The 144179-nt window shown below is 32.6% G+C and overlaps 2 protein-coding genes across 2 annotated transcripts; one reads left to right on the forward strand and one right to left on the reverse strand.

Annotated features, from left to right (window-relative positions):
* Window positions 1–38684: 38684 nt before the first annotated feature.
* LOC129227601 (mevalonate kinase-like) lies at window positions 38685–74974 on the reverse strand. The gene is made up of 9 exons (XM_054862185.1): window positions 74828–74974; window positions 67390–67537; window positions 59290–59443; window positions 54774–55006; window positions 52231–52276; window positions 51781–51871; window positions 49801–49908; window positions 43196–43355; window positions 38685–41476 (listed from the first exon to the last, which is right to left on the reverse strand). The coding sequence occupies exons 1-9, from the start codon at window positions 74894–74896 to the stop codon at window positions 41376–41378; spliced, it is 1110 nt and encodes a 369-aa protein (XP_054718160.1). The 5' UTR covers window positions 74897–74974; the 3' UTR covers window positions 38685–41375.
* A 259-nt stretch (window positions 74975–75233) lies between these two features.
* Window positions 75234–95534, forward strand: LOC129227356 (myosin regulatory light chain sqh-like). Its single transcript, XM_054861903.1, has 4 exons — window positions 75234–75470; window positions 75813–76011; window positions 86857–87086; window positions 95219–95534. The coding sequence occupies exons 2-4, from the start codon at window positions 75825–75827 to the stop codon at window positions 95324–95326; spliced, it is 525 nt and encodes a 174-aa protein (XP_054717878.1). The 5' UTR covers window positions 75234–75470; window positions 75813–75824; the 3' UTR covers window positions 95327–95534.
* The last annotated feature ends 48645 nt before the right edge of the window (window positions 95535–144179 follow it).

Raw genomic sequence — 144179 nt, forward strand, 5'->3', positions numbered from 1 at the left:
GCTGCTGCATAGCTTGACTTAGGAAAAAAAAATCCAATCAAAGCCTACCTAGGACCTTATTTTGAAACGTGTTTTACTCAAAACCTGAAAATGGCCACTTACATCCCTTTGCTTCTCATAAAGGGCAACAGAATTCCCTTTTTATCTTCAAAATGTGCAAAAGTTTGTCATTTTTAGAAGTAAAGCATTATTAAATTCAGATGAACATGAAACACCATCTGACCTCGTGGTGGCTGTTCATAACCACTGCCTTCTAAATACCAGCTGGCTCATAAAGTTCACTCTGATAACATTAGATGGCTGCACCGTTTTCATGGGCCACAGCAACATCAGTTTTACCTGCCTAAAAGGCTCATTATTCAAATATAAATTATGGTAGTCCTATGGTATTACTGGACACTTGTCTGTTACTGGTGACCTTACCCTATGTCAATGTTCAAAAAATGTTGTCAAAGTGGTTAAAGATTGTGCTAATTAAAATAAATGTACTGAAAAGTGTTTTTAGATATGTTTAGAAAGCTGTTTCAGGAAGTGTGCTTCTAACCAGGGAACCGCACGAATAGTTTAATAATAAAAAAAAATATAATTTGAATTCTGAAACTTTGAATTCAAATTATGTTTTTCGCAATCACGAGTTGCGACAAGACCCTACTCATTAGAGTTATTGCTTCTAGAAATGGCTCCCCCCCCCAAGCATGTCCCTCCTCCTGGGTGGTTATGTGTGTATAGTTATGTGTGTGCAGGCTTAAGTGTGTGCACGTAGGCCTGTGTATGTGTGTAAAGGCGCTCACGCGTTGGCGAGTGTGTATGAGCATGCGTGTGAAGGACATGGACGCCACCACCCAGCAGAAGTGGATTCCGGGGGACAGTGCTCAGGAACAGAGCAGCCGTGCCGCCGGTGGGCGGTGGTGCTGCTGGTCCAAGCTGAAAAATAATCCCAACGTCAAGGACTGTCAAATGAGAACAATAAGCAATCGCGATTGCTCAAAAATTTGAAATAGGTAGCGATCGAAAGAGTACATTAAGACTTTTTTGTCCACGTGCTCCCCGTTATCGAGATAAAAGATCTTAAAGCCTGCCAAATATTTTTTAAAAGACGCCAAATTTAAGGACTTGGCGACAATTTAAAGACGCCAATTTCACGCTGAAGATCAGCCACTTGGAAAGCGTGCAAAAGATGTCTCCCATTGCACACTAAAACTTAAAAATTTTCTTAAAACTCGGCAGACTTTATGATCATATATTTGGATAACGGGGACACGAGGAAAGATAATTTATGCATACAGAAACATTTTCTACACTGCTATATCAAATACTACTAAATTTTTAAAAAATTTCATTATTAATTTATCGTATGGGTGGTTTCCTGATAAGTGTTCTAAAAAAAGGGACGATTCTCCGTGTTTAAAATGTGTTCAACACTTATTCAAAAAGGATCTGAAATTTTGTAATGTTAGAACCCTTCGTAAACAAAATAATGTCATTTTAAAGCGCGAAAGATTACTCCGGGGTGAATTTTTTTTAAAGATAAAAGTAGGATAGTAAAAAGAAAAGTAAACAAAAAATGCTAGTAATTGTTCTTAGAGGTAAGAGTTTTAATGTTGAACACTTATCAAAAGCTTCCTACCAACTTCAAAACACATACTATTAATATTTTTCTTTGAAGTAACAGCGCTATAGGGAACATTATGTATTACCTACTCTACCATACGAGCTTTGGAGGCGTAATAACATATGCATGTGACAATATATATTGTTTGAATGCACCAATGGTTGTCACGCTAATCTAATTACGTTAGAACCAGATGCTTCTGGATTTGGCGAATTCATCAGAAGGTATAATGAATAGCGGAATGCTAACATAACTAGAAAGCTTGTCACAAAGTTATGGTTTCTTTCTTTCTTTTGCATTATTCACAATCTTAATAGGCTAACTGAAACAATAACTGTCTGACCATACTTTTTTATGCAACGGTAGCTTTTGGAATGTAACTTTTTATGCAAGAGCTTTGAAATTTTATTCTGCAACTTTTTAGTGTGACGAAAGTGACGTAGTTTTTTTTTCTTTCAATTGTTGTCAAAATAAATTAAAATAATAGTCATTATAAAACTAGTTTTTTTTTTTTTTTACTTAACAAATTAATTTCAAGGCTGAAGATACATTTGGATTTTGGGTACTTTGAACTTTTCAAATAATGTAGGTTTTTGAAGATTTTCATGATTAAAGTTAAGTCATTAGTCCAAAAGTGTGCTTCACACTGCTTAAGTTCAGCCTTGAAATTAGTTTGTTAAATTTTATTACCAAAATTAACTTTATAATTGCTATTATTTTTCATTGTTTTTTGGCAAGAGTTAAAAAGCGGATTTCAAGTAATGTTTAGTTTTTATTGTTGTTTATAATCTATTTCTTAGTATACAAGTGACTTAGTTACAAGTATACAAGTTTACTGTGAATATGGCTAAGTCAGGCGCAGAAAGAACAAGAGCGTGGCGTGAGAGAAAACGTGCGGGTGAAGTGACAGTTCAAAGTGCAAAAAAAAGGGGAAAATATAAACGTTTCTCTCCTGTCGTGTGCCTTTACGACACACTTTTTTTTTTAACTGGGTTCTATATTTCTATTTTATGACAGACTTTTGAACAGCAAAAAACATTTCATGCACTTGGTTGAGCAACTGTTTACTTTCTACCTTAGCAACAATATAAAAATTGCCTAAAGCGGTTGGTTATATATATATATATATACCAAGTGAAGTACATTTGACGCAAAAGTACCCTTTTCTCATGATAATAGCTTAATTCAAGTGGTCATAATACATTAACGACTATTTCTATCATAATTTTGCAAGTGGTAGAAAAATTACGAGCATTATACCGGAAAATATTCATTTAAACTTACTCAATGTTAAGATTTTTAATTATGTATGTATGTATGTATATGGCAGACCTCGAATTTAAAAATTCAAGTTGTTGAATTTCGACAACTATAAAATTTTTAGAGTGCAAGAGCGATAAATAATTTTTTTTTAAATAAAAATTGTGCCAAGTGAAGTACATTAGACGCAAAAGTACCCTTTCCTCACGATAATAGCTTAATTCAAGTGGTCATAATAGATTAACGACTATTTCTATCATAATTTTGCAACTGGTAGAAAAATTAGGAGCATTATACCGGGAAATATTCATTTAAACTTACTCAATGTTAAGATTTTGAATTAACTGCTATAAATTAATTTCGGATTAAAAGCTGTCAAACAGTTTAATGCCAGAAGGCTTAGAAACATTCTTACTCTTCCAGATAAATGATTTATGTTCCATTTTCGACGAAAAAAAGTGAAATACAAAAACTTCCAGACATTTTGCTTTTTACTCCTAGGCGTTTTTTCTTTCAAACACACAAACCAGATTTTCAAAGACCATTCATAGTGATCTATCACAGAATTTTATGGAATCAGTGTAAATGGTTTAACTTAAGTCAAATAAAGATTTCCTCCTATCTTTCAATAAGGCTGCAATAAAAGTCTTGCTAGACCTGAAACCAAATATTTTTCTTGATAGATGAATTATTATATTACTTCGAATACTTTTAGCGAACTTTGGTAAATCTTTGTTGAGCTTGTTAAATAGAAGTACGTCTAAAAGTTTTATTTTTTGGGATTGTTATTAACTTATAACGTGATACATTTTGTTATAGATACATCAGGATTTAGTAGCAAACGTTTTATCACTCTCAAAAACTGGTTTTCAAAAAGTGTTATTATTCTTTAAATTAGATACACCTCCATACGATGTTTTTCATAATTCATTTTTCATTTGTGTCCGCAATAGAGAGGTGTCCGCAGGACAGGGGTTTAATAATGTTATTTGCATTGGAACTGGGGAATTAAAAATTGTCCGCATAAGAGGGTTGTCCGCCTTTGAGGGGTGTCCGTTAGGAGGGGTTTTACTGTAATAAAGTGTAAATGTGACGTTAAATAAAAAGTCATGAAAAATGTTGTAATTATTATTTTTTATTTTATCGTCCGCACAGTTCTTTCTGTTAAAACATAATGGACTTCGAATTAACTTTTATTTCCCTCTGACAGAAATAGATTTAAAAAATTAAAACCGTAGGATGAAAGTAAAAAACAAATCATTATTTCACGGTGAAAACCAGGGTTTCGGTGTCGGAATTGAAGTCGCGGATTTTAGGATAAAAGAATTGATGAATCCTTGTTGTGCTTGTTAAATGAAAATACGTAGAAAAGTTTTATTTTTTAGGAATGCTATTAACTTACAACGAGGTACATTTTGATATACAGTGGCTCCCAAAAGTGTTCGTACACCTTAAAATTTTGTAGTAAAACCAAAATAACGCAAAACTGAATTCGAATATAAAGTCCAATTTTTTTTCACACCATACCTATGCCATTATGAATAAAACCAAGTAGTTTTTTTCAAAATATTACCAGATTTTATTTTTGAAATTTGTCAAAAAATGAAGAGAAAGAGAAAAAATACGCCACAAAAGTCATCGTACACTGAAATATTTTCGAATAAATTCATGATTAAAATTATCATATGTTGTTTTTCTATTATTCTTGCATTGTGTTGACCCTTAAAAGTCATTTGCCTTTAATTTTTTGTTTATTTATTCCTTAATATTGGGCTTCTTACTTTAAAATGGCTGGTATTCGTAAAAAACCACAATAACCATTCGAAATTTGAATTTTTTCCTCACAGTAGAGGTAAATTGGTTTGAAATGTCTCTAAATTGGGTAATTTATACCATTCTATAGTGAAGTGTTTGATAAAATGCTTTAAAGACAAGAACTGGAACGAAAACATGGTAAGAAAAGGTCAACTAGCAAAGTTAACAATGCGTGATCGGAGGTTTACAGTTAAAAAAATTATGAAAAATGCACATTTGAGTGCTGAAAAAATTTTTGCAGAATTGAATGAAACATTTTACGCTTAGTTTTCAACTAAAACTGTTCGCCAAATTCTCTGATTAGCTGGAATATGTGGGACCTCTTCCCGCAGAAATTTTCTTGTTCGTGCAAAAAACAGTAAGCTTACGCTTTCCGTCGTAATATCAGTAATAAATAAGCTCAAAACGTTTTGGAACAACGTCTTAATTATAGATGAAAATAATTTATAACATTTCATGTTAAATTGTTGTATAATTGTAAATAGAAGAACAAATGTGGAATTTAATCTTAAGAACTTAGTTGGATCAGTTAATCAGGACGGTGAAGGTGTTCTAGTGTGACGGCGCATTACAGCATCGGGACTTGGAAACTTGGAATTTTTTGATGAAATAATGAATCATGCTGATCATTTAAATATTTTTAAAAACAATTTTAAACTATTAGCCCAAAATTTGGTAATCGGAAACAACTTTGTTTTTTATAAAGAAAACGATAAGAAGCACACGTTTGCGTTTGGGACTCAAAAATTGTCCTTAAGCTTAGAAATTTCTCCTCAATCGCTAGATTTAAACTTAATGGAACATATTTGGGGATATATGGTAGCTAGGTTATGAAAATACACCATTAAAACAAAAATCGAACTAGAAACAGTAAGACTCGAAGTGCGGCTGAACACTTACTCAGAAATTGCACAAAAAAAGAAAGAAAAAACAATGAAATCTATTCCAAGACGTTTAAAAGCTGTTGTTGATACTGCATGATATTCTACTAAATAATAACTTTGTAAAAAGTTAGATTATTTACTAATTTTTTGACATTTTTCAAAGTGTACAAAGACTTTTGTGAAATAAAATTTCCGGCAATTTTTGGTTTTTGATTTTTTAAAAATTATGTTTTAATGTTTTATTAAAAATCTGCATGTAGATTTGTTAAAAATAGATCATAGATCTTATAATAAAATATCTGTTCCAAAATATTAATTATAACCAATGGATAATGGCCTATTTCACTGAAAGTCGCAGGTGTACGAACACTTTTGGGAGCCACTGTAGATGGATTGAGATTTACTGTTAAACATTTTAGCACTATCAAAAACTGGATTTCGAAACGTTTTATTATTTTTACACAGTAAAAAAATTCCGAAACGTTACTTGTTATTTCCGTGGAACGTCTAGGGATTTCACACGTTTTCACCTATTTCCCCGTAAAAACAAGTATCATCACAAAAACGTTTCCTGAATCGCTACAAGTTGCACGCGTGCAGACTTTTCACTGTTGTGGAAAATATTTTTAGCAACCAGTTTAAAGTTTGAATGAGCGTGTTTATTAAGTGTAACCGCCTAAGGTTGCTTACGGCCTGTCCAGGTTGACTAAGCTCCCACTGAGAGCGAAAATTTCAATTCATAGCTACAGCTTTGCAAGACAGGAAAGGGATATGCTTGGTTCCTTCTTGTGTAGCTTTGGTCGTGGTTGCTCTGATTTGTATGGAACCTTATTGATAAATTGGGGAAGGTCCTAATCAATTACACTAAACCTAATTAATGTTTCTAGAGACATGATTGGCTTTAACAGGGGAGATTTCATACGTCTTCATAAAGTTTCAAGGTTAGTTTCAGAAAGGTTACTGACTTTTAGCAGAAAGCGTTCCTGGTTTTTCCAAGATATGTTACTGGAAGAAATTGGGCACATCAGCTGCCCATTATTTTCCAGGAACGTTTCTGAATCGTTTTTACAGTGCAGATACAGCTTTATATGAGGGGTTTTTTTTTTTTTTTTTTTCATAATTTATTATGCATTTATAGTATTTCGTAATTAAAGTATAAATGCATTGTTAAGTAAAAAGTCATATCTAGTCTCTTAAGTATATTTGGCATACCTGTTTCACCCATGTCAATGCTTCGGATTTCGGAATTTTAAAGTAATTTCCGGTTCCGACAAAAGCGGTCATATTAGACAGGTGATTAATTTACAAGGGGTATCAACTCTACAGGTCTTACTGTGCACTTGTACAACTCAAAAGTGATCATCAGATTCATCAACAAGCTCATTTTCCGTTATGTTTAAAGTAAATCTCATGTAACCCCAAAAGTCTTCAATTTTTCGGAAATTTTGTGCTTTTTTATGTTGTTGCTCTATTTTTACTTTTGTGTGTAAAGTATTTATTTATTCAAGTAAAATTATACTCATTACTTCAACTTATCAATAGCACACTTCGTGCTAAAACGTAGACGAACGCAACAAAAACATCCAAACATTAAATTCAAACATATAATCTATTATTATTGCGATAAAAAAAAGTAGTCAACGCTTCTAAAAGGAAGAAATTATCGAAAAATAAATTGTTGAATTAGCGTTCAGCGAAATAGCTAGTGAAACTAAAAATCTTAACACTGTATGAAAGCTATTGTATTTTAACTTTCTTCAATTGCCGGAATAATAATCTTTTTTTTTTTCTCGTACTTAATCCTCACGCAATGTTCTTGTTTTTTATTTGTGTTCCCGATTGTGTTGGTTTGTTAAATCTACCAGCAATAACTTGAAGCGGAAGAAAATAATTTTTATTTTAGAATGAGATACGATTTTTTAAATTCAAAAAAAACTATCTTAGTCACATATCTAGCTATAGCTAAAAGTCTAATGAAATTAAAATATTCTCAAAAGTACTGTTAAAATTTTTTCTCATTTAAAAAACTTATTAAATGAATATTAAACTGATTCCCATACAATGTAGGATATTTAAGATTTACGTGTTGCAAATTACTATATGTAGTTGTTTAATTAAGAAAAAGATTTAACTAGCGGTTATCTTGTGAATTGTTCTTTCTTCTTCTGAGAAGATTTCATTCAAAATTATCATTATGATTACAATAATATTATCGTTTTATGGCAACCATCCATGTTTTATTTTTCAATGGGTTTTATATACAAGGCAGAACGTAGTGGGGAAGAGTGGGGTTACACTGAAAAACACATATTTTCTCTTTATTTATTAAAATATTTAGTTAATTCTTTTTGGAGACATATATTGAGACTATACCAAGTACTTTTGCCTTAGTTGTAAAACCTGGCGACAAGCGAAGCAATAGAAAAATATTTGTTTATATTCGTTACATGTGGAACGTAATTTTATGCTGCTGATAAACTTTTTACTAAAGTAATTATCAATAATTGCAAGCGCTAATTTTTAATACAAACTGAAAGTGGATTATTTAGAGAATAGATCTCTATAGAAATGTAAGAATTAACTTTATGATTTTATTTATTATGAGGGGTTTTCTGGGGTGGGGTAAATTAGATCTACGATTATACTTATCCAACTGTTGCATTACACGTTTTTTTTTTTTTTTTCTACGTTAACGTTTGTCAAAAAATTAATGTTTTTTATGCAATTTCACTCTAAATGTAGTTTAGAATAATTTTTTGGGGGGGAGGGGGGGCCAAAAAAATGAAGAAGAAATTAAAAAAAAAATATCACCGATCCGCAAATTATTTTCAAAAGCTGTTGTTGATCCGCAAGTCAATAGAGGTTGAGAAACGCTGCTCTAATATATATTTAGAAAACCTCGCAATAATACTAAAATGTTTTAAATGTGATTACTTACTTAAAAAAAGAAATGTTATATTTGGAGAAATTCAAATGGAATTAGTTTTAGATTGACAGATTGTGTATCTTCTGACTTTGAGCTGATATAAAGATTCATCACAAAGAGCAGGGGGTGAAAATAGCATTATTCATCTTAAGTAGCTAAAATGGCGGACTTAAACAAGGCATTATAAACAAAGATTTTTTACTCTTTTAAACGGACCTTTTCAGCTTGTTTCTTTAAAATTGAAGTAAAGATAAATGGTAAATAATTATATTTTCTCAATTTTTGCATCAAAATTTTCAATAATTTGCCTTATAATTGGAGTTTAAATAATTTTCTAAAAAAATATTTCTAACTTCGTTGTTGTTATTCCTAGAATTGAAAAAAAAAAGCTCTTTTTATCATCAATAATAATTTGGAAAATAAATTTTAATGTAACCACTTTTTTCTGAGACATTTATCAGCTTAAAGAACCGAAAGAATAACTAAAAATTAATTTATTTTTCTGAATAGATTATAAAAAAATTGATGCGATTTTTCTAATCACCTTCAAATAGCGAATTTCTAATTACCATTCGAAGAACCGAAATTTCCTTTTGAATTCTTTTTTGAAATGAATTTCATCTTTCGTGAAGTTTGAAATTGAAAACTATTACTACTAACGAAATTTGATGGCATCAATATTTCGACACTCCTATTGTGTTTCGGAATATTTTCGTAATAATTACCCTCATTGGAATAACAACAAAAGATTCTTTAAAATAAAAGGTATTTATAACTAACAGTCTTGCATTATAATTACAATTTAGAGTATTATGAAGTTTCTGCAATCAAACTATTGCACTGGTAAAATATATTTTAACTATTACTTACTTAAATTATTTTAATAAGAGATTAAACCAATGCACTATAAATTATAACACTTTACATTAATTTGCGAAATGTATTAAAATAAAAAAGTTTTTGATTGAAATATTAGTATTAATTTTTAAATATTATTATTAGAATCTATTCAGGCATTTAAATACTAATGGAAAACGTACAAGCAAGCCATGTCTAAAATGTTCCGAATTCGCTAAGAAATATTAATATTTGTTTAGAAAGGCTAATGTTAGTTTACAAATACTGCATTTCAATCTTGAAATTGAAATTAAGCAATGTTGACTACGATTAATATTTACTTAGTTAGAAACATTAATAGATTATTTGTTTATTAAAACTATATATTTACTAGAGTAGACCAACTGAGAATAAACACTTAAGCACAATTTCATTCACAAAAAATTATAACTTCGCTAAAAGCTAACATTTGTTCATGAGAGTTAAAATATTTTGAAGTATACATGTAATATTGGGAGAAATTCTGCGGTTGTGCTTCAGGTTTTTTTTTGGGGGGGGGGGGGGGGATGGGAATATAAGGAAGTACACTAACCCAATAAATGAACACTCCCAATCAGTGGGCAAACATAGCGTTTTCTTATCTTTTTCTATTTTGAAAGGTAGAGAAAAAAATTATATTGCAAGCTCAGATAATAAAACGAGCTGATGCTGAAACGAGCATCACATGACTTCTTTTCCTCCAATTTAATGTCATTTCCCCATTACTGGCAATTTTAATGTGATTCAATAGTTTACTCTCTGAATATCACCAACAGTGGCCAAATTGAAACAAATTTTTTTTAAAAAATCGCCCAATTTGTCGCCAAGTGTCCGCCAAATTATAACACCACTTGAGTTTACACCAAATTAACAATGATTTAAACCCAAAAAGGGGCAAAAGACCCCTTTAGAAACACCCGAATGCAACCAAAAGGGAAGGTGCACAACTAGACCGCACTAGGAGTCTACGTACTTCTAGGACTTACCGTTCTTGAGTTATGCGACATACATGCGCACATACATACATACATACATACGTACATACAGACATCACGAAAAACTTCCTTGTAATTAACTCGGGAATCGTCATTGTGGATATTTCGCGTGTCTATATGTTTTCAGGCACTTATCCACGTGTGGTCGAGTCGAAAAAAAAACTCAATATTCATTCGGGGGTGAGTAAAATGGAAACTAAGGTCGATTTTTGAGTGAAAATGGAAGTAAAAAATCTTATGACTATTTCTTTAATTACTAGTTATTTAATCACAGGAAGTTCATTCAATGGTCGATCTACTTTCAGTGGCAAATTTACCAAGTTACAAATTTCGCAATAGTGAGGGCCATTTCGCATGGCCATAAAGGTCCCGAAGTGGTTTCAAAAATCACAAGATTTATATCTCATATGGTTCTATGATTAGCAAAGCATAACTCATAATGTTTTGAGACGTACCTTCAAGCCAGTAAATCCGCCACTGTCTATATTGTATGTTTTATTGTTGTTGCAGTGTAAGATGTACTGATTGGATGCCTCCCTTGCCAAATCGATTAACTCCATAAAACAAAAAGTCGAGAAAAGTTATGAAGAGGCTAGTGTTAGCCATAGGAGTGAATAGGCCCTCGTGTTACATTTGCTGCCATCACAGGGTCAGAAATGTACTGAACCAAAACTTAAATATTAATTCACATGCTAAGCATTCATAAAGCACTATTTAAGTAGAAATGAGGATTTTTTTAAGTGGAGTTAATCGATTTGGCAATTGAGGCATCCAATTAATACTTGATGTCATTTTATATACTATTAGCTGACCCGCGTGAGGCATTCGCGCTCGACATAAGGAATTCAAAAATCCCGATTTTTAAGTGTAATATTTTGAATAACAGCCAAATTTTACTTCTTTGTTTATTTATGCTGATAGAGGTAAAAACATATTTTAAATGATGTCCTAATTGTGAAGTTTGGCGAAATACTATGAAAGTTGTGGTGTGTGCACAAAAAACACATTTGAGGAATAATATATATGATACTGCAATTTACCATGCTAAAATAAACGTCTTCTTTTCTGATTTTGAGGCAACAACACAACTGTGGTTCAGAATTTTGCTCCCAATGAGTTAAGAATATTTATACCTATTGTATTCTCCTGACCAATTGAAAGTCCGCTTATTGGTAATTACTGAGGAACTAAAAGTTCACTTATAGTGAACCCCGAAGAACAGAAACTGCTCATAGTAAACTGCTGCGAAAGTGAAAGTCCGTCAATAAAGAAATGAAATCTCTTCTTCAAACATTCGTTATTATATTCTTTAAACTAGTGTTACATACATTCAGAAAAGTATTTCCAAACACCTGCCTCAAATCTCATTCTTTTACTTTCTCCGTATGTTTTAAGAACCTACTCCACTAACACAAACTTCATTCTTCTAATTATTTCTTGAAAAAACAGAACATTATTGGAAAGAATCGTCTTGCAACAAAAACATTTGAGAGAAGAGTCATGGATTCTTTGATTGTTGTTGACAATAACGTAAAAGAACTCTACAGGTAAAATCAATAAGTAAGGGGAAAATAATATCTTAATTATGAAAAACTATAAGCTTAAATGAATAATTTTTCATAATTATATGTGTCTTAATTATAGATTCTAAAATAGATTTAAGTCTTAAATCAATAAACCATTGCACAATTTTTTAAAATACCTTTATAAGTGCTAGTTCATTCCACGGAAAACGGTCACTTTGTCCCGCATGTGAAGTTTCATGTACGTCATAAAAAATACTTTAAAATATTAATGAACAATTTTTTTCTGCTTAACAAATTGCAAGCTTATGTGGGATATCTTAAGCAAAAGGTTTCGTGGTTGCAATTTAAAAAACTATTACCTTTAAATGATATAGCTGAACCGTCACGTGCGGGACACTCGGTTGACATCTTCGTGGAATGGCCCACAATTGCAATTATCTTATTTTCGCTCGTTTTTTTTTTTTTTGGATAAGTTGAATATAGTGAACACCCGGACATAGTGAAATCTTCGATCGGTCCCTTGGAGCTCATTAGAACGGGGTCTGACTATTTTTCTTACAGATCTTCTAAAGTATTTCGAATAAATAGCGTGCAATATGCCTGGGCTGAGTTTCTTCCTATTGAGTTCCGAACTTCGTTTCACATAAAAATGGAAAATGGTTTAACGATGTTTTTCAAACTGTCCTCAACTATAAATGATGGGGAAAGTCTTTCAATATAGGACGATAGAAGAAGTTTCCATTTATCACTTTAATGCGATAATCTCAGGTAATGTCAACAGCAGCCTTAATCGTTTTGAAAAATGATGAAAATATTCAAGACGTTAAGGAAGTATTTTGCCAAATTTTGGAAAATTGTACATGATTATAAAAGCATTCACTTTTGTTTTCCAGCTACAGAGGGAATTATAAATTTTTTGTGCAAAAAATAAAAATAAAGAAGTCGTTAAAAATACAAATAACTTCATAATTGATACAAGTCATCCAATATAAGAGGTAAATAAATAGTGTACTAAAAACGATTATAGATTGTTGCATTTAGTAGTTCAAGAGTGGCAAACAGAACTCTATCATAACTCCAAACCTTTAGTGTTTTGAAATACGTGTTTTTTCTCTTTCGAATCTTGAAACTACCATAACCAATGCTGTACACTTTAAAAAAGAATTCTAAACGTTCCTGTAGAATAATGGGCAGTTGATGTGCCTAATTTCTGTTAATAACATTTTTAATTTTCTGCATAAGATGAAGTTTGTTCGAAGTTTATACGAGCATTAAAAGAGCTGTAGGAATCGTTTAAAGAAAACCAAAATCCAAGGTTTACCTTAAGCAAGTCAAACGATTCCAAAGGATTAAGCTCGCGAATCAAATCAAAAATTAAAGATAAATGAAATTTATTTTCAAAACGGAAATTAACTTTTGTATGTTACCATTAATACGTCTTTTACTCCCTTTGATTGATTCATTACTTTTTTGAAATCATGAAAGTTTCCCGCTAAAAGTTAGTAACCTTCCTGGAGTTAACCTGGAATCTTTCTGAAGTATTCAGAAACCTTCCCAGTCAAAGCCAGTCATGTTTCTGGAATAACTCAAGCACTTTTAATGAAAACTTATGTATAATTGTAGCAATAGCTTGGCAGTTTCACTGTAAAAACGATTCAGAAACGTTCCTGGAAAATAATAGGCAGCTGATATGCCCAATTTCAACCAGCAACATATCTTACAAAAACCAGGAACGTTTTCCGATAAAAGTCAATAACCTTTCTGAAATATTGGAAATTTCCGCTGTTAAAGCCAGTCGTGAACATTTTAGGAAAAATAAATTGGTTTAATGTATTTGATTAGAACCTCCCTGATTTACCAAGGAAGCTCCAGAAGCATTAGAGCAACCATGGCCAAAGCTACGCGAAAATAACAAGCAATTCCCGCCTCGCAAAGCTGCAGTTATCCGATGACTTATTTGCTCCCATTGGGAGCTTAGTCAATCCGGACAGGCGGTACTCAAACTAAAACCGGTACACTAAATAAACACGCTCAGTCTATCTTTAAACTGGTAGCAAAAAATATTTTTCGCACCAGTGCAAAGTCTGCTTTTATGCATCTTTTAGCAATTCAGGAAACTTTTTTTGTGAAGATACTTTATTTTGCGGGGAAATAGGTGAAAACCTCTGAAATCCCGAAACGTTCCACGGAAATAACCAGTAACGTTTCGGAATTTTTTTACATTGTTCCTGATTTCCCGCGAAAGCTCCTATAGCATTGTATCTCTTTTACACCTAAGAAAAACAAGTCAGTTCTTAGTTCAATGTAATTTCGTACCCTAGCATTTCCAAATTTTTATCATCCAACCCACACGCCGTTTTTGGAGAGTTATAAAGCTCATTTTTCATTTTTTCTAAAGTTTTTTTTTTTTTTCCCCCGTTTCTAGTATGCAAAACTATCTATAACAAGAAAAAAATTATACACCAACAGCAAGTCCCTCATCGACTTTTTGAGGCTCGAAATGACAAAATCAGTACTTTTAGAACTATGATTGTACCACTGAAAAATTCGAATAAGACTAAACTTAAATCGTTTATTTTTTTCAGAAATAAAAGTTCATCCTTTCAGCTTTCCCATATGCCATGTGGGATATCTTTCAATTATTTTTAATAAATTTATTACAGCTTTCAGCAAAAGGATCAAAAATACCAAATTTTACTCATCCGAAGCAAAAAAAATAGATATATCTCAAGAATAAAAAAAATTTCCAAGAAAAAAATATAATCGTTTGAGAGTACAGAATATTGATACATATCGTCGCCTCAAAGCAACAGTATTAAGATATCTTAGTGTTATTCCAGGGATTAGATGTTTTAGTGATGCTCTGAGGTGGCGTATTACCAACCAGATTTCATCAAATTAAAAAATCGTACCGTACGAAAATGTCTGAAAATTTGTTAATTTGACATGGAATGACCCTTCTATGTTTATTTTCACCAAATTAAAGAGAAATATTTTGAATGAATGAATTTTTACTTCCTTTTACAAAATCAGGGAGTATTGTATTCGCAAAAAAAATGTCACTCAAAAATCAGCCTTAAATTCCATTTTTCTCGGCCCCAAATGAATATTGAGCTGTTTTTTCGACCCGAGCACTATTGAATATATGCTTAGGAACGTACAGACACCCGAAATATCCATTTTGAGGACCCCCGAGTTAATTACAACAAATTTTCTCGTGACGTACGTATGTATGTGCGTATGTATCTCGCATAACTCAAAAACGGCATGTCCTAGAAAGTTAAAATTTGGTACGTAGACTCCTAATGGGGTCTAGTTGCGCGCCTTCCCTTTTGGTTGCATTCGGATGTTCCTAAGGGGGTATTTTGCCCCTTTTGGGGGGGGAATCATTGTTAATTTCGATGTAAACTCAAGTTGTGTTATAATTTGTCGGACATTTGGCAATATATCGCAGTTTTTTGGTCGCCAAGTTGGTGACAAATTTGGCGATTTTTTTTTTAATTTGGTTTTATTTTGTCCACTGTTGATAATATTTAAAAAGTAAACAATTGAATCACATTAAAATTGCCAATAATGGGGAAATGACATTAAATTGGAGTAAAAGGAAGTCATGTGCTGCACACATTAGCCCGTTTTTTTTTAGAATCTAAAAAGCTTAACCATTTCATAAATACTATTTATTTCTGCCCCGACTTTCCTTTTGACTATTAGGAAACTCAGATATAACTAAATACACATTTCTACTTTCAACATTAGTGAAAGAAGTACTTTAGCTCCTTCATTGAATTTCAGAGCTTTTGTAAATCAAGACTTTGAGATGCTTTTCAACTATCATTTTTCATTTGGAAAAAGAGAAAAGTTCTTATTTATTTTCCTTCAGTTTTTCGTCCCTTTACTTCAGAAACGTCATGCATAATAATTTGCATTGAAGAGAGTTATGTACTGGTTTTGAAGCTAGATTTCGTCATTTTGAAGATAATCAAAATCAATAATTATTTAATTCACTGTATATAAAAATAAATAAGAAAAATGAAAAAAAAAAGTTACTTACGTATATTAAAATGTTTTACTAACCATACAAAAAATACTTTTAAACATAGTATAGATGATAAAAATTTTAAAAGAACAAGATACGAAATGCTGTCATTATTTCATTTAATACATATTTGTTTCCCTTTAGCAGCTATTTATTACTTCTTTGCACTCACATATGAGACAGGAATGCGAAAATACGAGGGTTGTAAATTAAGTAATGCAACAAAGGTATAAATCAATTTCTAATGAATTTACAAGTATAATTGCATTACATTCCTTCTATGTAATAACCAGCGGAACTTATAACCTTTTACCAAATGCCGAGAAGCCGTTGTAGTCCAGTAGCAATGATGTGAGCGACCGAGCGCGCTACTGCTTGGAGTACAGATGAAACGTCATGAAGTCGTGACCTAGAAGGGGTTCCTTCAACTTCGGAAACGGATTGAAGTCACCAGGACGCACATCAGGTGATCATGGAAGGTGTTCCAAGATTTCCCACTCACACCGTCGCAATAGGAGAGTGAGTTTGTTTGCGACTTGGCAACGAGCGCGCAATGCGATAGGGAGATTGCTGTGCAATAAACATGGACGTTTGCGCCGCATAGCCGGACGCAGATGATGCTGTAGAAATTGGCAATAGTAATCTGCGTTGTCAGTTTGTCCTTCAGGTACATCATGTGTAAGAGTCACACCGTCCCTGTCGTATGACACAAGCAGCATAACCTTCACCCAACTGGGTTCCTGTCGAAATTTCTGTAGACGTGGCGATCCTTGGTGACGCCAGTCATTTGATTTACCCTTTAATTCAGGCTCATAGGCATTGAAAATAGGCTTTAGAGCGATGGAAAAAAACTCCTCAATTTATCGCCACACAATAACTAGCTTTCTAAGCAGATGAACTGTTTTTTGCACTCTATACATCGACGACAGCGCTACCTCACCGCTCCCATATTCTATTTGCGCATGCTCGCCCTTCTGCGAGTTTCTAAGTTAAGTTGCCACTATTGAATTTACAACCCTCGTAGAAAAGTATTACATACACTTATACTTATTCTATACTTTACTACATTATTTGTAAGGGAATAAAATCAAAAATTTTCAATTAAAAAGTCAAATTTTTTTTTTATTTTCAGCACGAAGGTATTTATTTATTTATTACATCAAAAAGTTTTTAAAATATTTTTGAAACAGTTAAATAATTTCTAAAATTAATATTTAAACTATATTGAATTCAAAACGTATTCATCGTGCGAAACCGAAAAGATTAGACTCTCCGACAGAAGTGTTTGGAGTTCGCAATTTTCTAACTTTTAAATTCAATATCAGCATTAATCCGTCGCGTAGGCTATTTTTGTTCAAGAAAAACAGATTTGTTTATCATATTTGTACGATAGCTTAGGTGTGTAGCACTTTTCGGGTTATTTATACTTATTATTAAGACTTAGATCTTTAATCTCGAAAAATAAAGTTTTGAGTTTTAAACTTCAATGCACTGTTTTTACTTTAAATACTCATCTGGGTATTTTGCTATAATAAGAAAAAGTTAGCGTTTATAAGGATTAACTGTATTTGCTGAATTAATCCTCCATCCAAGATTTACTATGATTTTATTTTTGCTTACTGAAAAAAAATAGTTCAATAAAGTATTCGTAAGTGAAGTAAAGAGAAGAAGAAAGGAAAAGGCTTCGGAGTCATTTCACAAAAATAAACCAAATATCCTCTGGTGTAAGAATGCTTTTATAAGCTATCCACTTCGGAGAAAGCTGTATACTGTTTTGTGAGTAAATCCTTAAAATTCAAAAGTTTTATCCGTTAAACAAACTGTTTGCCTCAAGTTTGTATAAGGCATTTTGGACTTTGGGATTGAAAAGTTTGCCAGAACTAAAGAGATTTGACGGGCGTTGAAAAATGAGATTGCTAAAATAACGCACCAACTGAGTAAAAATAAAGTATTACAGAATTATAGTTTTAATTTCGAAAAATATAACATGCATAAGAGAATGTTTTAAATAGCATTCCAAAATGTACAATAATCATGCAAATTGAATATTGAAATCTAAAACAGTCTGATACCAATGGATAAAAAGTTTAATATAAAATTTCTTGCTCATCTCTCTTTTGATTAAGCGATGAATATCTCTGCAGGGTGTTCTGAAAATAATCATCCCTTCTCTTCAAAAAACTAATATATTTCTTTTTTCTCCACAAGTTTTTAAAGAATTACATTTTTTAGAAGAAATATTAGCCATCATTTCCTGGAAACTATGTGGGAAAATTTATGAAGAGGTGCGTCAGCTGTACCTGTGAGAGTATTTAAAACAGTTACCAATCGAATTCACCTGATCTAACACCCTTTGACTTCTTCACTTAGGTTTCTGTCTCACCTGCGTTCAAGGACCAAGGAAACAGTCGGCAGTGTCACAGCTGATCAACTAAAGAATGTGTTCCGTTTCGTGGCGGAACGTTCATTGGTCTTAGTGAGTTAACATGTAGGGTGAGCACTTTGAACTTCATTAAACTCCTATGTAGTCCTTGTTCTAAGTATGTACTCGTTTCTTTTCTTATGCACGTAGATCATGAAAATGGATCGTTGTGTTTTGAACACCCTGTATGTGAGATTCAATCAGCTGAGGGAAGGCTTGACTTATTGCATAATTTCAAAATTTTGGTCACAGTTACCCTCAGGCTTGTCGCTTCAAATTTTTTCAGGCGAGGTCGTAAGACTGAACTTTTTTTTTAAATATATGAAGAGATTATAGCCTGTATCAAAAATAGGTACGTATTGTTACGTAACAAACCAATCGAAATTCTACTCTCATTTAAGTTACATTCTCAAATAATTTTACGAATGATGACTCGTCAGCTAGAATATTCCTCTTCGACGTTAATGTTTATATTAGCCAAGAATACCAACTTTTTACGCATGGAGAAGTTCTAAAATAATGGTTTTCTAAAATCAGTTTTTTTTTTTTTGTTTTTTTTTTTTTGTTTTTTTTTCTCCAAAGGTGTTACAGAGAAATCTGGCCATTAAATGGAATGCTAGTACTCATAGTTGTGAGCCTTGTTAGTTCTTCCAAAAGCATTGAATAAATTTGAAATCGAAAACGCAATATTAAATTAGATATACGATGACACATATTTATGACGTATAATGCTGAAGTAGAGTAAAACGTAAATGAAAATAAACGGTACTGTGCCTGATGCCGAAAGTAGTTGTGAATTATGCACAATTAATAATAATAATAATAATAATGATAGTAATAATAATAATAATAATAATAATAATAATAATAATAATAATAATAATAATAATAATAATAATAATAATAATAATAATAATAATAATAATAATAATAATAATTTTACATTTTGCGAAATATTAAATTTCGCTCTTATTTAAATTACAGGATGTGTTATTCCTGTGTATTTCTTGGAATAAATTTGCTGGCGAATATTTGATTAAAAGGTAGAACTTTAATGTTTTAATTTTAATTTAAATCTTACTATATTTTCTTTCTCCACCTTTCTAGTTATTCAAGATCTAAACCTCTCTATTTAAGCAATTTAGTTGAAAATGTATATTTTTTCTCATTTTGAAATTATCATCTCAAATCATTTCCAGTTTAATTTAGTTTTAAACTCATGTTATGAGAACAAATTGATTCCCAAGTTTGAACTTACCAAACGAAACTTTAATAAATATTTTTCTTCTGAAAAAACTTTTCCGTGGAGTACTGACGGAGATTGTTTGATAGCTTTCCATTAGACTTAAGTGTGCTGAGCTGTGGATAGATTTAAAACAGTTTTCCCATTTGCATGCAAATTATTTTTCTGGAAAGTAATTTCCGGAAAAAGAATAATTAACTATGCTCGTAGACAATGGAATATCGTTCGATGCTAGTTTTGTAGTAATTTTTGGGCGAATTAAAAATAACCTTTTCGGTTGGTAACTGGAAATGAAAAGAAATATATATATATATACTGTATTTGAATAGATATTGACAGTAAGCTCCCGAATATCGGCGGTCGGATTAACAATCCTACCGCCGATAACCGCGGGTCTTTTAACAATTTTTTTCCTTCAACGTTGGTGACTTATGATTGTTTTTTTTTTTTTTTTTTTTTTTTTTTAAGCTTTTTCATATATTTTTCAGAATCAATGTTATTGTTTTTGGTATAACTTTTCAGTATGTATGAGTTTTTTTCCTATTTTTTAGCTATTGTATACACTAGTGTCGTTTTTTACCTATAATTTGGATTATCCGCGGTTTCGCTTATCCGCGATTACCGTGCCACCCTGATACGCAGATAACCGGGAGTTTACTGTATATACTTAAAGTAACGAGCTGATGTGTGCATCACATGACTTCCTTTTACTCCAATTTAATGTAATTTCCCCATTATTGGCAATTTTAATGTGATTCAATTGTTTACTCTCTAAATATCACCGACAGTGGCCAAATTGAAACTAAATTTAAAATTAAAAAAATTTGCCAAATTTGTCGCCAAGTTGGCGACCAAAAAACTGGCGATATATCGCCAAGTGTCCGGCAAATTATAACACTACTTGAGTTTAAATCGAAATTAACAATGATTTCCCCCCCAAAAAGGGGCAAAAAACCCCCTTAGAAACATACGAATGCAACTAAAAGGGAAGGTGCACAACTAGGCCCCACTAGGAGTCTTCGTACCAAATTTCAACTTTCTAGGACAAACCGTTTTTGAGTTATGCGAGATACATACACACATACGCACTTACGCACAGACATACGTACATACAGACGTCACGAGAAAATTCGTTGTAATTAACTCGAGGGGCGTCAAAATGGATGTTTCGGGTGTCTGTAGGTTCCTAGGCATATATCCACGTGTGGTCGGGTCGAAAAAAAACTCAACATTCATTCGGGAGTGAGAAAAATGGAAATTAAGGTAGATTTTTGAGTGAAAATTTTTTCGCGAATACAATACTTCCTTTTTTGTAAAAGGAAGTAAAAACTAATAGAAAACTGAATTTAAATCCTAGTAAGTTAGGAAAACAACTAGCTCAGTTCATCAGACACCAAAGGCAGCTCATTGAGACTGGTAGTTGATACAGAAGAAAGTTAATACAACACAAGCAATAAAAAATTGATATTCAACACTTGAAAAGCAATTAACAAATTGGAAAAAAACAAGAAGTTCTGTCTAGAACTAGACGAGCCTACTTTCCCGTATACCCATACTACTTTCTAGTACCTGATCAATATTCTCAAAAATAGGTAAAATCGCAAATTTTTTCAAACATATTTTTAAAATACTTTAAGCTGATTTCTAGGAATAAAATATTTTTCACTCATCTAAAAAAAATAGATGCGTAAAAAAAAAAGCAGCAACTTTTAAACAAAGCAGCTAATACAATTTTTCCATTAAAAAAATCTTTAACAGCTTTCAAAACGAAAAAATAATAATTAAAATTAATAAGCTCATTAAAATAAATACATCATATCAAAAAAAAAAAAGTTTCTTTTTTCCCCAGTTGCCAAAAACAATTTTTTAAATGAATTAATGCACTTACCAAAATAAATAAAAACAATAAAATGTCAACTTAAAGAAATAATTTTCATTGTCAAAAAAAAAAAAAAAAAAATCGTCTGCGCATATCTTTATGTAGAAACATAAATGACTTCGAGTTTATTCGCCGAAATCTGAATTCCTAAATTAAAACTTTAGCGTAAGAATAAAAACAAGTCAGATCAACAATAATTATTTCACAGTCAAAACCATAGCTGCGGAGTCAATCTCATTTTAGGGTAAAGGAATCGGAGTCGAATATCTAAAAATCGGAGTCAGTCATTTGTCCTCCGTGTATAAATTTTTACCAAAGCTACGAAGTCAGAGTCGAAGTCGAGGAATCGGAGTCCGATTAATTATCGGGCTCATGAGTCGGAGTCGGGGTCAAGTGCCCCGAAATTCTCGGAGTCGAAGTCTGGAGTTCGTCGTCCAGAGCTATTTCCAACAAAATTTGTTTGAAGTAAATCTTCCTTCAAGTACGGAATCTACATTGACTTTCAGTTTCCCCGTAGGCGCTAATGTTAAGGAATTTGAACTGTTCAAAATTGAACGGAAAATTGTTCAAATCAAAAAGATATTTTATATACAACTTTTTCATCAAAAGTTTTTTCTACAAAATTTGTTTGAAGCAAATTCGCCTCACAGTTCGGAATTGCCTTGAATTTCCCCGTAGGCGCTAATGTTAAGTTTTTTTGAACTGTTCAAAATTGAACAAAAAATAGTTCAAATCAAAAAGTGAAATATGGGAATGAGGTGTTCTCGCCGAGATCTTTCGAACAAAAAAAAGGTTTGTTCGAATCGGACTATTCATTCAAAAGTTATTAGGGGGGGACAGACAGACAGACCGACAGACAGACCGACAGACCGACAGACATTTTTCCCCATCTCAATACCCTACTTTCCAATTTTTAATTTTTCAATATTTATTTAATTATTTTATTTATTTTTGACTTTTTTTTGTTTTTTGCGATATTTTTAAGATGCATTAAGCCTTTTTTCATGCTTTTTTCTTCTTTTTCTGACTTTTACTGGGAAAGTAGGCTAAAAAGAAACGAGCTGATGTGTGCATCACATGACTTCCTTTTACTTCAATTTAATGTCATTTCCCCATTATTGGCAAATTCAATGTGATTCAATTGTTTACTCTCTAAATATCACCAACATTAGCCAAATTGAGACCAAATTTAAAATTTAAAAAAATTGCCAAATTTGTCGCCAAGTTGGTGATAAAATTTGGCGATCAAAAGACTGGTGATATATCGCCAAGTGTGCGACAAATTATAACACTACTTGAGTTTACATCGAAATTAACAATGATTTCCCCCAAAAAAGGGGCAAAACACCCCCTTAGGAACATCCGAATGCAACCAAAAGGGAAGGTGCACAACTACACCCCACTAGGAGTCTACGTATTAAATTTCAATTTTCTAGGAGGTACCGTTTTTGAGTTATGCGAGATGCATACACACACACACACACACACGCACGTACGCACATGCATACGTACATACGGACGTCACGAGAAAATTCGTTGTAATTAACTCGGGGGTCGTCAAAATGGATATTTTGGGTGTCTGTACGTTCCTTGGCATATATCCACGTGTGATCGGATCGAAAAAAAAACTCAACATTAATTCGGGGGTGAGAAAAATGGAAATTAAGGCCGATTTTTGAGTGAAAAATTTTTCGCAAATACAATACTTCCTTTTTTGTAAAAGGAAGTAAAAATCGTTTTGACTATCCGTTTGATTTAAGTAATTTTGTTTTCTTAAAAAATGAATAGGATTATCTTTCTTCGAAGGGACACTGCTGGTTTTACTTATAGCATAAATTTGCTTATTTTTTGAAAAATTATTCTAGGTACTCTTTACTCAATTTCATTTTTATAAATATATTTATCTATTGCACATAAAATACTTGTAAAAACAAAACAAAAAAAATAATAATAAACTACTTAATTTCAAGAAATTATTTTACAACAATTCAAAGTGACAATATATTTTAAAACTATCATTTAAAGTCATTATCAAATATTTAATTTACATGCATCACAAAAAATTCCAATAATATCTTAGAATATTATAACAAAAAAAATCGTCGCCAAGTTGGCGAAAAAACTTGGCGACCAAAAGCTTGGCGATACGTCACCAAGTGTTTACCAAATTATAACACCACTTAAGTTTGCATTGATATTAACAATGATTTCCCCCCAAAAAGGTGCAAAAGACCCCTTAGGAACATCCGAAAGCAACCAAAAGGGGAGGTGCGCAACTAGACCCCACTACGAGTCTATGTACCAAATTTCAACTTTCTAGGACATACCATTTTTGAGTTATGCGAGATACATACGCACATACGCACATACGCACATACACACATACGCACATACATACAGACGTCACGAGAAAAGTCGTTGTAATTACCTCGGTGATGGTCAAAATGGATATTTCGCGTGTCTATACATTCTTAGGCACTTTTCCGCATGTGGTCGAATCGAAAAAAAAACTCAACATTCATTTGGGGGTGAGCAAAATGGAAATTAAGGGCGATTTTTGAGTGAAAATTTTTTCGCGAATACAATACTTCCTTTTTTGTAAAAGGAAGTAAAAATAAATAAATAAATAAATAAAATAATAATAATAATAATAAAATGGAACTCAAATAAAAAAAATAAAAAACGAACAAGATTTGAAAAATCTCATGAAACCCTGAGGCCTCATCAGGTGATATGCGAATATGCGACAGCAGGGGATTCCATCCCTCCCTCCCACCCGTCAAAGAGCAATAATGTCTCCCTTCTCAAATATGACAAAGATCACGCACGAGCGAAAGCCCCCTCCCCCCCCCCCTCCTCCACACACAAAAAAAGCTAAAAATACCCTCCTGAAAATTTCAATGGCGCAGTCTGCACCATGTCGCCCTTTAGTTGGTCAACCCTGTATTTAGTATGGATGCTTATGAAGGTTTATGTGTCTAAGAAGCACTACTTTTTTCACTATTCTAAAAGCTAAAACACTTTTCTCAAACCTTAATTTGCATCTTTCTCAGCGAATATTTTAATCCCGATCGAATGATGAATGAAAAATACAAAAACTTCTATTAAATCTATTTAATGCACTGTTAATATATCGATCATTTGTACATCGATATACATCTCTCCGTAAAATGCATTTTTAAGACTCCAAAAGTGAAAGTTTTCTGGGGGGAAACGCCACAGACCCCCATTTTTATTTGTTTTTTGTACATTAGCCCACTTAAAATTTCGTTCCAACACAAATGTAGGTGTTTCCTGAAAATTGCACAAATTTCATTTTTTCAAATAAAAATTTAATTTATTTTCCTTTTGCGTTTGTAGGGGGGAGGGTGACACCAAAAAATACCGCCCGGGCGTCACCTTTGTTAGGTGCGCCACTTTCTATATGCATCTATATTCGTGTACATATCTATATGTATACAGGTGCTATTAACATTGTCTGGTTTACGCCATTCTAAAAATTCATCCTTTTAATATTTATGCATCAATGCATACTTCAATAAATTTTGATACTTTTGCTTAAGTATCAAACCATCTATTCGAGAAAAATTCGGTTCGAACAATACAGTAAACGTATCAATTTATCGTGCTAAGTACCTTGCAGTACTTGCTATAGTCTGAAAATTTCAACGACGGCAATTAAGAAATATTCCGACGGATTTTTTGATATTTAATGTCTCATAATAATATGATAAAGTCTCATATTTAAGTGTTTTCGTAATAGAAAACATGGGGAAAAAATTGTTTCAGTATGAAAAATTTTAAAAATCTTTACGACCAAGACTGGAAGAAAAAAAAAAGAAACAAATATGTTCCTATTCGAGATATTAGGTCGAGAAAAACTCCTGAGACATAATCCACTTAAGGGAAGAATTACTTACGAATTTATGTAAGCTTCTTATCTCGAGATTATTCTCCAACTTCGATTAATTTGTCTTCTAGATTTTCATATATGATGTTTACAATTATTATACGGATCCCTTATGTATACCTTACAGTGAATGTTCATTTATTTATTTACTAGCAGTACCTGCACGGAGATACCCGTACTAAGAAGGTAAAAGATATCCGTTAAACAAAGAAAATCAACGCCCCCCCCCCGCTCCCCTTCTGATGAAGAACAATCAGAATTGAATATTACAAAAAATCAAATTATTTACTAAGATAAGTAACTATCTCCACCTATAAGAGCAAAACCAAATGTTGAAGAAATAAGGGTGGAAAAATCTAATAGAAAAACCTACAAAATCTAATTATGTACGGAACATCGAAAAAAAAAAAACGCATTCAAAAACCTGCTCGTTGAACACAGCAGCGTAGCATGGGCATTGGGCATGGTTCGTCGCAGCTATCGACACTGTCGCCAACGCCCTCTTAAAGAGTTAACTTACCCCGCCATCTATTAGGAAGTCATAGAACTAAACTTACCCCGCCATCTACTGGAATTCATAGAACTAAACAATTAATTAAACATTTAATTTGTAATTACAAATATTTCGGTCAATCTGATTTTAAAAAATAGCCTATAGCCTTCCTCAATAAATGGACTATTCAACAAAAAGAATTTTTCAATTTCAGCCAGTAGTTTCTGAGATTAGCGCGTTCAAACAAGCAAACTCTTCAGCTTTATAATATTAGTATTGATATAAATTTTCCCTTTTTCACAACATTTTTTATTGCTGCTGCACTCCTATTAGTCATAGCGTGATGTTATATAGCCGATAGCCTTCCTCAATGAATGGACTATTCAACACAAAAATATTTTTTTTTAATTCGAACCAGTAGTTCCTGATATGAGTGCGTTCAAACAAACAAACTCTACAGCTTTATATTATTAGTATAGATTTATTTAACCAGTACAAATGGTAGGTGAATCTCTCCTCTGTTTGGTGATAAAATATAGTACTAGTAGCCCTGGTAGGTGCTGCTGTACAGCACAATTTAGAAAAACTTTTCAATGAAAGTATACCTAGGACCCTATTTTTTAATGCATTTCACTCAAAACATGAAAATGTCCACGTGCATCCTTTTGCTTCTCACTGCCCTTTGCTGTACATCCGTTGCTTTGCTATTTTATTTTTTAAACAATGAGTGGAGATTGAAGAAAAACAACACTCGAACTTTATTACAGTGGGCGCCGGGTAATTGAATCAGTGGTTAATTGAGTCAGCCGCTTTAATCAGACGCGCAGTTTAAATGAATCGAACGTACAACATAAGTTAACATTTCCCACAAACACGTGGTGAACACACATCACGCATCACCGAACACTTTTTGATATCTTTGCCTTCTTTTTGTGAAATGATATTCTTTTTTTTTATTCTTTACTAATAATAAAAGGAAGGGGGAGGCAAGGTGCTGTATACTTGTAGCGGCTTTTCTCGGGAAAAGTCAAACAAAAAGAGAGACAGAGATGGTGTTTACGAGTCTTGAGTGTTTTAGACTTTATCACAGGTAGTTTTAACATTCATGTAACGAGGTCCAAATAATGAAGACTACAGACGTTTTAGATACATTAAAATAAAAGTTGTTTCAATTAATTAATGCCTCTTCTAAGAAATCAACAATAGATTTATTTTTTCAAAGCACAAATAAGTTAATGTTTGAATTTTGTTATTGCTTTTTCATACTGTTTCACAACATTTTTTTTTATTGTTTTAATAAACAAAGAAGGAATATTTTGAATCAACAGTTATTTGACTGAATTAAATTCAATTTTCTTAAATTGTATGAAAGATTCCACATTTTTGAAAAAATATTTGCAAATTTTTGCTTTATCAATTCAAAACTTTTTAGAACAAACTTGATTCAGGAAACTAAGTATTCAAAAACGCTCAGCTTACTAACATTTCTTGAAAAGAGCAACCTAAAGGAATTTAGTTCAAGAACAATCATCTTATGTTTACCTTATCTTGTATGACATCAGAAAGAGTTGAAGTGAAAATAACTTATTTGTTATAGCAATGATATTTACAATGAAATAATATTAAGAAAATATAAAATTAGCTCTTTTAAATAGTGAGTAGATCGTTTTTAACTGGTAGTACTTTAAATGATATATCAATGAATCATCCAAGTTAAAGCCTGAAACACTGACTTACACATTCATAACTGCGAGCAACTAGTCAAAACTATCGGCAAAATTGGGCAGAATCAACTGAACTGTCAAAAGGGAACCAAGCCTGGCTTGAGTTAAAAATGGGAAGCAAGAGAGTGGGACAACGTGCCTAGAGTTATGAGTTCAAACACAACCGCAATTTGCATATTTTGCTATTTGGCATGATCTTGTTACAAGACGGGGAAACAAAAAGAGATAAAACCAATGCGAATTAATGCTAGAAATACTCCTTGGAAAATAACTTAGTTCAATTTGTAACATAAGTAGTGGCCACTGTATTTTACACTAATGAATTGGAATATCAAATAGTAATTTGGCTTATGAAATTAACTTAGTTTATTTAACAATTTAATCTGTCATTTAAGAAAGCCAGAATCAGAAACAAGAAATAAAAAAGATCAATTCATAAAAAAGCAAAAACCTTGTTATTTTATATTTTTTTTTTTTTATTTTTGAACAACATAGTTTTTTGTGCGGTAAAAGTTTCAGCAAACTCAAAAGTTTTTCTCTTAAAGCTGAGTCGCTAGATCAGCTCGTTTTCTTAGCCTTCAAAGAAACTTTTTTTTTTTTTTTTTTTGGTAAGTGCGAGGAGCAAATTGTTGAAAAATAAGTGCAGATGAGACTGAATTCTATATAGGGGAATGTGGAGCAAAGTGAAATGGTTAAGATGACAGAGCTTTTTCAAAATGAACAAATGGGAAATTTGTTTTGAAAATTACATTATATAAAGAAAAAACATTGCATTTTATAATAAAAGTTACATTGAAACACTTTTTTTTTGGCAGTAAAATTGTGCCTTGCAAAAAAAAAGGAAATTTTTCCTTTTTTTTCTATGGGGCAAAGTGAAAAATAATTTTTTTTTTTAATGAAATATTTTCTATTCGATTTTAAAAAATATTTTTGAATAAAATAATGAGCAAATAAAAGGATAATTTAATAAATGAAAACGTAATGAAGCAATAAACTAATAAATTAATTTATTAATCAATACATAAGAAATAAATGAATGAAAAAAATTGCGAATGAGTAAAAAAATAAGTGAAATGAATTAACAGGTGAATTATTAAAAGAAGGAATGAGTAAATAAATAGGACTCGACCGATGCATCGGCGCCGATGGTTCAACAATTGAGCCATCGGCTTCGGCATCGGCGGCCGATGCTAAATTGCAAGAAACATCGGCCCATCGGCCTTAAAAACTTTGAAAAGCCGATGGAATTGGCCGATGTTTTTGAAAAAAAAAAGACCTTTGATGTTTTACCTTTTAATACAAAGTAAAGGTTGTTTTCATATAAAATTGTTTACTAAATTTCAGTATGAATTTTTATTTGAGTCACCCCTGAAAGAGTTTTTAATACTGCATTCAGGTACCAAACAAGTTAATTATTGCGTTGTTTCTTGCTGCTGGATGTACGTAGTATCTCTCATAAGTCATAACTCCAAAATGGTAAACTGTAGAAGGATAAGTTTTTGCGTGTGGGGTGTGCGTACGTTCCAGTTGTGCACTTCCCTTTTTGTTTTCGATCGGGTGTTCTGAAAAGTCTGTTTACTCATTTTTTGTGGCTATTAATTACTTATTTCAATGCAAAACTAAGATAGCGTCTCAGACTGACGGTCATTTGGTGATATATTGCCGAATTGGAGACTATGGAAACAAATATGAGATGGCAAAACCCCGCTATTCATTTTAAAACACTCTATTTTAAATCCGCCACCGCAAGTCAATACAAACTCGGGTGCAAGTTTCGGAAGGGTTTTTTTGCTCAATGTTTATGATTATTTTGAACTCTATTTTTTACGACTATTTTGAATTTCCGAGAACACTTATCCTCCCACTCCCTCAATTTCTGAAATTAAACTCTAGTTATACTCCTGAGTTGTTTAAAACTAACACCATTCATAAAATTAGAGATTTTTTTTTTCAAACTTTATCTATTGTTTAGAAAGAATTTAGAGCATTAATTTAAGAAATTGATTAAAGAAAGACGTTTTGAATGGTGACACAATTCAGAAATCGAAGGGACTTTTGAATTTTTTCTTCGGAAGTGCTGAAATAGATTCAGAAACTCTTCCGAGGTGTTGGTTTTAGCGGTTCTGTACTACAAATATTAGGCCGAGGTTGGGGCCGAAGTGTGAGATACTGCAAAATCAGAGGGTAACCCCCCCCCCCTCCATTTCGTAATGCGCCATCTTTTTTGTATCATTAATAGCGATCGATTTTTTTTTTCTGTTGTAAGTGACTATTTTTATGTATTTATATAAAATCAATGAATAAGTTATTTTCGTTTTTTATAGAAAAGTTTCAAGGATTTTCTATTATGCAATTTTTTAAATTTCAGAAAATTACTGTTAAATTGAACAATTTAATTTGAACTTGTTTGTAAAGCTTCATAAAAGATTAAACAATCTAATTGTTCAATATTATGTATGCAAACATCAGATCAAGTAGTCATATGTATTCAGTTATTAACTTTGTGTAAATATTGATTTTGTTTATAGCTGCGTTTTAAGAACCTCGCTCTTTTCATGGCAATTTTTTTTCCAGCAAAATTTATGTCACTGTTTTAGTTTTTTGAAAAATGCAAAATTTTCTATTCATAAAAAAATATTTCTTTTATGATTTAGTATTGTAATTTATCTGTTATCTTTTTTTTTTTAATTTGATGACTAAAAAATGTCTATGTGCAATCTTTCCAATTTAATTGCGTAATTTGTTGACAGTTTCATAGTTTTATTCTTAATTTTTTTTGAATGATTTAACAACATAATTTAATGTTTTTTAACTATGTTTAGTGAACTTAAATCCATACATCATTACAATATTACTAAAATCTTAGTTATATGTTCAATTTAAAAAAAAAATCAATTGTTTATTAAACAATCTTTTTGTTTTTCTTCCTTTTTTCTTTCTTTCTTTCTTTTTTTTTTTTTTTTTGGCTGTTGTTCTTTATCTTTCATTGTACAGCAGTCAAAAAAGGAGAAGCATAACTACACCCTTTATAGATTGTACGTAGTACGATCCAAAAGTTCGGGACAAGCTGTATAAAACCTTACCCAGAATAGTTCACATTACAGAAGCACATCCACCTTCAAAAGTTTACCTTGAGCGACTATGTACTTCTGCCAGTGTACATATAACTTTTGGAAACACTTCTGAAAGCCATTTTTCGCTACCTTCTATGATGCAGCTTTATCTTCTCCTGACGGAGGAAAGCATCGTCCATGCAAATGTTTTTTTGCTGGGAACAGGTAAAAGTCACACGGAGCTAAGTCCGACGAAACGTTATGTTATTTGTTTGTCATATCAGAGTATTGACCAGTCGAACCGTGCATCCTCAACATGAAAGTCGCCTTCTTCCCTACGATGAAGTTAAGCAGCAGCGCAAGAGGCCTTACAGGAGGTTGCGAAAATGTCTTCCAGGAGCGCTTCTAAAAGCTATACGAACATTGGCAGAAGTGCATAGTAGTTCAAGGTGACTATTTTGTAGATAGATTTGCTTCGGTAATGTGAACTATTCAGGGTTGCATGTACAGATGTGCCGAAAAAACTTGTGAAGATTAAATTGGGTGATCGTAAAATAAAAATTTAGGTGAAAATCTGATTTATTTTTTTTAATTTTTTGTGATTGCAATTCCTTATTCGTAGAAAGGAAGTAAAGTGAAATGAATCGATCATCCTTTAAATCTCTGACAATTTTATCAATTCCTTTCTGTTTGATTTTTTTTTTTTTTTTTTTTTTTGCCATCGGCCAACGGCATCGGCCATCGGCCATTTGGAGGAAAACAATCGGCCATCGGCCATCTTTGAACAATCGGCCAACAATCGGCATCGGCCCATCGGCCAAAAAATGCCATCGGTCGAGCCCTATAAATAAATAAGTTGATAAATGAATACTTATGTGATTTAGTAAATGAGTAAATGAAATTAACTATTTCACTTTGCCCCATCCACTTTACCCATATTTACTAAATAAATACTGCACCGAATATTGTGAGTTCGCAATTAATATTTAAAATGTTAACAACAAGAACTTTATCATTTGATACTATCAAAATAATTTTTGACTTACAACAAAATATTATAATTTGAGAACCAATTTTTGAAAATTGCTTGTATAATTCTATGCTTTGATTTTCAGAGGTAATTCTTTTATAGGAATAGACTACATATGTTACTACATAGTTAAAACGTTTCTTGGTAAGTGGCACTAAAAGCGGAGTAAATATTTCACCATTTCACTTTGCCCCCACATTCCCCTACTATGTGCCCTATTTGCAGATGAGAACAAAAATTTGCCTTTTTGGGGGAGGCAGGAAGGTACGATGGTATGAAAAAGGAATGAACTTAGTCCTAAGAACTTTAATAAACCTTATAGAAGGTGTGGCAATTGCCCATTTGATTTTTTATTTATAAGGTATTTTGATTCAATATGTGCTGGAAAAAAAGATTCAATCATCTACTCATACTGAAAATTTTTATTCATATAATGAAAATTCTTTTCAATTCCAAGGTTCACTATAACTGTTTGGAGATCCAATGAATTATAAAAATTAATCAAAAAGTCTGAGTTAATAATACCATACTTATCTTCTGAATTACTTCATCTGCTAATATTTCAAGGCAGCTAATAGTAACAGCTAGCATTTTTGTAATGATATGTCTGATCACTTTGGCAGTTGTAACAAGTTGATTTAACCAGCAAGCAAAACATATGAAAAGACAAGCAATATCACACCACTTGACTTTCCTCGATATGAAATAACGAAAAAAGCTGCATCCTACTGCTGGGACTTTTTCCCCAACTGTTTTTTTTTTTTTTTTAAACCTCTAGTACTCAAATGGCAAAGAAGTTTACAGATCAATTATAATTATTGGTCAAAAAACTTAATAGTTAGCTTTTTTTTTTCTATCCATATACCTATTACTGCTAGTCTACAGATTGCATTATTTGTCTCTGGTTCTTTGCCTATCCAGAATTTTCTAAAGGCAGCATCACAAATGACCATATTGAAATCAAATCCAGAACTTGGGATATTAAAGAGTAGACTACTAAAACATGTTACAATAAAAAGTGAGCTGAAAAGGAAAACCAAACAGAAAAAAAAAAAAAAAAAAGCCTTTAAATGAAATAATAGTGACCTGATATTTTTATAAGTTTATGGAAACTGCAAAGAATTTTCTGAAAGGGACTTAAGTTTCAAAACCTAGAACAGTTATTGACTTGCTTGTGTTTTTAAGTGCTTGATTATCTGAATTAGGTAAAACCTAAGTTTTTGATTTTTATAAAATGCTTTAAAATTATTAAAATGTACTGATTCTGTGTGTTTTGTAATAGCTTTCAATTCAAAAACAAAATTTTTCCACAATTGTTTTAAATTTTGAGTTTTCTTCGCTTTATAGATAGCAAACGACCATTACTTGAAATATTTTTTCTGAAAATACTTTTCACATTGTAGATTGTATTACCAGGTGATGGTAAAATGGCTTTGTTTATTAGAGTTAAAAGAAGTTACCAGACATGTCTCAAGACATTACTTGCTAACTCTAATTTTAAGCACCACTTTTTTTACTTACTTTTGTTAATTTTGCCTTTTGTTGAAGAATTGGTTTCGATTGCTGAGAGACTTGCCAATTCATTCTATATTTGAAAAATATATTATGAATCTGTGGCTGAGAAATACAGTCGACTCTTGTTAAGTCAAAGCCTTATTAAGTTGAATATTAATTTATCTTGAAGTTTTCATTCAGGCCCTTACTTGAGTGTTTTCAATACAAAGTTGCTCCAATATCTCACATGTGCTTCATTTAAGTCGAAAGTTTTTAAGAGCTTCGTTTCCGTTTTATGCATAAAACTGCAGTCAAAATCAGAGTGAGTTTTTTTTTAAACACTTGCTTTGCTTATCAGCTTTGTGAGGGGTTCTTTTATTCTCATAAGTGCTTTTTAATGCACAGTGTTGTATTATTAAACACGAGAAGTAGCCAATTGGTTACTTTTTGCCGTGGCTGATGACCAAAAATCTTATTGTTGGCTAATCTTTGAAAGACTTAAAATTTTGGTAAAATCAAAAATAATTACCTTTATTATCTGGATAATTCAAAGAATCAGCTTTTTGAATAAAAAGATGTTTAAAAGCAATACAAACTTCAAATCAAGGGAAACGAAATTGGGCTTACGACATACAAACTTAATGACATATGATAAAAAATGTAGGCAGTCAAAAATAACATCTTTTTCTGAAGTATCTTAATAAAATTAAAGTTAAGATATTTTTACATAGTTCCACTAGGGAAGCAAGAAATACCTTCTGGAGTGGGTTTTTTGATCAAAAAAACCTTCTGGGGGGGTGATGAAAAATGCCTTCTGGGGGGGGTTGGATCAAAAAACCTTTTGAAGGGGGGTTTTGATCAAAAATACCTTCTGGAGGGGGTTTTTTGATCAAAAATACTTTCTGAAAGGGAATTTTTTTTAAATCAAAAACACCTTCTGAAGGGTTTTTTTTGATCAAAACATCCATTTCATATGCATAAACTACTGTATTAGAATTTGCATTTAAGTTGAAACCAATAGATCTAGGGGGAGGGGGTTTCACCCCTCCCCTTGCTGCGCCGTTGCATAGTTCTAATAATTAATTTTATACAAAATATTAAGTGTTATAGTCTATTCATTAAGCAGTTTCTGTAAAAGAAAAAAAATATTCGTGAGATGGCTGGGAAAGAATCTTTTGATAACTCAAACTACTGATTACTCAAAGGGTTTAGTTGGTCCCTTGCGACTACCGAGGTTATCAAGAGTTGACTGTGTAATCACTACAGCAATCAATCCGCTGGATGGTGCAGTGGTTAGGAGTTGACCTTCTATTAGGTTTGACAGACGTCCCGGAAAGATCGGGACAGTTCCGGATTTCGAACGAAATCCCAGTGTCCCGGTTGGTTTACTCAACGTCCCACAAAAAGAAAAATTTGATTACAAATGACCAAAAATAGTTAACAGTGAATGACGTTTTCGAATAATTACTTTATCATTTGTATCATTGATTTGTAAAGTTAATCCCAGATTAGCTTGTGAGGATTAGTAGAACAAGATTAAAACCAGAAAAGACTAAAACAAATTACCTATAAAATGAAACTTATTTCCAAAAATTGTGCGACTTTTTATTCCTCATTCAAAGTGCTTTTTCAAACTGAAATAACTAGTAAATATTTACATCTCGAAAATGAAATGTTCAAATTTTATCTACTTATGTCATTTTTTACTACCTATAATTTTACATAATTAGTAAGCTTTTATTTATAGCATTGAAAATAAACTGTGCTATAAAACACTCCAAAAATCAGTCAATTGTGTGTACCCCTTTGAATACTATCGATGTGGGGGGGGGGAATTTCAGTGTCCCGGTTGAACGTTTCAGAAATCTGGCAAGCCTACCTTCTATTATCACGGGTCTGAACCTGAACTCACAGTTCAGTGGTGAGCCGGTGGATTTTTCTAATGCAGAAAATTGTTAGCACTTAAGTTGTTGCATGATTATGCAGCACGTTCAAGATCTCTTGGGTGCCTATTTGGCTTGGGCACTCTTAGTAAAATAAAATTCATATAGTAATTTTACATCGTAAGACCCCAAGTACATACTTCCCTATGAGGAGGATGCAGGCATCAGAATACTTAGCCATTAATATCAGTTCCTTAATGGTGGCACATAAAATACTGGATGCCATATTGGGAATTGAATTAAAGCCTCTTACACCACCTCAATTTAAAGGTGAAAAAGAAAAACTGTGTGTGTCTATATGTTTTTCCAAAACAGGGCACTAATGTTTTTTTACTTTGCTAATGTTACCAGAATAAAACAATTACTGCCAAATGTTTCTTTAATAAATTTATTTTTTATTTTATAAAAAATTGTATCATCTGCTATTAATAAATCATGGTTCTTAGTATTCAGAACAAGAATGGCTATAAATATAAGTAGTAACAATAAGCACATCAATAATTACATGTCAATAATTCATAACATTATTTATTTTAAATATTCATTGTTTACAACTTTCGACTTAAAATCATAATAAAACCCATTAAACTGAACATTGATAAGTGCAACAATAGTGTGTTCAACAAATACTGATATGTGTTAAAAAAATTTTTTCTTCAAAACTTCAGAACTTAACAATAAGCATTGTACAGCTAAATGTACAGTGACCACCGCTTACATGAATCACATTTGTTCAAAACAATTTTGATTCCATAAAGCAGCTAATTCAATAAAGCTGGATTTTTTTTTTTTTTTTTTGATGATTTGGTTCATTAAAGATGTTGATTCAATTAACCAGTGATTCATTTAACTGGCGCCCACTGCATAAAACATGTTTGTGCACATGTGTCAAAATTAATTTACTCAATTTTACTAAAGCCCAGCACCAGCACTTAAATGACTGAATTTCCATAAAACTGTTTATTTATTTATTTATGAAAAAAAATGGAATAAATTTCAGAACAAAGCTTAAGCATTAATAATAAACAACTTTTGAAATACAAAACCAATACAAAAAATTGTTTTCAATAAAAACAGTAAACAACACACACAAAAATTTACAAAAGGCAGAGATTTTATAAAATATTACAGACATAATTTGATTACAAGCATTTAAAAAAATCACAACACAAATAACAATGTAAAAAAAGAATAACATAAAGCTTATCTTGATTAAAAGTTACTATGTAGGAAATAAATGCCCGTAATTGTCAACTAAAATTGCCTGGCAATTTTTCATATTTTAAAAAATGCACAACTTGTAGATTACTAAATTATTTGCTAGATTTTTCATAAACCACTCAACAATTTAAAAATGCAACATCATTTTTCAACAAATATTAGAAGTGGGCAATGTCGATCTTTTTGATGATCCCTTCATCAGAGGCTCATTCATTCTTTTGATCTGTTCAGTAGATCAGTAAAATTCTTTGAAGGAAAAATAACTAAAATGATCTAAAAGTACGAAAATATGCCTAATAAAATAATCAAAATTTTTTATTCAGGTTTAGATGTATAAAGCAATTACAGTTCATTTTGTAAGATATTTCTCAGATGCCGAATGGTAAGATATGTTTGTCATTCCAAAAATCGCAGGTTCCATTTCAGTACGTCAAAAAAATTAAGTTATTAAATTTCTCCAGCTACAGCACTGTTTTTTATATAATTATAGTATTACTAATAGACCATGCATAACGAAAAAACTAAAAATATTAGGGAACTTCAAACTTGTTTCACAGTACAATGAGAACAGAAAAAAAAAAAAAAAATAAAACTTAACTTTTTTTAATAAAGGAAAATTAGACAGTAATAATCAGTAAAAAATAAAGAAAAATCCATATGGATGGTAGTTGATAAGGATATTATAGAAGACAAAAGGTTTGCCAGAAAAGTAATAAAAGGCATATTTAGAAATAATTTTAACGGCAAAAGAGCAAGAAGAATTTTAGAAGGGACGTGGGACAGCAATTGGAATGTCCAAACATTTTGTTAGTAGCCAGACAAGTTGCACAAAACATTACTAATGGATACATTAAAAAATTGCAAATGAACTGCAACAATAAAAGACAAATGATTAAGAGAGCAGAAAGTAAAAAGGTTCAAATAATACATTGTAATGCACTGAGAAATACAAAATTTGAAATTGATTTAAAAAAATTCAATCTTCAAAGTTAAAAATTTGAAGATAAATGTGAAGTTTAAAAAAAAAGAAAAATGCAATTTCATCACAAGTCCAAGTGCATCAATACAATGCTCCAAACTGCTCAACGTTCAAAAGAACTGCCGTCATTTTTTAAGTGAAAGAATGAATCTGTTCTTTTTAGGGATTTGTTCCTAACAAATATTCACATTTTTATAAAAATACTGTTTTTGTGTTACAAAAGATTCATTTCATAATATCCTGTATGGCAAATTCTATGTACACTCATTTCATAGCTGCACAAAAAAGATAATACTGCTTTAATACGTTCATTTAATAACTCATGACTCAATAAAACTGACTGTAAAATCAATGCACAATTAAAGCATGTTTCGGCAAATACCACAATGAGCATGCTTACACTATAGTTTAAGTAGAATTATCAGACTGAGTTTGTCTGAATATAGGAGCCTTATGAGTAAGTTATGATAATCCTTACTAATATTAAAAATAGGAAAAAGGTTTTATTTGTTTGTTTGATACATTTTCATACCTTAGCTACCCAATCATCACCATGAAATTTTGCATACACATTGTCAGGATAGCAGAAAAAAGTATAGGTTATCTTTTATCTGAAGAAAAAGGATTCTATGATTTTTGTTCCAATTTAAAAAAGAAAATAATAAATTTGTGAGTATCTCATTGAAAAACTGTTGTATTTTTTAGATTTTTGCTGCTTGTAAAAGCCTTTAAAAAGTTGCAGTCATAGGAGAGTTTTTAAACACTAAAGAAGTACCGAACCACTCGAATTTTTATTTTAGGACCCACAAATTGGCATAAGATGGCATGTTCTACTGAAAATAATTATCCAATTGTTTTGATTTTGATTTTAGCTTTTATTGGAAAGGTGTGAAAAATAGCCCTTACAGGATTTTCTTATGTATTGGGAAACTTCAAGGGCCTAAGTTAGCCAGGAAAATAGTAATAAGCATTTCTAACGAACATTCTATTAATATATAATTAAAAATTCCCTTACTATTTTAATATACAATTACTATTAAAATAGTAAGGGAAAATCAATTTTAAATTACACACTTTATCACCTATGCCAGCTCAGTTTCAATTAGCATGAAGAAATCACTAAGCAAAAATATCTGTTACATAAAAAGTAGTCGAAAACTTTGTACTGCATAGTGAATAAAATATGACAACGTATATAAAGTACAAATTGAGAATGGAAAAAGGTTAAAAAACCAGCAAACAGCTGTTTCATCCTTCTTTTCTTGGATGTGTCCATCACTCGTCATGACAATACGTTTACAACTACTGTTTTCCATAAACCCTTTGCTATTTCTCTTCCCCCCCCCCCACAAGTTATCCGTTCATCCTCCTAAACAAAAATTGGCTGCTTTTAGATCTTTTATTTACCGTGCTTTAGCCATTTGTTCAAATTCCAATTTACTTTCATCAGAACTGAATTACCTACGAAGTATTGCGGTGGATCGGGGATTCACATCAGATATTATTGATACCATTTATAAGAAGCTATGTAGCTCAACTAACAAAAATCAAACACTTGCTCCTGTGAACTATTCGAGTTCCGTTGTCTTACCCTTTTTTCCTAAAATCAGTCTACAAATTGCCAAAATCTTAAAAAAGTTTCATTTTTCCATCACTTTTTCTCCTGTTAATAAATTAAAATTTTCACAGCTTAAACACCCTGTTCACAACCTTGACAAATGGGGCATTTACAGTGTTTCCTGCCAGTGCAAATGGGCCCCAACAGCTTAAACACCCTGTTCACAACCTTGACAAATGGGGCATTTACAGTGTTTCCTGCCAGTGCAAATGGGCCCCAACAGCTTAAACACCCTGTTCACAACCTTGACAAATGGGGCATTTACAGTGTTTCCTGCCAGTGCAAATTGGCCTACATTGCGCAGACTCGACGATCCCTCAAATTCTGGATAAAAGAACACAAAAATTACGTCAAAAAACAGGATCTCAAACGCTCCTCTATTGCTCAACATTGTTGGTCCTGCGGTCATAATTTTATTTTTTCTTCCGCCAAAGTTATTCACGAGTGTTCGTCCATTCATGATTTAGATTTTTGGGAGTCATATTACATATGGAAAAATGCTAATTTAATCGTCAATGATTTGTCTAGCACTCCCCCTTTTCCTAATGTTTGGAAGTCTGTTATTTGATTTATTTTTTGTCCGTGACATTTTCTCCTGAGTGCAACTGTCCTCTGGAGTTCTGACGTAACCTTGACGTCATCGTTTCCGGTACTGCTCTCATATCTTTTACAACTCGTCTCTCATTCCATTGTTCGCCTCGACTGTGTTTTAGTCGGGTGAACCTGTCTTCGTTTTTAATGCACTGATGATGGCACTTGTATTTTAGAGTGCTGAAACAGCTGTTTGCTGTTTTTTTTAACCTTTTTCCATTCTCAATTTGTACTTTATATACGTTGTCATATTTTATTCAAAAATATCTGTTGTCGTTTTTTGCTTGAGTATGAACAAACAAAGTTCTTGCCTTTTGCTTTGAAGCTTTTTTTTTTGTTTTGTAATGGGGGGAATCAAAAACTTTCCTCCTTTAGATTGTTTTTTTTCATGATTTATTTATTTATTTATTTTTTTTTTTTTTTTGTACTGCTGCCAGAAAATAATCAAGGATTTCAGTATGTACTTTTAATAGAAACTATTATTGTTGACTTACATCTAATCGGAACTTTTAGATTTGATGTTAACATGTTTTCAGAATGGTTGCTGCTGATGTGTGTTTTGAAGGACTGACTTTATTGTAATGAGGACTTTTCGAGAACTTATTCAAACAGGAATTTTTTTTAAACAATTGTTCCAATTCTCATGGAGTTTAAAAGCGATAATGCTGATGTTATTTTGAGTTGTTTTTCTCATTCTAAAAGAGGGGTTTTGAACAATTTTCTCTAACCAGACAGATATTTTTAAAGAGATTACTGATGTTATTTGAAAACTGTAACTCTTATTCCAATTTCAGAAACAGATGTCCTATTAAGTAAATAGGGAATTTTAGGAAGTGTTATTCTTTTTCTTATGAAGAGTTTGGGGAACTTTTGCCTTCATTCTAATGGACGTTTTTAGAAAATGTTGTCCAAACTCTCATGAGAATTTTAAAGGACTGTTGTTTTCACTCAATAAAAAATAATAAAGGTCCTAATAGGTAAAAAATTGTTCTAATTCTACTGAGGATTTACAGGGACTGTTGTAACTGTTGAGGGACTGTTACCTTTACTCTAATGACCCTCTAGCTATATTTCTTCTTATTTATTCAGGAGCATAAGAGATCCCTCACAGTTCACATGCCCTCAGTTTTCTTTTCTTTTTTTTTCTTAGTAGGGATCGATGCAACAATCAAGATTGCTCATTCAGCCACACACTCTAACAGGAAACAGAAGTGTTTACTTTATTTACAAAATTTCCTTTCTTGACAGGGAATTTTGAGAGACTAATATCGAAATTTAAATAGAGATATTATGGGAGTTTTTTTTCTTTCATTTATGCCAGATTGTTGAACATGCGTTTAAAATAACTTTTATTTTTGAGGTAGACCAGACAAAGTCGGGCAATGAGGCTAGTCACATAAAATCTCTTATCTCTCTTTATAATCTCAAAATCTTGCCTAGTACTTTTCTCATAACAATGTATAAAAATAATAACTATATTTAAGTAATACTGCATGATAAATACATGAAAAATTAATTTAGACCAACACTATGAAAATAAATAACACTTTTGAAGAAGCTCTCTGGTTTATGACTATGCACTAGTGCAATAAATAGAAGGATGACATTTTGTTTTGTTCATAATGAATGAATAAAAATACATAAATGCAGTGCTTTTATCTTAGTGTATGATCTTTCAATAGTAGCACATAACATTAAAAAAGAAATTTTTTAGTCATAGTGAGTTTTACACAATTTGAAGTCTACAAAAAAGACCCTCGGAGACTATAAACCAATGTTTTTTTCTCTAAACTAACCCAGTAAAGAAATTCATTAAGTAGCAAAATAAATTACAGTGATGGTTCTCTAGTTGTGAAACTTCACTTCAACACCAGAACCTCCAAGGCAAATGTCCCACACACTAAAATCCTGAGATAGTTCTTGTTTCAGGACATCGACAGAAAAATCTGAAAAAGAAAACAATCAAATAAACCTTACAGTTAAAAAAAGGGGGAGGGGCATGGCGAGGAACATTCAATATTATGCAATAAAAAATCTCATGCTTGAAAGTTTTAAACAAAGCCAAACTACCAGATAAAAAAAAAAAAAATGGGATGAACAGCAACTTCATAAGAGGGAGTTGGAGGGAGGGGGGATCAAGCTGCAACCATTGAATCTGAGTGAGACACAAAAAGATTTTATTTTTAGAACCACTAATTGGAAGCAGTAAGAAGCTTCAAAATAATATTAATCATAATAATACTGCAGAGGACAGAGAAACAAAGAACAAGATATAGGTGAAGTAGATAACAAGTTCAAACATAAAGAAAACACGAGAGTGCTGCAAGCCCAGCGTCTTTGCTATACTAATGTAGGAAGAAAAGAAAAGCCGCGAAAATGAGAGGCTTCTTAGCAGAGGGGGTTTTTTGATCAGAAATACCTACTGGGTTTTTTTTTTTTTTAAATCACAAATACCTTCTGGAGGGTTTATTTTTAATCCAAAATGTCTTCAGGAAGGGGTTTTTTGAACAAAAATACCTTCTGAAAGGGATTTTTTGATCAAAAATACCTTCTGGAGGGGGTTTCTTGATCAAAACAGTCCTTTCACAAGTTTAAACTACTGTATTAGAGCATTTTTGTTTAAAGCAATGCCTCTGGGGGTGTGTTTTAACCAATAAAACGCCTCCTTCGCTGCGCCACTGAGTCTTATGAAATTATCCAGAAATGCCCAATTTTTTTCAGATCTTGATTTTTAGTCTTTCCACATTCTGAAAAATCGTTCAAATCTAGTATAGCAATCCTAAAGCCATTATGTATTTTTCTGGAGTCTGGCTTTCTTTCTTACAATTACTTTCTTCCTTTTTCTTCCCTTTTTTTGAACTCCTTTGGTTTTAGTCATACAAGTGCAATTGTTCTGACTTTCTTAATTAATTGTATTTGTCTACATTTCTATTTCGTTTGATTTTATATATTTGCGATTTTGTTTTCGTTGGTTCTGCAACATTCTCCTGGTTTTTCCTGTATTATATTCATTTTGCCTTTCGCTAAATGTTAAAATTAAATTGTTACATTTTGTTTCTACTATGAAATTTATTGCCAATTTATTTATTAGGGTTTTCATTTTGTCAGCAAAATTTATTATTATGGGATTTTTGAACAAATGCATTGCTTAGCTCAGAGTTCCATTTTCTCTTGTTTGCTTTGTTGATTTGCTATTTTAACTATTTAAGCTAGCTGTTGTTCATTCTTGTTGCTTTTACTGGATGTCATTATATTCAAAAGCTCCCTCTTTTGCATTGTGCATTAAAACGTTGCTGATTATGTATTTACTTCTCTGCACAAAGGTATTGTTTTATTTCTTACAAAAGAAGTAATAAAGAATTATAAAAAATTGCATTTAGGTGCAAATCATAAGGGTGAGGAATAATTTTGTACCAGCTTTTAAGGCTATGGGACAGCTACAAACACATTTTCACAATTTCTTTGACATTTTTTTTTCTATACGTACAAAAAAATTGTCACACACGAAAGCTCATTTTTTTCTAAAAAATTAAAAGCAGAAATTTGCCAAAAAATAGCAAAATCTTCATCTTAACAATTTTATCAAAAACATTTCAAGAAAAAAAAGCTTGTTTACATTTTTAAATTTTAATGAAGGAGTGTTCATATGAATAGTAAAATCTTACTTTCATTCAATGGGAGCAATATTATTGCACATCCACCACCTCCAGCTCCTGTTAATTTAGATGCACAACAATGTTTCTCTGCAATATCATGAATTTTGCTCAGATCTTTGTGTCCAACCCCAATACAGTTCAGCAAGTGATGGTTCATGATCATAAGCTCCTGAAAGTTTTTTCCAAATTAATATTTTTTGAAAATAAATCTACTGTCTTTAATGTCTAAGTAGAAAAAAACAAACAAAAAGCCTTGAAAAGGTGATTTAAAAAATAAAATATGATTTGTTTCAACAAAATACAAATGAACCTGACTAACGTGATATTTCACTTTGCATGAAAATTTTGTACCATGGATTAACAATTACTTAATAATTTATCAGAGAACATAAAATCTGGTTAATATTAAATAATTATCATGGTTTTGTGAATTTTGTGTTAATTAGGTTTGATTGCATTAAATTATAACAAAGCAAAACAAAATATGAAAAGAGAATAACAGTAAAATAATAGTTATTTCGCTATTATGCAGTGAAGGATTGGACTTGTGCACATTTATGCAATTTTTCTCGTTATTTGTTTCATATCACATTCATTTCTTGATGTTTCAGGTAATTATTTTAGGTATTTATTTAAATGTGTATACATAATATAATGAATTATTACCGAACTACCCTTAATACATTCCTCCACGTGTTTAGAATAAAACTTAGCTCAATTCATTCTCAAAGAAAAATAGCAGGATGGACAAAAAACATTCCAAGCTCTGCCCACTTTATTTGTTCAAGACTTTTTTTTTTTGTAATATACATTGGTGTACAAAGACTTCATGTTTGTTGTTGCAGTTCAGGCACACCTAACTACACAGGTCCTAATCATAGCATTATGATGCTGTCAGGTTAAGTTTGTCCCAAATATTATTAATTACACATAAAAAAATTTCATTGAGCTGGTTTTGAAGTACCTCAGTTTTCTTCTTCTTCTTTTTTTTTTTTTTTTTTTTTTTTAAGCTCTCCAATTAAATTTATACGGTATTGTAATTTCATGGGGGCAAAGTGAAATAGTTATGAAAACTTATCTCTTTCAAAATAAACAAATTGGAATTTTGTTTTGAAAATTACAGTACATAAAAGAAAAATGTATTTTATACAAATACAAATACAAATACAAATGTGACGACCAGCAACAGGCACTGGGCCCAGCTAGGCTGGTCCTAGTCAATTAATTAGTCCCCAATGAAGATCAATGGCCCTCTTAAAGCTATCCACTCCCTTGCTCATTACCCGCCTCTTCCGGTAAGCTATTCCAAGTGCCCACGACCCTGCAAAAGTAGTAGTTTTTCCTGATTTCCAAGTTAGCCTGAGATTTAAATAGCTTAAAACAATGACCCCTTGTCCTGCTTTCCCCGCAAAAATTTAATCCATTTACATCTTTCATTTTGATAAATTTAAATAACTGAATCATGTCCCCTCTGACTCTCCTTTGCTCCAGGCTATACATGTTAAGCCTATTAAGTCTGGTATCATAATCTAAATCTGAGAGTCCCCTTACTAATTTAGTTACCCTTCTTTGAACCCTTTCCAATACAAAAATATCTTTCTTCAGATAAGGCGACCAAAACTGAACAGCATACTCCAAATGAGGTCTTACTAAACTCCTATATAAAGGCAGAAGAACTTTCTTAGATTTGTTTGAAATAGATCTATTGATGAACCCAAGCATTTTGTTGGCTTTGTTACTAGCAATACTGCACTGTTGACTAAACTTGAAGTCCTGATTTATAAAGACACCCAGATCCATAACATTTTCTGCCTGATTTATGACTGAACCCTGTAAACGATATCTCATACGCTTATTTCCATGACCTAAGTGTAGCACTTGACATTTCCCTACATTAACTGCCATACCCCATTTATCTGCCCACTTAGTAATATGATCTAAATCCTCTTGCAGCTGTTTTACTTGTTCTTCATTTTCGACAATCCCCATAACTTTTACATCGTCAGCAAAACAATTCATGCTTCCAGAAATATTTTCATTGATGTCATTCATAAATATAATAAACAAAAGAGGCCCTAAAACTGATCCCTGAGGAACCCCACTTAAAACATCACTCCAATTAGAATGATTTCCTCTCACAACTACTCTTTGCTTCCTACCAGTAAGCCAATTTCTAACCCAAAGTAAAGTTTTTCCTCCTATTCCAATGCCAGTTAACTTGCTGAGAAGAGCAACATGCGGTACCTTGTCAAAAGCTTTTTGAAAATCAATATAAACAACATCCACACATTTTTTGTTATCTAAAGCTGAGGTAACCTTGTCGTAGAAATGCAATAAATTAGTAGTACAGGATTTACCTTTCCTGAAACCATACTGCAAACTAGTCAACAGACTATTAGTCTCTAAGAACATCATGATCTTAATTTTGATCAAAGTTTCGAAAATCTTACAAATCACCGAAGTCAAACTTACAGGTCTATAATTCCCAGCAATACCTTTAGACCCCTTCTTGAAGAGTGGCGTTATGTTAGCCAGCTTCCAGTCCTCTGGCACCGTCCCCGAGTTATAAGAAGCATTGAAAATATTCAAAATAACATCCACTAATTCCTCTGCACATTCAACTAAAATTTTTGGATAAATATTATCTGGTCCCGGAGCTTTAGTTGCTTTAATCTTTTTCAAATGAAATAAAACCTCCTCCCTGGAAAATACAAAATCCTCAAGCTGTATAATAGCTTGTGTCTTGTTAGTGTCAACTGTTGAAATACAGTTATCGTTAAACACACTGGAAAAAAAGTTATTTAGAACATTTGCAATATCCCTATCGTTTTGGATTAAATTTCCATGCTCATCAACCAAAGGCCCAATTTGACTGTTTCGAGCTTTCCCAGAATTAGCGTAAGCAAAAAACCTCTTAGGGTTCCCATCAATGTCATCTGCCAGCCTTTGCTCCAATTCCCTTTTCTGAATCCGTACCAAATACTTAAAATTTCGCCTTGCCTTACCATACTGGAGCCTATCCGCACTCTGACCAGTTTCTTTAAACTTACGAAAAGTGGCTTGCTTATAATTAAGAGCTTCTTTAGTCTCCCTGGAGAACCACATGGGCCAAATTTTGGTACTAACACCTTTTCTCCTAAATGGAACATAGTCCCCAACGGTTTTAGCAAGTTTATCCTTAAACTCCGTCCACTGCTGATCTACGTCGTTATTTTCCAACCCTGACGAAAAAACCTCTTTCAAGCTCTGCCTAAGTGCAACAAAATTGGTATTTCTGAAATTGGGCACAAACCTAAAATTATCATCTTTGCACACTTCAAATTTAACCCGGAACCTAATGCTGTTATGATCACTATCTCCAATATGCTCCCCTACACTCAACCCCTGAACAAAACTACCTATGTCACAAAAAACTAGATCCAAAATGGCCTCCTCTCGAGTTCCCTGAGTTACAACTTGATCTAAGAAACAGTCACCAATTACTTTTAAAAATTCCTCTTCTTTGCCATTACCAGGATAAAAATTATTCCAATCAATACCCGGAAAATTGAAATCCCCCATTATGATAACGGATCCCTTACTAGACATGTCACTAATAATACGGTACATCTGTTCATCTTGTCCCTGGTTTGAATTAGGTGGCCTATAAATGTTTCCAAAGCGTAGCTTTATGCCCTTACTGCTCATCAACTCCAGCCAAACCATATCAATATCAGTAGGCTTATCATTTATGACCAATTCATTGCAAATAAAATTGTCTCTAACATAAAATAAAACCCCACCACCTCTTTTATCTACTCTATCCTGTCTGAATAAATTATACCCAGCAATATGTAATAACTCTGCATCAGATTCGGTAGCCCATGTCTCTGTAATTCCGATAACATCCAACTTCTCATCCATAACTATGCTTTTCAATTCATCCATCTTGTTCCTAATACTGCGAGCATTGGTATAGAAAACTTTAAGCATGCCTAAGTTGCTTTTATTTAACACCCTGAAATTTCCTAAATTATAATTGCTAACATTACTACTCTTGTTTGTCACTTTATTTCCATTTCTAGCAATACCCAAAAACATTTCATTCTCTCGATACCTGGTGCTTGAACCATGCCCCCCATTCCAACTTAGTTTTTTGACTCCGAAGCCCTTAAAATTAATCCACTAACCATTTTGACCCCTGTAGAGCTCAGATGCAGGCCATCCCTAGCAATCCAATCCCGTTTACAGTGACTCCATACATCAATGAACCTGATACTGCGCTTTTCGCAAATTGACTTCAGTAGCAAGTTCATACACCTCGCACGTTGATTTAGCCAGCTCCTATGCACTCCATACCTGGGAAGCAAACCAACCACTTGGACATTCGTCGAAAAGCTGGTTGCTTTATCCAACAGGGATTCCCATTCCCTAGAAAACTCCTCATTTTTACTGTGGCCTACATCATTTGTTCCCACCCACAAAGTAACCATGTCCTCCTTATTCAATACTCCCTTCTTTTCAGCAACCATATTAACGTCTTTTACCCGAGCCCCTGGTAAACAACACCTAGCCACCTTACGCTTTACTCTCCCAACTGTGTTACCCACCTCCCTTACCATAGAGTCCCCCAAAATTACACCCTTAGTTTCCCAATCTAACTCCTCATTTGAAACTTCCCCCTGAATCTCTGGAACATTTATACCCTCTACAACTGGCTTACACCCTAATGCTAACTGCGCTTAAAAAACTAGCATCTTAAGTCTTAAGTCTGAGAGTTCAGCACATTTAGTGCAAATATAATCCTCTTCAAAAACAGATTCATTTTCCCCCTTATACAGGCAGAACATATGACATAAATCACAAGAGATCCACCTGTCCCCCTTCCCACTCTTTACCTCTTTCATAATGCATATAACACCCATTTCTACTCAGTGAATATGTTCCAAAAGGCAAAACAGTAAGATAAAAATGCAAAAAAAACACAGAATAAATACTAAAAACAGCAGTAAATAAACAGAGTTGCTACACCCAATAAAGCTCACAAGATCAAAAACCAGATCACCACATGTTAGGCTTAGCTCCAAAAAATGCAAAAACACTTCAAGAATACAATAACAGCAAAAATGAGCCCCCAAAACACAATAAAACTAAATTACATGATAAAGTGAAGTAAAAAAACCTAAAACTAGACAGTAATAATGAAAAATTATAGTAAAAAAACACTTATCAAATTAGCAGCAAAAAACACTCCCTGCATCACAGGCGCCCTCTAGTGGCCGAGAATTAAAACTAGATAGGAAACGTTATTTTTTATTTTCAGCAGCCAATTTAAACCCACAAAGTGGAAATTCATCACTTTAAAAATAAATGGGGCAAGTGAAAAATCATATATTTTTCTCATGAAATACTTTCTATATAATTATTAAAAGTATTTTTAATCACATGAATGAGTAAATAAACAAATGAATGAACAAATGAATAGATAATGAAACAATGAACAAATAAATAAATTAATATATGCAAATTAATAAATGAGTGAATAAAACACTGAACAAATAAGAAAACAAATGAGAATAAGAATAAATCGGTGGATTATTAAATGAAGGAATGAAAATGAATTAATTAATAAATGAATACGCAAATGATTTAGTAAATGATTGAGTGAGTAAACAAAATGAACTATTTCATTTTGCCCCATCCACTTAGCCCTGCGTGCACTGGACTAATTGTAAAAAATATTTAAACAGCAAATAAACTTGATAATATGTAAATAAATACAGCACCAAATATTAGTAGATCTGAATTGTTATCTGAAATGTTAATAATAAGGACTTTATCATTTTATAAAATCAATTTTAAAAAATTTACTAACTACAAAATATTACAAAATGAGTCTCAATTTTTGAAAATTGCTTGTATTATCATATTCTTTGATCTTCAGATGTAACTTTTTCCTGGTTGGAATAGATTCCTTGTGTTACTACACAGTTAAAATATTAATAGAGAGGTGGAGCTAAAAGCAGTGTAAATATTTCACCATTTCACTTGGCTCCGTATTTCACTTTGCCCCACATTCTCCTACTATCCTGTACAATAAAAAAATTTGAAGCGGTTTATCATAATAATGTTGATGTTAGTCTTTTTTTTTTTTTTTTTTACAAAGAAGCATACATTGAGCTTGCTTTTAAATAAAAAGAGATCTCATGAATTGTTTTCAACTTGATTGAGAGGACTCCATTTCAAATCGCTTCATTGCATAATAATATCTACAAAGTATCAAATTTTTAAGAAAAAAAACACTTTTGACAAAATATGTATTGAGGTCATTTTGATACTAAACACCTCACTTGTGCTTGGTATAATGTTTATAACTTACTACCAAGAAAATAATATCCAAAACGTATTCAGATAAAGTTTATTAAAGTATGAATTTGGATGAGTATGTGCATTAGAAATATAGTTTTACCAATTATGACCATAATTGCTGCTACTTTATAGACATAAAAGCTACACCAAAATTGAAGAAATCCTGTAGAAAATTAATGTAACTTACAATACATATTCAAAATGAGGTAAAAGAGGTTACAAATGCAAAAAATATTGAATAGAAGATGTAGAATGGTATTAAATACCTGCAGTTTTTCCATTTTTTCTAATGTGGAATTTTTTTTCAAAATGCTCCAACATTCTTTTGAAATGGCATCAATGGCATCCATAATGGAAACAATAATTTGGGGATACTAAAAAACAAAAATTTGAGAACAGTCAGTTACATAATTTAAAACAAAATGATAATGTAACTAATCTACAGGAGCATTTTAAGCAGGAAAATCAAACGAAGATTCAAAGGTGCTGAAAATCTGTACAACTTGGGGTGAGAAGTTTTGCTCATTTTAGGATTTTTCAAGCTTCAGGGTCCAAATTTTTTTTTTCCACCAATTAAATATTGCGCTGAAAAGATATCTATATATACACCCATTTATACTTTTGAAACACTGCTAACAAAAAAAGCTACACTTTTAGACAATGAATTAAATTAGAGAATGTTAACTATGGTTATTTTGCAGCTAGTAAAGTAATCCAATTTAATAGTAGATGTTGTTGAACGTTAAGTTTTTCTTTATCCAAAAGTTGTTAAGACAATATAAGAGAAGCTCCTTTTTAATACTAAACATATTACAGTAAAACCTGTCTACAACGATACTGTTGGGACCTAAAAAAAGTATCGAAATAGACAGGTTATTGTTATAGACAGTTTGATTATTCATGTTTAAATTTTGCTGGGGTCAAAAAAAAAATATTGTTACAGACAGGTTATTGTTACAGACGGTTTTGTTATACACAGGTTTCACTGTATATGGCTTAATAACTTAAAAATACATTTGTAGGAAAAGAAAAGGAGTCTTTACATGATTTAACCCCTTGAGGACCAGCGCTCGGAAAACGAAGCGCAGCTACGGGATCGAACGTTCTGAAATGGAACGCCGCCATCGGCCCGAGCATTTATAGCAGTTAAGCCTAATTGAACAAAAATATTCATATAAAATCAGCATCTCAAAATAATGGCTTGAAATTTTAATTTTGCTTAAACAATGTACTACTGATTACTAATTATTAATATAAAGACTATTACGTTATTAGAAGGGAGTGAAATAAGTGGAATACTAAAACTTTAACTATGTGCAAAAAATTAAATGAAATGTGCACGAAAACAAAGTTAGAGTTTGACATCGTGAGTGTGGAATCAAAGAAAAAGAAATGTAGGAAAAAAATATGTTCCTTATGTAATTTTGATTAAAACAACTTAGGTCAACGAATTTAAACTAGTTATATTTCCCACGCGACAAGTCTCAAAACTGCTTCATAATTCACTCGAAAACATTCCCTTTCACTCACTTCGCTAACCATTTTTACTGCAGTTTTCCATTCTCCAAATGAAAAAGAATAAATACAGAAGAACAATATCAGAAAGGATTCAAAAATAATCATAAACTTCAGGCCTCTTGAAATCATTCCTGTACTCTCATTGAACAGGGGAATCCCAAAAGTCTGGAACACATACGCAAAAATATTTTAACCTTCCTTCCCTCCCCCATAATTTATTCAGCTAGATGTATATCTCTTTCAATTACTCGTAAAAAAAAGAGAAGCAAAGAAATAAACAAGAGCAATTGGGACCTCATAAATCATATGCGCAGAGCAGTGATTCACTGTTGTTTACATAAAAAAAAAATCTATCCCATTGTGAGGCCCAAATAAGAAACTAAAGCGTGTACATGAAGGTCAAATACCATGTGACTCGAATATGATCAATGTTATAGCCATTTAGCGCCATCTATGATCGTTTAAATAAATATTCAATTCAATCGTTCCATTTTGAGAAAACGTATACGTGACGCTGGGACGTCAGCGTCGATCAGAGCGCGTAGCGGAGAAGTGACGCTGGGCTGATAGGAGAGGAATCGATGCGTAGCGTCCGCGTGACGCTGGGTGCGAACGGGTTAAAGCATCCTGCAAATGCTCATGATACCTTTTGCTTTAAATATTGTTTAAATTTACAAAATGGGTTTAATTAGCTTAGAATAAGTATTTTTTAAAACATATATACTCACTTTTTCTTTTTTTGCTTTAACATTAGTCACCAAAACCTTTGTGTTACGAGGCACTTTTGTGTCCACAAGTAGAATAGGAATGTCATACAATCTGAAAAAATTGTCAAACATTCTGCTAATAATCTTTACACAACATAAACCAAAATGTATAACACAATAAAAACACGAAGCAAAGTCATACAAATATTTTTAAATCATTTGCCTAAGAAGCAAAACTTAGATCAAATACAATTGTGCAAATATTAAATTAAAAATAATTTACAAGATTAGACAAAAATTCTTATGAAAAAAAGTCAGCAAAAAGTTTAGAGTTACTCTTGATTTACTCGCAATAATTAACACTGCTTAACTGTGAACAAAAGTAATAGCATTTGTATATTGATAATTTTAAATAAATTTCAACAAGAAAAGAAAAAGCAATAATTTTTAATAAAATCACAAATTACTTACTCTAGCATTTCAACAACAGCACCATTTTCGAACAGAACTGCACCTCCTTCATTAAAAAATAAAAACTCTTAATTTTTCTTCTCGAAAAGTAATTTAGTAAAACACCATTTATACATTTTTAATGGACTGATTTCAAACAATTTATAAATGAGAAGATATATAACAACTGCTTAGAATGATGATCACGTAACTCAAAGAATGCAAACTTTATATGAGAAGCAAGAAACGTATGAGATAAAAATGAGTTTTTAAATTCAATAACACAGAAAAAGATATTTGTCTTCTTTTTTTTTTCTTCTTTTTTTTTTTTGAAATACAGTGAAATCTGTGTGAGCAGCCCACTTGCAGATCAGTACTTTCGTGGTCAACTTAGACAAGTGGTCAACTTATAGAGGTTGATATATATGATACAGGACTGATTGGTGTACCTGACAAATGCAATCAACTAAGACAGGTGGTCAACTTATAAAGAGATGACAATAGAAGCGTCATAGATCTTTTCCCTATTTCAGGATTTTCTTATGGAATTGAAGATTTTACTTTATCTATAAATATTTATGCTTACAAGCAAACTACCATTAAGAATTAAATATTTTATGGCAATAAAGATTTAAATTTTACCAAAATTTTGGTATTTGGATTTAGCAAATAGTAAACACTTAGGGAATCTCAAAAATTCAGGGAAACCCTAGGGTTATATGGAACCCAGGCTGAAGGCCTCTGCTCGACTGCAAGGTTTTGCGAATGCTGTACAGTGAAATAAAGCAATATAATAAGGCACAAGCTGCAATGAAAACTACAATATGCATCTTGGAGTGAGCACTTGGAATCTTTGCTGAACTTGGTGATGAAGATTGCTATTTTTGCTTTAAAAAAAAGGCATTGTTAATTTCATGCATTGAGAGTACCAAACTGAAACCTTAGTATGCTATTGTTATTGTAACCTCTGTCTTATAATGCTGCTGTACTTTACATTATTGTAAACAAGTTAAAAATAGCATTTCTTCCAGTACGTAATAGAAACTTGATATTATGTTGAACAAGTTAACAATAGCATTTCATCATCAGGGTGGCGACAGGAATTGTGAAAAAAAGTTCCCTGACTTTTCCCTGATTAAGTTCACCAAATTTCCCTGATTTACGTTACCAATGATAATGTTTTTCTTTCTTTGCTCTACTTGAAATCCATTGAATGTTTGTATAAAATGCAGTATTTTAAACATTTTAAGTTGTGTTAAGTTGTTGAACTAAAGAGATATTTTAAAAAGATGCTACTTTTTTAATAAAATGGTTAAAAAAAAACAAGACATTTTTTTTTGGGGGGGGGGGGGTTGAGCTACAAAACAGTATATTAAATATTTATACATGGAAAGATTATAGAAAATTTAAAAAAAAAAATACTTTACTTCCAGAAACCACTTAGCATAAAAATTTTAAGAAACTATTAAAATTACTCTTAAAAACATATGTGTATTTATGACAGATCTAAAAAGTAATTGAAATTATTTTGAACTAAGTTGCAAGAATAATTGTTGCAAGAATAACAAGTAATAGTGAAAGAATAGAAGTAATGTAGTTATTCTTATATGATAAGATAAATTAGACCTTTGTGCTGAACAGTAAAGTAAGAAAAACAACATTAAAAAAAATACAAATTTGCCAATTACAGCAGACACATGTTTCGGCGTTACAGGGAAAGCCTTTTTCAATGCAAAAAGTAACGAGCTTATGGTTTCATTCAGAGATCATCATCATTAGAGTATTTAATTTTGTAAAGCATAAAAAAAAAAAAATTCTTCATTAAATCAATTTTCCCTGATTTTTTGTTATTTTTTTCAAAATTCCCTGATATTTCCTTGACTTTTCCCTGATTAATAAAGTTCCCTGACTTTTCCCAGATCTCCCTGATCTGTTGCCATCCTGATCATGTTCCATTTTACAAGTAACAATACCAATAGAATGCTGGGGGCTTAATAAACCTATTTGAAACAAATCTAAGAAAGTTCATCTGCCTTTACATAGAAGTTTAGTAAGATCTCATTTGGAGGGTTAGTAATAGGACTCTAGGCTAGTAAAGGGACTTTTAGATATAGATTATGATACCAGACTTAAAAGACTTAATACGTATAGCTTAGAGCAAAAGGTAATCGAGGGGATGTGATTCAGTTGTTTAAATTTACCAAAATAAAACCTGTAAGTGTGTTAAATTTCTGCACAGAAATCAGGATGAAGGGTCATTGTTTTAAGCTATTAAAAATCTCAGACAAACTGCAAATTAGGAAACAATACTACTTTAGTAGGGTTGTATGAACCTGGAACAGCTTACCAGAAAAGGTGTAATGAGCAAGGGGTTAGATACCTTTAATAGGGTTATTGAATTTTATTGGAGCCTAATAAACTGACTAGGACCAATCGAGCTGGGGCCAGAGTCTGTAGCGGGTCATCACATCTGTATTTGTATATGTAAAATTCCTGTTATGGTAATCAAATTTACAATAGCATTTCATCTTGTAGCATATATAGGCAATATTAAACATACATACCATAAGTGCAAACAGTATTATCAATTCCAGATGGCTTTCCGTGAAAAATCTTTTCAGCTTCATATGCCCACTTGTTAATAAGCTGCTTATCCTCAGGGAGAAGATGTGGAGTGATTCGACCACAATGAACCAACGCAGCTGTTGAGAGACAGACTGAAAATGAAGCAGAGGATCCCATACCAGAGCCAATACTAAGTTCAGAATCAACTGTAATATTGCAGGGTGTAAAAGACCTTCATATAAAAACATATGTATATTTAATATATTTAAAATCTGAGTTTGAATTTCAAATCAAGTGAATAAATAATAAAAATAATAGAACCATATTTTTAATTTTTAATCAATATTTTTTTTAATTTTATTTTCAAAGGCAATTATAACTATCAGGGCTCATAGCAAGTGAAAAAAAAATCTATAAGAATTTAAAAGGAAAAATATAGGAGTTTGATAGTAAAATATATAGGAGTTTGAAAAAAATATATATAGGAGTTAAAAAGAAAAAATATATGAGTTTGGTAGAAAAATGTATAGAAAATTCGAAAAAATATATCATATAGTATGTTTGGAGCACTATATAAAAATATATATATATATATATCGCCATTATCAATGCAATTCTATATCATGCATGAAGTCATATCAATATGAAGAGTCACAGATGTGAGAGCAAATGAATTTTTGTACCGACGGTCGTTTATATGAATCATGTTTGTTTAAGACAATTTTGATTCAACTATGCAAAATTGTGTGTGCATGTTTTTCTTTTTAAACGTGAAATTCTGCATACAATTTCAGAGGACTTTATTAAACTTTTGGTCAAATGAGATATCATTAGAAGTATATACCTCATGCTCAAAATATCCATTCTCTTATTATTTAAAGAATTTAATTACAAAAACAGTATGAAAAAGCAATTACAAAATTCAGATTTTAACTTACGTGCTTCGAAAAATGCATCTCTTATTGATTGCTAAAACAAGGTAATAATTAATCTGGACATTCTTTTTTCAATGTCATAAATCTACCCATAATCCTCGTTATTGGTGCCTCATTGTTTCAATGCTAACAGTAACAATGAAATGTTCCGTCAACTCCACATCTTTCTTGTCTCACTGGTTTTGTGGGACATATCATGAGACAATCGTTACAAAGAGTGTGCAACATTCTGCCTCCCCTTAGTTTCACTATTTACAGGAAAAAAAATTTATTTCACTAAACGAATGCAAAGAACAAAAGACTGCGCTAATGCATCTCGTTTGTGGGAAATGGTCAGTCTCATATGCTTGATTCATTTAAGCGGCATGTATGAAATGTTCTGCAATTTCTTCATGTTAAAACCGGATTTTGTCTCGTTTTTGAGAAATTGTTTCATTAAAGTGGCCAAACAATTACTCGTCGCTTACTCTAACGGCATTATTCATAATTTACAGTTAATGTGTGCATAATATAAGTACACATATGTATAAAGGGTGAATTTGACCTAATCTGCCAAACGAAATGGGGTGTTAGAAGAGCCCAAGTGGAGCATAGAACAATACATTATCCTCTGCAATTTGTAACTGTAACCAAGTAGATAGAAAAAAAACAAACCAAAAAAAAAATTCTGAGATGAAGACCGATTTCTGGAATTCTTGGAAAATCTACACACAAAATAAATACATATTTGAAAAAAGCAGACAAAATCCTATAAAATGACTTTTTTTCATCGAGATGGTTAAAATTTTTCAGCAAGCTACAAGTTTTGAAACATTTGAAGTACTCAAAGATGAATTGGTACCAAAATCTGTACACAGCATTATCAAAAACAATCGTTTGAGGTACAACCAGTCATTTGAACTACAAGTAAGGTTATATGTGACAAAGTTAAAAGCTTTCAAAATCTTTACAGCAGTACACTTAAAGTTAACATGCTATACTATTGAAATTGAAAAATAAACTCATTAAAAGAAAAAGAATGAATTGAAAACAATTAAAAAGTTGCAAGTAAAGCAATCTATATTTTGTAAGTTTCATAAAAATAATCAAACAGAAGTTTAGCACATATGCCAATGCAAGAGTGCCCAGTGCAGGGAAGAAACAAAAAAAAAAAGGATCAAAGGTTTTTGCATTTTTGGGTAGCATTTAACTTTCAACAAAAAATATATAGGAGTTAATGAGAAAATATAGGATATATCTAAAAAATTGTGAAAACATAGGAAATATAGGAGATATAGGAGGACTATGAGCCCTGCCATATATAACAAGACAACTGTAGAATTGCCAATAAAACAAAAAGGGCCAGCAACATTAAAGCAGACAGATAAAGGATGAACAAAGAACAAAACAAAGGGTGGGGGATGTCTACAGTGTAGTCTATGAAATCAAATTTGCGTATTGCCTCTCAATATCTCTCCCAGCATGAGATAACATTTAATGCAGGGCAACAATTCAAATGTATGGCATCGATCTGGGCAAAAAATAAATAAAAGTGCTACTAGTGTTTGTCCTTGAAAACATTGATTTTTCTTTCCTTAAAAAGAACATAACTTATTCATCAACCAAAAGCGCTACATACAAACAAGTTGTGGGTCAGGACAAATACAGGAAAATGTGTCTGCTTGTAACTTTCCATGACTTATGAGATGTAATTTTTCCAGAAAAAAACATTAATTTCTTTTGAAGAATATCCAATTCAGTGTTTTATAAAAAATAAGTTGCAACAATCTGATCCATGCTTTGGACATATATTTCAAAAATCTCAAATTAAAGTGAAAGGTAACAAATTCAGCTACTATTATAAGGAAAAAACAACTTATGCAGCAATGACTAGAGACACACATGAAATAACTACAACTTAGTTATTTTGCTACCAGGGCCATTTATAAATATAAAATTTTTTGAAAATATTTCTTGAATTCCAATAAATCATACAAAATTTTGATATATATATAATAATTTACATGTAAAAAAATTATTTTTTTGCAAAAAAATCTGATATGATATACAATAATTTTTCAATTACTAAAAATGCTCCAAAAAAGTAAAAATCGGAAAATGACTTTCCAAAATAAAAGAAGTTCCAAACATGCAGCAATAATGATGTAAAACTACTGGTGAACAGCAAAACATTTAAGCTTGATTTTTATTTATTTTTTAAAATTTTTTTAAACAAATATTTTATTTTAACAAACAAAGAATATAAAATTTATTTTTTAAAGCTAGTAGTTTTCTAAAAAGGCTGCTACTAGCAACAATTTAGTAGTCATTGAAATTAAGTTTACAATAAATAAAAATAAATAATCAAAATAAATAAATAAATAAAATAAAATAAATAAAACAAAATATTAAATTAAAGTACTTAATAATTAACTTGCCAGACATTACCATTTATATTACCGCTAAACTTTTTGGTTCAACTACTAGTATTGAAAAAATTCCTGAATTTGTGAAATTTGCAACATTTTCGGACATTTGAAAATTCTCTGAATTCTGTATTTTATTGTTGTTTCAAACCTCCTTAGTTAATTCTTTAGACCAGTTTTATTTTATAAAATCTTCATTAACCTAAGACACTGCTGAAAACTAACAATAATTTTTGTGAGTCTCCTGAATGAACTACGATGAAAATGACTTCAAATTTTCAAATGAGTACAACAAGATTCAGAGTGTAAGAGTCCTCAAAAACACAAGTAGACACACAAGGAGGGCTGAAAATAACGCTGAACACAAAATTATAAATGTCCAAACCGTAGCATCACATAGTAAAGAAAAAGGTGCAAGTATTATAGAAGCAGATGCAATCGTATTTCAAAATGTGTGAAAAATCAGGACTGACGCATAAAAGCATAAGAAACAGTCAAGATGCGTAAATTTTGTACCTAATCTGTATAATTCAATTAATAAGTATGGTCTTCAACCGAGAATCCATGACCAGTTGTCATTTGAGCATTTTTTGCTGAAAATCATGACTTTCCATGACCATTTTCGAACATAGTCGAAATCCATGAATTCCCCTGACTTTCCAGGTGCGCAGACACCCTGCAAACATGAGATTTAAAGATTGCTTTCTAGATAACATAGGAAAACATAAAAAATCACAACTTCTACTACAATCACATCACAATTATTAAGTTCTGCTAGTTGTAGGACCAAATGAAAAAATTGAAAATACATTTTAAGCCTTGCTAACTGTAATCAATCGCAAGTATTTCATTCGTAAACAAATAAAAATTGCCAACAGATAAAATTTTAATCATTGAGCTTTTCCTCCTTGTCTGCCAACAATGACTTAAAATGTTATACTTTAATATTTAATTTATCTCTGAAGTAAACATTTTCAATCTGCAGTACATTTTTAAAAAAAAAAACCTACTTTACTGAGAAAACAAGTTTTTTCAAGAAGGCCCACCTGGAAAAACTTGGGTGAGTATTTTTGACCTGAGCCCGGTTTGGTGAAACCCGGTATTAAGTTGCTGCAACCTCTTCTAGAGGTTTTATATTTTCATAAATTTAATAATAGTTTTGAATATATACATACCCTGCATTGTAGCTTTTGGAAATACCAGTCCAAAGATACAAAAATACTGTAATTGCTAGCTTTTGACTTTCAGTTTCACCTTGGAAAAGATTCAGTTCATTTGATTCACTTATTTTCTTAAACATCTCATCAGTTGCAGGCAAAATATCACCAACTAAAAATAAAAAGGTTTTATATTAATAACTTGTAGAGAACAAAGGGCTAGGCTTTATCAAAGAAAAAAAACAGTACTGGCTTTTGCTTCCTGTAGAAGAAAGCCAAGTTCTCCCCAATGAAAGAAAATACAGTTGATTCGCTATTTCACGACTTTCAAGAGACCACAAAAAATCATTCTAAAGTAGAATGTGCTCTTAAATAGAATGCTTTTAAAACTACAGTAGAGCATTCAGGACCGTGAAAATTTGACTTTAAATAGAGAAAATCGTTAAATAAAGCGTCATTAAACAGAGAACAAACTGTATTGTTTTTATGCAAAATGTCTCATTTAAATTTCACCCTAATCGTCCATTTTAATCATTCACGGATAAGTTTTAACAACTTTTCTAATGCCCCTTGCACATATTGTACGCATAAATGTCTGATGGATAACAATAATGCACAGCGCCCTCTGTAACATTTTGACCTGGTAACCCTAGGGAGAGTCCAAACAACACACTCGTGCATAGTAGTGGCTTATCCTGTGTCTGTCTCCATTATGTCTTAAACTATGTGCTGCATTGCCAGTGGCGCAGCCAGAAAATTTTCCTGGGAGGGGTTTTCAAAATCGAAAATTGTTGCTTTCTTTCCCATTCGTTTACAATGCGTAATTATTCAACATCAAAGAGTTCCTACAGATTTGTAATTATTCATTCAAAGTACTTGCTTAAAAACAATTAATAATTCGTATTGATATCACTATGAAACAAAGCAAGTGAGAAAAAACATAGAATATTTATCATTAGTCTTACTTTGATCTTATCTTAATTTTTTGTGTGTTTTTCGCGAGATCCTTTAAAACCTCTTCCTCAAATACATTCATGTCTTTATGAATGTCAAATGCTGGCTAATAACGGCTTCGATCTTTCGATGAGAATTGGTTAAGAAACTCAGAAAATCCGGTGCGGTAGGCTTCCTCTCTCTAATAGATGTCCCTAAAAAGGATCTGTGCAGTGACGGAAGTGCTGAGGGACCATGATACCCTGTAGAGCTTTATCGACGCCACTTTAGCTATCTTATATCAGTGGGGACCTGGGGTGCTCATCATGAAATATAGCTTTTATATTTAAGAATTGAAAAGTAATTTCTGACTGCTTCCCGATCATTAAAAGCAACAAGATATTTTGTTGAAACCTATTCCGCTTGGAAAAGTACAATTATACTCTGCTTTTTTCCCTTGATTTTAACGGAGGAAATGAATGTGCTTGTGTTCTGGGAGGGGTTTTAACCCCAAAACCCCTCCCGTGGCTGCGCCACTGTGTATTGCGTGTCAACTGTCTGATCTAGAGTAAGAGAACCTGTGGGTATAGGGACTACTTACTGCAAATATACAATACCAGGATCAAAAAAATAAATAAATAAATAAAAATTAATTTGAATTTTGTCATCTTGAATTCAAATTATATGTTTTTCACAATCACGAGTGTGTGTATGTAGGCGTGTGAGTTTGTGTGCATTGCGGCGGGGTATGTATGTGTGTGTAGGCATGTGTGTATGTGTTTGTATGTGTGTGTATGTGTTTCTGTGTGTGTATGTATGCCTATGTGTGTGTGTGTTTGCCTACGTGTGTGTAGGTGTATGTGTGAGCGTGTGTGTAGGATATGGATGCTACCTGGAGATGGTTTTCGCTATAAGAGCAGCATCGTTAGGAGCTGGTCGACGGTGATGCTGCAGAGGGTGGCGGGGGAAAAATAAAATCATAGGAATTCAAAACAGTCAAATGAAAGCAATAAGCAATCGTGATTGCTCAATTAATTTGAACTTTGACATCTTGAATTCAAATTATGTTTTTCGCAATCACGAGTGTGTGCGTGGGTAGTTGTGTGTATGTATAGGTGTATGTGTTTGTGTGTTTGTGTCTGTTTGTATGCGTGTGTGTAGGTGTATGTGTGTGTATGTGTGTAGGTGCATGTGCAAGTCTAGGTAAGTAAGTGACACAACCTGGAGACATTTTTGGAACTGATGTGATATACCCCACCCTTGGCGACTTTTTCCTGTTGGCGCCAAGAAAGCGTCGCCAAGAAAACGATGTATGACGACATGTCATACATCGTTCTTAGCGATGCTTTTTTAGCGCCAACAGGAAGAAATCAGATTAAAAAAAAATGATCAAAGCACTTCAGAACACAATATATATGAAAACAACATAAAACTACAACAAAAAACATCACGAATATATGCTTCAAAAACACCAGAAACTAGAAAGTTTTTGTACACAAAGAACAATTACTAGAAAGTATTTAAAATGCTTAAATTGACAAATTACAATAACAGCTCACCAATGAAATATGTACCAATAGAAATAAAAGCTATTTCTCAACAAGCATTTCATCGAACAAAAACTTTTCTCATACTCTAAAAAAGAGCAAAGCGATTCAAATTGCGATGTTTAAAGCGGAAAACATCCCCAAAATCAATAACTATTTCAGCCAAAAAAGCGCTTAGTTACTCAAATTTCGATGTATGAAAAGTAGAAATAGCTCAACGGAACATCCTAAGTATAAACAATGCAAAAATACCATACATTTATTTGCCAAATAGACATGCTTTCAAAATACCTATTATATTTTACATAAAATAACACCTATATATTTTTATAAAATGCTGGAGTCAACTTATTTTCAGAAATTCAGTACCTAAAGGAGGCACATTAATAGAATGTCTAAATAATTCGTGGAATCGATAAGAATTAACTTTTAGAACAAAATAACCGTACTATTTTTGTACAATTAATTTACATACAGTAAAAATAAAGTTAAAAACTACAAGAACCCCTCAAGGATTTGTAAAAACAAAGAATTTCGGAAGTGAGAGTTTTTTTTTTTTTTTTTTTTTTGAATTCTAAAATAAAGAACTTACCTTTTTATGGTATAAATCCTCAAACTCAGTCTAAAACAATACATCATATGACAATGGCACGTTACAGATACACACCACGTTGGAGTTAACTTCTAATTAACCTTCAAGTTTGAAGAAACTGGCATTTTCTAATGTTTTTACTTCAAAACACAACTACTGAATTTAAACTAACACAAAATAAGCATTTCTGTAAGGTATATTGCACGAAACAACACCACCTATCTCTCCTGCGTGAAACAGAGTAAACAACCCAAGTAAACAAGTTTGAACAGATCTGTAAGATCGCCTTCGGGTTGCTAAACACAGGTTAGTTTCGCCAGGGATGCCATGCTTAAAAAATTATCGCCTCATTGGCGAGAAAAATATTTCAATTTTGTGCAAAAAAATCGGATGTCGCCAAATGGGGGGTATATCACATCTGTACCACATTTTTCGCTAGAGGAGCAGCATTGTGAGGCGGCCGGTCGACGGCGGTGCTGCAGAGGGAGGCGGGGGGAAAATAAAATCATAGGAATTAAAAACAGTCAAATGAGAACAATAAGCAATGTGATTGCTCAAAAAATTAATTCCATCCTTCAAATATTTAAAAGGGGAAGGTTAACAACTTGCTCTTAGGAGCATACAAAGTCTTGCAGTCCAACACAAAAATGAAGTATCTCCAAGAGGGGAGAGTGTCTTCAAACAGGAAAAATTGTGGACATCCCTAAGTGCAGAACAGTCCCAGAAGGTGCCCAACATCCATGTCAACTCCTTCGCCACACAAAGTGCAGCTAGGAGAGTCCACAAGTCTAAATTGATATAGATGAGCCTGAAGGAGGTCATGTCTTGTCAACAGGCAGAAGGAAGAGACACCAATAGGTCTAGGTGCTACAAGATCCTGGCAAATATATGATCAAAGAAAGGCTCTCCTAATGAATGGCAGGACTTTTTTCCTGGCTGAAACTTTGCTCGTAAATTCTTTACTTGAGCAAAAGTTTAATGTTTCGCAGATTAGCAGGAGACACAGGAGGGGTCAAGAGAAAATCCGGTTTTGCAAGGGTGTCTGCATTTTCACTACCCTATCAGCCACAAGAGCTAGGAATCCATTGGAGAGCATTGCTAATGCTCTTACACTGGAATTCCATGGCAGTAGAAAGTTTCACAAAGGATGAAATAGTATGGCTTATTGGCAATCATTCAACAAGTGAATAGCATCATCTATGTCCAATCTCCCATCTCCCCCCCCCCCCTCATTGATGGGATATCTCCAATATCCCATCAACTCTCAGTCAAAACTAGTTTGGGTAATTCATTGTAGTTCAATTAGATATTTCTATATAGTGTCTAATGGTCTAATGAATCACATCTGATATGGACCTCTGTTGGAGACATTTTATTTCTTTTTCTTTTCCTTTTTTTTTTTTTTTTTTGGTCAACAAAAAAAAATTTTTACCAAAAATGTGGTACAGAACATCTTTACTTGGTCGAGTGCAAACACGTCAAATTTACATTGGCTTCCCCCCCCCCCTTAACAGTGCTGCCTGATCTGCTCAAGAAACATTGCTAACAAACACAGCAAGTGTACCAAAATTTATGTTCCATATTTCACAAAAAATAGTAATGTATATTATAACAGCAAGAAACATGGTGAACAAATGCAACAGAAATTATGTAATTTTACCCACAAATAACAGTTACATATTTTTTTAAATATCAAAGCTTATTTGTATAACAATTCAATGCTTAAAATGATACTCCTTAACCCATTAACAATCGAATAATTTTCAAGAAAATGGTCAAAAAAGTGTCTATTTTTAATTTAAGAAAATTACATAAAAATAAGTGTACAAAAAACATGTGCATTCAATTTTTAATTTTTGAAATGTTTTAGGTTGAAATTTTACGTTTTTTTAAAATTTTATGAAAAGCCAACAAGCAAGCCCAAACAAGGAACAAAAATTTTAAGAAATACATCTTTTAAACATTAAAAAAAGATTTTGTAAATCTTTTGTGTAATATAAGCAAAGATTAGTAAATTTTTCTTGCGCGGTAAATTTCAAAGCATGAGATATCAAGGTCAACGTCAAAATCTGGACAGAAAAATCGAATTTCCTTCCTGCATCTCTATAATTACATTTAAAATGGACATGTGCTGTCATTTGGTGTGTAAAAAGAGAAATAAAATGCATTCCGGGCAAAAGAAATGAAATGGTTTCAATAGTTTTGTATTGTTGTTGCCCCAGTATGGCAACATCACGGGAGCGAGAAATGGAGGTCGAAACCCCAGCACGGCATTTTAACGGGAGCGAGAGGGATGGGGTTAATAGGAATAAAAACTATCTAAAAATATACAATTAACTGAGGAAAAGTTCTCAGCATACATCCACAAGAGAAAGTTAATTTGATGATTCATTTGCATGAATATTTAACTTGCAAAATAAAAGAACCATGCTATTCTTATACATACAGGGATGAGAGTAGTCAGAGAGCAAAAAGGAGGAAATCCAAAAAAAAATTCGTAAAAGGGATAATATCCAAAACAATTTCGTGAAAGGGATGATATCCAAAACAGCATCAAAATAGAACCTGGAAGCCATGATATTCAAACATTCAACAAAAACGCTAATTTACCAGTTTTAAAGGTAATTAAGTAGAATTTAATTAAGTATTTAATTAAGTAGAAGTAATAATTTTGTACAATTTGCTGCATTGTACCATTTCTTGCAAGAGTGTTTTTTCCTAAATAAATCTACATTTTGAAAAGAGGCAACAATTTCTAACCCCCGAGTCTTTGAACAAAGGGTTAGGGGAGCCAGAGGTCAATCTTGGCTACATGAAATAATAGTGTCAACATTTCATATTGTTTCAGAGAAAAATAATTTCTTTTCATTAAAAACAGTTCAGTTCATAGAGTGTTAAACGAGTGAGAACATAAATTTTAAAATTAGGTCTGTTTGTAGAGTAAAAATTTACAACAGAGAGAAAAATCTAAAATTTCTTTATGTGGTAGAACATACTTTTCATAGTAAGAATTGAAAATAAATATATTTGTATATAAATGATTGACTATCTTTTTCTTAGCATTGGAACCCAAAATTTGTTTTTAAAAACTTCCTAATACGATTTCGGAATCAAAAGAACAACTTGCAGCTGCCTCATTTAATCATGAAATTTGAGAATCATCATAAATATTTTTTACTTTCATAAATACACAAAAAAAGTAACCATGCCAAGTTTCAATAAATTCGAGACTGTGGGTGCTAAGCCATGTTTTTTGATTGACTTTTGCATTTTTTCTAAAATAAATTAAATAAATAAAAATATTATTGAAATGATTAATAAAATAAGCAGATATAAGGTAGCATATAGTAAAAAACCACCCAACATTAAAAATAATTGAAATACTTGCAGGGTGCAAAAAGATTGAAATCTCAAACGAGGCTGCGCAACATGTGTTTGATGTCGTTGGCATGATTCTAAAACATACGTTTTTGGCAGATATCGCGGAGGATGAAGATTCGACGGGGGAAAATTAAAAGAATAAGAAATCGAGGACCGAAAATTTTAAAAAATCGTATTTTTTTTCCGATTTTTGAGAAAAAAAGGCCTGAAAGAGGCGAAAAAAGGAGGAAAGGTTTTAAAAACCAACAGGAAAAGCCGGAATTCCGGCAAAAGCCAGAAAAATCTCATCCCTGTACATAGAACTTACTTCACATTAAAGCAAAAGTGGCCACAAAAAGCGACGTTTACAACACATATCAAACAGCTGTCATTATGATTGACCTCATACTGATTCTTTATACATAGCTAAAAATTTGTTAAAATTTTTTCTCAAGAACTATTTCCAAGTTTTAAAAAAACTAACTCTCTAAGAGCTACACAAACTGCTGAGTAAAATAATAGAAATACTTTTGTTTCTATTGTTTTCAAACGGTCATTTTCAACACTGAAACTTTTGTCCCAGTATGCTGTTCAGTTTTTGTCTCCTTATCTCAAGAAAGATATTTCTGTATTTGAAAGGGTTCAAAGGGCTACTACGCTAGTAAGGAAACTTTCAGGTTCAGAATATGATACCAGACTTAGAAGGTTTAATATGTATGTAGGTATAGCCTGGAGCAAAGAAAAGTCAGAGGGAACATGATTTAGTTGTTTAAAAATTAATCAAATGGAAAGATGTTAATAGGATAAACTTCTGCATGCAAAGCAGGACAAGGGGTCATTGTTTTAAGCTATTCAAATCTCATGCTAACCTGGAAATTAGAAAAAAAGTACTAATTTAGTACGGTTGTGGGCCTTGGAATAGCTTACTAGAAGAAGCTGTAATGCACCAGAGGATATATACCTTTAAGAGGGCCGTTGGCCTTTAGTGGGGACTAATTAATTGACTACGACCAGCTTAGCTGGGCCCAGAGCCTGTTGCTGGTCATCACATTTGCAATTTATATTTTAGGTTTACTATGTTTCAACACCTCAAACTATCAAGGTTGCCACATAAATGAAAAAATCTACGTAACAAAACCATATGCGTACCAACATTCAAAGGTGGCCAATAAGGAATCATATAAGAGAAAAGTAATAATTTACATTCATAAAATAACAAGAACCCAGTGGCGTAGCGAGAAAAAATCCTTAGGGGGGGGGGTAATTTTTTCTGAAGTTTAAAGTAAAGCCATGCTCTCAAGGTTATACACTTATACTGTGTATATATATGTATATATATATATATATATATATATATATATATATATATATATATATATATATATATATATATATATACATACATATATATATATATATATATATATATATACATGTATATATATGTATATATACATGTATATATACATGTGTATATATATGTATATATATATATATATGTATAAATATATATATACATATATATTGTTTTGGGGCTCATGGGGGAGTTCTGACCCCCCTATCCCCCCCCCATGGCTACGCCACTGCAAGAACCCATGTATTAAAGTTAGGAATTTTACAACAAATATAGTGCAGTTTTTAGAAAGCTCAATAAGAATGAAAATATGTGGAAAGTATGTAGATTACCTGATTCGGAACACGAAAGGGCATTTAATTCATTTATATCAAACTCCTTCTTCAATGCTAAGTTCTTTAGCTCAATAACAACCTTTTCTTCATCATGTGACATTAATAGTAAAGAAGTTTTTAAATTTAAGCTTACTGCGATTGCAGCCTGTAAAAAGAAAACAAAATTTTACAATAAAATAAGGGTTTAAAACAAAATTTCAGTTTACACTAAGAAAAAAAAACAGGGTTATTATTTTTTTTTCTTTTGTAAAAAATGTGGGGTGACTGATTTACACCAGTTTAATTAGACAAAATGTAAATCTGCTGATTTTAGATAAGTTGATAATCAAAAATTTTTATGATGAGATAAGGGGATAAGTAATCTGATTATATTACCAATTAAAAAAGAAGTTCTTTATCATTTGGTGAAAACATAATGACTATATGTGAAATACACCGCCAGCTCAGTCATTTCCAGCCGAGGACTGCAGTTTCGTGCTTAGCACTCTTGGCTTCCTTAAGAGGTTTTCCATCTCCAGCTCAGTCACTTGCCTATGCCGGGCTGATGAGTGCTAATAAGCACGAAACTGCAGTCCTCGGCTGGAAATGACTGAGTTGGCGGTGTATTTCACGTATTTCTGCTTTAGCCCTGGCTAATGACGGTAATTTACTGAATAATGACTATACTTTAATAAAAAATTTAATAAATCGCTAGAAATGTTATTTACACTTTTGTGTAAAAAATTTTTAATAAAAGTAATTGACTTTGACAAAATGAAATAGCTATTGACCATAATTTGCATATTACATATTGCTATTAATTAAAAAAGAAAGGTTAACTTTAGATCAAGATTGCTTTAATACATGGATATATTTTTTTTTTACACCTACATTTAAATTTACAGAACAAAGTTTGAGTTTTTTATGTTTTACTGTATTTTACAACAAATGAATTTTCCATGACTGTCATTAAATGCATCAAAACTTTATGTTAATATTCATCTGTTTTATAAGCAAGCTATCATGAAACTTTTAAATATGTGCATATATATACAACTGCATGTGCAATAACTTGATGTAAAAATTTTCCTTCAATGAGATGAAAAAATACATTTATTTATAATTGCTGAGCTATTCATTTTCAATCCGTAATTTTTTTTTAAATAAAAATTGACAAAATGATTTTTTGCCTTGGGTAATTTTTTTCAGGAAGGAAAAAACCTAGACATCCCAGGAAAACATGGATCAAAAATGAAAACAAAACAATAAAAAAAGAAGGTACAGATGTGATATACCCCCCCCCCCCCATTTGGCGACATCCGATTTTTTGCACAAAATTGAAATATTTTTCTCGCCAATGAGGCGATAAATTTTTAAGCATTGCATCCCTGGTGAAACTAACCTGCGGTTGGCAACGCGAAGGCAAACTTGTTCAAACTTGTTTTACTTGGGTTCTTTACTTGGTTTTACGCAAGAGAGATACGTGTTGTTTTGTGCAATATACCTTACAGGAATGCTTATTTTGCTGTTAGTTTAGATTCAGTAGTTGTGTTTTGAAGTAAAAACATTAGAAAATGCCAGTTTCTTCAAACTTGAAGGTTAATTAAAAGTTAACTCCAACGTGGTGTGTATCTGTAACGCGCCATTGTCAGATGATGTTTTGTTTTGGACTGAGTGTGAGGATTTATACCATAAAAAGGTAAGTTCTTTATTTTAGAATTCACATAAAAATTCTCACTTCGGAAATTCTTTGTTTTTTTACAAATCCTTGAGGGGTTCTTGTAGCTTTTAACTTTATTTTTACTGTATGTTAATTAATTTTACAAAAATAGTTCAGTTATTTTGTTCTAAAAGTTAATTCTTATCGATGCCACGAATTATTTAGACATTAACGTGCCTCCTTTAGGTACTGAATTTTATGTTAACAATTGAAAGTTCTTTCGGTTGTACTCTTAAAAATGCTGAATTTTATTAATAAATCTGCACAATAATGGTGCATATTTCACACTTAAAACTGTGTCATTATTGTACACTGAACGGAAGGAGCCACTCTTGGGTGTACATACACATGAATATGCATAATATACATAAATATACATAATTGTGACCATACTCCGACTGTAATGTATATTAGCAGTCGGAAGGATAACGGACCGAGTGGAGCGAGGTCCTGGTGAGCCAGAGGTCTCATAGTACTTTCGTAATGAGACCGAGGCAGGGCCGGCGAGCCGAGGTCTCATTACGAAAGTACTATGAGACCGAGGGCTCGTATCCCGGAGAAATGATGAAAAAACAATTAATGCATTAATTTCGACTTGTAATTAATGGGCAGTTCTCAAAAGGTGGAACAAAAAAGTTAACTTTGAGCAATTTCAAAAATTTTCGAATTTGATATCAATTTTTCTTTTATTCTATAGTATGCATACCTAGAACACAAAATATGAACATGAAAAGACAGCAGGTATTTGTAAAAATTGTTAATTAGCAAATTAAATCAGCAATCTGTAGATAACAGATTTTGGACATTGTTGTCATGTAGGTAACGGATTTTGGACATCATCATAATGTAAGTTTCACCATTTTTGACAACTGTTAATCTGATTTTTAACTTTTCCAATGAAAATTTTATTTACTACTTTTTGAATTTTGCATTTTAATGATAAAGAGGATATTAATGAACATGGGCGGATTTATGGGGGGTCAGAGGGGGGCAATGCCCCCCCCAGTTTTGGGAGGACTTTATGTAGTAACAACACATTTTCCAAAAATTAAAAAAAAAATCATTATTTTTTCGTTTTTGAATAGTTCAGAAGAGCATGGGTGAATTTATAGGGGGGGGGGGGACAAAGGGGACAATGCTCCCCAGTTTTGGAGAAGTTTATATAGTAACAACTTATCTTCCAAAATCTTATAACAAAAAAATCATGATTTTTTTCTTTTTTGAATAGGAAATTAAAGTTTATTTTTTCTTTTAAACTTAAAATAGCCGTTTCTTACAAAGTTTGAACAATACTGTACAAGTGTATAATCTACTACTCAATTTCAGAGGCTGGAAAGTGCAAATTATTAATAGGTTCTAAAATCCCTGAAAAGAATTGGCACAGTATAGCCTACAAGGGCTCTTGAACCAAAAACCTAATCTAACCAACCAAACCTTGAAAATAATTAGACAAGTCTTTGAAACTCCTAAGCAAAGTGTGCTTCAATTTTATTTCTTATCAAGTGTATAAATTAAGAATTGTTCAAATGGATAGTATGTTACTCTCTTGATACCTATTCTCTAAATCTGTGCACCATTTCTTTTAAAGTATTAACTTGCATCACAAAGCACTTTTAAAGTGTAAAACTTAAAAAAAAATTATTTGCCTATTATTTCCAATTAACCCTTATAAGACTTCAAAATGCAGAACTTTATATCCATTTTAGATAATTTCCTCCGGGGGAGTAACCCCCGGGCCCCCTAAAACTGGAGATATTCTATATCCCTCTTAAAAGGGAGCACTGCGTTACTCTCTTAATACCAGCCCCCTCTCTTTTAAGGTCAATTTAAAAAGGACAGCATGATTACACACAGTAATGAAAACGACACATAAAAAAGTAAAGAATGGCCTTACGCATCACAGAAAACAGACAAAAACATGGGAGGGGGGGGAGGGCAATTAAAAATGTTGCTCAAAAAAAAAAAAAAAACCTGCCCCCCCAGGAACTCAGTCCTAAATCCGCCTATGTTAATGAAGTACTTGAATGGCTATACATACTGCTCTTTACATATAATAAAGTTTTGGAATGATTTTGAAGAAGTTGATGAAAGGTAGAAAAAAGCTTCATGGAAATAATTATACAAACTTTTAGTTTGATTTATTGGGACAAATAAGGAATAAAAATAGAAACAAATAAATACGACATATATGTTTTTAAAGGAAAAATAAACAAAATATGCTTTAAGAAAGAATGTAAAAAATGACATCAGTTTTAATAACGAATATTTTTTCTAATGTCATAAGAATTAAAACGATGTCTAAAAAAATTATTGAAAAAAGAAATTCGTATTTCTATTTCGAGATCGTTAAATTATGTTTAAAAGAATGAGAAAAAAAAATCTAAAGTAATAAAAGCGGCGGGAAAAAAAATTGCTAGCGCAGGTGATAACGTCGCCAAAACTGGTGCAGCTGACGATTAACTACATTTGTTAAACTGGAATCCCCCTCTGGTAACCTTGAGCGTATCGTATACTGTGTTGTCGCCAATGTCGCCAGCAGAAGTTTGCTTGGCGATGTTAGCGCAAAATGGCTTTCGTTCGATCATAGAAAGCCATGTTACTACTGTAATTTATGCATTGTTCAATGTGTAACGTATTAATTATGCAAAATACCAATGAATTAAAGAAGATAACATTATAATAACCTTTTTTATTGAGGTTAGAAGACAGTGGATCATCAAAAATTATGAATAAACGGACAGAATTATCGGCATCAAGATCGTTACGCCATTTGGACATCTCACATGTATGTTTAAGAAAAATCATTTTTCTTCTAAGATACTGCATAAAAGCTTATGAAAACACTTTTAAACAAATAAAAATTGATTCTGAGGATCGATAAATACCTTTAAAACGAAAACATCATATACTTAGTTCTCAAATAATAGCATTTTAAAGATCGCAACTTTTGGACATACATCAAATTTCAAAGTTACGTTTTTTTTAAATCGTTTACAAAGTAAATAATCTATCTTTATTTTTGTTATCTGTGTAAAATATTAACAAAAAGTTATTCAGTGTAAGATTCATACCTTTAATTTTTTTTTGAAACGTATGGAAATAATTTAAAAAAAATTTTTTTTAATGGTACATTTGCTCAGTTAACGTTTTGGTATGTCCAAAATTGTGCCTTTTAGCAAAGAAAATATTTTTTTAAGGGCATTTGAAGAGCTTTTTTTCCATAATTTATGTCAATTCTTGTCTCTATACAGCATTATAATTTACCTCAAAAATTTTAGAGTTAATTAAAATGAAAGTTATTTGGTGTTGAAGCTTCAAAGTTGAAGTCTGTGTTTGTTCCCACCTTTTGAGAACTGCCCTAATACAATAATTTATTTCATTGTATTTTAATATGTTTACAAAAAACCCCGGCCCTGTACATTTTTGAAGCATATATTCGTGATGCTTTTTGTTGTGCTTTTATGTTGTTTTTATATATATTGTGTTCTGAAGTGCTTTGATCATGTTTTTTTATCTGATTTTTTCCTGTTGGCGCTAAAAAAGCAACGCTAAGAACGATGTATGACCTATGTCGTCATACATCGTTTTCTTGGCGACGCTTTCTTGGCGCCAACAGGAAAAAGTCGCCAAGGGTGGGGTATATCACATCAGTTCCAAAAAGAATTTAATTTGCCTGAAGTTTTCAATAAAATACTAAAATTTGTTTATACAAAAAAAATTTGAAGTTTTTTCCAGAAAAAAGAGGTTGTTGCGAAAACTGATTTTGAATTACAGTGCAAAAAATTTGCTTGTAACTTTTCCACCATAAGGATACATTCAGATTGAAAATTTGTGAAAGCTGCTTAGTTTGGGTATTTTTGAACAAAACGAGCTGATGTGTGCATCACATGACTTCCTTTTACTCCAATTTAATGTCATTTTCCCATTATATGCGATTTTAATGTGATTCAATAGTTTGCTCTCTAAATATCACCACCAGTGGGCAAATTGAAAACAGATTTTTAAAAAAAAAGAAAAGAAATGGCCAAATTTGTCACCAAGTTGACGACAAACTTGGCGACCAAAAGACTGGCGATATATTGCGAAGTGTATGTCAAATTATAACACCACTTGAGTATCCATCGAAATTAACAATGATTTCTCCCCAAAAAGAAGCAAAAGACCCCTTTAGAAACACCCGAATGCAACCAAAAGGGTAGGTGCACAACTAGACCCCACTAGGAGTCTACGTACCAAATTTCAACTTTCTAAGACATACCGTTCTTGAGTTATGCGACATACATATGCACATACATACGTACATACGGACGTCACGAGAAAAGTCGTTAACTCGGGGAATGTCAAAAAGGATATTTGGGGTGTTTATATGTTCTTAGGCACTAATCCGCATGTAGTCGGGTGGAAAAAAAAACTTAACATTAATTCAAGGGTGAGCAAAATGGAAATTAAGGCCAAATTTTCAGTAAAAATTTTTTCGTGAATACAATACTTTCTTTTTTGTAAAAGGAAGTAAAAAGTATGGGTTTTATTACATTTAAGAATTCAACATTTTTTATAATAAGATTAAAATAAAAACAAAAAACATTGCACTAAAATTCTCACAGTTGGAAAATTCAATAAATCAAGAGGTGTAGGCAAATAGAGGGTGAGATACTTCGGAATACATGGGGATATTTCGATAATTGGGAATCTGGCGATCTTTCTCCATTGGTGTCAAATTTTGGCTCCAGCGCATGCGCAAGAGGTATTTTTCTTTGCAAATCTAAACAAAGAGACCAGAAACACATTCACATAGGGTTACTATAAATCAGCAGGGTTATCAAACTAAAATTATTTACGCTAAAAATGGGAAGACAACCGCGCCAGATTCCCAATTATTGAAATATCCGTGAATATATCTATCTCCTTCTCCTCGATGAAAAAAAAAACAGAAGCTTTGCTTTTTTAACCATAGAAAAGGTCTACAACTAGCCATATTCTACTCCAAAAAATTATTCCAACTAAGACACTGAAGAAAGTAATAAATGATATAAAACAGGGGCTCTGAAAATGGGTGCTACAGGAAAAGGCGAAGGGTGTCCCAAAGTATCCATGATACCAAAACGTTAGAAACAGAATAGGGAGACATTTTAATTCTTTAAATGGTGCCACAAATTAGAATAGTTTGGGAGTTTTTGATATAAAACATTATATACAAAAAAAAAGTCATTATATAAATCACAAAGGCAGAGAAGAGGCGGCCAGGGGTGATAGCAGACACAAGTTACCTTTAATTAACCTTTTGTTTTTTTTAATTTAACCTTTTGTGCGACAATGATCATGTGTGCATAGATGTATTTAGAATCAATAGAGTAGTTATGAGAATGATGAATAATAATTATCATTTTGAAGAAAAGTTTTGCTTTCAAATATAATGAATGCGATAAGCTGCACAGAAAAGTTGTATGATGACTCCTACATATATTTCAATGTGGTAATTTATACGCTATGTTTCAAAATAACTAAATGCTCAGTGTATTGATTAAATAATTATTACAGTTGGTGCTCGATTTTACGAACTGCTTTTGGGAAGAAGTATTTACAAAATCGAGTAGAATTGTCTAACTTTTATAAATTTTTGGATTGGCAAGCAGTCGGTTAAGGAGAGAGTGTTCGTAAAATCAAGCGTAAATTGGATTCACTCTTCGTCTCCTTTTTTCTGGAGTCAAGACCCGGTTTCAAATTTAAATCATTTACTTTTCCATAGACAACAGCATGTTCGCCGTGCAGAATTGCCTTTCCAGGAGAAGTAATTTCAATCTTCATTTTATAGTTGACAAGAGGAAACAAAAAGAATTCCGAGAATCGAGTAATTAAACAAGAAAAATGTAAAAATTCACAGCTTTAAAAGATCATCGCGCCGCTTTGTGTACGTCAGAAAAATTTCCGTGACAGTTACAGCGTTGATAGTTATTGCTAATATTCGCGGGACATTTATTATACAAATTGAATAATTATTATAATTCCTTTGGTATAAACATAGAAATATAATTATTGTACATATTAGCAGTAGATAAAAGTTTTCATATTGTTTTGAATTGTTTTCGAAGAAGGCCTCCTTTAAAAGTTGAATATTTTTCTATTTGGCAACAGGTTTTAACTTCCGTTATAGTTTCGACACGAGCGTCTGCTGTTTTATTATTTTTTTTCTTTGACCTAACCAAATGTGGCATTCTTTGCGAGTGCTCTAGTGAATGTCCATTTTAGGATTCAGTCTACTTTTTATGTAAAACGAGGCTTTTTGCTTGTCAGTTCTGCTTATCCTTAGTTTGATTTCATTACTGTCTGTTGTGATTACGACCAGAGTATCAATAAATACGCATACATTTTGAACAGAAAAGTAAGTTACTTCGCTTTAATTCCAAAATGTGCAAAGAATTTTGTTATTGTTTATCTTTTCATGTCCGCATTCTTTAGTGGCTTACTAAATTTAAAGGCTGCTATTTTTAAATTTTTCAAGTAGGCGTCTTGGTCGCAAAGATTGCACTTGATCTTGAAATACTCAAGTTTCTTTACCCCTTCCCCAATGGCAGCTGTCCAGAATGGAATACAGCCAATTGAATGTCTATTGCAAAATTCATTGTACTTCAGCTTCCATTTGGACTTCTACTTCACAAACTTTGTTCTGTATATTATCAATATTTTATATTCACTGAGAAACTTCTTTTTCTGACTATTTTAGCCCAGCGGAATCATGTCCAGTCGCAAAACTAAAGGTAGAAGTACCACAAAAAGGCGTGCTCAAAGAGCTACTTCCAATGTCTTTGCAATTTTTGACCAAGCTCAGATTCAAGAATTCAAAGAGGCATTTAATATGATTGACCAGAACAGAGATGGCTTTATTGACAAAGAAGATTTACATGATACATTGGCCTCTCTAGGTATTTATTGTTTTATTTACTTTTTTTTTTAATCTCATAGAAAGATTTATGATCATCAAAATAATAGTAATGAGTGTTTCAACTTGTTCAAATTCAAAGTATTGATCTGTAAATTTAGAAGAAAAAATGTATTACAGTATTTTCAGGCATTCATGCTGAATAGGGAAAACAAAAATCAATCGAATCTCAATAACTCAAATCTTATAACTCGAATGTTCATTTATCTCAGAAGTTTTCATCGGTCCCAAACTCTTGAGATTGTTGTGGAAACTTCCCATAACTCGAACTGCCAACAACACGAAACGTTTTAGCCAGTCCCTTGGGACTTTGAGTTAATGATAGTTGACTGTATTATTTCAGTAAGCTCTGTACATGTTATGTATCACACTCAGTGCAATGTATAATCCAAATTTAGATAGTCCAAGTTATTAGAGTGGGTACTAATAGTTATACAGTAGACTCTCTTTTTACGCGAGTTTATTTTACGCTGTTTCGATTACACACGGTTTAAGATTTGACGCCTTTATTTTATTTTACATGGATGAGTTTCAGTTTTACGTGGATGCGGCTCTGTGAACAGATAAAATTTTCCCCTCTTTCAAAATCCTAACTCCTAAAGATTGCAGAAGATAATACCTAATAAACTGCTAATAATCGAACCTAGGGCATTAGAGATTTAATGCGATTGGTTCCAGAGCTCTTTCCAGAAGTAAAGTTATTGAACTCGCACAGTTCAGAACTCAATGGAAAAAAGGCTTTCAAAAGTGACAAAGGATGAAAAAAAACGAGATACTGACATTGGCGACACACAACCAAAAACGTTCACATTGAAAAACTTTAGCCATTCCTAGACAATAGAATTGATCTTTCTGATTTGTTATGAAGGAAGATTCTATCATGGAAATGGTGCAAGTGATCATGGATGCGTTAATGTTTTGCAAAGAACTACAAGGAAAAATTCTTAATGACTGCCAAAGACTATCATAGCCAGCTCCTTTTTATAAACAGAACACGAAATTAATTTATGTTTTCTTTATGCATGTTGTGCATAGAAATCAATATAAGTTACACATTAAACTTTTTATACAATTAGTCATCACTTAATGAAATATTTTTTTTATCTATGGAACCTAACCCCTATTTTAACACTAATATTAGGTCTCAGGTTACGCAGTTTTGATTTACATGGCATTTTCATGGAAGGTAACCCCCATGTAAAACAAGAGTCTACCGTATTCCTTTTTAACATTTAATTTCTCTTCATTCTGCTTCCAGATTTCTCAAACATGTGAATCCAAACTATTTAAGTCATTCTCAGGGCTCCCAAATGGTCCGTTTTTCCCGCCAAAGTCCGTTTTTTAGGGTAAAGTCCGCTTTAGACCGCTTTTTAGCATTTTGGTCTGTTTAGTCCGCTTTTTGTTTTTACTAAAAAATCAGATTTTTAAAATTTTCATTACATTAAAAGATACTGTGCTGACGTATGTTACGTCCGAACATGCTGCTGCGGCGCCGTTTTTCTATTGAATTTAACTTTCTGGTATTATTTCGCTTCAGATTGACATCATTACTCCTCCTTCAACCGCTGTAACATGGAAATCTAGCAAATGGAGAGGTTGGGGGAAGAGTTATGACGTGAAATCAAAGCATTTTGCTACTGATATTTTTCACGGGTTCGTAAGCACTTGAAAAAAATCAAGAATGTTTCATCAGTTCAATTTTCTGAACTTGTGTTCGATATGTAGCATCGCGAAAAATTACTTCACTGTGTTTGCGAGTTCAATCTTTTTGCATCTTGTTAATATTTTGATGTTTTTGACAATCAGAAGTTACTTTAACATTCATTAACTTAGATTAGCTTATTTTATGTTTAATTACAATAGATAATAAACTTATTTTTCGGAACCATGATAACATCAAACTTTCTTGGACTTCGCCGAAAATTGCTTGCTGTGTTTTGAGATTTCAATCTCTTTGCATCTTGTAAATATTTCGATATTTTTGGCAGTTGGAAGTTATTTTGACATAACACCTTAGATTAGCTTATTTTTTGGTTAATTTTAATAGACAATTAATTATTTTTATTTTTGGTACCATAGCAACATTGAACTTTCTCGCACTTCGCAGAAAGTGCTTGTGTTTGAGGTTTCAACCTTTTTGCATCTTGTAAATAATTTGATATTTTTGTCAATCAGAAGTTATTTTGACACACTCCACTATAGATTAGCTTATTTTTTGTTTACTTTTAATAAATAAGAGACTACTTTTTTTTTCGAAACCATGGCAATATTGAACTTGCTCGCACTTCGCAGAAAATTGCTTGTTGTGTTTGAGATTTCAATCTTTTTGCATCTTGTTAATGTTATGATATTTTTTTCAATCGGAAGTTATTTTGACATACGCCATCATAGATTAGCTTATTTTTTGTTTAATTTTAACAGATAACAAACTTTCTTATTTTTGGAACCATAGCAGCATTGCACTTACTCGAACTTCGCGAGGAATTGCTTCTTGTCTTTGAGATTTTAATATTTTAATCTTTTTGCATCTTGTACATATTTTGATATTTTGCGCAATTGAATGTTATTTTCGCATATGCTATCCTAGACTAGCATATTTTATGTTCAATTTTAGTCATGCTTAGTTTTAGAGAATTTTTTTTTTTTTTGGAAATTATGCCAACAATGAATATACTTTGCGAAAATTTGATTCTCGTGTTCAAGATTTCAATCCTTTTGCATCTTGTAATTATTTTAATATTTTTTAAAATTGGAAGCTGTTTTGACATGTGCTTACCTCATTTTTTTTTATTTATTTTATTTAATGAGTATTTTCAATTTGAAAATATAGCTCTATGAATCTAAACTTACACATTTATTTATTACATTAAGTTATCCAGTAAAAGCAGGCTCAAATTTACATTCAGTGTATTTATTGCTTAAGCCGCATTTGTATATTTTTGGGTGTGGTGACTTTAATAAAAAATTTTCTTTCTCACTAATTTTCATACATACTTGAAGACAGTTACAATATTTGTTGGTGCCCGAACAAATAATACATACATATGAAGAAATGATTTGGATACTTAGCATACTTAAATAATTTGCAAACTCTAATATTTTTGAACTTAGTCAGTCAGTAGCATAGCCAGAAATTACCTCCTGCTTTGGTGTTAGGTCATAAACTCTCATATATATGTAAACTTACCATATTTAGGCTGGAAATATGTGTAAAAACCAAGGGCTGTGGAGGGTGAGGGCAACCTCCTGGCCTCCAAACTATATCTTCTTGTCTTGCCGTACCTTATATCAAAATGAATTCTCTTTAAACTGGTTATGTGAAAAATTTTGTAAACTACTATGTGCTAAGGTGTTTACTGAAAAAACTGTATCTAAAAGGTCTTTATTAGGTATGCACTGATTGATCGGACACTTGGGTGATTATTTTTAATTAGCCAGTTTTTACCTATTAAGTAGTAGAAAATTTATTTTACCATTAAAGTTACTCTGTAAGATGGTCAGTTACATGTTTGCTTGTCACCGCCCCCCCCCCCCCCCATCTGAATGTTTGTGTGAATAATATAATTCAATGCATAAGAAGTTCAGTTGTACAGAAGGTGGTAAGGATTTATCATTAAAAATAATTATTATGGTTAATTAATGAATTATCTGCACATACTTATTGCCAGGCAGCTAACTTGCCTTTTGGTGCTAATCTGGGTTAAATGGTCCTCCCAAGGTCCTCTTTTTAATCGTAACTGGTCCTCTTTGGTCCCCTTTTTGATTCAAAGTGGTCCTCTTTTACCCTTTTCTATGGCTAAAATGTGTTGGGAGCCCTGCTTTCTCCTAAGATAGTTGATCGTGAGATATTTTGACAAATTTAAGTTCTTAAAATGAATTTTCAGCTTTGTTTTTTAAATTTTTTATGGGAAGTTTTGATTTCAAACTTTTTTGGTCTTTTGAAAACCATCTTAATATATATATTTCTTCTGTGCATGTGTTTGTAATCATAAAGCTTTTAAACGGCTGGACCAATTTTGATTAAATTTTTTGTTATTAAGTTGATCTGAGAATAGTTTAGAGTCGCAATGGATTGAATCAGAAACAATTTTGTTTATTTTTTAATTATTTTAAACATTGGATGATTATATCTCCCAAAATGTTAATATTTATTTCAATCTATTGTTAAGCAATAACTGAAATAAATATTTAACCCGTTGTCAAAGGACAATAAGAAAGCCAGCTCTGCTTTTTGTAATGAAATTTCCCACTGTGATATGTCGAGAATAGATAAAACATAGAAAGAGAGAGAGAGAGTGAAGCCGTCATTTCTCTTGAAAGCAATAGTTTTGGGTCCTTTCATATATTTTAAAGTAAAGTACTGAAAGAAATTGCTTCACTAGGTTCACGCAAAACGCGTCTTCTGTCGTCGAAGTTGATCCATGTGACGGGATGGGTGCCTTAGGTTTTCCTAATTAAATGATCAGAAAGTACCGTACCTAGCAACATTTGTTTCTCGTCTCAAAAACATCTGAGTTTCGGCACCAATGGCAAAAATACTTTAAGGATTATCTAACTAATCAGTAGGTACATTATTAAAGGAAAAGATGATGGAATTTAAAGATGAAACAAATTTTATTTTCGTTCAGATATGAGACCATTAAAGAGAAAAAAACAAGTTTAAGAAAAAAATCATAAATATTAATTCATACTTTCTTTGCCAGTTTGTTATTTATGTACAGCTACCAAAGAATTCTTTGTACTGTCTTTTTGTCTCATTTGTTTGGTATTCTAAACATGTCACACTTCACAAAACATCTCAAATAAAGTGACAATTTGCATTTGTGAATTATTAGCCGGTCTGCCTCACCCTGAAATTAGTAAATCTGATTTTTACAAGGATTTTTTTTTTTAAATTATTATTAATATCAGGGGTCGATCCAGCGCGAAATTGGGGCCGCTTTGCGGCCCCTTCACAAAATTCCGCATGGCAAAAGCGACCCCTTTCACAAAATTCTGCGTCGCAAAAGCGGCCCCATTCACAAAATTTCCCATCGCAAAAGCGGCCCCATTCACAAAATTCCGCGTCGTAAAAGCAGCCCCTTCACAAAAATTTATAAAAAGGCAGCCTTTTCACAATATTTTTTAACCGCAAATGTGTACGCATCTACGCAGAAGCCTACCCCTCTTCCACCTTCCCCCATCTTATCTTTTTGCCTGCTGCGTGAGGTGTTTTTGCTTGAGAGCGTCAGAGGGGGGGGGGGACGAGAGAGGGACGCTTGTGATTGCTGGCTAGCAAAAATCCAAGAAAAATAATGAGCACGTGATAAAGAATTGATTCGCTGATTTTCTGCTGTTCCACGAGTGCGAATTGAAGACTGACTCATTTCACTCCACGGCAAATTAATCGCCTATATTCTGTTGGTTTGATTTGCTTCAATGACCAAATACTTCTGAATTAAATATTCCTTTGAATCATTGTAACTTTCAATTGTGTCTTAGTTGCACGCATCCTTCCTTTATCCATATTATTTTGTCAAATTATGCACTTTTAATTCTCAAAAGTAGTTGCAAATTGAAACCTTGCCAGTTGCAGATCTTCTAGTTTTTTTTCCTCTTTCTTTCTTTTTTTTAATTTAATTTTTTTAAAAATATTCACCTGTTTTTTCAATTTGTTCCTATTTTCTTCAGTTTATTTTGAAAAAGTTTAAGGTTTATAGTTGGGGGGTTATCTTACGGAACGGACGAGCAAAATTTCTGAAAATTATTCCCGAACGAAGGTTAAAAAGAACACTCGAAAATCTTATATTTTCCTTTTTTAATCAATTCCATAGAAATTCGCATTGAATACTGGCGCATGCTGATGCAAATCGTATTGTATGGCAATTAATTAAATCCTGTTAGAGTATGAGTGACTACGCGGGAAACGCCGAACAACCGATTGGCGAAATTCCCTGTAGTTTGTAGTAGATACTGTCCGTTCTCGAAAGCTCACTTGACACGATTGCATTTAATGAAAAAAAAAGAAAAAAGGTGTGATTATTAGGCCAGGGGTACCCACTTTTTCTCATATTCTTTAGTTTAAAGCAGCGTTTCTTGATCTTTTTTTGAATCTCGGACCGGTAGAACTTCGTCAAAAAATTTCACGGACCGGTAGAAATTTTTATTATTTTTTTTCACTAAAATAAACTAATCTGTTTTGTCCTTTTTTTTAAACAAATGCCAGAAAGAAAACCTTTTTACTTAAAATAAACTTACAAAAGTTAATTGTAAGATTTTTTTAAATAACTTACACACTTTGAATGTAAAAATAAGCGCAGCTAATTTGTGTAAATTTTCATAAGCGAATAAATCTTATAGAGAAACCACAAAACGTATGCAAAGTGATGGATATATTATTGCATAAAATATCGTATAAAATTATCAATAAAATTAAAATAAGGAAATTTTATTTTATTGGAAACGGGTATAATTCTTCGAAGATCGGTCAAATTTTCTCGTGGACCGGTGCCTGCGGAGAATTGCTGGTTTAAAATACATTAGTCATTTTTTCTTTCCTGCTATTTTTCTTGTAGACTGTACGCGTAAGAGCAAAAGATAACTTCCAAAGTCACGCTAGTTTGAGCGTACAGCATACAGTAAACCAAAAGAATAACGTTTTTTTTTTTTTTTTTTGTAGTTGAATTCCTAGATTCCTTCTTTTATTGATAAAATACAATGCCAGCTGAAAAATATCGTCGGTCATTCTATTTAATCTTGCTGTCTTCTTAAAATAAATATGAAACTTCCAGATGAGCAATTTCGGAATTTTTTAACGCATGTCCGCTAATGGTGAGCAACGGGAACAGCGCGCAAAGGAAGTTTTATTGAGTGGGATTTTATTAAAAAGTGGCGGGAATCGCGTAATCTGCAGACGATAAATTAAAAAAATGTGGCAATTGTATATTATTCCAGTTCGTTTTCTTTCTCAGTATTAATTTTTCTTTTGTAACAGATCGTCTGCGATCCAGGAGCGCAAACGATATTTTTCGTAGTTAGCTTGTTCGCGCCTTCGCGTGTTTAAGAGGACATTTTTTAGGCGCATCAAAGAATAAATTGATATTCTATTCGATTATAATTTGTGTGGGAGCGGATAATGGATAATTTTAGCGGATAATGGAGCGCTGGAGATAGCAGCCGCAATAATCTCAGTTTGGAGAGATTGCTTGTTCGTTGCAAATTATTCTTCAAGAAATTAAAATATGAAACGAGGACGTCCTGCAACGGGAGGTACCTCCCGAAATTGTGCGTATTATGTTAAAAAATTTCGCTCTTCGAACGTTCGGTCCCAAAATATTGTGAATTTCTTCAAGTCAGCAATTAACAACCCCGATAAAATCGCTACCACCACTTCATCATGCAGTAACAGTAACGCAAATGTTCCCGTTTTGGAGGGCTCGGGAAATGCGGTAAAAGATAGTACATCAAATGACAGTGAGGCAGTTCGCGAAAGTATAACGATTTTTGAGCAGAAAATACTGGAAGTGAATCTGGAGCAACTTCAACTGATGATGATATTGAGATTGAGCCATCAAATAATGATTCAAGCATTGTATTTGAGAGTACAAATGGAAATAAGAAGCATGCAATAAATAAAAAGTACATTGCAAATTATGAAAAGGTGTATAGCTGGCTTTACTATAGTTATTCAGCTAAGGGTTTTTTGTGCAAAATATGTTCATCTTTCATGAATGTTAGTGATTTGAACAAACCTTGAGTAAATATTGGAGTTGATATCAAGAAAAGCTGTCACCCTATAGAGTTTTAAAAAAACATGAGTGCAGCAAAAATCACAGAGAGGCTGTCAATATACAAAAATCTATTGCAAAAGAAGGAATTCTCAAAAAAAATCTGAAAGTGAAGAGACTGGATATGAAGAAAAAAAAAAAAACAGAAAATTGATTGGTAAGTTTATTCAAATTTTGTACTTATAATCATGAAGCAATGGGCCATTTTTGAGAATTTTGAATCTCTAGTTAGATTTTTGGGGGTAAATTTAGATGACAATGAAATGAAAAAACATTTGCTAACTTGTGGTAAGAATGCCACGTATTTATCCCACATTTCAGTTCAAAACATTTATCTTTGAAAATACCAAAATTCCGTTGTTTTCAGGAAAATCCTAAATTTTACTTTACTTACGCAATATATATTTAGTATTAATTTGTGTTGAGTTTGGAAATCCAATTCTAAAATAACTTTACTAAAAATAAAATTCTTTTATATGCTGTTTTTATATTTTTATTTCTTTCGAAGATCTTGAATTCCTTACATGCCCCATGGTAAATGAATTTTTCGCATTTTTGATGTTGACTGTACCTTGTTAAGTGGCAAACAAATAAAATTTCTTTATATATTTATTAACATCATTAAATTGCAAAGTTTTAAACGAAATACCTACTCTGTAAGAACGTCAAATGTCAAAAAATTAAACGCTGAATGCTGGTGCAATATTATTTTGGGTTTTAATTACTTTTAAGTTTTTCAAACACATACATTCTTCTGTGTTAAAAAATATGTGATATCTTTGAGTCTGTTCATATTGTATTTATTGGGAGTTATCATTACGTTCAGCAGCATGTGCAATTTTCATTGATCTAAAAGTATTTGAGAGGGGCAAACAGTAATCTGTTGTGAGACTTTCACCTTAAGAAAGTGTGCCTTGCATATGTATATTTGTAAAAAACAATAAATGTAATGTGTGTCAAATTACGAATAAAATGTTAAGGGTCTTACTTCCCCCCTCCCCCAGCGCATTTTCTCTAGGCAGCTTTCAGGTATTCTTCAAGAACTTGCAATCACCCCTGAAACCTGTCTAGGGCTTTTCTATAACGATACGACAGCTAAAAATGCTTTTATATAATCTTTTCCAAGAAAAAAATCACAAGTTTTACAAAAATAAAGAAAATTCACAAAAATATTTTGCTTTTTCACAAAATGGGGACCCAAAAAATAAAACCTGGATCGACCCCTGAATATATGATAATTGCGTTCATCATTATTTATCCCTTAATCTTCCAAAAACTGGTTTTTATAATGTATTTTTAAAAAGAAAAATTTCCAATTTTTAAAATCAAATCTATAATTAATTTCAAAGTAAAATAGTTCAATAAAATCTGAAACATTGTGTTGTCTTTTCTGTTTTTTTTTTCTTTCATGATGATACTATATTACTTTCTTCTCTATATCTAATATATAAAAGAAAGTTTTGGATTTGTGCGAATTTTCGAATTTTGATGGATTTGAATGTTTTGAGGTGTGCTGAGTCTATTTCGACCATTTTTGGAAAATGTGTGTCTTTCTGTGTGTGTGTGTCTGTGTCATGTGTGTGTGTGTGACCAGTTTTTTGTGACCGCTCTAGAGCAAAAACTACCGCATGAAATCGAACGAAACTTGGTACATATATGTGCCCCTATGTGAACTTGTGCCCATTGGTTTTTGGCACGAATTCTTCTAAGGGCGGTAGAGCAATGGGACGTTTCTTGAGTTATGCATGCCTGCTATTCCCCAGGAAGTAGCAGGCGGAATCAAACAAAATTTTGTCCATATGTTGCCCTTAACAAGTATAGGTGCTGATTCAATTTTGGTGTCAATAGTTCAAACGGGAGTGAGCTATAGAACATTTTTTGTTGTCAATTGTGACTGCTGTATCTGAAAAAATAATGAACGGATTCAAACAAAAATTTATCGACAAGTTGCCCGCAGAGGGTATAAGAGCTGATTTTATTTTGGCATCAACAGCTGGAAAGGGGGTGGCACAATCAAACATTCTTTTTTTTCCATTGTGAGTGCCATATCTCAAGAAGTAATACTACATTCTGGATGAAATTCGGAATGAATGTGAATCCTTATGTAAACAGACGTTTGGTTCAATTTTGGCACCATTGCTCCATGGGGGGCTGATTTTTTTTTTCTTGTGTGAATAAAAATAACTTTATAAAGGCAACAATACGAAAGATAAATCTTGATAGACTGTCATCTGCGTATTTCCCGTGATTTTAATTGTTGGAAAATGACCAGAAAATCGCGATAATTAATACTTTTTTAACTATACATAAAAAGTAGTCGAAAAACTTTGTACTGCATAGTGAATAAAATATGACAACGTATATAAAGTACAAATTCAGAATGAAAAAAGGTTAAAAAACCAGCAAACAGCTGTTTCGGCACTCTAAAATACAAGTGCCATCACCAGTGCAATTAAAAATGAAGACAGGTTCAACCCGACTAAAACACAGTCGAGGCAAACAACATTGTTCGCCTCGACTGTGTTTTAGTCGGGTTGAACCTGTCTTCGTTTTTAATTGCACTGGTGATGGCACTTGTATTTTAGAGTGCCGAAACAGCTGTTTGCTGGTTTTTTAACCTTTTTTCATTCTGAATTTGTACTTTATATACGTTGTCATATTTTATTCACTTTTTTAACTGTTGCCATCTTCTGTTTGTTAACAAATAAATGTTTGTAATTATTTTAAGCAAGGCTTTTAAAATAATTTTAAATTTTCATTCTTTGCTTTGCTTTTGAGATAAATTGGGAATGGGTATGGTCGCCAAGTTTGGCATGTGTAATTTCGTTTTTGTTGGGAATATTGCTTCCTCGTCAAGCATGGAGAGGAATCAGCATTATAAGAAAGATATAGAAGAAAGTTTCGTGATGGCCACAACATACTAGTTTCCTGCTGTATTAACACTTAAACCATTTTTTTTTAGCTATCTATAACAAGTTCATAAACTACTTTTTATTGCATGTTGTTTTTGTAACAAAATCCAGTCTATTATTTCTGTAGCAAAAAATTATTAATTGTTGTAGGTAAAAATCCAGCAGATGACTTTCTGGAGAGCATGATGAATGAAGCTCCTGGACCCATAAATTTCACTATGTTCTTGACTCTCTTTGGTGAAAGATTGCAAGGGACTGATCCGGAAGACGTCATAAGGAATGCTTTTGCCTGTTTTGATGAAGACAACAGTGGCACATTGCATGAAGAGAAGCTCAGAGAGTTGTTGGCTACTATGGGAGAACGATTTACAGAAGAGGATGTAAGTAAATAATTTACAGCTGCATACGAAAATTTGCCAGCCCATCAACTGTACTTAACTAGAAAATGGCCCCTGAAGGTATAACGGTGAAAATTGCTTCTACATTTGAACGAAACCATTGCCTGTTTCGTGATATTTTGATAGTTGGAATTTTAACCCTAAACTCCATTAGGTACCCTTTATTGTTGACCATTTATTTGTTTCTTCATTCCCCTGAAATGAAACAGTCTTACCAGTAAAACAGTTAAGTTACGGGATCGAGTTCAACCTTGTCACAATAAAGCCTTCCCTTGCATGTTAAACATTACCAAAACATATTATCAAGTTATGCCAAGGCGCAAGTTTCATTGTTGAAACACGTGCCTTACTTGATCATTGGCTATTATATATATGGGGATGTTCATATTCCTACTCATAAATGTTGTATTGATGTAATGTGTGTGTTTGAGATGGGAGGAGTTAGTAGTATCTTTTTTGAAACCAATTGAAAAATAGGAACTTAAAGAAATGTTGACAAGAAGTTTTATGGAAAATAAATGCAATTTAAAAGAAATTGAATGTTTAATAATTTTAAGCCTAGTTGATTTCTCTGCAATCAGTTTTGAAATCCTGGTGTGTTATTTTTCAAATTTTTGTTCGAAAGACATAGTAAATTGTGAGTAATATTTCATCTGTGCAAACTTCATAGTTTTGTACTTCATAGTTAGGTATGTGCTGCACCAAAAATGTATGATGAGCAGCACATGAGCTTCTTTCTTTAGCTTCTTCTAGTAGAAATACTTCGTTTTGAAACAAATTTGCAAAATACAATAGGGAAAGAACTTTTTTCCTATTTTTGCCTGATTTGACATGAATCCTGTTAAAGCTCCTTCTTTTTTGTAAGTAGAAATATTGTTTCTGCTAATTTTTGACTGAAAGTAAAATTTTTTAATTGTTTTTAAACAGGGTTTGTCCAGACATATGAGTCAATGTAGATCATGATATATATCAGGATCTATAATCGATATTTATTTTGAAAACATATTTTGATGTTTTCAATATTTATTTTTCAAACTATGATGTAAGCAGCATAAAAAATATATGTATTTGCCATATGAATGTTATTCATTCATTATTAAAAATAACAAAACAAAGTAATGCACTATGTTTGTGTTATATATTGATATTTATTAATATGATACATTATTAATATATAATGCACATTAATATGATAGTCAATATCCAATGTAATAGCCTCTATCAATATTCAGTATCAGTTATGTTATTGTTACAGTATATTTTACTGTTACAACCTGTGTTATCACATTTCACAAGTATCATTCATACGTAAATGCCATTTTATGTACACAAATCTTTACATAAATATATATTTGTATATGAAGAAAAAAAACATTAGTTTTAAGTCTACTACTATATTTTAATAATAATATACACACTGATTGAAAATATCTGATATCTATCAAAATACAGTAAAATCCCTCAAATGTGGACACTAATAGGACAGATTTTTTTGTCCTATCTATTGTCTGCAATAGAGAGGTGTCCATAGGATAGGGGTTTAATATTGTTATTTGCCATTGAATCAGGGAATTAAAAATTGTCCTCATAAGAGGGGTGTTTGTTAGGAGGGGTTTTATATTTAATATTTTTGATATTTTCGAGCCCTGTTTTTAAAACAAACAAAAAGGATACTGGCTAAGCAATTTGATTTTGATTTTCTGCTCTTAAAATGTTGAAGAACAATTAATGTGCCTGGATGTAATTAATGTTTTAGATCCAAGTGATGAAAGTTCATGCAAACATTAATGGGTTACAGTACGTCAAAAATGATGAAACAATCAAAAAAATTTTTATTGCTTATTTCAAAACTAAAATCTATTCTGAACAGAAGGAAAAAGTTTAATTGCTTTAGTTCAAATATTTAAAAAGTTATGAGTGGTTTTAGGCCATGTTTGCTATGTGTTCTTATGCAAAAGAAAAACTTTAAACTGCTTTTTCTCGATGATGGTATTTTTGTGTTTTCATGTCATTAGAATCCCTAAGAATTATTTTCTATTAAAGATACAGCTTTAAAGTAATACTTTTTGCAATTGAAATAACATATTTGACAAAACTGTGCATTGGATAAGCATTTTATAAATTACTCAAATGTTTAGAGCATGTTAAACCTTTAAAAACCAATTTTAAAAAAAACCTTTGATTTTTTACATAATTAATCACAAAACATTTTCTAATAAACTCATAAGCAAATAAATGCACAGATTTTTAGAGATGATTATAGTGATTGTTTAGCAGAAAATTTTTTTTTTAATTCGTGCAAAAATAGAAAATTTTAGAAATTTCAAAAAAATTGAAATTTTCTTCAATGTTTTGAATTTTTAAGAAAAGTAGGCAATATTTTTAAATTTTGAAAATAAATTATTGATTAAAAAATAAGTATGCATGTTATGGTTTCAAAGAAATATAAAATTTTCTTAAATTAAAAAAAAGATTGAAAGGTACTGTAACCCCTTAACTATGCAATTTGCAGCTTTAGGCTGTGCAAAACCTCATATTTCTTTAGTAATAAAAAAAAATCTACTAGAACAATTTGAAATATAGCTTAATCAATAGTGTCGTATTACATTCATGTATAGAATTATAAATTGAGCATAGAATACTAATAGCTATGTAGGAATTAAAAAAACAATTATGTGCAGGATACTTACTCCCAGGTAGCTGAAGTCAAATAATGGGTTACACATTGTTTTTTGCAATCTTACTTTAAATTTAGTGTTACTATTTGTGTTGGCATATTATATTTTCTAATTATTACGATTCTTAAAAGGGTTGTAAAGAATTTTTCTATTAATCTTTGTTACTTTTGTTGTTTTGTTGATTTTCCATGGATAATTGAAAGTTATCAAATTTAAATTAAGAACTTTATATTAACTAACAGCAGTGACGTCTCTACTAGGAGAGGGGGGGGGGTTCTACCCATGAAAAATATGAAGTTTAAATGCATATTTTAAGGCCTCAAATTCGTAAATTTTCCAATGGGAGACCCCCAAACTTTTTTCCCCCACCCCACATCAAAGAATGTACTATACTCAAGGTTAGGTTCATGTTGTCAATACTTAAACCTAGTAGTGACTTCTTCTTATACCAAAAAAACTAAACCCCCGTTATCTTTCCCTGTGTTTGAGATCTGTTTGAAATAATTAAGGGGCCATCAATTTCATACACCCCTTCCTTATTTTGACCTCTTGAGGACCTGCACACACGCGTCCAGGACAAGAAAATGATAAATATGTGAAAAGTGTTCAGTTTTTATTCGTCTTTTTTACATTATTCCACTTAAAATTTCGTTATACAAATTAGTTGTTTCTGAATATTGTATGACTTTCATGTTTACATTGCATTTTTTTTCTCGGTTGGGTGGGGGGAGAGACACCACAAATTACCTCCCTTGGTGTCAGGCATGCTAGGTTTGCCACTGCTAACAGTCATTCAACTGATTAGTTTCAATAAGGATTTTTGTTTAATGGTCTATAAATCTGGAAATACATAAAGCATAGCTGTAGAAGTTAGATTTTTTACACATTTACTTTTGTTTCAACTTTTATTTCTGAATATTATTAAGATTTATACATAAAGCTATTTTAAAGGCTAAAACAAAGGGAGGGTTAAATTTATGCATAGAAAAGATTTACATCATTAGTGCCAATTTTTGCTTCCTTTTACAAAAAAGGAAGTATTGTATTCGTGAAAAATTTTTCACTCAAAAATTGACCTTAAATTTCCATTTTGCTCACCCCCAAATGAATGTAAAAAATTTAATTCGACTCGACCACATGTGGATAAATGCCTAAGAATGTATAGACAACGCAAAATATCCATTTTGACGATTCCCAAGTTAGTTACAACGAGTTTTCTCGTGACGTCTGTATGGGCGTGCAGGGGTCTGTCCAGGATTTTTCACAGGGTCCGTTTTTTTTTGTGAAAAATAAAATAATTTAAAAAATAATTTTTTTTTCTTGTAAAAACGAAAGTTTACACTCTTGAGATGGTGAAAACTGCATCATTGACACTTAAAGTTGAGTGTTTTCTCTCTTTTCTGTTGAGAATATCATTCTTGAGTGTTTTTCTAGTATTTGAAGAGAGGGAGAGGAATCGCTCCCTGGGAGATGGGCACCCCTCAAGTATCAATATTTATCTACCATTCTACATCATGTTAAATTATACTAGAAATGTTTTTTATATAGTATTTAAAATAACTGTAAGAAAAAAAATTAGGCAGGTGTTCAGCATTTAACTTTTTAACCCAAGACATTGTTTAAGAGCACAGAGTTTCGTTCAAACCTTATAAACTCCGTGATTTTCACAAAAATAAAAAAATATTTTATTTGGTTACCTCTTAACTAAGCGTAATAAACATCGAAAATTCGAAAAATCAGATTTCCACAGCGGGTGCAAAGAGATTGCAATCCTCAAAGTGAAGGAATCAAAAGTATAAAAACAGCTTGTGAAATAAATGTTTTTGATAAAATTACTTTTGAATTGCATTTTAGAGTCCTATGATAAACATATTATTAATATCTGGACACAGTTGAAGCAAAAATAAATAAATAAATAAAATAAAAAATAAACCATTGATTCAGCATTTTAATTATTGACTCATAAAAGAAAATGGAATTCCCCTTTAAAAACTTAAAATAAGCTTTTTTACAAAAATAAAGATACTTTTCATTTATTTGCATCCTAATAAAGCGAAGTTAGCTTGAAAAAAAGAATAAAATATAATTCTCATATCGGATGTAAAAAGGACGTAAAAAGATTGCGTTTTTCAAAATGTAGACATCTATAGAAAAAAATAATAGTAAATAAAAGTTTATCTAAAGTTAATTATCCTTTTTAGTATCAAAAAACCAAACCTATATAACTTTCTCCCAAAATAACAGTTTAAAATCGCACCACCAGACACTAAGTGGCGATAAGTTTAAGTTTTGTAACCCTATCTGAAGCGATCACATCCGCCCCACCCATACTATCCTTTGCAGTTCTAAATTCATTTCGCTGTATATTATTGATGATTAAATCATGAGTGGGGAGAAAAGTGCTTACTACACCTATTGAGAGAATGTTGACTCTTTTCCAAAGAAGTTTACAACAACACTGCTGCATAAAACAAACAAGCAAAATTATAAACCAAACTGACTTTCAGCTGTTAATTTCTTTCAAAGAAACCAACAACAGGCATTATATTTATTTGGCGGTTGTAATTATTTATGGCTTGCAGGAGCATCACAAGAGTGCCATTTTTTTTTCCTTTTGCAAAATTAGCTGATTTTGTATAAGTTGATTCCTCTAATTTAACTTTAAATATGCTGTATTATTTTAATTTGAGATTTGCTCTTTCAATTTATGAAAGATCCGTTTTTGTTTACCAGAATTACGTGAAGGGTCCGTTTTGGTTGATCAGATTTTTGTGAAAGGTCCGTTTTGGTTGATCGAATTTTTGTGAAGGATCCGTTAACGGACCCAAATTTGCTCTGGCCAGACCCCTGGTATGTCACATAAGTCAAGAACCGTATGTCCTAGAAAGTTAAAAATTTGGTACGTAGACTCCTAGTGGGGTCTAGTTGTGCACCTCCCCTTTTGGTTGCATTCGGGTGTTTCTAAGGGGCTGTTTTGCCCCTTTTTAGGGGGAAATCATTGTTAATTTTGATGTAAACTCAAGTATTGTTACAATTTGGCGAACACTTGGCGATATATCACCAGTCTTTGAGTCGCCAACTTGGCGACAAATTTGGCGGATTTTTTTTTTTTTTTTTTTAAATCTGATTTCAATTTGGCCACTGTTGGTGATATTTAGAGAGTAAACTATTGAATCACATTAACATTGCCAATAATGGGAAAATGACATTAAATTGGAGTGGAAGGAAGTCATGTGAGGCACACATCAGCTCGTTAAATATAATTTGGTTCTGTTTTCATCAATGATATTATTTAAAACATGTAAATAATTGTTTCAACAAGAAATGCATTTTATTCATTGCATTGTAACAGAACAGAATACCCCTGAAAATTTTACTTGAAATGTGTTTCCTTTCAAATAGAATAGATAATAGAACACAATAGAAAATTTGATTGAATATTTCAATTATTAAAAGTTGTTTGCACATTCATAGATACTTACTGACAAAAAAACTTATTATGAACATTCTTTGTGGTTAATCGTATGACTGAAAACAATCATCAAAAGGAAGAGCATAAAATCATCCAGGACTCGTATAATGCTTAAAAAACACTTAATTTTAATTTTTGTTTCTTGAGACCGTATATGTACAAAAATTGAAATAGGGTACAAGGCTGGTTACCTAGATCCAGGGCTGGCAAGTTTCTGCCGGGGCGGTTAAAACCACTGGTAGAAACCGGTTAAAACCGGCATGGCAGAAACCACTTTCTGCCACATTTTCAGCAGAAACTGGCAAAAACTCTCAAAACGACAAAAAAAAAAAAAAAAAAAAACTATTGACAGACAGTAGAAAATGCATGGCATAGTTTAATTTACAATATTATCACAATTCAGAATCAAATGTTACATTGTTTGGACTCTGCAAGTTGCTTCTTGGAAAAGGTTGTTCCAAAAATATAAATAGTTTCTCAATTTAATACGCATGAATGAGAAACTTTAGAATATTCTTCCAACAGAAGAGCTAGCAAGCAATGCATCAAGGAACATGCAATATTCATGAAACTTTCAAATTGTATAATTTTTTAAAGTGGTCCATCATATAGTAACTCGGGTAGTGGTAAAAGTTCCACTAGAAAAATGAGTTTTGAGAAGTGGGGCCAATTTGTTTTGCAAAGCTGTGATATTAGGTACAAAATCTAGATTAATATGGGCAAGTAAAATTTGACACTTTCTTTTTGAAGCACATGATAATTTCAATCACAAGCAACTTAGATGAAGCTTATTTGCGAACAAATTACAAACAGTAATGCCAGTTTAATTCTGTATGTCACTCCTCTATCCTAAGAACCCATATGATTTTCGTCCTTTGTTAGATTAATCCAAATTTTACGAGCATCAGCAAATGAAAATTTCCCTTTCTGAACTAAATCAAGGGCACTAGCATAACATTTTATTTTTTACAATGATGAAATGAAGTTTTTTTTTTTAGTTTACCTAAACAAATATCATTTAGTAATTACTTTAGTTTTTTAAGATAATTTTAAGTTTTTGCCAGTTTCTGCCAGTTTTAACCGGTTATAACCAGTTTCTGCCACTGGCATGGCAAAAACTAGTTTCTGCCGGCAGAAAGCCAACCCTGCCTAGATCAGTCAGGATCAAGGCTGATCTAGCTCACAAAAAACTAATTGGGCTACTTGAGAAACTGCTAGGATAATTTTTCCCCCTTTCTCACTCCCCCCCCCCCCCCCAAAGCTTCAGAGTAGAAATTGTTTTAAAAGCATATTTTAGCAGATTCAAATGGTATATTTAGAAGTTAATTGTTTTTTTTTTTAATCTCATTTTTACAATATTGGTACAAAGTCATACTAAAGTACACATAAAAATTATACCTACAATACCTACTCTGTAAACATAGCTGTGCATAGAGCTTCAGAAATAAGCATACCACTGTACAGAAAGGTTTACGCTAAAAAAAAAATGTCAAACGTTAAAAACTCTAATCTGTACTGAAATCAGTTTCTATAGGGAAAATATCCGAGCCCCCCCCCCCCTTTAAAATTTGCATATGGGCGCCCATGGCTATTTCATGTTCACCTATTGAAATTTTTCAAAAGTTATGAGTTAAAAGCAAGTGAGGTATGAGCCTATCTTGTTAAAAGTTTGCTGGTTTTGCATAATTCTTGTTTCTATGAGCTAATAGAGATGCCATGGCTCCCTTGATGACCTCATGCACATGCCTATAGCTGTAAGCACTTAAAGTTCATTATACTTTTCCTTTTTTAAATTTGGGTGTTTCTTTTTTCTTTTTTTTTTTTTTTTTTTTTAAGGGATCTTCAAAAGTTTTTCATTATGCTTTAGTTTGACTTTTAAAAATATGGTACTCAGCCAGCTTTGTTAGTTTCTCTTGTACTTGTTTATTTCCTTTAACAATACATTTTGTTTTAATTTTTTATAGATCGATGAAATGTATCGAGAAGCTCCTATTGACAAAAATGGTATGTTTGACTATCTTGAATTCACTAGAATACTGAAGCATGGTGCAAAGGATAAGGATGATGAATAATGGGATTTTTTTCCCATTATAAATGCTAAAGCATTTATTATTTATATGCTGATTTAAGATTCAAAACTATATGTTTTATATTTGAAAACTATGCATTTATCAATTTTGCTGTTCTTTTTATTGTTGTTGAGAGTAGTTTGCAATATTTAAATTTTGAAATGTAACTTTTCTCTACGCTTTTAAATAAAAGTTTTTCTACATTTGTTTCGTCTACATTTTCTTGAAATTGAAACACAAGTATGTATTACAGTTGAGTTCAGTTAATACAAAATGTTGGAAGTCCTATAGTATGTTTATGGTAGCCGTTATTCGTGATAACTGAATAAGTGATACTACTTTTTAAAAAATAAAGAAATGCTTACCATTTTTAAAAAAAATAGTTAAACTATTTATTATTGCTAATTCACATATTGCTGCTTCACATATCTAATTATATTATATTTATTGCTAATTCACATGTTGTAATCTAACTACTTTATACATTCAAACAATTTTCACTAATTTCTTAAAATTGAATAGTAATTGAAAAAAGTTGAAATGGAAGATAAATAACAATTGCGGTGCAGATTGTAATCCACAATGGGAGAAAGGCATTTTTATCTCCCTTCTATTCTGTATTTTGCTCCAACTTTTTATAATGAGCAATCTCAATGGCTTACAGAAACTTAGAACTGTTTTTCATGTTATCTTAATTGTTTAATTTTTAATCGCTTAATGCCTTTTCATTAGGAGTTTTTTACCTCCCATTTGACAAAAAAAAAAGGACACATTTCTTAACACTTTAATGAATGCAGATATTTTTCATAACTTTATATGATCATTAAGTACACAGAACTATGAACTAGGAATGCACCAGTAAGCAAATTGGTCGATTACTGGCCAGAGCCGATTAATGATCCTGATGAGTATTTTTAATACTATCAATTTCTCCAATTTTTTTTCTCTTTTATAATTTGGACTTTAGAAATATTTAATGGTTTATTTCTGAAAAAAGATTTATTTTTCTCGATTTTTCCCAATTTTCATCCAATTTCTTTAAGCCAATTTTCATATTACTGTTGGTAAAATAGCATTATGGTTGAAGTTGACTGGACATGAAAATTTTAAAATGAGAGTTGTAATTTAATGTTGAAAAATGCCTCGCTTTGTTACTTGAACTTGATCCAAAGCTCAAGAAAAAGTTTGAGAAATGTCTTATGAAAGCCCAAATAAAACATTGAATCCATGATATCTTATGAACACAAAATCCTTAATATTAATCATCTAAAGATGCTGAATTCTGCTAGAAAATGCAGAAGAAAGCGGAAAACCTAAAGATTCTTGGAGTTTTTCTGAATCCGATAATACATATGTATATGTGCCTAGCTTAATGTTTATAAAAAAGAGTTGATTAATTACTTTTCTCTGCATTAATTAGTTTTCATGTATTACTTTTCTCTGTAGTTCTTTGTGGGATATTAACACATCTATAAAAACTCTGTCCCTCAACAACTTTCTTCACTAACAAATCTGAAAGATCGTTTGCCATTGTCTAGGAATTGCTCAAAACTTTCAGTGTGAAAGTTTATGATTGTCTGATATCAGTGATTGGTATCCTCGTTGATTTTGACCTCCTCTGTCACTTCTGAAAGCTGTTCTTCAAGTGAGCTTTGAAAGTGTGTGAGTTTAATGACACTGGTTAACAAGGTTTCTGTTCCTCAGTAAGTAAGTTGTGACTTATATATTTTAGGGATGTTGAAAAAGGATATGACAGTAAAAATATTCCATCACCCACAGATTTTTGAAAAATCCAATATCTTTAAAATCTCAATTTAATGATATTTATTCAATACAGTGGTTGGAAGTAGCGCGCTACAAGTAGCGACGCTACTGTAGTAGCTACATTTTTTAGTAGTTTGTAGTGTAGCGCACTACTTTTGAAAAAAAGTAGTGTAGTGAGTAGTTAACTACAAAAAAATAGTAGTTTGTAGCGATATCTGGAAACTACTTTTAAATAAACTGGAAAAAAAAATATATCAAGGTTCAAACGAATTTGACTGGCGCAAATTTTACACAAGGTACATCATCAGATGTAATGAGAAATAAAAGACTCATATAAATACGAACTGACCTCAGGCATTTCATTTTGACGCCATACGTTCTACTTGTTGGACGCCATTAGTTTGTCATCGTAAGTTTCAAATTTCACCACTATTTATACAGAAAAAAGCACTTATTTTTGCGAAAATGAAGATAGCAGTGATTTCGCGAGTTGAAAATTTTGTGAATTTTATATAAATAGACCGAAGATTGAAAAACAAAAATATTTTAGCGAGGCTTAAATTTTCGACAGTGTTCACCAAATAAAAAGAAGCTACTGAAAATGTTATAGAAAAGGAACAAAATTGAATTGTTCTGGAGGACTTACAATAAATACGAGCATTACAGTGTATGAGAGTATGATAACGGGTATTTTTCATAGTGTCTTCTGATGAGCTAATTTATCAATCTTTTTTTGTTCAATTCTCCTACGGTGTGTGTGTGTGAACTAGGGTGTGTCACCCCCCCCCCCCCCCCCCCCAAAAAAAAATTGAGGGTTGATTTTTCAAGTCGCACACTCTTATATTTTATCCTTTTACGTCAAAAAAAAAAAAAAAATCATACTTGAACAACGGCAACAAGTGCCGATTATGTCAGAAAGTGAGAATCAGCACTTGTAACGCTAGGCCAAATTAAAATAAAATGCTTTTTTAGAAACTCAAAATTTATGTTGATAAAACGTTGCTCCTATACCGCACATATGCACCACAAAAACATTTATTCAAATTAAAAGCCATTTAGATATCCCAAACGTGGCCTAACATTTATAATTTTCATCAAAAAATGTTTTTGATACACATTTACACATTTTCAGAAATGTAAAATTTTACGAAATTATCAGGCTGAAAGAAAAAAAAAAAAAAGAGTAAAAAAAAAAAAAAAGTGGGTAATTAGCGTTAAATAGAAGTTTTTGTTTTCCTGCAATTTTTAAGTCTCCCACATAGTACTCAAAGATGTGGATTTTCTCCAGGTTGAGTTAAATTTTTCATTTAAAATATATTATGTATGTATTTATTATTCTTTTGTAATTGTTGATCTGTAAATGTGTTCGCCAGTAATTTTTAAACTTGATATTCTATTTAAATTGATATGTAATTTTTTAAAAGATAACTGAAAAAATAAAATAAATTTTTTTAAATAAAATTTTATAGATTTTTTTATAGATTTTAGGTCATGTGCGGCATGTCTAAATGTTTTTTTAATTTGAATAAATGTTCTTGTGGTACATGTGGGGTGTTGGGTACAGGGGAACGTTTTATCAACATAAATTTCGAGTTTCTAAAAAAAGTTGTTTTCTTTTTTTTCTATTTGGCTTAGCATACAAGTACTGTTTGACACTTTCAGGTGCAAGTCGGCACCGGTTGCCGTTGTGCAAATTATATGAAACTTTTTTCACGACTGTTTTGACACAAGAGGAAAAATACAAGAGGGTATGCGACTTGAAAAATTAACTTTCATTTTTTGAGGGACAACCTATTGTGTATGCTTTTTATTTACTTATTTTTTAGAAAGTAGCGAAGTAGCGACTACATTTCAAAAGTAGTTTGTAGTTGCTACATTTTGAAAAAAGTAGTTGTAGTTGTAGTTAACTACATTTGTAACAAAGTAGTTGTAGTTGTAGTTCGCTACAAAAAAAATGTAGTTTTTCCAACCACTGATTCAATACATATACAAAAAATTTTTCATTTACCATTTTATAAAGAACTAGTGGTACCCGCATGGCTTTGCCCGTAGTGCAAAATTAAAAGGTCATTTGGTTCGTCTGTATATTTACTAATAATGGATGATGAATTTCTCGCCAGTTGGCTATGTTCATTCGCTCTCCCATTCCATGTCATAGTAATTTCGTAATTTTCTCATCCATCTTATAATTTTGCTCTGGAAAATGTTCTTAAAATTGAAATAGAAGAAGAACAAAATCGAATTTTCAAAAAATCGTTTCGAGGTGCACACCCCCATGCTACAAACTAACTTTGTGCCAAATTTCATGAAAATGGGCAGAATGGTCTAGGCGCTATGCGCATCACAGAGATCCAGACATCCTGACAGAGAGACTTTGAGCTTTATTATTAGTAAAGATAAAGATTACAAAGCTTAAACCTAGTATAAAACACAAAAAACATATATTGATCAAAAAATTGTACAAAATTGGAAGAGATTTTTGATGAAAAAAAAATTATACTCGTAAAAACATTCATAGCTTTCGTACTTTATGTAGCTGTAAATGCCTTAACTGTGGATGCTCTAATATTAGCACTAACACAAACTTATATAAGGTACAATATTCTAAGATTCCAACAGTAATCTGAAGCATATTAGGAATAAACCGTCTTTGATATGACGTGTCAATTGCAGAAATATCCTGGTGGAAACGTTTCCCATGCTCGTCGCTCACAGTTCCCATACTTTCAGGGAGGTGGGGGGAATTTCAGTGACATTGACCATCCGAATTTTTTGTAACTGTTTACAAAGTCTTAAGTTAATTTTGCATATTACGGATTTTTATTATTTCCAACGGACTGTGTCACTAAATTTTTTAAATTAATCAGAGTGGTGACAGGAACTGAGAAAAAATGTTCTCTAACTTTTCCCTAATTTAGTTCACCGAATTTCTCTGATTTATATTACCAAAAATAATGGTTTCCATTCTTTACCCTACCTGAAAACCGTTGCATATCAAATAAAATGCAGTGTTTTAAAAGTTTTAAGCTGTTAATTGAATATATATTTTGAAAAGATGTTCCTTTATTTGTTAAAAATAATACATTAAATTATAAAGAGAAATTTTCATAGAAAATCTATAACAAATATTTTACTTCCAGTAACCAGTTAACATAAGAACTCTAATAAATTATTAAAATCACTCTTAAAGACATATCTAATTATGATAAAAGTAAAAAGTTTATATAGAAATAATTTTGAACTGAGAATTTTCAAGCAATATAATTGTTGCTGCGAGAATAACAAGTAATAGTGAAAATATAGAAGTAATGTAGTTTTACTTACGTAAATAATAGACATATTTATGTGAAACAAATTGAAACTTTTTAACCACCAATCATATTGAACTATTCTCTAATAGCTCAATATGATTGAGCTTACTTGGGTTTTAATGAATGAATATAGCATTTTAACTATTGAAAAATAGTAAAAATATTTACTTATGTTCACAACTCGATTTCAAATAATTTCATTATTTGTAAAAAAAAAAATCTTAAATTACTTTTGTAACTAACAAAATTGAAATGCAAAAAACAATTATTAATTTCAAAATGTATATGCACATATAACTGGGTTTTGAAATTAAAGAGTTTTAAAGTCTGAAAAAAATTACTCTTTGTATAATCTGAGTTGACAGCAAATAATACGATGGCAAAAAACGAAGTTGATTTTCCTTTAACCTTCAATTTAAGCAATTAAATAAAAAATGCCAAGAAATAATTTTAAAGCTTTTATCAGTATTAATTTAAAAAACAAAATTTTTTTCTTGAAATTGTGATTACAGTACGCTAATTACTTCAAGACATTGAGTAAGCGCAAAGGAGCTGACGACTTCCTCTTTGCCTATAGGGTTGTTTATTTTACGTAGCATGGAACACGTGGACGAGGAATCAAGCTACATAAAATAAACTTACAGATATAGAAGCAATCTTAGGAAGTTCATCCTCTAATTAAGATTCAATACTATGACTTTGAGGAAAAAAGATACACAAATATGCGGCAGTGTATAATCGCACCTCATTAATTTTACTTTCTTTTAAACAAATATGTTGCGGAAAATACATAGGAAAAAAAGTATTTAATTTTGCAAAGCAAAAAAAAATTATCTTCATTTTATCAATTTTCCCTGAATTTTTGTTATTTTTTCAAAATTTCCTGATTAAACAAGTTCCCTGACTTTTCCCTGATCTCCTTGATTTCCCTGATCTGTCGCCACCCTGATCAATCCATGCTGTTTTTCCTAAATCACGTAAACTAGCTTCAAAATTTTGGTCCTTGATAATTTTTGCATTAATGAGTGATGGGAACTTTTGAAATCCACACCCTTCTCAATCCATTACTTAAACTAAATTCTTCATCAATCCCAACCAAGGCCGTATCCAGAAATTTTTTCGGGAGTGGCCCGGATTCGCACACTGCCCTAACACACACTCACGTATACATATAGACACACATACACGCATAAAAATTTATTTTTATTTATTATTATTTTTTTATTTACCTTGTAGTGATAAGGATAACAGGAAAGGTCATTTTAAGTCAGGTGTAGAACATCCATAATTTCAAGGGGTCCGAAAGTCTCTCCAACGGGAAATTTTTTGAAAAATAGATATAAAAACCTGTATTTTGAGGCCTTATATGGAGTAATTAAGACTACAAAAATATGAAGAAAAATAGGCAAGCAAAGTCTTTTAAAAGTTATGCATTCTTTTGAAAATCAAGATCACTCAAAATAAAAATTGCTTGTTTGACAAATCGTTGACATTAATCTACAGAGAGGGGAAAAGAGAAACACATCGTCATTTGCTCATATCGACTTTTAGTGTAGTTTGTTTTTGATCACTCCCCCCCCCCCCCCCCCCCCCCCATTTTCATCAAATGCGCCACAGTATAAAAGTTGTGCAAAATGGTTTAAATGGCGTAGAGATTCAGAAAATGAACGAAAGAGTTTCGTTCATTCTGGCCATTTGGACAATTCTTACTTGATTTTCTAGATAAGAGACAAAATTGAAGAACTTTTCAAGGGGAATTTCAAAAACTTAAATAATTTTCAAAGACTTTAGAACATTTGAAATTATTTAAAGCACTTTAGTTACACTTTTCAGAAGTTGTTTGCACAGTCTTACAAAATGATTATAACTTTGTAAGACACACCCGTTTTAAGTTAAAAATAAATGTAACGAAATATTTCTCAAAGCAAACATTTTTTTATTTATTTATTTTTAAATCACGAGTAGTGCAGAAAATGAAATACAGCAGAGTAACTGTAATTTTTTTCTCATTCTTAAGATATTAACAGTATGCAGTAGAAGTAAGATAAAAACAAGCAATAACCACTGGCGGCTCGTGGGAGGAGCCCCGGGCTCCCTCAATTTTTTGAGAAAATAATTTATAACTTTTTTTTTTTTTTTTTCCTTTTTTTTTGTGTGTGTGTGTACTTGTTTGAAATTAAAAAAAGAAAAAATGGATTGTACCATAATGCCCTGCGTGAAATCTGTTGATTATCTGCTAAAAAATTTTTAAAAAAAAAGAGCTGCGGATTTTCTCTGTGTGTGTGTGTGTTTTTTTTTTTTTTTTTTTTTTTTTTTAACCTCAGCACCAACGCATTGAACCTCGATCTAAGATATTTGCAGCACGTTTCGCAGAGACAGTAATCCTGCCTGCATGTTGTTTATTTTACATACTTGAATGTTTTTCTTACGCGATTCAGGCTATAAAATACAACATACAGTTAAAAAAAAAAAAAAAAAAAAGAAGCCTATATTTGCCCAAGATTTGACGGTTTGTTCCTTACTTGACTCTTTGTCTTCAAGTAATTAGAGTACTATAATGACAATCATTAATTTCTTTAGATTTTTTTTTTTTTTTTTAGTTTTGAATATACCTTAAAAGTTATCACTTCTTCACGATTTTAATTTGGTTGCTAAAATTGTATGTTAAATCAAGAGATGAAAAATGTTTTCCTTTCTGTTTTTTTTTTTTTTTTTTTTTTTTTTAAATAATTATTCAGTATTTTGGAATAAAAACCAACTTATTATTTATATGATTGCAAATTATATTTGCTTATTTTTTACGAACAGTGGGAAAATGACAGTTGGGTGTTTCAGACTTTGATTAAAGACATTAAAAAAAGTTAATTGAACTTTTGCCTTGTTTAAGCATCTCGTTAAACTCTATTCTGAAAAGTATTCAAACCCCTAAAATGTGTGTGAGTCATAAAACTTTCGTAAAATTTAACAAGGACATGAAAATGACCGTTTCTCTGAAAAAGGCAAATAAAGAATAAAATTAAAAATTAATTTGAATTTTGACATCTTTAATTCAAATTGTGTTTTTCGCAATCGCGAGTGAGTGTGTGTGTTTGTGTCTGTGTGCAGGTATGAGTGTGTGGGTAGTTGTGTGTATGAGTGTTTGTGGTAGGGGGGGGGGTATGTATGTGTGTAGGCATATGTGTTTGTGTCTGTGTGCAGGCATGAGTGTGTGGGTAGTTGTGTGTAGGTGTATGTGTAGGTGTCTGTATGTATGCGTGCGTGTGTATGTGTTTGTCTGTACGTGCGTGTATGTATGCGTGTAAGTGTAGGATATTGACGCAACCCGGAGACGGTTTTCGCAAGAGGAGCAGCATCGTGAGGGTGAGGCCGGTCGACGGTGGTGCTTCAGAGGGTGCTGGCATGAAAATAAAATGATAACACATCAAAACAGTCAAATGAAAGCAATAAGCAATCGTGATTGCTCAATAAAAAGCTTGAAGTATGAGTTCTAAGTTCATTCTATCCTGTCGAAAAACTATTTTCCAATGTAAAGCTTGAAGTTATTTCATAAAACGTGTAATTTTCATACATTGATGCTGTTTTTTAGTTACTAAACAATTTGTTTCTCTGCTGAATCCTAGCTCGAAGAACTTGTCAATTTATCCAAACATGTTTAATGGTTACATTTAATGAACCAAATACGTTAAACAATGTATGTCAATTTCCCAATTATTTCATCAAACAAGTTGTGTTAAAACTTAGCCATTAATCTTTCTCTTTGATTCTCCTTGTAGCCAGTTCCCACACAAAGAGTTTTCGAATAAATGAATATTGATATAACAAGAAAGGAGGAGATATAGAGCTCACCCACCTGGATGTCTTCCCCCTTGCACAACGTTCGAACCCTCCCTTTCGAAACCGAACTTGAAACCCTCCACCACTCTAGATGGATCCAGTTTCTGGAAACGCCAGCGCCACACAGCGGAAGTGGGCGACACACGACACCACTAGCAGTCGCAACTAATTAGGGGAACTGCCCAGGTAACAAAGAGGGTGGCTGGAAAGAGAATGGAGATTAGGGAACAAACTAACCGTGACGAGTAGGTATAGGGGGGCATCAGAATGAGTATGTCTCTAGGCGTCATGGTTCAGGTATGTCCGTCTGCTGCATCCCTCAATTGTCCTCATCCAGAATTTAATTAGGAAAATATTGGAAAATGTATCATTAGGAGTGATAGGTGCAGCAAAGGGAAATTTTAGGCAAAACTAGTATATTGATGTGAATTTGGAGTAGGTCCTTTCCAATTGATAGGTAATAATAAAAAATATTTATAGTAAATTATTAAAAAGAGGGCAATTCCACGGATAACTGACTGACATTCACAGAACATAACAATAAGTATTTTCAAACATAAACCACAAAATTTAAATTCAAAAAAGATATTTTCTCCTTTCTTATTGTACTTTTTACGCTAAATTTCATGGTGTAATTGAAATTCCAAAATACGTATTGGGTGATTTCAGAAAAATTGTTAAAAGCATGGTAACTGATTGACATGAATGCAACCTGTGTGAAAAGTAATACTGATTTAATAAGATATTTTCTGAAAGTAAATGTAATTTTTATTAAAATTCAACTCCGGATCAGAGAACAATGAATAAACTTTCAGCCTATGGCATTTGAGTTACAAAATATTGCAACAATAAAGAATTACAGTACTTAGAGCAGCTTGGTAACTGACTGGCATCCCGGTAACTGACTGACATTTCTGAAATTTTCTATATACTAATGCAAATGTTCAAAATTAAGCAGTAATACGTATAAATGAGTTTACACAAAAGGTAAGTAATGAAAATACATATGTTAAATTTAATAGAGTGGTCACCGGTTATTAAAATCAGTGGTTAATTGAACCAACCGCTTTAGTATTTACGACAAGTTGTAACCGACAGACATATTGGCAACTGATATTACAAACATGCAACACAAAATAGCCATTAAAATAATAATAACAATTATAAAGCATTTTCTCTTAGTGTACTGATTTCCTCAAGCTGAATTGAATGGTATAATTGAATTTCTAAAATGCATTTCAGATGATTTAAAAAAAGAAAAATGTTAAAAGCATGGTAATTGACTGACATGAATGCAACCTGCGGAAAAACTGATATAGATTGAATAAAAGTGTTTCCTCGGAAAGCAGATGGTTTATTCAAAAATTTAAATATTGATCAAGAAATAATGAATAAAATTTCGGCATATATGGCATTTGATTTCATATTACTAAAATAACAAAATTACAGTAATTAGAACAGCTTGGTGACTGACATTTCAAAATTTCCTACATCCTAATATAAAAAATTCAGAAGTACGCAGTAAAACATAAAAATAAGTGAACACAAAATCAGAGCTTTCTTTGCCATTAGGACCAGATCAGGGGCCTTTCATCCTATAAGGACCCTTAAAATAATAGACCGTATAGAAAATTACTGGAAAATATTTTTTTAATATTCAAATTATGATGTTTAAAAGTACGGGACGATAAAATACGTATATCAAGATTGATTTTTAACATTAAAATAACAATTTTATGCTACCAAGTATTTTTTTCAAGTAGTTTACACCTTCAGTGTACCCTAGCTGTAGTGTATGAAATGACAAAACTGTAAGTTCTTGCAACTCTGTAGGACTTCCTTCCATAGCATTTCTTTTTCTTTCTTTCTTTCTTTCTTTTTTTTTTTTTTTTGGTACAGCATCTATAAATGTCCGAATGTCTAACAGCCTTTTGAGCTTGTAAATAAAACTCTAAGTAGCAGATAAGCAATTAAAATGAGATTTTATTTTTTCTATCGATAACCTCTTTTCCTTTCATAGTTTTTTACCTTTTTTTTTCAGTATTTAAAAATAGATTACATCTCTGTAAAATTATTGAGCAATAAAAAGTAAACTTCTTTTCTATTTCCTCTACATCATCTTGGCCACTCATATGCAAGTCCATTTTTCAAGAATGTCACCTTTGCCTTTCCCGTAATATCATCTATCACTCTATCTACAAATATTGTAGATCACAAGATCCATAGAAATGTTCTTTATTAGTAGTCACTTCCCATATTTCTATTTATTTTCCCCCCTGTGAAAATTGTGATATTGTAAATTTGTCTTTTGACTGTACTGACTGTAAAATAATTTCCTCTTTTGTTTTGAACACATAGATGCATTTTTGGTACTGCAGGCAATTATTTTCGAAATTTAGGCCCATGCAATATTAAATTCTGTAAGAAAAAATAATGAATAAATTCACTAAAATATGTTGTCATTCTTAAAAATTAAAAGAGTTGGGTTGTTTGATATCACTTAAAAGGCTAAAAAAAAATAATTTTGTTTTCAGGAGTATTATATTAAATACATTGCAGCCATTTTAAAGTTAAACAGAATGTCAGTCAGATACTGTATCAAGTCAGTCAGTCAATTACCGAGGAATTTTCGGCGTTCCGGATGCAAACTTAGAATTCCACTTATTCAGCATTTAAATACTCTTGATGTAGGCAAATAATATGAATTTTGGAAAATTTCCAACAATAATTTTCATGCTGAGGGGAAAGGGTTCATTTTTTATGGTAACTGCCTGACATTTATATAAACGGATTTTAAGGTTGTTTCTGAACGAAACTCTGTAAAGATATTTTTTGATATAAGATATCAAAATTTTGTTTTATTATGAGTATAACAAAATACACTAAATTTTTTTCTTCTAGTTAGAATTTTTTTTAAGGAAAAACGTTGATTACAACATACCAAATTTCTACGAAAAACCCGGGAAAGACTTAGACGTCTGTTACGGCTTATCTTCAATGCGAAAAATTATAAATTAAAACTTAACTTGGTACACTTTAAAAATACATATTTCAAGCTTTTTAAAACGAATCCCGTAATGTTGAGTTGTTCAGTTGACAAATCCCCTAATTCCAGCATTTTTTTTTTTTTTTTTTTTTTTTTTTGTATTGATTGCAATAATTTCGGGGGCGATGGCGCAGCCAAAAAAAAAAAGAAAACCGATATGGGTTAGTTAAATTTTGGATGTGGTATGGCTAGTTTCAGTCCTTTTCTATGATCAAAAATGGAACGGAAAAGGATATATCCCTAAGTCACCCCTTCCTCCTGATGCCACTGACTACAACTGTAGGTAACTAAAAATTTGGAAAAATAGAATGTTTCATTTTTGTTGAAAATTTTTGTTCAAAAAACTTCATAAATACATCTGATTGAATGAAATTTTAAAATTAGTTTAATTACGTTTAAATAAAAACTTCATGCTCGTTAAGAATCCTGAAAAAACTTAAATCTGTTGAGTTTTCCACGAAGTAGAATGAAAAACAATAAATTATATAGTTACCTAGTTGTAGTATTCACTCCATGATGTCATCGCACATCCAAAGCAGCCATTATTGTAAATGTAAAGTGATTTTAACGATGCGGAATAAAAATGAATGTAATATTGATAGTTATTCTTCTTCAATAACAATTTAGAACGTATCTTTTTCGAGAAAAGTACTGAGGATTTTTTTTCTATTCTTAGAATATGAATAACGAGTCACCAACCCCAATTTTGGAGAGAAAAAAATTCATTATTTGTTTAAAAATAACATAAAAAATATAATAATTTAACTCCAGTGTTTGCATTGTATTTAATTTGCATTTTATTTATTTTTATGAGGAAATTTTGTGCTAAAAGAGCATACATATTGTTCAAATTTGAGAGTTTACTAACTGCGTCGCCCGGCTTTGCACGGTTTACCCCGAAAATAAAAGTTATGTCGAGTGACGCGTGTTCAACAATCAGACTTGAACAAAAAAAGAGAAAAAAAAAATCTGAAACAATTTGCAGCAGATTGCGGAAAAATAACCAAAAAGGAAACATTTTAAATCCCCCAATTGCAGGAAAACAAAAGCCATGATTTTATTTCTTCATATTCGAGAGAAAAAAAAGTCGCAACAGATCTTTGTTGTCAATGATTTTCTTTACCGCAACAAATTTTAATAAAAGCATTGTTACTGAAAGTTGGGATGAAGCACTGAATAATAATTTGAATGGAAGAAAGTCTTCGAAAAATAGGGATTTTAAATCGAAATCGAAGCATCGTATTTAATAGATTTTAATTGATATCTCAGCAAAAAATTATCGGAGGGTGATGTTAAATAACCAAACATAAAGGCGTAAAAATAACGAATCTATCGAGACCTGGTTCGATGGTCAGCTCACTGGCGTTCGGGAGAAGTAACTCGGACATACAGGCAGACAGATAGATAGGTAGATACGCCCAATTTTTAACTATGTAAGATTATTAATTTGGTAATTAAGATTACAAAGCCCTCGGATGGCACCAGTGACGACAACTGGATCTTCTATTTCTCTTTATTATTTCTTGACGCTGAAGCCTCAGAGATAAAACCGAGGTTCTGCTCAAAACGCACTAACACTAGATCAATTTACCCATTAAAATTCCAAAGTATGAAATAAAAGTTTTGGAACAATTTTTTGAACAATCACGATTGCTTATTGTTCTCACTTGACCGTCCTTAATGTTTGGTTCCTTTCTCCTCTGCAGGCGCGACTCCTCCCAGTAGCCGCTGCTCCTAATTGGTGGCGTCCATGTCCTACACACACGCACGGTCATACACACACAAACATACACACACGCCAACGTGCATACACACAGGTCTACGCACACACACACAAGCCTACACATACACATTTGTACACACGTAACCGCTCAAGAGGAGGGACAGGAGCCGTTTCTAGAAACAAGCGAGTAGGGTAGTAACCAATAAGTAGGGCCATGTTGCAACTCGTGATTGCGAAAAACATAATTTGAATTCAAAATTCCAGAATTCAAATTATTATTTATTTATTATTTTTATTTTATTTTATTTTATTTTTATTTTTTTATTTATTTTTATTTATTTATTTTTTTTTTGCTAATGGTGTTTCACTTTTCATGGATTTGATCGTGCGCAATTTCTATTACGGTAGTAACTGAATTCTTTATTCTGTAGAAGTAGTTTCCTTGCTAGCTTAGTGTCAACGCAAGAAAAACAACTACAGCACTCATTTCCTGTTCTCTAAACTCCGGAAGAATCTGTACTGGACAAATAACCTTCGTCATAGAAGTGTTACAAAAAACGGTTTCTAAAACAGTATCATTGAGATTATGAGGAAGTAATTCCAGGAAAATAACTAAAACTTATTCTAATACAGATCTCCCTTGGTGGATGTTTAAGTCCGTAAAAAATTACAACTTTATCTATTCTATGCAAGCATCAATCCATTTAACACAGGAAAGTTTTTTTTTTTTCCCCATTGCTTAGTCGTACATTATATAGAATAATACAGGGTGTCAAGAAATAACTAGGACACACATAACACATTATAACTTTAATGCTAATGAAACTATTCTGACCAAACTTCAAAATTAATATGAATGCATTGTTTCGTCTACTATATTTACAAATTTTCAAAGTGGCTACCTTTAGCCTTAATACAGAGCTTTAAACGTGTCCCAAAATTTTCGGCTATGGGCCGCAACTCACTGACATTTTATGTATCCTGCCTTGCATAGGAATTTCTTTATGGATGCCAAAGTTTTATGAGGTTTAGCACACATCCTTGTCTCCACGATGGACCAAACCAAAATAATAAAATAGAGTTCAAATCTGGGGAATACGGTAGACATTCTTGAGCTCCAATGAAGTCCGAAAAATGTGTCTTGCACCAATCTTGAGTGCCTTTAGCTCTGTGTGCAGCAGGTGCGAGATCCTGTTGTTGGAAGGTCCATCTTTTGTTTCCAAAGAACTTTCACGACCAAGGTAAGACAACATCTTCATAAATGCGTTTGCGATATGTTTCTTGATTAATCGTAATCCACTGATCAACAAAAACAAGTGATATTTTCTCACTAGCACATATTCCACCCCAAACCATTAGATTGGGGACACCGACTTCGTTCAACAATGCAAGAAGGTTTTGGAGACAAGGATGTGTGCTAAACTCCATAAAACTTTGGCTTCCCAAAAGAAATCCTTATGCAAGGAATGGGAATAAATATCAGAAAATGAGTTGCAACTCTTAGCCAAAAATTTTGGGACAAGTTTAAAGCACTGTATTAAGGCTAAAGGTAGTCATTTCGAAAATTTGTAAATATAGCAAACGACCTAATGTATTCATATTAATTTTGAAGTTTGTTCTTAATATTTTTATTAGTATTAAAATTATAATGTATTATGTGTGCCCAAGTTATTTCTTGTCACCCTGTATATGAAATATGTGAAAGAAAACAACAATAAAAGCAACGAAAGGGTAAAGACATCAAAAAGTTCAAATGATAATCTGAGACAACCGCCCCATAATGCTCCTTGCCTTCCAATAATTAGATGCCTCAGTCTCACGCAGGAAGATAATGATGCTGATATTATCGTTTCAGTGGTAGTCTATATTATGGACACATATATTTCTTCATACAATTTTTATAGTAAATAAAATCTATCAATTTCAGTGAGTAAAAGTAGTAGGGGAGAGTGTTGTATCTTGAGACACATCTAATTTCTAAGAATCTATTTTTAGCAGCCATGTTTTTGTAATCTCTAATAATAACCTTCACCACTAAATAACGCCATAGTAAAAATCAGCATCAAACGAGTAAAATTGACGATTTTGTGAGAGAAATAAAATTTCATGGGTCCAAAGTAAATCTTTTCTTCATTTTTATTTCTATTTTTGTCTTTGTATTTGTAAATTTAATCAACTGAACTTTATTCTGTTATAAAAGAGAAGTACTTTAAATACTTTGGTTATGAGAAAATAATGATGGTGCATCTAGATTGAACATCATTTTGGTTTTTCTTCAACCACGTGGTGATTGTACATTGGGGCAGCCAAACATTTTGTTCCTCAGGACACGTTTCAAGGTACAACATACGCATAGTTCTTAATAATTAAGGTATGCTTGGGAACATGGAACGATGTTCTAATCTTATGTAGCCTTTTAAACACATTTAATTTTAGATAAGAATCCATACTTTAATTTTCATAATTCATATAATTATTCATGATTTTATTCATTATCATGAAAAACAATATATATATATATATTTCTTTGTTTTCTGGTGCAAAACTGGTTCAAGTACATGGCTGTTTCCTGAATCATGAAGACTTTCCCATTGTAAAACAGGATGTGTCCCAAGGTACAATAGGATGGGACAGCTTGGAACTTTTACTTTAAATGGCTGGCAATATCTTATTTTCAAACTGTCGAAATTTAAAAAAATATATTTAGTAGAAGTATATTAGGGTATTTTAATGTGACTTTTAGATTTTAAATTTGATTCAAATTATTGACGCTAAAAATTAAAGTATGAAAATTATCCCAAGGTACAACACTCTCCCCTACTTTTGACGGATGGAAACAACCCCAGTATTGTTGATATGATTTGTTTTTATTTTTACGCTTAAGTTTTAATTTATGTATTCAGTTTTTGTCGGAGAAATTCGAAGTCCTTTATATTCCGTCCAAAGATACGCGGAGACGATTTTTCCCCCCTTTAATAATGAAAATTGATATTTTACTGTTTAAATTTTGAAAGTAGGTACATTTATGCCTTTTTTAACACGCTTTTATTAGCTTCACCTGTATGTATGTATGTATGTATCTTGTAACGGAATCTTGCAGCTCAAATTTCGCCCACTTCCTGCGATCGGATTCTTTTGAAATTTGGCACGCGACCTCAGACTCGATGACAATGCAATATTCTACAATCAAATTAATTAATTAACTATTTTAATTGTTAGTTTCCTCCAATTTTAATCAATATTTTGGCATAAATCCAACAATGTGAAAAAGGAAAAATTTTTAAAAATACATTAAAAAATGCTCGCAAAAATTATTTAAAAATATCTACAAAAACCTTTAATTTTTCTGCATCAGACAAAATTTGTTCCAATGTTCCAAGGTAATTAGAACATGAAATATAATTGTTTTTAACTAATTTCATGCCAAAATTTAGGTGAGCCTTCAATTGGAAATTCATTGCCGATCAGACCATTGTTGAACAAAACTTTTATTCAAATGCATCTCAAATTTTCAAAGTAATATAAATATGATTTCCGCAAACATACATGGATGACTCACAGTAGCTTCCCATCGGGGTGCCCTTGTCTTAACTTTAAGATATTACCTTGCACTAGTTTTATAAATAATTTCGTCGTCTGATAATTCACCAATATAAGACTAAAAAACAGAAAAATAAAATAATAGTTTAAAAAACTAAAAAATCACACTTTCGTAGCAAAATGAACTAAAAAGTGAAAAATAATCTTTGGATGATAGTAGTTGATCAACCACTTAATTTTAGTGTAATACAAAAAAGCGTGGCGGGCTTATATTCAGTTGTCTTGAATTTCTTCCATTTGTTGTCCAAGCAAAAATGTAAATAGACAGCATCCCACGCTTTTTTGTATTACATTAAAATTAAGAGGTTGGTCAACTACTATCATACAAAGATTATTTTAATTATTTTTCTTTTTTTGGCAACAGTGAAAAACAAGCGATTTTTTGTTGATAATACGTATTTAATTCAATAGGCTTATTATTTTTATTTATTTATTTATTTATTTTGAAAGCGATTAAAGATTTTTTCTAGTGAAAAACAATACATTAGTTGATTTGTTTAAAAGGTGCTGCAACTTTATTTTTTTGTTTATTTATTTTTAACGCGTCTATTTTTTTTAGATGGGCGAAGCATATTTTATTTCTAGAAATCGGCTTAAAATATTAAGAACTTATGTTCGAAATAATTTGCAGTTTTAGCTAATTTTGAGAAAATTGATCAGATACTAGAAAGTCGACATTAGTATACGGGAAAGTGGGCTATTTTAGTTCTGGACGGTTTTTCTTAGTATATTTTACTTTTTTATGTTTTGTCAAAAATATTTTTAGCTTAATAAAGCAAGAATTTTTATGCTTTTGTCAGTGAAGGACTGCAAAACTTTGATCTTCAGTGGGAACTTTTCTTAACTAGAATAAACTACATGTGTTACTACTCAATTAAACTATTACCAGTTTGTTGGTGCTAAAAACAGAGAAAATATTCAACCATTTCACTTTGCCACACAATCCCCTACTTCAGGTGGGAAACGGTAATTGCTTTTAAAAGCAGAAATATTTTATATCATGTACAATAGATGGCAGCACAAGCAATTAGCCATAGCGAAATTGCCTTGAAATTATGAAACCAGAACTAAGAAAAGATAGCATCAGCTGAATTGCTCAAGCATAGTTTCTAGTTTCATAAAGTTTACAGAATCCAAGGGGGGAGGGGGGACTTTCATTTTGATTCCCCTTAATGACAACCTGATTAAAAACTTTCTGATCTCAAAATGTTTTTCCGAACTTAGAAATAAACATTTTTAGGATTCTTAAGGCAATGATTATGATTTGATATTCTTTCTCAAGAACTGATGTCTCAAGAGTCTGGAGCTGATGTCTGCGGGAGGAATAATGTTTTGGAAGTTTTATATGAGTAGAAATCAATTCTTCTCATTCGTAATTTAAAGAGGGTGGATGTATACATTCCTACGATCCCATTCACTCTAACGTTAAAACTTTATTTTGAATTTAAAGCAAACGCATTAAACGAACCAAATCCCAACTCCCCTTTTTGTGCATTTCCATCGTAAATATTATTTTCAATGAAGTGGGCTCAAATCTAATCCACCGTGTAGACGAGGATTTATATTGCATCCGATTAAAATTTCCACGTAGGCTCCAGTTAATGCTTTATTTAGTTGTTCAAATATGTTGTTCCAATTAAAAAACGAAATATGAGAATGAGATTTCCTGACCAAAAGCTTGCAAACGTAAAAACAATAAGATTCGACTAAGACAATTCCCTCATAATTTATCAACTAAAACTAAAAAAAATAAATCGGTGGCGCAACTGCCCATGGGCGTCAAGGGTTATTGAGCTCGTCTCAGTTTACGAGACCTAAGGCTCTGGGACGTAAAGCAGGTGCTCCAGATAGATGGGCAACGGAACCTGAACCCCCTGGGTTTGGTTCCCAAGCACGTTTGGTACTCATTTTATCGACCTACCGAAGGAATGAAAGGCGTCGACCGTATCCAATCCGGGAATCTAGAGCCAGTATGCCAGTGCTGATAATTTTTGAGACCAAAAAAATTGGACAGGATGAAACCCATTAGAAAAGTAATAAAAGTCCATGAAAACAAGAGTCGCAAATTAATGTTTTTTGGCATACTCGGTGGAACTGGAAAACTTAATAAATTCAACAGTAGCCAAAAATCGATCAACAGGTAGACTGGCTTTGTGGTGTTTTTTTACGGAACTGCTGGGAGTTCACTTAGTGGTTTAAAAACCGACTATTCCTCATTTAAACTACTTTGAATATCTCCTCCAGAAAGACTCCTTATGTTCCAAGAGAAAAAAAACGGCAACCAACTAGGCGAACTTCTTCGAGATGCCAATAGAAATCTTAAATAGAACAGTAAAAGGGGAAAAAAAGGGTTCAGACAAAATTATGAGAGATATCACCTTCGTATTCGACGGTGACTTTGATCAAACTCTTCCTGTGGTGCCCTAGAGGAACGGTATACTTAAATCCTGATTAAAGTCGTCTCCTTTTAGGAGCCCTTTACAATCTCTGTATCTTAAGAAGAACTATAAGAGTTCGTAAAAAAAATCCGAAACTTTACTGGTCATTTCCGTGGAACATGTCGGGATTTCAGAGGTTTTGACCTATTTCTCCATAAAATCCAGTATCTTCGCCAAACGTTTCCTGAATTGCTAAAAGATGCACGAAGACAGACTTTCCACTGGTGCGAAAACTATTTTTTGCTACCAGTTTAAAGATTGACTGAGAGTGTTTATTAAGTGTATTGGCTTTAGCTTAAGTACGGCTTGTCCGGTTTGACTGAGTTCTCGAAGGGAACAAATAAGTCACTGGACAGTTGCAGCTTTGCGAAGCAGGAATTGCAGGCAGGACTATGTTTGGTTCTCGCTTGCAATTTTCGCGTGCTTTGGCCATGGTTGCTCTAACGCTTCTAGAGCTTTCTTGGTAAATCAAGGAAGCTCTAGTCAATAAAATTGAACCTACTTAATTTTTCTAGAAGGTTCTCGAGATATTGATTGGCTTTAACAGGAGTGGTTTTCCAACAATTCAGAGAGTTTCAAGGATAATTTCAGAAAGGTTACTGACTTTTATCGGAAAACGTTCCTGGTTTTTTCAAGATATATTACTGACTGAAATTGGGCACATCAGCTGCCTATTATTTTCCAGGAACGTTTCTGAATCGTTTTTACAGTGTACATCATCAGCAGTAGATCAGTTGACTCATATTCCTTGCATCCCCATGGTCCCTGCATATTTGCTTTTCCAATTCAAGTGATTGCAATTACAAATGAAAATTTCTTATGCCGGCGTCACCCCTTTAAATCTAAAGTTCAAACGCACAATTTTACAATACACGTAGTACAACGCTGCATACAGGAAGATTGTATTGTTCAATGAGAAATATATGTTGATCTCTCTTGATCAGAATCTGAGGTAAATCAGTTTGTTTCAACTATCAAAAACCTAGCAAAAAATGTTGCTTACTATTAAACTTTAAATTGAAAAGTTACAGCACAATATTTTTTTACACTGTAAAAAACGATTCAGAAACGTTCCTGGAAAGTAATGGGCAGCTGATGTGCCCAATTTCTATCAATAACATATCTTGCAAAAACCAGGAACGTTTTCCGCTAATATTCAGTAACTTCCCTGAAATTATCTCGAAAACATCCTTAAAAATTAAGAAATCTTTCCGTTTGAAGTCAGTTGTGTCTCTGGAACTTTTGAGTAAACATTGGTAGGTATAATATAATAACGTGGTCCTTTCCTGATTTATTAAGAAAGTTCCATAAACAGTATTGCAAACATGGCCATAGCTAAGCCAGAATTGCAAGCAGGTATCGATATTTTTTCTCGCCTGCAACTCTTGCAAAGCAGCGCAGTCCATACTTATTCGCTCCCTCTGGGAGCTTAATTAGCATGGACGAGCACTGAGTAGCCTGAAGCCGATTCACTTTATAAATACGCGAAGTTAATCTTTAAACTGGGAGCTAAAAATATGTTTCACAACAGTGAGAAGTGTGCATTCGTGCAACTTGTAGGAATTCAGGAAATTCAATTTACTTTTAGAGGCGGCAAATTGCGCAATTTAAAAATCATTTGAAACTATTAATATTTGTTTCAGCGCCATAAGATGCACCTACATTTATGTTAATAAAAATATTATTTAAAGTTTGTACCAGCGCTTGGATGTGCAAAACCCAGTCTGGAATGTAACTAGCATCTCCCTTTAATTGTAAACACTTTACTATTATTTTTATTTCATTAAAATATCACTTTTTTATATTAGTATTATTATTATTCAATGGGGGGGTGCGGCACTTGTCAATATCGCCTAGGGCGGCAGAGCTACTAGAGCCGGAAAATTACATGAAACAGGTATACCGATAGCCCAGTTATACCATCCAGAGACTACAATTTTGTCCTTGTTATGGACTCATCGGTCTGGAATAGACAATAACCGAGCTGGAGGGAGATGTTATCTCATTGAAGATGAGAGTGCCAACAAACTGGTAGATAAAGTAAATTCAGCATATCAGCGACAGTCCATAGCAATCGGGTTCGATGAAACAAGCTGTATCGATTTACTGAATTGTCTCTGTGCTTAAGCTATACTAGTATAGATGTAATGCATTAATAACAAACAAGTAAACAAACTAAATTATTAGACTGATTTCTTTCATGTTTGGCGCTACTAAAGCAACTATTTTAGTATCCTAACTAAATAGTTCAAGAATCTTCAGTATCTTAACTCAGTATTGCATAGTTACTCGCAGCTAGCCATAAAGTAAGAGAAAATCCTTTTACTTACTTCTAAATGTTACTTAAATAGTTATTCATTATCATTTAAGTCCAAATAAGCCAATCAAGTCATTGAAAGTTTTAGAAAAATTTTTGAAGTTCGTTAGTGTTTTGTAATAATCCAACTATCATAGTTTTCGAAAAATAATGCTGAAATTTGATAAAAATCACTGGTTTTGTAACAAATTGCTAAAATCTAAAACCGGTTATTGTAGAATTGGGGGAAAAGGAGAGATTTTACCTGCATAAAAATGTAAAAACTGATTAATTTTCATAAGAATTACGAAATATCTTGGTAACATATTCAGATTTCAAAATAAGGTAACCAGTTTTAATTTTTTTTATTAAACTTAATAATTTAAAGAAGGAGTGTAGGCATAAGTTTAAATAAATTAATTCTCCTCCTAGAGCGGGAATCTGTTTTTGAAGCTTAATATCGTCATCTTACCCAACCACTAGCACAGCCAGAAATACCTTCTGGGGAGTTTTCTTTTTTTTTTTTTTCATGAAAAATACCTTCTGAAGGGTTTTTTTTTTTTTTAAATCAAAACAGCTCTTTTATATGCATAAACTTTTGTATTAGAATTTGCATTTATGTTAAAACCAATTTCTCAGGGGGCTGTTTTTACCCCCCCCCCCCCCATCCAGGGCCCAATTTTCTAATAGACAAAATAGGCAACTGCCTAGGGCGGCAAATTCTGCTTTAACCACACATTTTTTAAATGAATTTTTCATTCTTGAAAGTAAAGTATTAGCATTCTTTCATTTTTTACAAAAGCAATTTTTTCTTGTAATTTAAAAATTACTTGTACACATCTTATGTAAATTAAATGCTTTTCAATCATGGTAATTGATCAGCGTAAAATAGTAAGTGAAGACATAAAACGGGTGTCGTTGCGTTTATCCAGAAATCGCAACAAGATTGAAGTTTGACTAAGATTTTTAGTGTTCGAAAGTTTATTCAATACTGGTTTCTTGAGTAATTGAAGTTTATTTTCTTTTTTAGCCTACTTTTCCAGTAAAAGTCAGAAAAAGAAGAAAAAAGCATGAAAGAAGGCTTAATGCATCTTAAAAATATCGCGAAAAACAAAAAAAAAAAAAAAAAAAGTCAAAAATAAAATAAAATAAATAAATAAATAAATAAATAAAATAATTAAATAAATATCGAAAAATTAAAAATTGGAAAGTAGGGTATTGAGATGGGGGAAAATGTCTGTCGGTCTGTCTGTCTGTCCTCCCCCCTAATAACTTTGAATGAATAGTCCGATTCGAAAAAACCTTTTTTTTGTTCGAAAGATCTCGGCGAGGACACCTCATTCCCATATTTTACTTTTTGATTTGAACTATTTTTTGTTCAATTTTGAACAGTTCAAAAAAACTTAACATTAGCGCCTACGGGGAAATTCAAGGCAATTCCGAACTGTGAGGCGAATTTGCTTCAAACAAACTTTGTAGGAAAAAGCTTTTGATGAAAAACTTTTATATAAAATATCTTTTTGATGTGAACAATTTTCCGTTGAATTTTGAACAGTTCAAATCCCTTAACAATAGCACCTACGGGGAAACTGAAAGTCAATATAGATTCCGTACGAAGGCGGATTTACTCCAAACAAATTTTGTTGGAAATAACTCTTGACGCCAAACTCCAGACTTCGACTCCGAGAATTTAGGGGCCCTTGACTCCGACTCCGACTCCTGTGCCCGACAATTAATCGGACTCCGACTCTCCGACTTCGGCTCTGACTTCGTAGCTTTGGCAAAAATTTATGCACGGAGGACAAATGACTGACTCCGATTCTTAAATATTCGACTCCGACTCTTTTACCTCAAAACGAGATTGACTTCGACTCCGACTCCGCAGCTATGGTTTTAACTGTGAAATAATTATTGTTAATATCACTTGTTTTTATTTTTACGCTAAAGTTTCAATTTAGGTACTCAGTTTTTGGCGAATAAACTCGAAGTCATTTATGTTTCTACATAAAGATATGCGCAGACGATTTTTTTTTTTTTTTTTTTTTTGACAATGAAAATTATTTCTTTAAGTTGACATTTTATTGTTTTTTCTTTTTTTTTTTTTTGGTAAGTGCATTAATTCATTAAAAAAATTATTTTTGGCAACAGGGGAAAAAGAAACGATTTTTTTTTTTTTGATATGATATATTTATTTTAATAAGCTTATTAATTTTAATAATTATTTTTTCGTCTTGAAAGCTGTTAAAGATTTTTTTTAATGGAAAAAAGTGCATTAGCTGCTTTGTTTAAAAGTTACTGCTATTTTATTTGCTTTTATTTGTTCGTTTTTTTTTACATATCTAATTTTTTTAGATGAGTGAGGAATATTTTATTCCTAGAAATCAGCTTAAAGTATTTTAAAAATATGTTTGAAAAAAATTGCGATTTTAGCTATTTTTGAGAATATTGATCAGGTACTAGAAAGTAGTATGGGTATACGGGAAAGTAGGCTCGTCTAGTTCTAGACAGAACTTCTTGTTACAGTATTAATATTTAAAAATTGTTTTCTGTTAATATTAAGTCTCGGAGGCAGATGAAAATGAATAACGACAGAAAACGGCAGAATCATTCTAAATAAAGAAAAGATGCTGTCTTACAAACCGAAGAACAAAAAAGAGTCTTCAAAGTATTTTAAACGTGATATATTTTTTTCAATGGGCAGTTTTCAAAGCAGAAACTTTGTACTCTTTGCAAAGTAATCCAGTTACAATTTACTAATGAAATACAATCGAACAGCGAGGAGTAGTAAGAACACAAGTGAAAAAACGTAATAACAGGAAATAATTCAAATCGTTGATTCGTAGATGAAAAAAAAAAAAAAAAAACACACACACACACACACACACACAGGAAAAAGATTCTTTCTAAATAAAGATGACAACGGATAGACATTAAAGTTCAGTGCTCATCAAAGATTCAGTTATAGATATTAAATAAGTGAGCTAGAGTTTCGATTTCAGAACACAAGTTTTGATCAAAATAGCGTAAGAGCCTTTTTAAGTACTAATACGTAACTTAAAAAAAAAGAATTAATTCGGAATCTTATCGTTTTATTTTTCTTCCAAAATCAAAATGTCTTTTTTAGCAAACGATAACAAATAATGAGACAACAAAGAAGTTATTATTATAAATTTTTTTTTCTTCTGAAAATAAAGATGCTGTCTTATGCGAAACATGCTAACACGCTTAGTATTCGAGACAGACCTCCGTTACACTTTATCTCCCCATTTTCTCTCATTATATTTTTCCTTATAGGTTTAACCCAAGTCTATATCATATTTTAGTTATTCATTCATTGTGCTGTAACACTAAGAGGAGAACGAACTAATCGGTCCGTTTGTTTTTTGCCCAAGCGAGTATGGCAAAAGAATCGCACTTTTAACATTTAATTTCAAGTTTTATCCTGCAAAGCCTTTTGCCACGCATTTTTCAAATCCTCAATATGTTCAAATCGTTGTGGCAAAAAAAAAGCGGTCTTTTGCCATTAAACAAGATGTTTTATAATGCAATTTGTTTTGCCTGGGCCGTGGTAGCCCGATCGGTAGAGTGTCGGATTCGGGGCCGGAGGGTCCTGAGTTCGAACCTCGATGGTCGAAGATCCACCGTCGTCATTAAAGAAGACTGGGTGACGTTAAACATGCTCGTTGTCTCAATGGCCTCCAAGTGAAACGATACCTCTGGGGGTGCTAGCACCAGGTAGTTATTAGCTCCTGGTCTAGTTCTAAATTCTCATTAACTGTTCGATCCGGTGATGGTGCTGCAATCTATCAATATAAAAAATAATGGAGGCAAGGCACTTAGCATGCAGTACTCGACATAAATACAGTTGTAGTCAGTTGTGACTCGGAATCGAATAGAATTTGTTTTGCCAGACCGTGAGCCTCAGTCTAGAAGAATGGGAAGTTCTCTCTCCTCTTAGTGTTATAGCTCAAAGAATTCATCTGTGTTGCCATTATAAGGAAATGTTTTAAAACTTCAAAGAATGAAAGAGAACCATGTTTTATGAAACTATAGGTGCATGAAAAAATAATAACCATGCTTTATTAATTGATAATTGTAAATAAATATACATAATGCAACTATTATATAAATTTGTCAAGTGAATCGCTTGATACCTGCCCAAGAGCAGTGTTTGAGCCATAAGCGAGGTATAAGTAATATAAACGTAGGGACACATCAAACTAAATGTTTTGGGATGAGGAAAATTCCAATTTCACCGAATGATAAAACACGAGCTTGCACACATATCATACATACGTACATAACATCTAATGCGAAGGAGCGTTAGGTATCATTAAGAAACAATTTTTAAAATTAAAAAAAAGTGTGTTGTAATTTTATATCTAAATTTTCCGAATCGTCAGCAAAATTTCCGAATAAGAAATTTTTGGGGAGATCGCTGTGACCTCCTATCGGGGCGTACCTGATTGTGAAACGTCATCATTCCTCCAAAAGCTTGAAGCACTTTTTTGCGTGTTTTTGAGTTTTTGTTTCTTTTAGGGGGATGGTGGCAGATTTCAAATCTGCCTAGCGGCAGAATGGAGCAAAATTCGGCCCTTCCCCCCCCCCCTCTTTGCTGCACCACTGTACCCAACTTTTCTCTACATAAAAAAAATCGATTAGACCCTCCAGCATAACGAGTATGGCTGTTGGTTGGTTTGTTGGCCCATTTCTGAAACTCAGTCACTCGAAAAGAGAAAAAAGGGGACAAAACTGTTGCATTTAAAAAATGAAGAATTTTTTTAAAATTGTCTTTTTAATCGCGTAATTAATTTTCACAATTAATTAAGTTCAAAAAATCGCAACACGAGGAGCGCGTAAAAGACAAAGTTGAGGTTCTTGTCCTAAGGCCCGGAAATTCGCTCTCCGTTTACGACTCGATTGCTTCATTCTTCTTCACCCTTTGGTTTCTCCAATTCAAGGTTGAATGGACACAGAATGAATAACTGCCTACCTTAGGTGACGTCACTGAAATTTGATCCTCTGCACTCAAGTCAAAATTTGGACAAAAGAAAAAAAAATAAATAAAATAAAACCACTTCCGCTCATCTGTAATTAGATTAATCATTAAGCGGGATGGAAAGAAGAAGAGTGGACGGAAAACTTCAATAGAATGATGAAATCGAGCCTGATGATTACCATTTGTTTTAATTCCTCCATACGGACATTAAATTGACACTTGTATAACAAGCCAATTTAGGTATAAGATATCCAATGAAGTGAAAATATAATGTTCCTTACTTGTTTAAGGTGCTGTTTCATGGGATAATCTCAACGAAAATGAATTCATGAGGGTGCTGCTGATTTTTCATTTAACGGTTCACTGAATATTTAGATCCTAACTCAGAAGAAAAAATGTGTACCAGGTCATCCTAAAAGAAAAGAAAAAAAAGAAAAACTTTACTGAAATATGCGGGTAACAGAACCGACCGGAAAGGCTTCTGCTTATGGTTAATATGGAAGACCACACGCAAGAAGAAAAAGATGTATTAGTGGATTAGTTGCCCTGAGTGAAATTTTAAACTTTTTGCCGTAAAAAGTTGAGTAATAGTAGCGGAAAAGCATTGAAAGTAAGTAAACGATACACTGGAAATCTCCGGGCACTTTTTGAGTAAGTACACTTATCCCTTTTTATTTAGAACACTATGAAGCACTTTTTGGAACATTTTTCTAATAACTTCGGAGAATACTTCTCAGAATACTTATTTAGTACAGCGCACTTTTAAACACTTTTGAGAGAGCTTTTGAGAACATTTTTTGGGCACAAAATTTCCCTTCGTTTAAAACGCTTTGTAGTACAATTTTTAAAGCACTAATGGAATTATTCTTGTACCAGTATATTTTGCTGTTAAGTTTATAGCAATCCAGAGGCGTGCACAGAAATTTTGGGGCCCGTCACAAATGACTTTTCCGGGCACCCCTCCATATTTCACCCCTAGTTTTAAAAATTTCGGGCTCCCTTCAGACTCGGGCCTGGGCCAACAGGTGTCTCTTCTCCCCCCCCCCTCCCCTGTGCATGCCCTTGCAGCAACCCCGCGGGTAATACACAACTGATTATTTTCTGTGACATAAGGGATCAGATAGGAAGTCCTTCACAATGCATAGTAATTAAAGTGGTAAATTATTCTTATCGCTCAGAGTATTTTCAACCCTCGAGTTTCAATCAAAAATCAAATACAGTGTCATCTTCTTAATATCAGTACAACATTTCCATCACTATGTCCTCGTGGGATCTTATTTCGCGACAAACACTTTCAATAATTCTCTCTCTCTCTCTCTCTCTAATGCTCTTTCACATATCTATGACTAGTTATAAAAGTTGTTCTAAAATGTCCGGAAAATATTAATGTGTGTTCCAAGAAAACTACCACGTTTTGTTGTAATACAGAACTGATTGTTGTCTGTAACATAAGGGGTCAGGTAGAAAGTCCTTCACTGTGCATAGTAATCTAAGTTGGTAAGCTATTCTTATCGCTCTGTGAGTTTTTAAATTCTCAAGTTTCAATCAAAAACCAAATAGAGTACCATCCTCTTTGGATGACAACATAACATTCCCAACGCTATGTCCTCTTTCGGTCTTATATCTCGACAAACACTTTTAATGATTCTAATGTTCTTTCACATAGCTATCTGTCTAATTATGAAGGATATTCCAAAATTTCCCGGGCCTTTTTAATGTGTGTTCCAACAAAACTGTCCGGCTTTGTGGTAGTACAAAACTGAGTATTTTCTTTGACGTAAGGGAACAGATAGGAAGTCCTTCCCAGTGCATAGTAATTAAAGTGGTAAATTCTTCTTATCGCTTTGAGTGTTTTTCAGCCCTCGAGTTTCAATCAAAAATTAAATACAGTGTCATCCTCTTGATATCAGTACAACATTTCCATCACTATGTCCTCGTGGGATCTTATTTCTCGACAAACACTTCCAATGATCCTAATGCTCCTTCACATATCTCTGTCTAATTTATAAGACATTCCAAAATGTCCAGGACATTTTACTGTGTCTTCAGACAAAACTATCGGGTGTTGTGGTAATACAGAACTGATTGTTTTCAGTAACATAAAGGGTCAGATAGAATGTACTTCACAGTGCATAGTAATCTAAGTGGTAAATTATTCTTATCGCTCTGTGTGTTTTTCAACTCTCGAGTTTCTCATTTTTCATCAGGCCCTCCGAACGCTCTTAATATACATACACATTTCTGCACCTAAATATAACCGATATCCTTAACGACACCTACCTGCAACTCGTATCTTGAGCTTAATAACGCAGATAACCGTTCATTTTATTTTCACTCTGTAATTGTGAAGGGGGCTCGTGCCGGTGATTGTTCCATTCCTTTTTTCGTTCTCTCAGTCCAGAAAGACCGTTTTGTCTGTTTCTCAAGAGGTCCATTAATTCTGAAAGAATGACAACCGAACTGAGCGTCCTCTTTCCCGAGTTAATTGCCCAGAACTGACGCCATCTTGGTTACAGAGCATGGTTGCTTACTGGCTGCCAAAATACGCATGAATTCTGCAGTTATGCTTTAGTTTCTTTTCCAAAATTGAGAAAGTAGTTATGAAGGGAGACGTAAAAACATTTACATCTCCTGCGAGAGAAATTATTGAGTAAACTGACGTTGTTATAGCAAAACTAAAAAAAAAAAAAAAATGCATACACATTTTTAAGGTTACAAGGGACCTTTTATCAAGGTATCAAGTTCTGAGATTCACTCGGATTACTTACAACGCAAAGCTCACTACTTTGTGCAATCATAAATGGGTTCGTTGTATGTGTGGCGAAGCACGTGTATGCGATATTTTTTGCTCGGTAATAATTTACGAAATGGGTAACCATTTTCCACCGTTATCCAGCTTCGGTCAACCCTGATAAACTCAGAAGATGGTATTTTTCAGAATGAAATTGCACAAAAACAACCAACTTTCTCAAGGTTAAGACAAATCTCTTTTCGAATATATATATATATATATATATATATATATATATATATATATATATATATATATATATATATATATATATATATATATATATATGTGTGTGTGTGTGTGTGTGTGTGTGTGTGTGTGTGTATCCACCTTTGTTGCTTGTCGGATATCTTTGCATCGATCTCTAAGTTCACATCTTTTAGCATTTAAAAAGGTGTTTCATGTCTGCAATTGATTTGAAAATTTGTACTTTTGTTGAATTGTTGAATAATTATTATTCTTTGCAAAACGGTATTTATTTATTTCTTAATGTCTGGGATATGAAATGACAATAGAACGAGTTACCTCCTGTTGAAAAATGGATGAGGAAAAAAGGGTTAGCAACCGTTATATTAATACAATTGTTTTAATTTAAGCACGTAATAAATATTCGGAAAACGAAAAAAAAAAAAAAACTGACACAGTCTATATTATTTGTAAGACCAAGATTCACACCTACAAGCTGAAAACGTCATCAAAATTTTGAAAAATTAGATGATATAAATCAATAAATGCGGAAGATCCTTCCCAGGGAAATCGCATTGAATTAACCGGGCATATCAAATTAAACTGCTGTTGTCCGAGTAATAATAGTTTGTCTCAGTGGCGTAGCAAGGGAGGAAAGGAGGGGGCGGTCCGTGCCGGGCGGCACTTTTTGGGGGGCGGCATTTGCACACTTTTGAGGCAAAAAAATTTTAAGCGTTTTCCCAATAAGGAAATCATGCTTTTGATCTATTACTGGAGGCAAATCTTCGAATTGTAAGGATTTAGTACGACTGTGATAATAAAAATTACTCTAACACAAAACATGTGCTTTTCTTGTGGACATCTCAACACTATTGTTTATATATATATTTTTTTATCTTTCTTCGTCTGAAGCTACATACTGAGGGAGGTCGTATTGTAAAGTCAACGGACATGTTTTTTTTTTCTTTTTGCTGTTAAGTTTAACTATTACGGAGGAAACAATAAATTTCATAACCTTTCGTTATATGATGAAGCTACCGCTGGATTTTAAGTAAGTTCCTAGAAAACGACCGTAGTTAAAAAAAAAAAAAGAACACTTTTTTTTTTAAAAGAAAAGTGACAATAAGAGTAAAATAAGAGAGGTCTCAAATGGTGGGCAATTTCTTGCTTATTTTCAGGTTAGCATAATCTGTTTCAACAACTGCTTTCATAGGTCATTCACTACAAAATTTTCACTGAGACAGAATGAATTTTATGTTCATTTTATTAAAAAAAGCATTCACAACTTGAATAATAATTGCTTGTACTACTGTATTATATCAACTAATTCCTTTATACAATGAGTTTCGTGTTTAGTCATACATTTTAAGGAAAGGTTTTTAATTAGTAAGATGATCTCTAGGCAAAGCCTCTCACATTTCGACCTCTATTACTGAAAAAGAAAATCATCCAGATTTGGTAATATATCAGTACCGGATCTAGAGAAGAGGAGGGAGTGAGTCTTGCTCGTACTTTGGGTGAGTTACTTAAGCATGGATCCAAAAGGAAGTTACAACTCCCTTTAGAAACCAAATTGTTCCTAAATTTGCGTTTCTAAAACTTTAAATTATGAAAATTTCCTCGACCTTTACGCTTCTTCCTATAATGTCACAAAGATTAAAATGCATTTTCAGTACTTGAATTTTGAAAATTTTTCGGAGGAGAGCCCTTTATCATCCCTTCCTCCCTTAATTTGACCAAACATAGCCAAAAACAGCGTTTTGGGGGCTTCATTTGTAACCCTCCCTCCATTTCACTGTCTAAAGTGCCAAAGATAGCTTTAAAATGTGTTTTGAGACTGGAGAATTTTGACCCACCGAAGACAGCTTAAAATTGCGTTGTCAAAACCTCAATAAATGTAACATTTTCAAGAGAGAACGCCCACCTCATCCCTTCACATCCCATCTTTTAGCTAAATATTAATTATTGAGTTTTAAAACTTCAATATTAACTTCAATACCAGCACATTCCTGAAGAAGATCAAGCTCTGAACCTTCCTGTATAATGATTAAAGATAGTCTAAGTTGTTTATTTAGGACATCAACATCGAACTTTAAAATCGCCATCTGATCCAATGTCGACCAAAATAGCTTAAAGTTGGGTTTTTGAAAAACTTGAACTTCAAAAACATTCTAAGGTATACTGTAAAAACGATTCAGAAACGTTCCTGGAAAATAATGGGCAGCTGATGTGCCCAATTTCTTCCAGTAACATATCTGGGAAAAAACAGTAACGCTTTCCGCTAAAAGTCAGTAACTTTTCTGAAATTAACCTTGGAACTTTTTGAAGACGTGCGAAATCTGCCCTCTTAAAGCCAGTCATGTCTCTAGAACCTTCTAGAAAAATTAAGTTGGTTTAGTGTAATTGATTAGAACCTTTCTAATTTACCAAGAAGGCTCCATAAAAATTCAGAGCGCCTACGACCAAAGCTATTCATGAAGGAACCAAGCATATCTCTTGCCTGCAATTCCTAGCTTTGCAAAGCTGTACGTATCCATTGACATTTTCGCTCTCATTGGGAGCTTAGTCAATTTGGACAGGCCGTAAGCAACCTTAGGCCGATACACTTAATAAACATGCTCATTCAATCTTTAAACTGGTTGCTAGAAATATTTTCCACAACAGTGAAAAGTCTGCACGCGTGCAACTTGTAGCGATTCAGGAGACTTTTTTGTGATGATACTTGTTTTTACGGGGAAATAGGTGAAAACGTGTGAAATCCCGAGACGTTCCACGGAAATAACCAGTAACGTTTCGGAATTGTTTTACAGTGTAAGGACCCCAGATGTCATCGCAGTTTGCTCCAAATTTCGTTTTTAGAAATTTCTGAGAGAAGACTGCAAATCTTTTTTTTTTTCCCCTCAGTGGCGAAGAGCTTAAAATGAGCAACAGTTTCGAAAATGATTTCTGGTTGGAAACCCCCATACGAACTCTTTCTCATAACGTGGTCTGTCAAAAAACGGCTGAAGTCGCGTTTTTAGGACGTCATCGTCATTTTCAAAAAATTTCTAGGGGAGACGGGAAAACTTTCTGACTTCCCAACACTTTTGGAAACTTATGCCGTCAAAGATAGCATACGGTGGGGCTCTGAATTCCCTTTTTCTCTTCTGCAAGAAAAATAAGAAGGGAAAAAAAGTTTTTTTTTCTTGTTTATTAAAATACTTTCGACTTTTTAATGTGTCAACTATTTCCCATCAAGAAAGGGCGGCAAATTGAGGAACCGCCCCGGGCGGCAGAAAGTGTAGTTACGCCACTGGTTTGTCTGAATACTTTTTTCATCTTTCATTGCAACAAAAACCACAAATTACAATGCCAAAGATGACAAAATCAAAACAAAAAGTTGACAGAAAAGTGTGGCATAAAATAATATTCTAAATTGAGACCTAGATATGAGGAACAAAAAATAAAAGCAGAGAAATTCGCTTCGTATTTATCTAGAAATGATTTCTTGCACTTAAACATTAAAATTCTTCAGTACCTAGTTGCTCGAAGTCTGTCAATGGAATTGATGAATCGTACATGTTAAAAGCAATAATTTTAACGAGATGTATTGCTGCATTTTCCACTGTAAAAAAATTCCGAAACGTTAATGAGTATTCCCGTGTAACGTTACGGGATTTCAGTGGTTTTTACCATCTTCCTGGAAAAATCAAGTATTATCGTCAAAAAGTTTCCTGAACCACTACAAGTTGCACGAATGCAAACTTTTCACTGTTGTGAAAAATATTTTTAGCTCCCAGTTTAAAGATTAACTGAGCGTATTTCTAAAGTGTATCGAATTCAGTCCGATTACGGCCCGTCTAGACTGGGTGGGTAAGCTCCCAAAGAGAGCGAATAGGTCCATGGACTACGTAGCTTTGCAAGAATTGCAGGAGAGTAAAATCCTTAATACTTACTTGCAATTGTGTTTTAGTTTAAGGCCATGTTTGCATACTGTTTTTGAATTTTCTTTGATAAATCAGGAATGTGTCAAGCGGCTTTAAGCGGGAAGATTTCTGAATTTTTCAGAATACTTTCAGAAAGGTTACTGAATGCTAACGGAAAACGTTCCTGGTTTTTGCGAGTTATGTTACTGGCAGAAATTGGGCACATCAGCTGCCCATTATTTTCCAGGAGCGTTTCTGAATCGCTTTAACAGTTTAAATTTCAAGGAGTCTGTTTGCGACTAAGCAGCTGCAGATAGATTTGCTGGTGACCACGTATTTTTATAAGACAAAAAAATGGACCATCGTCATGTTTACTCTGCAGAACCCTTTAATTTACCATCATAAATGCCAACATCATGTTTCAACTTTTTTTAAGTCATGGCCCAACAGTATCATGCTCTACTTACCTTTCCGGATTTCCAATCATCCGGATTGTTTTTGACCCCAATTAGATCGAATAAAACAAGGTTTTACTGTACCTTTCACAAACGTTACTTTGTACCTTTGTTGTTAATTTTCATAAACGTTATAAAATGGTTGTTAACGCCGTGGCAGCCATTTTAAAACGTTCATGAAACGTTTAAACGTTATGCGTATAACTTTGGTAGACTCATGAAGTTCCAGTTTCAAAGTGCTTTTCAACTGCTGTCATTTTATTTTGTTCCAATTACTAATCGTTACGTATTTCTAGCGTTACATTATAGGCAAAGGGAAAATCCATTTCGATTTCCAATTTGTTATGTTATGGTTTAGTTTCGTTTAATAAAAAAAAGAAAAAAGAAAAAAAGAAAAGAAAAATATCTTACAATTTTCTAGTTGTGATCGTTTTTAACCGACTTCAAAAAGGAGGCGGTTATCAGTTCATACCGTATGTATGTTTTTTTTTTTTTTTTTGTTTGTCCACTCACAGCGTCTCACCTAGTGAACCGATTTTGATGATTATTTTTTAAATGGATAGGGGATGACTCAACTTAGGTCCCATTACTTTGTTTGACCATATTTGTTCTTTAGAAAAAAAGTTATGGGCAAAAAATAGTAAATTTCATGCAATTTCCCTATTAAATGATTAAATTTAAAACCCATTGTTGTGAAAGTTTGGTGCCATACGACAGTAACATTAATAATAATTGTAATGATAATTTTGAATGAAGGCTTCTCTGAAGCAAGCATCAAGTTTCTTCAGGGGGATATTTCGATAATCGGGAATCTGGCGCTGTCGTCTCATTTTTGGCGTAAATAATTTTATTTTGGTAACCCTGCTGATTTATAGTAACCCTATGTGAATTATCGAAATCTTCCCTTCTTCAGTGTTATTGCTCCATATTGGGGTAAACTTAACCTGGAAGCGAGGTGACGCAGTGATTAGGATCTGCTTAGCCTTCACAATGCTACCATTAGGTTTGCCTCAACTACACACAGTAGTACTTTTATCGTTATCGTCTATGCCAATAACAGATGATCGGGCTAAGTAAGAAGATACAGGATTGCATATTAAGCAACTTAGATGCTGTGAAATGAAAATTAGTTAGGAAAAACGTAATACTTAAATAGTTATAATTAAATTAACTACACATGAATTCCAGAGAGGAAGAAAGATAAGTTTTTAGTGCCAATCGCTTAAAGTTTAACGCTTGTTCATAGTTTTTTTTTTTTTTTTAGTATGGTGCATTTTTATGAAAAAAATAAGGTGAAGTTTCGTGATGGTAACTTCTTACTATTTCTTAAATACCTACATTTACACTAAAAAGAATGAAATAAAAAGATTTTGAAAAAAAAAATAGAACCGACTTCAAAATTGCTCTAAAAAGTGAAAAATAATTTTATTCTTTAAACATCATCGATAATGCTTTTAAACATAATTTTTGAAGTTGACGCAAAAACAAAACGTAAAATCCAGTGTAACCATGCTTCGTTCATAATTTTTTTCAGAAAAGCATCCAAAGTTACGAACGAAGCATTTATATCGTTATTCAAATATGTTGTCGGCAATGCATAATGTATATGATAGTGAAGAAACTGGGCCTGGTTAAATTTATAGTTGTAGTTGAGTTATGTCTGTGAATGATTTTTTCTATCGTTTTTGCGCCAACTTCAAAAATTATGTTTAAAAGCATTATCGATGATGTTCAAAGAATAAAATTATTTTTCACTTTTTAGAGCAATTTTGAAGTCGGTTCTATTTTTTTTCAAAATTTTTTTATTACTCAGTATTCTTTCACAGGATTAAAAAGTTACTTCTGTTACTTTGTGATTCAAGTCACATTATTAAACGTATTTTTTCAAGATACTGTGCTGTCGTCGTCAATTTCAATGCTGAACCAGATCACCGTAGATTTTACTCACAGTTGAAAGTGGGGGGAAATAAACTAATTTTACAAGGTGATTTTAAATTGTTTTAACGAACTAAGAAAGGTGATAGTACTCATCCACACGACCAATAATTACATGGGAACATAGGGTCGCATTCCAATCTAGGAAGCAGAAAAGAGGAATATTAGAACTCCAACCTGAACTTACACACTGTAAAAACGATTCAGTAACGTTCCTGAAAAATAATGGGCAGATGATGTGCCCAATTTCTGCCAGTAATATATCTGGTAAAAATCAGGAACGTTTTCCGCTAAAAGTCAGTAACCGTTCTGAAATTCAACTTGAATCTTTCTGATGAATTTGGGAATTTTCAAGGAAAGTTAGATAGGTTTAATGTAAAATTCATTAGAATCTTCCTGACTTCCTAAGAAAGCTCCAGAAGCATCAATGCAATCATGATCGAAGCTAAGGCAAAAATGCAGATTTGTGAACCAAGCATATTCTTTGCCTTGCAAAGGTGCAGCTATCCAGAGACTCTTTCGCTCTCATTGGGAGCTTAGTCAATCTGGGCTAGCCTTTACCCAGAACTGAAGCCTTATTAAACACTCTCAGCCAATCTTTAAACCGGTAACTAAAAATTTTTTTGCAACAGTGAAAAGTCTGCCCTCGTGCAACTTGTATCAGTTCAGGAAACTTTTTTGTAAAGATACTTGATTTTGCTGGGAAATAGATGGAAACCCGTGAAATACCGAAAAGTTTCACGGAAATAATGAGCAACGTTTCGGAATTTTTTTACATTGCAATAGTGTTTGGAAAGTGAAAGACCGATGTCAAAAGTCGCACTATTTGATTTAATGTTGAGTGAAAAACTGACGGCAAGGGCTTAAAATGTCGAATATGCATGTCGTTATGCAGGGACATCGACGAAGGAACGACTGGTGCACCCTCTCGAAGTTTCCTGATGTGATGTTAATTTTGTCTGCGGCAACAACAGCTTTTGACACGAGATCTATACAGCTCATTCCACGGGCGTGTCGTGCACTACTAAAGATGCGGTATATTTTTGATCTTGAGTCTTTTGAAATATACTACTCAGAAAAATAAGGAATGATGTTAGAGGCGATTACTTGCGTTGTTTCATCTCTCTGGATTCGTTTCTACTTTCATCTTTTTTGCCTGTCAGAACACAGAATGCGACCACATGCTCCTGTGTAATTATTGGTAGACTGAACTTCTGCATGGGTACTATCATGCTTCTTAATTTTCAAAAACAATAGCATCACCCTGTATAAAACTTCTTAAGGAAGTGAAAAAAACATTCCATTAAATATGTGATCCTGATGAGAGTTCTTCCCCTACGCTCGGCCTGGGTCAAGCAGACATTCGGTGTCTTATTGTCGACTATAAATGCAAAAAAGAACAAGAGTATTATCTAAAGTGTCAATATCATTTAGTTTGGAACAAGTAAGGACATGAAGTCCGATCTTAGAAATAATCCTCACACAGGCGAAAAGAAGCAGAAGTAGCCACTGTTGAGGTACTGCTAGAGTTTGGCTCTCGATTCCAGCGGAGGTTAGTGAAACCTTGTTTGAATGTATTGTGTAAAGACTTTTCGTTATATTTCTCTTCCAATATCGAGATACCTATACCATGCGCGATCAAATTTGCAAACTGATGACAATAATCATTAAATCATCATCAATTAGTCTATGGTTTTTTAATATAACATTAAGAAAAAGTATTTTGCTTTTAGAAAAATCGCATTGTAAAAACTTTCTATCTTAATTCCGCATTATAAAAACATTTTTTTTTTCAAAGTTCGGCATAATTAGGATAAACAATGGCACATAAATCAACTGTCTACGGCATTATTGGACAGCAAACACATCAGTTTCTGCAGATGCTTATAGTAATAGCTTTATTTTAAGTGCTTTGCCTTGAAGCGTTCTGATGAAAACAGTAGCACTTTCCAGTCAATCTATGCCAGAACCAATCCTGGATTCGTGCCTCTTTAGCACTCAGAGGAAGCATAAATGACATAATTTACTCATTAACGTCGTCGGAACGGGTCCTGTTCCTCCCATTCTCATGCCTCGCTTTAATTATAGGCATCTTCTTTTTATTTTAAAACTCTTTGGTATGTCTTGCATCCACGCACGAAGACGTCCAAGCATAAAAAAGAATACTGGCAATCCGTTTTTCTGGTTGCATCCATCGCACACTCGAGTGGCCAGCTAATGGCTTCAGCGAAATGTGCCAGCATTTGGGCCCCAAATGTCAGAATCCTCAACGGATTCTTGGGGAAGAGGACTGCATAACGGATATCCACCAGGTAACTCGAGACTTGAATAATGTCGCACATTAGGGAATGACGAGCTATTAAAAATCGCCCGCCCAAGTATGTGAGGAATCGCAATGTTGTCGTTTGCAACCATCAATGCGTGGTTTGTGCTTTCCTGACGGGGATGACGAATGACATTTCTGTTGAGAGGGTCCAAACGTGATGGATGAAGATGTCTCGCTCCTTGTTGCTTGTGATCTTCTTTTGCTGCCTACTTCACTGCGTCTCGGAACGCTCTTTGCAGGAAGAGGTTTACTGCAGTCTTATTTTTCCTGCCGAACTTTTTCTTCGTTGACGCATCAGAGTCCAAAATTTTCAAAAGCTTCTTGAAATAAATGCAATTTTCCGTAACCGCTTAACGCATTTGCCCATACCTCACACGGGTACAAGTTCAGAGGAGGATACAAGAGGAAGATCATGGGAACCTTGACCTCCCTCCCCTCTAAACTCGACACAATTATACATCTACATTGTGTTTAAGCATTTTATGAATAAAATTTAAACGATTGCAGTGATCTTTTGAATTCATTCATTATTTTTAAAAGTAAACGTAATCAAGTAAATATTATTTTGCAGGAAAATATTAAAGGGAACTTAGGGTTGATTGAATTTTACTATATTAAAATGAAATTGAATCGAATGGTTATACTTACAAGCATAAGAGTGGCTAAAAATTTAATGAAAAGGGATGTATTATCTTCTCCATGCAGAACAACTGCTTTATAGCAAAGAATTCTTAACAAGCTTATGACTAATCATCAAAATTCATGACGAGGTTTACACACAAATAAAGCTGCATAGGTAGTACCACTTATGGTAAATAAGTTTAATCATAATCGACTATTTTTCTAGAATGAATCTCAGACAGGCAATAGAAATAAAATAACATAAAATGCATGATGCACGTATGAAACAAAGACATTGCAAATTTGTCGGTAACTTGTACAGGGGGCGGATACAGTATAGCATATGAGAGGGAAGTGTGCTAAAGAATGACTCTCCTCTCCTCCCCTACAAACGAACCTACTGATTTGGGCGCGAAAAATTTCTGAAACAGCTTGGATGTCAATAAGAAGCACCAAATCGGCAGGAATAATGCACCTAATACGGCAGGAACGTTACAACATACAGTGGACTCTATCTGAACACTCCTTAACGTGAACAAACCGATATTCTGAACAAATGTGGATGGTTCTGGTGAACTAGACTTAACATAGGCTGACCTCTCTGTACTCTGAACACCCAATAATATGAACACCCCAGTATAATGAACGCCATGTTTAAACCTGTTTAATTATTATCTTTCTATGTACAGAACACAAATTAGGAACTCGGGAATTCCTATGAATAAAATTGTAAAACCTGAAATACCTTCTTAATTTTGTCAGTGATTGAAGAGCATTAAGAAGATGAAGAAAAGAAGAAGAAAGATAATTTTTCTGGATATTACTGCATCACATAAAATAATTCAGTTGAACAATATGAGCCTGAAGTTTCTGTCACTGAACAGTGTTTCAAGAAACCAACCATTGGTACACTGTAAAAAAATTCAGAAACGTTACTGACAATTTCCGTGCAACCTTTCGGGATTTCAATAGTTTTTATCCTCTTCCTGGAAATATCAAGTATCATTGTCAAAAACTTTCCTGAATTTCTACAAGTTGCACGAACACAGACTTCTCTCTGTTGTAAAAAATATTTTTAGCTCCCAGTTTAAAGATTAATTGAGAGTATTTATAAGGTGTATCGGCTTTAGCTCGTGTGCGCCTCGTCCATGCTGATTAAACTCCCAAAGGGAGCGAATTAGTATGGACTTCGTAGCTTTGCCAGAATTGCAAGCGTGATGCTTGATACTTGCAATTCTAGCTTAGCTTTGGCCATGCTTGCAGTACTGCTTTGGGCCCTGTCTTGGTAAATAAGGAAGGTGCCAAGTTCTAATATTATCCCTACCAGAGATGAGTTAGAACTTCCAGAGACACGAAGGCTTTAAACGGGAGGATTTCTGGATTTTTCAGGAAGGTTACTGAATTTTAGCGGAAAACTTTCCTGGTTTTTGCGAGACATGTTACTGCCAGAAAGTGGGCACATCAGCTGCCTATTATTTTCCATGAACGTTTCTGAATCGTTTTTACAGTGTATTCAAGACCTTCAAAGTACGATTACCTTCAAGCAAAACGCGGCTGAGAATTACGCGGAAACATTTTCACTTGAATGATAATACGTATTTTGCATGGGAATACACAATGCAAAAGCAGTTTAAAAGTTTCTTTTTCTAGGTATTGTACCGATAGCTAAATTGTAATCTTTTATTGTTGAATGTTAAATAAAACTTTTTAAATTAGTAAATAAATAAATAAATGCAAGACTTTAGGTTCTACTGAGTTGAATAAGACATTGCACCAGCACCAATCCAAAATTCACCACCTTTATCTCAGTAACTGGTATATCTCACTAGGAAAAGTACTGAACATAGTCCATTAATGCATTAGAATACATATTTACATGCATTATCCAGTCTCTCACTGTAATGAACACACCCAAAATCTGAACATTTTTTGTTCGGACCCATGAGTGTTCTGAATAGAAAGATTCCACTGTAATTAATTTCAGAAGCAATAAAAAGTAGTATGATTCTCTGTTAGTTTTCCCTTGAAATTTAGTCTTTACAAGAGAAGTAATGTATTTCATCTCATCAATGTCGGCATGTGTTTTATAATTCAATAAGTAAAAGGTTTAATTTTACTACGGCACAATTAATATATCACAACAATAATTTCTATTGAACATAAAAACGTTGTTGTGTATAATTAAAATAATAATAATTTGTCATATGATATATACGCTCTGATACGCTAGTACAACAAATCTGAATTCTGGTTTCACGGAATTTGAGAAATGTGGCAAGTTCTCAAAAAAGAAGCTTCTTGAATACAATGCAATGCAAACGAATTTGGTATTTGTTTGGGCCTTCTTGACACTATACGCCATGTTTTCTATTAGGAAACAATATTGAAGGAAAGGCTTTCGATTCCAGGTATATTCCAGTATTCCAACGTGATGGAACACTTTCAACTCCATTATAGAGAAAATGATTGATTACGAGAACTATCCCCAATAAGAATTACTAAGTGACCACTGCATGTTATATTGGATATTTATGAGAAAGTGTTCAATCAATCTTAGTTGATAATTCTGAAATTAAAACACATTTTTACATACCGTAAACCGGGGCTACTTGAGCTTCCAGGGGCTACTTGAACCCATGGAGAAAAAAGGGTTTGAAATCCGTCCTGGTCCTATAAAACTCTATCTTTAGACTTCAAAAAACTTCTCCATAACAAATAGCAGTACTAGGCAGAGGCTGGTGCACGAAACAAAGTTTTTGCTATTCCCGCCTTTTTCTGATTGAGGTTATGATTACAAGTTGCCTAAACAGTTTTTTTTTTTTTTTTGTGTGTGTGTGTGTGTCTGCAAACTTTCACATGTAAGTTCATGGAAACGTCTGATATCATCAAGGTCAAGATAGTTTTAGGTTTGCATTCTATTTCTCAATAAAATAACAGTGTTTTAAGGTTATAGCTATATAATTAACACAGTAACTAATATAAGTTATTAAAAGTGCACTGGTCGCCTTAAAATGGGATTACTTGAACCCAGTGTTCAAACAGCCCCAAACCACATTTCATCATTAAGTAATGTTAAGTAAGGTTTGTAATCTTTTAATATAAAGAGGTTAGTTACTATTTACACCCATTTTTCCGCAGATCTGAGGATAAAAAGGGTCCCAAAGTAAAAGATAACCTCTTGAAGTATAAAATAATGCGGATTATTAAGAGGAAAAATTACAATTGAGGCACTGAGAAGCAAAGGGATGTATATGAAAATTTTTCAAGTTTTGAGTAAAACGACTATAAACATAACCTCCTAGGTAGGCTTTCATTGAATTTTTTTTTCTAAATCATGCTGTATAGCAACAACTACCAGGGCTACTAGTACCATCTCTTGCGCTATGACAGAGAAGAGGTTCACCTACCATGTGTACTGGTTATCTCCAAATTTTTAATTTTGCCACTGACATCCCTTTGCTTCTCACTGCCTCAATTGTGTCCAGATTCAACTAATTCCGTAGAAATGTCTTAGAGAGTGGCATCAGCCCATTTTGACTTAAGTATATCAACTCTAAAAAGGAAATTAAAAGATCGTTCACAAAACAAGCCTGGGCATCCTGTAGTATTTAGTAGCTAGGAAGAGCAGGTATTAAATAATATCAGAGAAAAAAAATCCACCCAAGCCATTAAATAGAGGAATTTTCATTCCTTCTAATGTTTAAATAATGAGCATTTCAATTGTTACTTTCTTCTATATCTAATATATAGAAGAAAGTATTGGATTCGTACAAATTTTCGAATTTCGAATTTTGACGGATTCGAACGTTTTGAGGTGTGCTGAGTCCATTTCGACCATTTTTGGAAAATGTCTGTCTGTCTGTGTGTGTGTGTATGTATGTATGTGTGTGTGTGTGTGTGTGTGTATGTATGTGTGTCACGTCTGTGTGTGACCAGTTTTTTGTGGCCGCTCTACAACAAAAACTACCGCATGAAATCGAACGAAATTTAGTACACATATGTGCCCCTATGTGAACTTGTGCCCATTAGTTTTTTGGCGCGAATTCCTCCAAGGGGGGGGGTGGAGCAATGGGACGTTTTTCGAGTTACGCGTGCTTGCTATTCCTCAGGAAGTTACTGTCGGAATCAAACAAAATTTGGTCCATATGTTGATATTAACAGGAACAGGTGCTGATTCAATTTTGGTGTCAATAACTCAAACGGGGGTTGAGCTGTAGAACGTTTTTTGTCGTCAATTGTGACTGCTGTATCTCAAGAAATAATGAACGGAATGAAAGAAAAATTTATCGGCAAGTAGCCCTTAGTGGGTATAAGAACTGATTTTATTTTTGTGTCAACAGCTAAAAGGGGGGTAGCGCAATCACCCGTTCTTTTTTTCCATTTTGAGTGCCCTATCTCAAGAAGTAATGCTACGTTCTGGTTGAAATTTGGAATATATGTGAATCCATATGTAAACAGGCTTTGGTTCTATTTTGACGCCGATCGCTCCAAGAGGTGTTGATTTTTTTTTTTTTTTTGCGAATAAAAATATTTTTATTAATGCAACAATAAGAAAGATAAATCGTAATAGATTGCCGTCTGCGTATTTCTCGTGATTTTAATTGTATGGAAATGATAGGAAATATTATCTCAATGATTTAAAATTTTGAACTGTTGCCATCTTATGTTTGTTAACAAATAAAATATTTGTAATTCATTCAAGCAAAGCTTTTAAAATAACTTTCAATTTTCGCTCTTTGCTTTGCTTTTGCAATAATTCAGACATTGGGATAGTCGTCAAGTTTTTGCATGTGTCATTTTGTTTTTGTTGGGAACATTGCTTCCTCGTCAAGCATGGGGAGGGATCAGAAAAAAAAAAATATATATATATATATATATAGAAGAAAGTTTCGTGATGGCCACAACATACTAGTTTTTAACTGTAGTTAGATTATGTTTCTATTTGAGAAATTATCTGATCTATGCCTAAAAATACGTTTTTATGTATACGTTGGTTTTATATTAATTTATATAAATAATTTGCAATTTATATGAATAGTCTGCTCACTGGAATGTACGTTTTGAGTTTACTTTTCTGAATCATTGGTCCTTCTTGATACCACCACTTTTTTTACAGCTTTTTCTAATGGATTTGCTGAGTGGGACCAAGTAGTTCCAGCGCGGGACTACTTGAACCCAATTTTTAAAAATAGAAAAAAATATATAAAGAGTTAAAATTTAACTCTATCTATAAATATATAAAGAGTTAAAACTAACTTGCCAATATTGTTTCTTAATAGAAAACATGGTGTATAGTGTCAAAAAGGCCCAAACAAATACCAAATTCGTTTGCATTGCATTGTATTCAAGAAGCTTCTTTTTTGAGAAGTTGTTTAAAAAAGGCTTAAGGTGGTAGCACAACGTCTAAAAAGTGGTAAAAACAAGGTTATCAGTTCACATTATGGGTTTAACAAAGCATTCAGTGTAAAACTCACAAAAAGGGTGAAATTTCGGGTCCAAGTAGCACTACTTTACGGTAGTGAATCGTGAATCTCCAAATTTTTGATGCGAAGGTAAATCTAGCTTCAAACGGATGGAGAAACCTTCAACAAGAAGGGTGATTTCTGGCTGATTTCTAGTCTGAAGAAGCCTTAGAGCAGGAATTAGTTAATGGAGGGAGCTAGTTCAATCACTGGCTTAGTTCATCAAAAGCTTAGGTAAAGAGCTCAAGTCATGGGACTTAAAAAAGACTAATGGTTGACATGTTTTGCGTGAAATGGGTGAAAGGAACCTGTTTTCTTCCAATGCTTCGCTTTAAAATTTACCACGTGACTTGGGGTCTTGGTTTCATGAATGAAAGTCTTCACTCCCTCCATTTTATCCCTTCGCGATGGAAGAAATCTCAAGCAGGCACCATTTTGTAAGCAATCAAGAATCCTTAACAGCTTATGAAGAGGATTTTAGACAACTGGTCAAAAGGTGAACTTTCCCGCGGTTTAAAAACTAAACAAAATTCGAATAAAAGTACCGAAACTCAGGTTACGCTACGGAGCTTTATTATGAATAGCAGCAAAAAACATTATTAATTTAAGAAAATATTACTTAAAACGTTATGTTTCAGCATCTAGAAAAAAATCAACAATAAACAAACAAGTAAATAAATGGCATTGATTACGCAACAGTTTAATGAGGCTCTAGAACTGCGCACGATAATTAAGTACAAAAAGCTTTCTTATCTTAAAAAGTGCTCAATTGTTTCCGAAAAACCGCAATGTTTATAAAAAGGAGATAAATAAATAAAGTAGCGAAAATCAAATTTAGAAATTCGTGGGAGAAGAAAAGCAAAATAAGAAAGAAATAGAACGAGAAGGTCCTCCGCAGACGAAGTTAGCATTGTCTTCTACATTACTGCGCAAGGATAAGACTATTGATCTTGCACATTGCGCATCCTCCCAATGAGTCTCAGAATCCAGTGTATGTGATGGGGATGGGGTTCAATAAAAGGGGTCCACAGTAAAGTCACCGATTGCCTGTAAAAGCAGCCAATAAGAGAGAAAGAGGAACAGTCGGTCGATAAAATGGCGGAATAATAGCGAAACTAGAAGGCAAGCTGCAGGATAGCTTGTACATAAGAGGAGACTCTAACATCGAGGGGGGAATAAAATAAAAAGGGTTATTTCATTTTGCTGGGTTAACTCGTTGGTAATTGGATGAAATATTTTAACGAATTTTCTGGTGAAAGAAGCGCAATGAGAAATCTCAGATTCAGTTTATCTTTTAAACTGAATAAAACTTAATATCGTAACAGCATGAAATTGTATTTTTAAGCGTTTCATGCATGTTGGTATTATAAAACATTTGAAATAGCTCTTTTGATTTTTAAACTTAAGAACAGCATACAAATTCTGGCAAAAATTACATAATACAAATCATTTAGCAAATTTACTTTATTTTACTGAACTATTTAAAAGGGAATTCTGAGAAATCAATCAAAAGAATTTTTTTCTTAAAAAGTAAAGAAAAAACTACGCAGGAAAACATTTCTTCAAGTCTTTTGAGCACAAAGCTTATAAACAAATGGTGTTGCTAACGCAATTATTAAATGCAATTAATTGCATTTAATTAATTGCATTAATATGTGTTAAATAAAATTCGATGCTCGTTCTTTTTTTAATGCAAAGCTATTTGAATAGCCTGCTATGAATATTTTAGAGGATTTTGCGCATTACCAACATTTTGAGAAATTATGCATAGTCATACTTGCAACCTACACATCTTGCTATGGAACCAAATGCCCTCCCCCCCCCCCCAAAATGAATAAATAATAGAAAATATAAATGATAAATAAAAGAATTAATCATAATAGCAGTGAAACAACTCCAAAATATGCTTCAGTTGTTCAAAATATGTTGCGCGATTCATTGTATCAAGATTTGTAGTTAAAATAGAAATTCGTTTACAACTATTTTTTGTTAATTTCTTCATCCTAATATGACAATTAAGAATAGAACAAAGAGTTTGAGAGTATCATACGAGCCTCAATAAATTTGGATTGCATCAGAAGACAACAGTTGGGAAATGTTAGACAAGTTCCTCTTACTGTGAAGCTTTTATGCTGTATTCGGGATTAAACAAAATATTAAATACCAATTAATTAAATCAGATTGAAAGTATTAGTCATGAAACAGTTTGTTATTAGCTGCTCTGAAGTTGGAGAACAGCAGTCTGAATGCTCAAACAAGCTATTGTGAATGCAAAATATTTCATCACGCATGTTATCTGTTGCGATAAACGATATTGAAGATTGACTCAGATATCAAATTGGACAATATTGGGCTTTTATTTGGTACTAGTGGTACCCGCACGGCTTTGCTCGTAGTTGAAAATTAAAAGGTCATTCGGTTCGCCTGTATATTTACAAATAATGGATGACGAATTTCTCGCCAATTGGCTATATTCATTCGCTCTCCCATTCCACGTCATGATAATTTCGTAATTTACTCGTCCATCTTATGATAATTTTGCTCCAGAAAATGTTCTTAAAATTGAAATAGAAAAAGAATAAAATTGAATTTTCGAAAAATCGCTTCGAGGTGCACACCCCCATGTTACAAACTATCTTTTTGCCGAATTTCATGAAAATCGGCCGAACAGTCTAGGCGCTATGCGCGTCACGGACATCCTACAGACATCCAGACAGAGAGACTTTCCTCTTTATTATTAGTAACTAGTGATACCCGCACGGCTTTGCCCGTAATAGAAAAATCAAAAGGTCTTTTGGTTCGCCTGTATATTTACAAATAATGTATGGTGAATTTTCTCGCCAGTTTGCTTGTACCCATCTTACGGTTCCACGTTATCATAATTTCGTATCTCGCCAATTGGCTTGTGCCCATGTTACGGTTCCACGTTATGATAATTTCGTAATTTACTCGTCCATCTTATGATTTTTTTTTTCTTAAAATTGGAATAGAAAACGAACCACATCGAATTTTCGAAAAATCGCTTCGAGGTGCACACCCCCATGCAACATACTAACTTTGTGCCAAATTTCATGAAAATCGGCCGAACGGTTTAGGCGCTATGCGCGTCACAGACATCCTACAGACATCCAGACATCCAGACATCCTCCGGACAGAGAGACTTTCAGCTTTATTATTAGTAAAGAAGATTAACTACCGTGAAGTTGAAGAAAAGCGCCTTTTGAAAAGTAAAATATGCTCCTGTGAGTGCAAAGCTCTTCAACGCGCATTTTTTCACTCGATAAACAATTGTAGGTCGATTTATAAACTACGAACGAAAATGTTCTTCACACACACACACACACACACACACACACACACATATATATATATATATATATATATATATATATATATATGTATACGTATATACTATATATATAGTTGCTGATAACTGTTCAGAAATTTGAAAGTGTACCTCGCAAACGGTATTCAAGATCGGCCGTTACACTTTGATTGAAAATGTTAGGCGCGTATTAATTTGTCGTTAAATGGTCAGCAGCTTGAAAATACTAACGCAGCCAGAAATACCTTCTGGGGGTTTTTTGCGATCAAAAATATCCTCTGAAGGGGATTTTTGATCAAAAATACCTTCTGAATGCATTTTTTTTAATCTAAACTTCCCTTTCATGTGCATAAACTATTGTATTATAATTTACATTTATGTTATAATCATCATGTCATCTGGGGGGTGTTTTCACCCCCAAAACCCCCTTTCGCTGCGCCACTACTCGTGATAAACGGTGTTGAGGATTGGTGCATTAACCCTAATTAAAAATGTTTTTGGTATTTATTTGGTGTTAACTGTCCGACAGTTTAAAAATTAATCGCTTTGGATAAACGATATTAAAGGTCGATTCATATATCCGAATTTACAATGTTGGCCATGTATTTATTAGGTGTTAACTGTTCAACAGTTTAAAAATTAATCGCTCTGGATAAACGGTATTGATGGTCGATTCATATATCCGTATTGAGAATGTTGGTCATGTATTTATTTGGTGTTAACTGTTCGATAAAAATTAATCGCTCTGGATAAACGGTATTGAAAATCGATCCATGTATCCGAATCGAGAATGTTGGCCATGTATTTATTTGGTGTTAACTGTTCAACAGTTTAAAAAT

The sequence above is a fragment of the Uloborus diversus genome, chromosome 8 (genome assembly GCF_026930045.1).
Source record: "Uloborus diversus isolate 005 chromosome 8, Udiv.v.3.1, whole genome shotgun sequence".
Taxonomy (NCBI): domain Eukaryota; kingdom Metazoa; phylum Arthropoda; class Arachnida; order Araneae; family Uloboridae; genus Uloborus; species Uloborus diversus.

Excerpts from the sequence above, each read along its gene's own strand:
- LOC129227601 (XM_054862185.1), bottom strand. The coding sequence starts at position 74,896 with ATGAAGATTGAAATTACTTCTCCTGGAAAGGCAATTCTGCACGGCGAA. Across the intron at positions 55,007-59,289 it reads TCCAAAAGCTACAATGCAGG|GTCTTTTACACCCTGCAATA; the intron begins GTATGTATATAT and ends TTTTATATGAAG. Across the intron at positions 52,277-54,773 it reads TAATACTGTTTGCACTTATG|GAGGTGCAGTTCTGTTCGAA; the intron begins GTATGTATGTTT and ends TTTTTAATGAAG.
- LOC129227356 (XM_054861903.1), top strand. The coding sequence starts at position 75,825 with ATGTCCAGTCGCAAAACTAAAGGTAGAAGTACCACAAAAAGGCGTGCT. Across the intron at positions 76,012-86,856 it reads TGATACATTGGCCTCTCTAG|GTAAAAATCCAGCAGATGAC; the intron begins GTATTTATTGTT and ends TAATTGTTGTAG. Across the intron at positions 87,087-95,218 it reads AACGATTTACAGAAGAGGAT|ATCGATGAAATGTATCGAGA; the intron begins GTAAGTAAATAA and ends AATTTTTTATAG.